General features: G+C 45.7%; 2 protein-coding genes across 4 annotated transcripts; one reads left to right on the top strand and one right to left on the bottom strand.

Annotated features, from left to right (window-relative positions):
• The first annotated feature begins 5770 nt into the window (after window positions 1-5770).
• On the top strand, window positions 5771-24794 carry KCTD20 (potassium channel tetramerization domain containing 20). The gene is made up of 7 exons (XM_056137354.1): window positions 5771-5976; window positions 11360-11633; window positions 14808-14910; window positions 15584-15704; window positions 16675-16872; window positions 18594-18704; window positions 20611-24794. Exons 1-7 carry the CDS (start codon window positions 5802-5804, stop codon window positions 20901-20903), a joined length of 1275 nt encoding a protein of 424 aa, XP_055993329.1. The 5' UTR covers window positions 5771-5801; the 3' UTR covers window positions 20904-24794.
• A 3983-nt stretch (window positions 24795-28777) lies between these two features.
• Window positions 28778-89792, bottom strand: STK38 (serine/threonine kinase 38). Of its 3 annotated transcripts, none has more exons than XM_056137358.1 (14): window positions 89687-89792; window positions 85870-86002; window positions 65168-65219; window positions 62116-62238; window positions 55914-55997; window positions 52209-52332; window positions 49829-49983; window positions 41487-41589; window positions 40017-40078; window positions 34823-34940; window positions 33504-33627; window positions 32582-32677; window positions 31551-31645; window positions 28778-30773 (listed from the first exon to the last, which is right to left on the bottom strand). In XM_056137358.1, exons 2-14 carry the CDS (start codon window positions 85998-86000, stop codon window positions 30643-30645), a joined length of 1398 nt encoding a protein of 465 aa, XP_055993333.1. In that variant the 5' UTR covers window positions 86001-86002; window positions 89687-89792; the 3' UTR covers window positions 28778-30642. The 3 variants fall into 3 exon arrangements, with proteins under 3 accessions (XP_055993333.1, XP_055993332.1, XP_055993331.1); XM_056137357.1 differs by having other exon boundaries at window positions 85870-86005; window positions 89687-89783; XM_056137356.1 differs by lacking the exon at window positions 89687-89792 and adding an exon at window positions 89234-89250 and having other exon boundaries at window positions 85870-86005.
• Window positions 89793-144179: the final 54387 nt, after the last annotated feature.

The raw sequence follows: 144179 nt of genomic DNA, 5'->3' as shown, positions 1-144179 counted from the left end.
TGTTTATGCATGAAATGCTAGTTCAAGGACATTTTCTTAGTGGCATGGCAAGTTAGAAACAGCCAAAGCTCAGACCTGCTTCACTTTAGTCTCAGGAGTGGTCTTTTTTATCATCCTGTTGTCATCTCTCAGGCTTTAAGGATAATGAAGGCATAATCTTGGAGCACAGGCAAGTATTTTAGTACAGAACTTTTAAAACTTTAACCCCTTTTTGCCTGAAAAAATTTTTATATAACCCCAGATATATAGTTATATAAAATAAGCATACAAATAACACATTTACTGATAACAAATCATTTAAAAACTATTTTTTAACTGACTCTACATTCAGTTAGGTGACTCCATGTGAGGTCACAACCCATAGTTTAAGAAGTTAGGTTCAAAATATGATGGCCTCTCAGTATCTGTAAACCGTAATGCCCAAAAGTAGAGAGTTAGAGGAAAATTGTCTGCCATAGAAACAGGGTGGGGTAGGGATGGCGGGAGGGATACTGGGGGCATTCACTGTCACTGTCTTCCCGTTGTTATCGATTTGCTTGAGCGGACCCAGTAATGTCTCCATTGTGACAATTGTTACTGTGTTTGGCATATTGAATACGTCACGGGTAGCTTGTCAGGCTTTGCCGTGTGGGCAAGATACTCTCAGTAGCTTCCTGGGCTCTCCGAAAGGGACTGGGGACATTAGTGGTAGACAATGTACAATGGTAGAGGGGTGGGTGTTTGATCATTGTATGACTGAAACTCAAACATGAAAGCTTCGTAATAACTCAGTGATTCAGTTTTTAAAGTCAAGTCTCAACAACTTGATAAGAGTAAGTAATTAGAGCTATTAATGGAATCCATCCAGCATGAAGACTTTAAAGGTATTAGTGAAATTATTAGTGGTATTAGTGAAAATGAGTTATTTTAGTGACCACATTAAAATGAGCTTTCATATTTTATTTAGCAGTTTTGCAACAGTGAGGAAGACTCAAACAGTGTTCTGGGTGTTCTGGGAAATGCTGCTGGAATGAGTCCAATTCCTAATTTTTGATTCTTGTAGTTGTATGTTACTGTGACTTATAAACTGGCATTGATAAAAATAGTTTTGTAGCAATAGAGACCTATATTGTTGAAGTGCTTGTTTCTTTCTTCCCGCCCCGCCCCCCCAGATCTGTTCTGAGGACCAAAATTCATTTGGGGGATGGTTACAGAATTGAACCATGGTAGGCAAATAAAACACATATATTCAAAATTGAATGACTCATTCATACTGGAAGGGGAGTAGCTCCTTACTGGTTTATTAAAACTGGCTACTCTGTTGTCTATCAAAGAATTTGGTGTCAGTCAGTTTACTGGTGTCACAGGTCAAAAGAATTTATAATTCTCTAGGATTATAGAAGAATTCATTGGTAGAGGAATTTAGGAAACATTGGATTATGTGATTGCTTACAGTGTGTACCACTTAGTATTAGTCATTAGATGGTTTCTGAAATGAAAGGAGTCCTGAAGAGAGATGTATTTGAGAAAAATGAAAACTGGATCCTTTCTTGGAGCTCGTTTCATTACATTCTTATTATCATTGAATCATTATAATATAAGCAAATAAGTGTAGTGTAGAATCATAGTAAATTGCAGATTGATTGTTGTGAAGTAGATTTCTATCTTCATATATTACCAGTTCTTTTTCACAGTAATTCTGTAAAACACTGTAGATTGAATGTGACACATATAGTGTATAGTTTGTGTGTTTTTAAAGGTTGTATGCTTTTACCACTATCCCTTTAGAGTATAAATGTATTTGTATTAAATCTACATGGATTCCATACCAGGAAAATAGTAATAACTACTTGAAGAAGTGAATATGATTGGCAATTCTTATCTTTCTTACCTTACTGATAAGGCTTTGATTTTTAAGAAAGGAAGATTAATAGTTTGTAATAAGAATCAAATGCAAATAAAATGCCTGTCAGAATGATCAGCTAGTTACTTTTTATTCACTCATTGGAGATATCTATCCTCCTCAGTTCTAAGTATAACTTCTAAACAGTCTGCACTTAGATAAAGATTGTCTGAGAAGAAAATGTTTTCATTATATTTTGTTATAAAGAAACTTTCCTGAATTTTAATGAATAAATGGTTATTACAAAGAGTAATTTACACTAATAGTGCATATTAGTGTGCAAATATTACTGTGAAAATTCTCTAGGAGATAGTTTGTTCAAGCTTGTTTTGGTGCAAGAAAACTTTTGGAGAACAACAGGAAGTCTGATCTTCAGTCCTTGAGCTAATGAAGAGTTGAGAAATGGCCGCTGTAGGTAGAGTCGACCACAGTTCACAACCAAGAAAGCTTAAAGCAGCAGATCTTCCTTTGATCTTTTCAGGGTTGACTTTTTTTTCAGGGTTGACTTTTTTTTTCTTTTTGGCTTTTTGGGTCACACCTCGCAATGCACAGGGGTTACTCCTGGCTCTGCACTCAGGAATTATTCCTGGCGGTGCTCAGGGGACTATATGGGATGCTGGGAATTGAACCCAGGTTGGTCGAGTGCAAAGCAAACACCCTACCCGCTGTGCTATTGCTCCAGCCCCTTCAGGGTTGACTCTTTCCAATCCCATGGACCACCTTTTATTCTCTAGACTTGGTTTTGACATCTGAAGCAAACTTGAGAGCAGTAGTTAGTTAGTTTGCTTGTTTAACTTTACTAGTCAGTGAGGATCAAATTAAAAGTGGCTGGCTACATTTTTGGTATCAATATATAAATATGTCTTTTCTTTAAGAAAGCATTATCCTAAAAAGCTGTGCTCACCTATCAGATTTTCTGTCAGAACTTTCACTTTAGTCCCACAATTTGTCTTATGCTAGAAGTCATGCTGAAAACAAATTATCGACTAAAAGTATCTCTTCTCTGAATTTGTCTTCAGGCACGTGGATTGCCCCATCTTTTCAAAGAGCTCATTTCTTTATTTCATCCAAGTTTAAAAAGGAATTAATTGACCACCTTTATACTAAAAACACACACACACATTATTTAAATATTCAAAATGTAATCCACATTGCCAAGTTTTTTTATTGGCATCTGTAATGCTTGTATGTCAGGAAATTTTAAATATTAAAACAGGTCGTTAGTAACCTTCCTAGAATGGTGTTAGCATTATAATCCATGAGCATAAAAATTAGTGATGTAAGACGATTATTCAGATAGAACACCAAGTGGAAAATAGCACAACAGAAGCTTCAGAAGTGAACTGTAAAGGAGAGTGGAACTTCTATTCAGCTCCCACAGCAGAAGGGCTATAGGACCTGCTTACCTGGAAGAGAGCTTTGATTCTTCATGTGTGGCTCCTCCATTCTAATCATCACCTGCCTTGCACATGGCAGTCTCTGAGGACAGGTTCTTCATATTTGTGCACTGCTTATGATAGTATTAGGCCTATACTCATTGACAGAGCTTGAGTTGCATAAGACAGAAATGTCCGTTTTTGTTCTGTTATTGCATGGGTGACTTCTACTTTACTAGCTTATGGTTGTGATTTTTTTTTTTTAAATTATTTTAAATGTAGGAGTACTGCTGTTTACTCAGCCACTGATTAAACTGGTTGAAGTGGGCATGAACTCCACATTACTTTAACTGGATGGCAGCTTTAGGGTGTGGAAGTGACTGCCTAGGTTTCTGGAATTACAGGGAGGTGGGGGAAGGTCGCCCATTCAACCCCGAGAAAGCCTGGAGATTTTAGTCACAAAACCCACATGCCCAAATTTCAGCAGATTATACCTTGCTGGAGCGATAGCACAGCGGGTAGGGCGTTCGCCTTACAAGCGGCCAACATGGCCGACCCGAGTTCGATTCCTCCGCCCCTCTCGGAGAGCCCGGCAAGCTACCGAGAGTATTCGATATGCCAGACACAGTAACAACAAAGTTTCCAATGGAGACGTTACTGGGCCCGCTCGAGCAAATCGACGATCAACGGGAGGGCCTTTACCTTTACCTATACCTTGGTGAGGTCTGTCCTGAGATGGTGGAGTCAGGCCGAGGGTATGGTGGTGATTTTGGATTGTGGAAGCAAACAGCTGCCAGGGGCTCTGCTTGGGCAGGCACCAGGTTAACCCATTCCCTTCCAGTTTATGCTGGTCTGTTCAGCCTTGTGCGGGTCCAAGATTAGCTGCGGCTTTTGATTTCTTTTGAGATTTATTTATGGGTCTCTGAGACAAGGCTGGTAGAAGAGCTTACAGAGTGGCTCTGGAGTTCATGGGGGGTGACTGCCAGTGCTTCCAGGAGTAGAGGGAGAAGGGGGGAGGTAGCCCATCCTAATTCCAAGAAAGCCTGGAGATTTCAGTCACAAAATCTGCATGCCAGAATTTTCAAAAGATTATATCTTGGAGAGGTCTGTCTAAGACGGTGAAGTCAGGCTGGGGGTATGGTGGCAATTTTGCATTGTGGAAGCAAGTGGCTGCAGGGGCCTCTGCTTGGGCGGACACCAGGCCGGCCCTCCACCTTCTGATTTACTACCCCTGTCTGTTCAGCCAGGCGGGTCCAAATTAACTGCAGCTTTTGATCTCTTTCGAGGTTTATTTTTGGGTCTCTGAGATAAGGCCAGTCAATGAGCTTGTATAGCTGAGCAAGAAGTGGTTTGTGGGTGTGGCTCCACATAACTGACTTTTGGCCATTTAATTTTGTGGTAAACTTGGTCCCAAATTGTTGGGATTCAGCCAGAGGCACAGCAGCAATTTTGGGGTATTGGAAAGCCTGAAGGCACCATCAGGCTGTTGATGCACTCGCCCTTCAGGTATAGGCTGACCTGCTGGCGGCACCATGTCCTGTGATTGGTTTTAATTTCCTAGTGCATAGTTGTTACCAGGAGTATATATGTTTCATTTTAAGAATATCAGTGAGCAGGTTTTCTTTATTTGACCAGTGGAACTCTTCTCTTCCCTCCTTTGTATATCTGTACTATAAGCCACCAAGTTATACCACATTTTATTTATTTTGTTTTTTGGTCACACCCAGTGGTACCTCAGGACTTCTGGCTCTACTCTCAGGGATCACTCCTGGCAGGGCTCTGGGGACCATATGGGGTTCTGGGAATCGAACCCAGGTTGGCCACGTGCAATGCAAGTTCCCTACCCTCTGTACTATCACTGTAGCCCCTATTACACCACTTTTCCTTTCTCTTGAAAAATTAAGTTGAATTACAGGAAGATACACTGCTACAGAGTTGTTTGTGATTGGTTTCAGTCATAAAATGTCCCAGCATTCATCCCTTCCCCAGTGTACATTTCCTACCACCAGTTTCCCCAGTTTCTCTCTTGCTACCCCCCCCCCCCCACCACCCGCCCAATCCTATCTCTCTTTGGCAATTTTCTTTCTCTCTCTCTCTCTCTCTCCTTTTGGGCTTTATGGTTTGTAGCACAGGTATTGAAAGGTTATCATGTATATCACTTCCTTTCAGCACTCAGTTTACACCACACTTGAATATGTACACTTGACCATGAATGTGGCCAAGATCAGTGGACTGATAATCTGTTATAGGAATAAAGCTTAAAATTACTCCTTAGTAACAAATCTTAACCAGTAGTATTAGTGCTTCGGTAAAGATCATTTGAATAATTTAAATCAGACCATTAATTAATTAAACCTGTGCCTCTCAATATAAAGTCACAAGTGTTTGATGTGTCCCTTTTCCTAAGAGCAAGAATGAGAATGGTCTCACTTTCCTATTGGCTTTCATACCCTGGAGTCTTTGGAAACCTCTTTTGAGAGCATTCTAAACAATGCCTAATCCTGTCTTCCAGGATTTCTCTCTGATCAAGCAGACAGTTCAGGATGCAGAGCCCAAGGATGAACGTTCACCGAGGCTGCGAGAGTGACAGGTTATTGCGGCAGGAGGCTGGCTGCCTAATGGATGAAAACCTAGTTGCAGTTCAAGAAAAAGAAACAAGTAGTGTGGCTTCTTCTGGTCTTCAAAACCATACTTACCCCGTGTGTCCCAGGACTGATGGTATGGCGATTTGCTCTCAACGGGATTGTAGGGGACTTTCTGACACTTGCACATCCACCTCATCTAGAAGACATCTGGTTTTTTTGCTTGTTTTGCTTTGCTTTGTTTTTTACTTAATTAACGAACTTAAAAAGTCATTGAGAGTTGTTTTAGGCACGTAGTATGTCAACACCAGTCCCATACCAGTGGCAGCTTTCCTCCACCCGTGTTCCCGTACTTTGTCCCCTGCCCCTCCTGCCACCTTGACAGGCACCTTCTGAAGTTCCAGTGGTTGCAGCTTAGATTTCATGTTTTCAGTGTTGTGAAGTCTGTGCTTTGGTTATTGTGATACCTCTATCCCACATCACCAGTATAACCAAAGCCCCAACCCTTGTTCCCCAATTTCTTTCCTTTCTCATCTTCTTTCTTCCCTCCCTTGACTTCTTTCTTTCTTTGTCCTTCTAGAGATCAGTGTTGTTTTTTTTATTTTGGGGTCACACCCTAAGGTGTTCAGGTCTTAACTCTTGGCTGTATGCTCCTGGCTGGCATGGGGGACTCTATGGGGTGTTGGGGATTGAACTCAGGTCAGCGGCTGTACTATCAAGCCCCAAGACATTTTTTTCCCTAAAAAGAGGTTTGCAGATGATTTAAGAAAATGCTAGTTAAGTTGACCATACCAGAGGATGGAATGTGTGTGTTCTATTACATCTCTGCTTCAGGGGTCAGAGAGATGGTCCAGCAGGAAGTGTGCTTGCCCTTCACACCAAGCTCAGCTTGTGTGCAATCCCTAAGCTCAAGGGCCAGGAGTAAGTCCTGAGCTCTGCTTCAGAGCCTGAAGTGTTCTACTTAAAACATATCTTAGTGTCCAGAGAGATAGTACAGTGAATAGGGTGCTTATCTTGCACATGGTAATGCCAAGTCTGATCACTGGCACCACCTATGGTTTCCCAAGTGCCAACAGAAGTGATCCCTGAAGCACAAAGCCAGGAGTGAGGATTGCTGGGTGTGGCCTAAAACTCATAATAGATTAAAAATAAAACCCAGTAGCCCAAAGTGGTAGTACAGCAGGTAGGGCGCTTGCCTTGCACACAGTCAGTCTGGGTTTGGTCCCTGGCATCCTATCTAGTTCCCTGAGCCCCACCAGGAGTGGTCCCTGAGCACAGAGCCAGCAGTTACCCCTGGGTATCAATGGGTGTGGCCCAAAAACTTAGCAAACACCTTGCAGTTGGAGTGATAGTACAGCAGGGAGGAGGATGTTTGCCTTGCTTGCAACTTACCCAACTCCATCCCTGGCATCCTATGTGGTACCCTGAGCACCACCAGGAGTAATTCCTAAGCACAGAGCCAGGAGTAAGCCCAGAAAATTGCTGAATATGGCCCCAGAACAACAACAACAAAACATGTTTTACATTAAAATAGGATATATTATAAGGGAGTCAGATAGTATAGCAGATAAGGCATTTGCCTTGCATGTGGTCTACCCAGGTTCTACTGTCAATACCACTATTTAGTCCCCCAAGTGCTGCTAAGAGTGATCCCTGAGCACAGCTGTGTGTGGTCCAAAAACAACAACAATAACAAATAAAGAACTTTGGTGATGCTTTTGTAATTAAACACTAACACTGTCCGCCCAGTAACATCTCCATGTGAGACTTGTTGTTACTGTGTTTGGCATATCCAGTACATCATGGGTAGCTTGCGCCTTTGCTGTGAGGGTGAGATACTCTCAGTAGATTGCTGGGCTCTCCGAGAGGAGAGGGGTGGGGGAATTGAACCTGGGTCAGTCGAGTGGCTGCGTGCAAGGCAAACGCCCTACTGCTGTGCTATCATTCCAGCCCATAACCCTAAAAGCAAAAAAAAAAAAAATTGTAATCATTTTCCCTTAATTGTCTCTATTTGCACCCACCTTTTGTATGCACTTGGCTCTAAGCCTGTTTTGCATGATATGTCATTATACTTTTTATTACTCAGTTTTGGCTTTGGGGCCACATACTATGGCATTTAGGACGTACTCTGAAAAAAAAAAACACCTTTTTTAAAATTGAATCACCATGAAATACAAAGTTGTTCATGATTGGGTTGCTGTCATCCAATGCTTCAACACCATCCTTTTACCAGTGTACATTTCCCACCACCAATGTTCCCACTTTCCCTCCCACCATAACATTCCCTGCCTGCCTCTGTGGCAGACACTTTTCTTCTCTGTGTCTCTCTTTCTCCCTCTCTTTCCTTTTGGGCATTATGGTTTGCAATACAGGTACTTAAAGGTTATTATATCCCTTTACCTCCTTTCAGCTCTCAGTTCTTGTCCAGAGCAATCATTTCCAGCTATTACTGTCATAATGGCCCTTCTCTGTCCTAATTGCCCCTCAACTCCTCCCCCTCACCCACCACCCTGACTGTGGCAAGCTTCTAACCATGGACAGTCCTCTTGGCCCTCGTTTCTCCTGTCCTTGGTATTAGTATCATACTATTTTTTTTTATATTCCACAAATGAGGGCAATCATCCTGTATCCTTCTCCTTCTGACTCACTTCACTCAGCATAATACTCTCCATGACTTTCCGTTTACAGGAATTTCATGACTTCATTTTCCTGATGGCTGCACAATATTCCATAGTGTAGATGTACCATAGTTTCTTTATCCAGTCATCTGTTTTGGGGCACTTGGGTTGTTTCTAGATTCTGGCTATTGTGAATAGTGTTGAATGAACATAGACGTTTCGATGGCCATACTCTATTACATCGTTGTGCTCCCGGAATATATTCCCAGTGTGGTATTGCTGGGTTGTATGGAGGTTCAACGTCTAGTTTTTTGGGGAATACACATACTGCTTTTCAAAATGCCTGGACCAGTCAGGATACCCGCCAGTAATGAATTAGGGTCCCTTTCTTCCCACATCTGCTCCAGCACTGGTTGTTCTTGTTCTTTTTGATGTGTGCCAGTCTCTGTGATGTGAGATGGTATCTTTCTGTTGTTTTGATTTGCCTCTCCCTGATAAATAGTGATGTAAAGCATTTTCTCATGTGCCTTTTGTCCATTTGTATCTTTTCTTTGAGGAAGTTTTTGTTCATTTTGTATCCCCAGCTTTTGATGGGGTTGGGTGTTTTTTTTTTCTTATTAAGGTCTACCAGTGCTTTATATATAACCTCTTATCAGATGGGTATTGCGTAAATAGTTTTTTCCATTCAACGGACTGTTTTTGTATCTTGATCACTGTTTCCTTTGAGGTGCAGAAGCTTCTTCATTTGATGTAGTCTCATTGTTTATCTTTGCTTCAACTTGCTTGGTTAGTGGTGTTTTATCTTTGAAAATGCTTTTAGCTCAGTGTTGTCGAGGGCTCTGCTTAGGGATCACTCCTGGTAGTGCTAGAGGGGTCATATGTGGTGTCAAGGATCAGACAGAGGTCATATGATACAAGGCAAGTGCCTAGACCCCTATGCTATGTTTCCAGCTCAGTGATGTATATAAGGTATGCTCTAACATACTTTATTTCACTTTAACAGTTATAAATGAACTCTTTAAGAGGGCCAGAGCTGTAATAGAGGGGATAGGGCATTGCCTTGCATACAGCTGGCCCTGGCTCGATCCCCAGCACCCTATATGGTCTCCTGAGACCACCAGGAGTGATCTTGAGTGGAGACAGGAGTAAACCCTGAGCACCACCAATTGTAGCTCCCAAACAGAAATAAATAATTCTTTAAGATATGTGGAGTGAACGTCATTCTTATTTTACAATTGAAACAGTTTTTTTTTTTTAATGTAATAAAGATGCAGAGAGCTACCTTACCATGCTGAGTGCACGTTGCATGCAAGAGTCTTGGGTTTGGTCCCTGGTACTCACGGTCCCCAGAGCGAGTCAGGAGTTGCCCCTGTGCACCACTTGGATGTGGCATCAAACCCGAAACTTGAAACAAAAGGAAAATGCTTTTAAGGGATCACTGGTGATATTAAGACAGAACCCTGATCCCATGATTGAATTCTAGTAGAAGGCCATTTGTACAGGAACAATGTCCTGCATGGTGTAGGTGATATCAGGACTCTGTTCTACACAGAAAAAGTCTGTTCATCTGAATTTCTAGGGAAAGTGATCCCTAGCCAAGTATGAGAGTACCCTTTGTAGAAAATAGAATTTTAAAAACTTATTTTTGTTTCTGTTTTGTTTGGGGGCTACACCCGTAAGTGCTCAGTGGCTTTGCTCTCAGGGATCACTCCTTGTGGGGCTTTGGGGGGCCATAACTATTGCTGGTGATCGAACCCAGGTTGGCCACGTGGAAGGCAAGATCACACTGGCCCCAATTTTAAAACTTTTGAAAACTATGGATATGGATAGTTTTGACACATAGGGGTAGTAGGTTCCTTAAATAAAACGCAGGAAATATGGAAATACAAATATTGTCTAGAGATTGAGGAGAACCTTGTGCATGGCCAACTCCTGTTTGATCCCTGACTCTGCATAGGATCCCTCAGGCACTACCAGGAGGAACACCTAAGTACAGAGCCAGACACAGCCTGAGCACTGCTGGTTGTGGTCCCTATACCTGTCCGCTATGCCCCCCAAGAGATAGATGAGAAAGAGATGGTCTCTGAAGCCAGACTGGGAGGTTATGGGGATGTCACAGCAGACTATTGACTTTCCACAGAAAGTCTTTTTTGCTAATGTTTAATTTTTTAAACATGTACTTAATTCATTAAAATTTTTAAAAATCATTTTAATGTGTGATTACTGTCTCATCCCCACCCCACCTGCTAGCACACAAATATTGGAAAAAAAAACAGCTAAAAGGAATTTAATGTGTCTTCTAACTTGCTCTCGGCAAGCAGTTTTACCTGGATAGGTGTTTTTTTTTTAAATTTTTATTAGTGAGACATCATGAGGTATAGTTGTAGACTTACAACTGTTTGTGCTTGGGTTTCAATTATACAATGATCAAATACCCATCCCTCCACCAGTGCCCATTTCCCACCACCACGGATCCCAGTATCCCTCCCCCCCCATCCCACCCTGCCTCTGTGGCAGGGCATTCCCTTTTGTTCTTGCTCTCTTATTGGGTGTTGTGGTTTGCAAAAGAGGCAATGGGTGGCTATCCTGATTGGTCTGTAGTCTACTTTCAGCATGCTTCTCCCATCCTGGGAGGATCCTCCCAACACCTTTATTTGGTGTTCCCTTCTCTATCTGAGCTCCCTTTTCCCCTAGCATGTGTGGTTGGCCTCCAAGCCATGGAGTAAAGTTCCTGGTACTAATCTTGACCATTCTTGGATGTTAGTCTCCTATTTTGTTACTTTATGTTCCCCAGATGAATGCAATCTTTCTATGTCTGGATAGGTTGTTTTTAAAAAGAAGACAGGGTTAACTTTCCTGCCAGGCTTACTGTTACTTTGGTTTCTTTATATGATCTTTCAGACCTCTCACTGGACTATGTCTGCCCGTCAGCAAATCTTCCATTCCCTCACATAATGCCACTTCCTGAAGATATCCAAAGCTCTTGCTTCCAAAGTGGGACTAAACGGAACCATGAACCCTTTCTTGCTCCAGAACGATTTGGAAACAGCACCGTGAGCTTCAGCAGTAACACCCATTCCCAGGCACCAGAGAAAGTGACACTTCTCGTGGATGGCACACGTTTTGTAGTGAATCCACACATTTTCACTGCTCATCCGGATACCATGTTGGGAAGGTAATGGTGCCAGAAACTCCTCTATTCCCTGTGAGTAGAAATACTTGCTGTCTGTGGTCAGAGATAGCTGCTGTCTGTATTGCATTAATGGTGAGAATAAAAAGTTTTGCTGTTTTTTTTCTTTTCAGAATTCTGATAGCCATAGAGGGCAAAACCAGTCAAAGTCTTACAGCACTGGTAGATTGGTTATTTTAGTAAATTGAGCCCTCATAAAATGGATAGTGGTCAGAAGGATGGCAAGTAATTTGCTGGGTCTCATTTCTGAGTCTTCTGTAAATTCATTCAAAAAGAGCACTCAAGCCCTTCGTTGCCTTTCGTCACAATTTGTATCTCACAAAAGTTCCACAGGTCAGAGACATTAAGTGAAGCAGAGCTCAGGTTATGTTTCTTATGTGTCTGCGTGTCTTTAAAAGAGCTAGGAATGGGGCTGAAGCAATAGGAAAGTGAGTAGGGCACTTGCCTTGCATGCAGCCAACCTGGGTTGTTCTCTGGCTCTCCATCTGATTCCCAAAGCCCTGCCAGGAGCGATCCCTGATTACAGAGCCTGGAGTAAGCCTTGAGTACCACCATTCATGGCCCCAAAGCCAAAATAATAATAATTAGGCATGAGGCCAGAGCGATAGTATAGTGGGTAGGGTGTTTGCCTTGTACACAGCCTACCTGGGTTTGATCCCCAGCATCCCATATGGTCCCCCAGCACCACCAGGAGTGATTCCTAAATGCAGAGCGAGGAGTAACCCCTGAGTATTGCCAGATGTGACCCAAAAAGCTAATAATAATAATAATAATAATAATAATAATAGACAAATCTTCCATATGACAGAGCCAGAGCAGTATACAGCTGGAAGAGCACTTGCCTTTCATGCATGTTCTGGGTTTTATCCCTGGAAGCTCATATGGTCCCCTAAGCACTGCTAGGTGTGGGCCCAAAAAGCAAGGGGGAGTAGGGAGGAACTTCCACATGACAATGAGCACAAAACCATTTACTAAAGTATACTTTTGCTTGACATCTATTACCAGTTATACTTGGTATTAGATCTTGTAGTATCCTTTAATAAGAGGCCATGCTGGAGGCGGGAGCGATAACACAGTGGGTAGAGCATTTGCCTTGCACGTGGCCAACCCAGTTTCGATTCCCAGCATCCCATATAGTGCCCTGAGCACCACCAGGAGTAAAGGTAAAGGTAAAGGTAAAGGCCCTCCCGTTGATCGTCGATTTGCTCGAGCGGGCCCAGTAACGTCTCCATTGGAGACTTTGTTGTTACTGTGTTTGGCATATCGAATACTCTCGGTAGCTTGCCGGGCTCTCTGAGAGGGGTGGAGGAATCGAACTCGGGTTGGCCATGTTGGCCGCTTGTAAGGCAAATGCCCTACCCGCTGTGCTATCGCTCCAGCCCTAAGCCAGGAGTAAACCATTCTGAATTGCTGGGTGTGACCCAAAATGCAAAAAAAAAAAAAAAAAAAAAAAAAAAAAGAGGCCATCCCCAGAGTGATTGTGGGGATCACTCTCGTGTTGTTTGGCCAAGATGTGTGGATCTGATGGTTGGGTGCTAAGGACCTCTGCTGTTGGACTCCCTGGTCAAGCTCAGGAATCACTGGATGAGGCCCAGTGATTCCGGGGATGGCACTTAGGGCCTCATACATGCTACGTATATGCTCTAACACTGGAGTCATCTCCCAGCCCAGGAAGTCGGTCATTTTCTAATGCTTTCATCACTGTTGGAATTTTTGAAACCAAATCTTATTGCTGTTTTGTTTTGATTTTTAGCTTAATTGGTACAGAAATTTATTAGTTCACACAACTAAGTGTCCAGAGGTGGGAATGAACTTCAGATTTGGCTGAAACATTTGCTAATGTCATCAAGCACCCAGTGTATTATCAGTTCCAAAGAAAATCGTGGGTCATAGAATGGTGTTAACAATTGGAACATCATGCCGCTTCATCAGAAAGATGCCATCTGGAGGGAGGGAGGAAAGGGGGAAGGGGGGGAGGAAAGAGGAGAGAGAAAGAAGAGAGGAGAGAGAAGAAAAAGAAAAAGATTAAAAAAAAGAACTTTTCCAAATGCAGTCAGTGCTGAGTGAAAGATACAAGTTGTTCCCAGCAGGTTAGGAAACGAAATGTCAGTCTCCATTGGGAACACAAATCAGGTCAGGTAAGGATACCAGCTGCTGGTCTTGTTTTTTGTACCAGTTTCCCATTCCGCAGCTCACAAAAGTACTACCAGAGTAGAAAACATGGGGCCAGTTTAACTGTAGATCTAGATCTGAGAAAAGGGAGGAAAAATGGAAAAAGAAAAGCAAGCCCTCCGCTCTGTACTCGTGACTTCTGCTTTCATGTCCAAAGTAGTTTTAACCCCCCCCAAAAAAAAACTGCTGCTAAATGTGATAGCTACTCTCTTTCTATTTGACCAAAAATTACCATTATTTGAGTTAACCCTTGGAATGAAGGGGGCACTTGCCCTCAGAGCCCTACCGTAATTTTTTTTTTTTTTTAAAGACACATGAACATATCAGTGCTTAATAACACGGGTTTACCTATCAGATTACAGGTTGAAAAACTAAACTCCGGGCTGTAGAGATAGTACAGTGGGTAGGGCAGGGCTGACCTGAGTTTGATCCCCGGCACCATTTATGGTCTCCCATGCTCCACCAAGTATGATCCCTGAGAGCGGAGGCAGGAGTGAATAAACCCTGAGCACTGACTGCCATGGGTGGCCCCAAAACCAAAACAAGAAAAGCGAAAGAATTCTTGAGGATTGGGATTCGGCTTGGCTAATGCTGGCAGGAGAGAGAGCTCCAGAACAGGAGGCACCTGTCTGCCTGAGCTGCAGATGTGGAGGAAGATTCCTAGGGAGTTGCAAGGGCATAAGAGACAACTCTCACACGCTTGGAGATTTTCCCAGCAAAGCCAACGCTGCAGATGATTTTTTTCCTTCACTTTCTGTCGTAGAAGCTCACTAGAGATGAACCGTAAGGACTTGTAGCTTCATTCTTGATGCCTTCTTTTCCCTGTCTAGAGAATTTCCTAAGTCTTACCTTGTAGGGGTTGAGTCCCAGTGTTTATTTTAAAATATGCTCTCAGAATAGAGTGGACTCCTCCAGAATGAGGTGAGGAAGGGAAATCTCAGAGCAGAACCCTGGAGAAGGTAACAGTGTGGCCTGGGTGTCTTGCAGGATGTTTGGACCAGGAAGAGAATATAATTTCACCAGGCCCAATGAGAAGGGAGAGTATGAGATTGCTGAAGGAATCAGCGCGACCGTATTCCGAACTGTGCTGGTGTGTATTAGCCTTTTGTTACATCCTTTTTCTGGGAGGTGGGGTGCTTGGGGCTGCTCCTGTACTTGATGTTCAAGAGTTGATTCTAGTGATGCCAGGGGGCTGTGCCATGCCAGGGAGCAGCTTGGACCTCCTGCATGCCCAGGCCCTGGGTACACCTCAGGATGTTGTGAGTTCTGCTCCATACCACAGCATTAACCCATTGCCGCCAAAACGGCAATTCCTCTTAATTAAACCACATTGAAGTATGGGCCACCAGTGATACATGCATCAGTATACGAAAGCTAAAATCAAAATGGCAAAGTGAGTAACGAAGTTTTTTTGGTGTCCCAGTATATATATGTTTACTGGCAGGGGCACACAAAGCCAAAAACTTTGAGAGTTCCATCAAACCAAAGTACTGAGGAATCCCTATAATTTTCCTTCATTGCCTTTCTCTGTTTCTTATTCCTGTATCTCTAAAGTCCTTCTCGTTTGTATGGTCTCTGTCGGGTAGTCAGATTACCATTAAATACATCAGGTCATTCTGGAGCCACGCCGCCACTGAATGAATCAACTTAGTGGTGATAGTTCCAATGATCGTTCCTGCTATAAAGCCAGCAATGCGTCAGGGGTTGAAGAGGTGCTTTTCATTTTGTGTTTCATCTGTTTCTTCTTTCTTATTTATTTACAGGACTATTATAAAACTGGTATTATCAATTGTCCTGATGGCATCTCTATCCCCGACCTCAGAGATACATGTGATTACCTCTGCATTAACTTTGACTTCAACACTATCCGGTGTCAAGATCTGAGTAAGTACAGAGCAGTTGCCAAGTTGTATTTAAGCAACTAAACTTTGCATATGCTTAGAATTAACTCTTTAATATATTTTTATTAAAGGTTAAAAGTCATCTGCAGGGCAGAGATATATTGCTAACCTTTCTTGTTCAAAGCTCTAGGAGAAAGTTAAATAAAAAACATGTAATGGGTTCTAACTTGAGCTTGCCTCATGGGTCACTAAGCTAATTGCTTCCTTTCTTAGATCTTGGTGTCTCGGCTCTAACAGATTAAGAGATACTGATTTTCTGATACGAAGGCTTAGTAATAAAATCAAGTAGCATAAATTAACTGGAGTCTTCTGGGGAGGCGGGGTGCTTGGGGCTGCTTCTGTACTTGATGTTCAAGAGTTGATTCTAGTGATGCCGGGGGGTTGTGCCATGCCAGGGAGCAGCCTGGACCTCCTGCACGCCCAGGCCCTGGGTACACCTCAAGATGTGAGTTCTGTTCCATACTACAATGTTAATCATTTAATCATAGTCACTGTCACTGTTTCCAGTTGTTCATCGATTTGCTTGAGCGGGCACCTGTAATGTCTCCATTGTGAGACTGTTACTGTTTTTAGCATATCAAATATGTCACGGGGAGCTTGTGAGGCTTTAGCCGTGCGGCAGAATATTCTCAGTAGCTTGCAGGGCTCTTCGGGAGGGGCGGAGGAATTGAACCTGGGTCGGCCGCGTGCAAGGCGAATGCCCTACAAACTATGCTGTCACTCTGCAATCATAATACTCAGGCATTATTAAATATGAGTAAATTGAAGGGTGGTATAATATGATGGATTTCCAACAAGTCTAACGAACTGTTTAGTGTTGCCTTGAAACAAGAAGCTGTCTTTCTCAGGTCCATGACCATGATGACAGCTACCGTGATTACCTCAGGCTTTCCCTCTCCAGCCCGTGTGCGTTGGGAATGGATAGGGTGCTCACCTGCACCTCTTCTCCCCAGGTGCTCTGCTGCATGAACTGTCAAACGATGGTGCTCACAAGCAGTTTGATCACTACCTCGAGGAGCTCATCCTGCCCATCATGGTGGGCTGTGCCAAGAAAGGGGAGCGAGAATGCCACATCGTTGTGCTAACAGATGAGGATTCTGTGGACTGGGATGAAGACCACCCCCCACCCATGGGCGAAGAATATTCCCAAAGTAGGAAACCCTTGTATGGCTCAGATGCTTTCCGCAAGGAACATGCTGCCGAGAGGAGCAGCTGAGCCTGAGAGCCTGTGGGCACCTTGGGGAGAGGATGGCCCAGCTGTGGCAGCTGACTGAGGCTGGGTACTAGCACTGCCCAGATAGTGCTGCCCCTGCCACCTGGTGCTGTGCCGCTCCCCAGGCAGCACCCTGCATGGGGCGGGAGGGGTCATTCCTTTCATTTTTAAATTCTTCTTAGTTACTAGTGATTCAAAATTCAGAAAGTGCACAAGATAATTGGAAAGTTTCCACTTCTGCTGCTTCAGTTTTCCTTCTCAGCTGCTTTTATATCCTTCTCGGTGCAACTGCATACTCTTTTTCTTTTTTATAAATGGTACCCTGTTACACAGGCTGTTCTGTATTACCCCTTACATCAGAAGCCTCACTTTCATTGCTTTACAGTAGTCCATTACATGATCATCATCATGTGGATTTAGCCATCCTGGCTCATGGGCACTTAAGGTCACAGCACCCAAATTCGCACTTAACAAATAATGTCAGTGAAACAGGCTTTTCACACACATCTGTCTCTGAAGAATACTGTTACTAGAGATGGAATTCCTATGGCAAAAATGATTGCGCTTTTGGTATATAAGTTATCTTTCTATAAGGCCTTCCGTTTTCATTCATGAAACAGTAGGACGGCTTTCTTGTTCCCTCACAAGACTGTTGGACTTTTAACCATTCTGGTCAGTGAAAAACAGTTCATTTGAGTTTTACTTTGCATTTTTTTCATGTGAGGTTGAATAAATTTTCTAACTCCGTTTTAATTTACTGTTCTGTTAACTCTATCCTGCCTTTTCCCATTACACAGTTGTGTTGCCTATTTACTTGATCATTTGTGACCACTTTATTAAGAAAAGTTTGTGCTTTATAATACAGTTGCAAATGTTTTTGCCAGTTGATTATGTTTGTTTAGTTCTTGTTTTGTGGCCACACACAGTGGTGCCTGGGGATTGTTCCTGGCAGTGCTGGGAGACCATACACTGCCAGGGTTCTAACCCTGAGGCCTCTTGCATGCAAAGCATGCACTCAGTCTGTTGAGCTGTCTCTCCAGTCCCGGCACCCTGACCCGCTTTGAGTTTGTTGGTGGTGATATTGGCTATGTACAGGAGCTGTATTATCATTTTCTTTTTTTCCAACCACACCTAGCTGTGCGCAGGGCTTACTCCTGGTGGTGCACAGTGTTCATTGTGTCACAGATGAAAACTGGTCACATGCACATCAAAAGCACCCTACCTACTGTACTATCCAGTCCCAGGGCACTGTATTTTTGCTTTTGGGGGAGGCCACACCTGCCTATGCTCAGGGTTCACTCCTGGCAGGCTCAGGGGACCATATGAGATGCTGGGGATCAAACCCAGGTCAGTCATTTGACCCTACCCACTGTACTGTCACTGCAGCTCCGTAAGTACTGTATTTCTATGTGGTCAGTGCTATCAGTTTTTCTTTTATCTCACAGCCAGAAAGGTCTGTCCCACCCTGAAACTAAAATCATCTCAGCTGGTTTCTTTATGACTGATTTATTAGTTCACATTCTCTCTGTACCCGTCTGGTAATTTTGGAGACAGGGCTCAAGAATACCCATTGGCCCATGATTGTTAGCTCCTCCCTTTTACAGAAGCCTTTACTACAGGACTAACTGCAGGCTTTTGTTCTTATTCATTTTGTTTCAGTTCTTTATAGCTCAAAGCTCTACAGATTCTTCAAGTACATTGAAAACCGAGATGTCGCTAAAACAGTGCTAAAGGAACGGGGCCTCAAAAACATTCGCATTGGAATTGAAGGTAATGAGTGTGCAGTCACTAGGAAACTTGTGGTCTGTGCCTGCCCCAGATGCCCCACCCCCTCCCATAGCATTGCTGGGGGGACCATGGTGATCCCCAGTATAGCAGGGCCTGAGCAGGGCAGCATTCTCTGATCCTAACCTGCCAGCCCGGTTGGCCAGGAACCGGTTGAGTCACCCCTAAGCCTCCTGAGCACCACTTGGGAAGCCCCTACTCTCCCTTTCTACCCGTCCCCATCCCCATAAAACCTTGGGATCCAGAGAACTAGCACGCCTACTTGAAAACTACATTCCTGACAAGTTAGAGGTGTATGTTTTTTAAATTTTTCCTTACATTTCTTTTCATTTGATTCCCAGTTGAAAATGCCTTCAGACAGCTCCAGGATTAACTCCAGTTTAGTGTGAGGGTAAAGGGTGCTGATGGATGGGAGTCAGCTTGTGGGCTCACTGAGTGGGAGGCTGCTCTTCAGAAGCTTTAGGATCTTTCTGGAATTGGGCTCAAGATGTAAGAGTATTTCACTAACTACCTTTATTGGCTGAACCTTGAGCAGTGACCTCCCCCCCCCCAATCTTGGACCACACACAGCGGTGCTCAGGACTGACTCCTGGTGCTCAGGGTTCTTTCCTGGCAGTGCTTGGGGGATCATGTGCAGTGCTGGGAATGGAATCCGTGTTGGCTGCATGTAAGACAAGCACCATAAGCCTTGTACAATCTCTCAGAGCGCCCTGGAGTCATGACTCAGTGATTTTTAAAATGACCACAGAGCAGTGGTCTCCAAAGATTGGTCTCAGAGACTGACTTTTCTTGGGAGGTGCTGACGCCAACCTGGTCTCTTTCCAACAGTCTTTGATTTGTGTGCTGTATTCACTCTCGCCCTCACAGCAAAGCCTGGCAAGCTACCCGTGACGTATTCGATATGTCAAACACAGTAGCAACAAGTCTCACAATGGAGACATTACTGGGCCCGCTCGTGTATATCAGTGAACAATGGGAGGACAGTGACAGTGATTCACTCATACCCAGCGAACATACTAGACCTTCACAGAGTCTGACTTGGTATTGGAGGCAATTTTTGAGATAACTACTGAATTTCTACTGTGTTCCCTCTTGTCTCTGAAACTGCAGGAACAGGATGCTAGAGACCCATCCCTTTCCCAGGGCAGCACATCACACTGCTTTACATTAGAACAGTTTTCTTTGTAGCTGGGATAATTGACTCCCCCTTCTGTTCTCCTTAGAAGCTGCTTTGAGCCATTCAAATACCTTAGTCTGCACCACTTTATAGTTTTCTGCTAAACACTGCACATTTTCTTAACTACTTTCTGGTGACAGTCAGCCTCTCCAAGTAGAATCAGAGGGCTGGAGAAGCCAGGGTTTTCCTGCAGTGTTGCTACCAGTAACTGAAGATTGAGAAACGAACAAGGCTTTTCTCCCTCCATTAGAAGGGATAGAATTTTTGTTAATTTACTTCTAGTGGCTGGAGCGATAGCACAGCGGGTAGGGCGTTCACCTTACAAGCGGCCAACATGGTCGACCCGAGTTCGATTCCTCCGCCCCTCTCGGAGAGCCCGGCAAGCTACCGAGAGTATTAGATATGCCAGACACAGTAACAACAAAGTCTCCAATGGAGACGTTACTGGGCCCGCTCGAGCAAATCGACGATCAACGGGAGGGCCTTTACCTTTACCTTACTTCTAGGGACAAGAACTACTAACCTGAGCTGGAGTGAAAACAGCCTGTTGGTCATCAGCATTGGGAGGGCCTGGTCAGAGACTGGACACATCTCCTGTGGTTTTCCTATATTGTCCTTGGATTTGGGAGGAAATGTATGTGGTTAGAAAGGAAACGGCACCGAAGACAGTGAGCAATTTGCTGGAGTCCTGAGAATGGCCTTTTCCTGTTTCAGGTTACCCTACGTGTAAAGAAAAAATCAAGAGGCGACCTGGTGGCCGATCTGAAGTGATCTATAACTATGTGCAGCGCCCCTTTATCCAGATGTCATGGGAAAAGGAAGAAGGGAAGAGTCGTCATGTGGATTTCCAGTGTGTTCGGAGCAAATCACTCACTAATCTGGTGGCTGCTGGGGAGGATGTCTTGGAAGACCAGGAGATACTAATGCACCACCCACCACAGGTGGATGAACTGGACCGATTGAATGCCCCGCTCTCTCAGATGGCTTCTAATGACTTTCAGGAGTAGGGCCAACTGTGGGTCCACCCTTCTTCGGAGCTTTTCTCTGTCTGGGATGCTCAGAGCTGAGCCTCACCCTGGTTTGTCTCCCCATCCTTTCCCTTTCTCCCATAATTAATGTGTGTCCTTTCCAGGAAGTCTGTGCCTCTGCTGCAGGGGTGGAAAAGCACTCACTGGTAACGGAACTACCAGCTTTGCACCAGCTTGAAATTGGGGGGTTGGTGCTGTTTAGTCTACAAAACTACCGAAGCAGGAAAGGAAGTCAAGACTCCTCTTGCCTCATACTCAGCAGAGCTGTCCTCACTCTTGAAACTCTGTCCTTGGGTTTTGTTGTGTTTTGTTTTATACCAGGCAAATGACTTAGCAGCAAAGGGACCAAACAAAAGGAGACAATCTCTAGCTCTACAAGCAGGATGTTCACTAGGTATTAAAGAAAATGCCTCTGCATTGAGATGGCGTCTGGATAGAACCAGGCCTCATTCGATGTGTCCAAGAGGAAACTTTTAACAGCTTATATTTGGTTTTGTTTCTTATTATGCAATGAACAATCCAAAGCCATAGATTCTTTGACAGGATGGATAATAGTGTAACAGTGTTTAGGAAATTTAATATTTAATTTGTTTTTCAGCCCAAACAGACTGTTTGGAATGAAAGAGCCTCTCAGATAAGGCTACTTTGCTATCTTGGCTTGTACTCTGGTATGAAGTCACAGGTCTACTCTCCAGCACAGCACACTGCTCGTTGTTGTGGTTTGGAGATCTTTAGGACAGAGAACATACAGGCTTTTAAGATCTGGCTGGAAATTTCTCACACATGCTGAGTTTTTCAATAGAAAGTTGTAAGGGAACGAGGGAAGCATTTGGGAGTGAAACTGGAAGAGAAACGTCACCTAGCCTGGCTTTATACTGGTGCAGTTTTTTTCATACTATGGAGTTTGAAGTACCAGGACACTTTAGTTTTTAAACTAGTCCACTGCTCACCCACTGGCTAAGAATTACTATTGTCATCCTCAAAGGATGAATGAGCTAAAGGGACTTGGGGCCTAGTAATCTGATGTCAGCTGTTAGTAATACATGCTATATGACAAGTCCCAAGCCCTGCTCCCACCCCCACCCCCTTGGTAATGAACTACCTTCCCTTGGTGTTTCCATGGCTGGTAACAGTAGACCTTAGAGTCTAGAACTGTAAGTGTATGTCTTGAGAACGTCTCCCAATGTGAAAGTTAGCCTTCCAAACTTCCAAACTTTCAAACTTTCAAAACTTTCAAAAGTCAAAACTTTCAAAACTTTGAAAAAAACTTTCAAAACTTTCAAAAGTCAGATGAACTGTTCTCCTGGCTTTGAAGAGTGTTCTTTGCATTTGCCTACAATATTCCTTACTCAGAAAAGCGTTTAAGGGGTTAAAGTGAGTCACCTCCACTTAAAATTCTGATTACCACTGGCACTTTTGCAAGGCTGATGGCCAGGGTTTAAGATTTAAGATTAGGATCATTCTCTGTAGCCAGTGGGTTTTGGAATTTTTGTTTTTTAATGTGATGAGCTGCTCAGGGTGGAAGAGCTGGTGGTAGGTGCCAGTGTGAATTTCATCAATGACTGTGGACTCTGAGTCTACAAACACTGCCTGGGCACATGTTTACCGGTGCCTGTTTCACTGAAGAAGGTGTTGAAGGAGTCGTCTCCTCCCCCAATGGTCTTGTCACTGGGCATCTGACCATTGGGCTGGATGCTGTGTTCCAGGCAGAAGAGCTCCCAGCAGGCGTTGCCAATCTGGACACCAGCCTGGCCAACGTGGATGGAGATGCACTCACGCATGATGAGGACTTGCCGGGTTCGGGGACAGGAGAAAGCGAAGGATCAGAGTCGAGGGTCTCCCACTAGCAGACTACCAAGGAGTCAGGGGGAACAGACTCCGTGTGGACTCCAGGCCAGGTTGTTCTCACTTGGGCGCCCCAGAGAGGGGTGGATGAGAGCCTTCCATGCCCCAAAGGATCCAGCCCTGGCAGCTGACCTCCACTATCCAACTGCCACCACACTCCAGGCCACTTTCTGGACCGTGTGGTTGCTTTGCGGCCGCATGACACATTAGACACGTCCTACCCATTTTCCATAATTACCACACCATATTTGATGGGGTTCAGACAGTAGGCAACAAAACCATAGAGAAATATATATATATATATATTTATAAATATATTACCTCTTGGAGAGCCTGGCAAGCTATCCAGAGTATCCTGCCTGCATGGGCAGAGCCTGGCAAGCTCCCCATGGCATATTCGATATGCCAAGAACAGTAACAATAACAGGTCTCATTCCCCTGACCCTGAAAGAGCCTCCAATCCTTGGGAAAGATGAGTAAGGAGAGGCTGCTAAAATCTCAGGCTGGGAGGAATAGAGACGTTACTGGCAACCGCTCGAGTAAATCGAGGAACAACGGGATGACAGTGATACAGTGATATGTGAAACCTATAATAGATTTGGCTTTGACCTTGTCCACCGGTAGCTGGCCATCCCAAATAACTGTTTGGTGCTTTCTTTATACTTTCTATTTTCATGCCACCACCCAGGAAGCTTGAATGGACTGTGTAATATGTGTTAATATAATTTATGTACTACTAAGTAAGTGTAAACAAGTCATCAGTAACACACTGATCAGTCCTTTAAAAAAAGTAAAAATCCAGATAAGGAATTATGGCATGAACTTGTACTATGCTGTGTAAATTCATTTCTTTGGGCTCTCAAAACTAGGTCATCCGCATAGTGCTCCAGTGTCCCACCTAACATAGACAGATTGAGCTGGTGTGCTTTGAGCTCCAACCTATAGGATGCGAGTGAACTAGAAAGCTGTAGAGGGGAAGTTGCCAGGTACTGATGACTGAGAGAAGAGGGGGGCTCAAAGGTTTCTTTTGCACCCAACCGCCTCCCCATCTGAGCTCAGTATCACTGTCATTTGATGGCTCCCCTCCAGCTGTTGTTTCCAGGGCCTGAACATTCCATAGGGGCAAACCTCTCTGTCCCCACAGGGACAAGAGCAAGAGGAGCTGCAGTTCCCTTCAGTTAACAGGGTCTGGGGTGTTCCTATTTGAAAAGGTGGAACTAAGTTTTGGTGTTTTTTTTTAAGTGCCTAAATAAGCCAGACTGTTTATAAGAAGTATTTTCATAAAAAAAATGATTTACATAGAATGTCTTACTAAGAGGCCTTTCAGCAAGCAAAGATGAACCTGAGTTTGTTCATGCATCACACCATGTAGAGTTGATTCAGAAACATTTGCCACTGAAAATCTGGAGTGGGCTGAGACAGTTAGAGTATGTCGACTGATTAAAGTTTTTTCCAAAAGGAAGGAAACAGGTAAAAGGGTAGGGATTCTAAGCTGGTTTACTGAACAGTATACAGCAGGCTGACATTAAACTCAATTTCAAGAACATGGTGTGATATCTAATGATGGTCTATGAAAATACTGTGGAGTAAGCCCGGGACAGATACTTTATTTGCAAATAGTGTTGCCTTGGGTCCCTCTGTCAGTAAAAACAATCAACACAGACTTTTAAAAACTCAAACTGTCAAAAAGAATAATGTGGCGCCTTACTTAATCAGTTGTCAACAGAAGTTAAGAATTGGGGTTCAATAATTTACTCAATGCCACTTCTTGCCATCGTTTTAAAATTGTTAAAATGGGCACAGTGGGTTCCAGCAGCAAACCTGATACCTGCATGGAGCGATGGAGCCACATTTCATTCTCCGGGCAGGAGTACCGCGGCAGAAGATTGTTTCCTCTAAGGCAAAATGCTTCTAAGTTTTGCCTTTTTACTTCGTGTTTTTATTGCACATGCTCACCTACCAGTGTTTACGAAATTCTCTATTTGGGATGCCTTTTCTAAAATAAAATACTACCGTTTGTGTGTCCATGTTTTGTTTTGATTTTTCTAGAAAAATAACGTGAAAACAAGGTTGAAAAAATTGAAGGGAGTGGTGCCCCTGATGCCTGAGCAGAACCTCTTCCTGTGCTGGACCACATCCTGCTATTACTGACGCCCACTCAGAGCCCTATTAATCAGTGCCCCGCACTTTACTTGCACTCCCCTGGGCCCTCAGATAGAAGACCTCACAAAGCAAATGCAAATTACAAAGGTCAGCTGACTCACAAACCTGTGGCTTTGATTTAAAGAAATGAGGAGCCAAGGCGGGAATGAAAGGCAGGTTTTAAAGGGTGAAAGGCAGGTGGGGCTCCTTGCCCCATCTTTTTTTAAAAATTTTTATTAGTGAAACTCCATGAGGTACAGGTGTAGACTTACAAATTTTTGTGCTTGGGTTTTAGTTACACAGTGATCGAGTACCCATCCCTCCACCAGTGCCCATTCTCCACCACCACGGATCCCAGTATCCTTCCCACCTTGCCTCAGTGGCAGGGCATTCCCTTTTGTTCTCTCTCTCCTTTTGGGTGCTTGGTTTGCAAAAGAGGAATTGAGTGGCAATCATGTTCCATCTATAGTCTACTTTCAGCATGCATCTCCCGTCCTGGACGGATCTTCCTAACACCCTTTATTTGGTGCTCCCTTCTCTAACTGAGCTGCCTTTTCCCTTAGCACGTGCAGCTGGCCTCCAAGCCATGGAGTAAACCTCCTGGTACTTATCTCAGCCATTCTTGGGTGTTAGTCTCCTATTTTATTACTTTATGTTCCCCAGATGAATGCAATCTTTCTATGTGTGTCCCTCTCTTTCTGACTCATTTCACTTAGCATGATGCTTTCCATGTAGAACCACTTGTATGTAAATTTCATGACTTCATCCTTTCTAACAGCTACATAGTACTCCATTGTGTAGATGTACCAAAGTTTCTTTAGCCAGTCATCTGTTCTCGGGCACTCAGGTTTTTCCCAGATTCTAGCTATTGTAAACTGCTTCCTTGCCCCACCTTGACTTAGTCCTCTCATAGGTTTCTGAGGCCCCTTCAGCTTTACTTTGCCAAGGCACTTGCTTAGTGGTAACGTTTCAAGCCTGTACCTCCTAGGCTTTCTCAGCAGAGTGGTTAAAAGCACGTCTGGAGCAATGGACCACTAACAATATTCAGTGCCACAAGGTTACTAGGACAGTTTAGGGGCCACACCTGGCAGTGCTCAGGGATCATTCCTGGCAAAGCTTGGGGGTCTATGGGATACCGGTGATCAAACCTGGGGTGACTGTGTGCAAACCAAGTGCTCTACTCACTGTTGTATCTTCCTGGTCCCTCTCAGCTTTTAATTGCACAAAGATTGATCTGTAAAGCAACCCAGGTTATTCTGCAAGCCCCAAAAGAGTAGCCAGTTTTTCACTCTGAAAGTTCGCAGAGGATTCTAGAAGTGACACGAATCAAATTGTGAAGGACAAGAGTTTTTGACCGATGAATATGGACCAAGTCAGCTGAAAAAAGCAAAACTCAACAGAGATGAAAGCAGAAAAAGGATTCTTGGAGATACTTGGGCTCATGAACTGCTGAAAGTTTTTTAAAGACAATGCAGAATGATATGATCCGATGTAAAATGCAAGGGAGTTTCTTTGGGGATGGGAGGAGGGCGGTAAGAGATGAAAGACTTGTAAAGGGGAAGCTAAATCACCCATTCTCCAAAAATGAACTTGGTGGGAATTACAGTAGGCGGGCTGCTGGGAACGAGTTCACCCCTAGGGCTGCTGAAAGCATTATTGCCAGACCCACTTTGTAGCCAGGAAACTGAGATGTGATCAGGCCCAGACCCAGAGAAAGCTGGATCCCCTCTGAGAAGCTCCAGCAGAAACAGGTTGTGATAAAGGACCTGGGAGACAGGCCCTCAGAAGTTTCTAACTTTTCTCCTTGACAAGACCATAGGAATGGACTCTTGGACTCTTACCTTGGTACAAAGCCCCATGGCGGGCAGCTTGGGTTCTCTTCTGACTTTTCTGCAAGGAGAGTCTATGGCTCTCTCAGAAACTGGATGGCAGGGCTCATCTCCACATCAGGCAGAACTAGTGGACTGCAGGTGTGGTTTGCTGGCTGCCTCCCGAGGCTGGTGAATGTGGGTCTGTACCGTCCAGCAGCTCCATCCCAGACTTAGTCTTAGATGTCCTTAGATGATTCCAGGGTGACAGGTGTGTAGAAAGCAGATTTCCTTTTTTGAGACTATCACCTCTCTATTTTAAATAAGCCACCCACTGGAACCTCCGTTGGCAAAAGGACGAGAGGATGCACAACCGCACCCTAGGGCTGTGCATATCTGCAGACCACAGTCTAGGAGGTTCCTGCATAAACTGCCATACAGAAATGCTATGGAAGGGGCAAGAGAATGGACAGGTACAGCGTTCACCCTGCCATGGTCAGCCAGGATTCAATCCCCACCATCGCTTGCTTCCCCAGTCCCACCCGAGTGATCCCTGAATACTTCTGGGTGTGGCCCAAACCCCACTCCAATCCCCCCAATAAAAGTTATGGAAGCAAAAAAAGCTCTATTTGGACAAGTTTAATTTAAGCCTATAGGAGCCTTCAGATCTGCAAGATCTTGAGCTGAGGGGCAACAGCAGTTCGGTGGTGGAAGTCAGGTGGGAGCAAATGTTTTTTCCAGTCTACAGTATGAATGCTGCAGGTTGACCAAGAGGAGAAGAAAATTCAATGGATATGGCACTTCAGGACACCGGTGGTCTGGGAGGAAGGGGATAACACCAGCATATTTCATCCACAGATAATACAAGGAACAAAGGGAGAAAATGATAAAGTAACAAGAGTGACTGGAGAACGTTCTTTCCAAAGTAACAATAACAGTGCTATGAGACCACCACAGCCCAGGGCCATCCCCACCAGCATCCAAACTCCCAGACCCAAGCTGAGGAGCCTCATGGGGAAAGCACTTACCCAGATCAATCAATCCCTCACACAATCCCTGAGCACTGCCAGGTACGCCCCTCCAGAAAACAAGAGGCTGAAAGGCATCAGTATTGTTTCAACCTGGTAGGAGAGCTGGAAACAGTTATCGATGGTAAGAATTATTGAGGTCCGATATTATACCAAGGCTTCCAACATATTTCTTGGAAATCAAGTGCCGTGGACAGAAATACTCTCTGGCTGCATGTTCTCTGCCTGGAATTCCTATGCCTTTTGTGTCCTGAGGCTTCTTTCCCTGCTCTAAAGCAGGAAAAAGAAATATAACACAGCAGGACTCAAATACACAAAACATCTGGAGATAGACGTCTAATCCAGAGATAGCAAGGACTCAGTCTCGATCCATCCTTTACAAACTTGAGACTTAGGATTGACTTTTTCCCCAAGCTGGAAAAAATGAGGCCATACTAAGCTTCCCAGAGGGACCATCAGGGGTCAGCCAGCTGTCTCATTAGGTCTCCCTTGCACCTTGAACCAGGGCATGTAACATGGTCTGTGTTACTGGCGTAGAGCAGAGAAGCATGAAGCTGGTCCCCAATTCCATGAGGCAAGAAGAAACATAACTTTGAGGCTTGCTCTTCCTGCCCCTGTTCTCCCTTGAACATGTATCTCGTTTGCTTATTTTTGGGGGGCAGGGTCACACCGGGCAATGCTCAGGGGTTACTCCTGGCAGTGCTTGGGCTATCATATGGGATGCTGGGAACTGAACCCTGGTGGGCTACGTGCCAGGCAAATGCCCTATGTACTATCGCTCCAGCCCCATTTGCTCTTTTCACTTTGGAGAAGTCCATGTTCTCTCTTGAACACCTATTTCCTGTCTTTCTACTCACATCTAAGTTTCACTTAGAAAGATGTGATGAACTATCTTGCTTAAGAAGAAGAAAAGCCAACTGTACCTCAAGGTGTTTCACTAATTAAAAAAAAAGAAGAAAAGAAACATCCTTTGAATAAAGACAGCCAAGTAATGTTCCATTGGTTTGCAGGCAAAGGGTTGAGAAGTCACCAGCACCGCAGTTTCCAATTACAGCCCATGTCAGCTTTAAAACACATCAGATTCACACTTGTATTTTCACACAGTTTATTCAGAAGTTTCGAAGTTAAAAATGCAGGCATTTCCCCCTAAAACTAATCATCCCGGCCATTCCCCAACACAGACTCACCATCACACTTCACCACGCTCACTCAGTCTTGCAAAACAAGTGGGGGTCAAGACCCCAAGTATTTGGTAATACAAATAAACTGCAAGTTACATAAAAGAATCTTAATTGCTTCTTTCTCACTAACAGACTCTGAATGAAAGACTAAGGGGCAAACAGGTCACCTTCATTCAGCGCTCAGACTTTGCTAACAGTCTTTTTTTTTTCTAAGACACTATAAAACCCAAAGCAGTTTCACTTGCAAAATGTAACTCTGATACTCCATTTTTCTTTTCTGAATGGCTAAGCTAGGCCATTTTCCCCTTTCTAAGGAAGATCTTAACCATCTCGACACTGGCAGAAATCAATCTCTGACTTCTGGCGTTCTATGACAGGCAAAGTTATCACACAGGTGCAAATGATGCATTCAGAATCCTCAAAATTTTCAAAAGCAATAATGCATTAAAATGGAGCCTCCACATCTTTCTGACGTCGCAAAATTCCTCAAAAGGCGGTGGCAGTATGAGAAGGCACTTTGTGCTAATGTCGGGGGCCTCTCAGGCGCAAGCAGCAGAGCAGAGGCCTGGCAGCCCTGCCGCAGGTAACCCTGTAGGGGAGAGAGCACCCTCCAGAGAGGCATCTGCAAAGGAAAACTGTAATCGAGATTCCAAGGCAAGATGGTTAATTAAAGTAGCAGGGAAAAGATAAACACTGAGAGAGGAGACACACACAGCGGCTCCAAGCGCTGAGAATAAGCTGCACTTTGTGGTGGCCTGGTCCTGTCCCCCGTCCGAGGGAGTCCTAGAGGCCTTGCGGGAGGAGCACCTTGACCACGAGGTGCCAGGAATGAGCAGAGTTCCTGTGGCGGCACACGTGGCCATTGCTGGTTCACCGTGACGTCTGTCTTAGGGATTTTCTGGTACAGCCATGACAAAAAGCGAGGGTGTTTCACCAGTTCTGGGGCGCTGTGGCGATGCCCAATGGCTGTGGGTCTTCTGAGAGCAACAGCAGATCAAGTTTGTAACCTCCTTCCCTCCTGACCCAGAGAAGCAGCAGGAGGACTTGCAGTGGGTAGGGAGGGGAAGAGAAGCCAGAGGACTGAGGGTCTTCATCCTAGTACCATAAATAAAGTGCACCATGGTGGAGGAGGCTCGAAGAAGCCACTCGCCCCAGGCCGAGGTATGAGGAAAACTACCATCAGGACCCCCTCAGGGGATGGTGGACTGTTTGCTTCAGCCAGAATGCTGGCTGCCCAGGCTTTCGTTATTGCTTTATTTCTTTAGTACTATGGAACTTTTAGCCGTAAAGAAAAAAACAGGAATACTTGGTGGGCTTGGCAGAAAGCATGTCACACTATCACAAGAATTGGCTGTGTCTGATGAGTACATGTTGATCTCAAGAATGTTTGGATGATGGCTGCTTTTCCCCCTTCGTTCTGATGAACTCAGGAAAACAAGTTTTCTCAGGGATCTACCCAATTGGCTCATGACACTTCTAAAGAAGCAGAAGTCTATGGCTGATGTGGTAAAAACAGCTGTCTCTGTTTTAGAGGTTTTCAGATACGTATGGAGGAGAATCCACCTACTATCGAGTTTCAGGAGACTTGACCATAACATACTCGTGGTTTCCATAAACTTCTTGGACGCTCTTTCGAAAGAGCACGTGAGAGGAAAACCCTCAGGTGAGGTTGCACCAAACGCTCTCCTCCGCTTGGGGTTCCACTTCGCAGGCATTATTTGGCTGCTTTCATGTAGGAAGGGATTGCTCCCCGGGCAGTCAGGCCCTCAAAGCGCTTGTACGTGTAGTTGATGAAGACCCAGTCTTTGTTCTTGTAGTCGGTCTCGGGGTGGTTACTTGTTGCCACTGGAAAGAAACAAAGGAGAGCTGCTGCAGCCTGGCCCCTGGGCGCTGTGGAAGAACCCGGCACTCCAAGGGGCTGGGGATGCTGCTTTGCACTTTGTACAAAGCTTGACATTCGCTTGACTGTTGATCTTGTTTTTTTTTTTTTTTTTTGCTTTTTTCTGGGTCACACCCGGCGATGCTCAGGGGTTACTCCTGGCTCTGCACTCAGGAATGACTCCTGGCGGTGCTCGGGGGACCATATGGGATGCTGGGAATCGAACCCGGTTTGGCTGCGTGCAAGGCAAACGCCCTACCCGCTGTGCTATCGCTCCAGCCCCTGATCTTGTATTTTCTGATCACTATTTTTAACTTTCTGTTCTGTCACTTCAGGTAATAAACATCAACGAAAGAACACACTTGTGTGATTTATACAATGGACCGGTCTAAACAGGAAGGTTTGGGGCTGATTCCCAGCATCCCATATGGTCCCCTGAGCACCGCCAGGGGTAATTCCTGAGTGCAGAGCCAGGAGTGACCCCTGTGCATCGCCGGGTGTGACCCAAAATGCAAACAAACAAACAAAACACGAACGTTTGTATCCCTACTTAACACTTGGTAAGGTTTCACTGCTACCACCATAAAATACTTAGAAATACAGGAAAAATACTTAGAAAAACGTATATACAACAGTCAATCTCCAACAGTATTCTCTACCCTGACCTGCAAATATCACCTCAAGACTGGAGGGTGAGGGGCCTGGAGGAGTGACACGGCAAAAGGCAGTGCTGGAAATATTACCTGTTGGCTTAAGAATATCGGATTCTGGAAACTCATCGAAGTTTGAGGTATCATCAATACTTTTGATTTCAATAGATATTGCAGCAGGTCTCTCTCTGCCAATGATACACATGCCAAAAATTAGTGCTCATGAGTCAGAACAAGAAAAATCTGCCTCAAAAAAGAAAGGAAAAGAAAAGAAAAGAAAAGAAAAGAAAAGAAAAAATAGCCCTGGTCCGACAGACAGACATCACTCACAGGAACCACTTATGCTCTCAAAAAAAACTTCTAACCACTGACACAGCAGCCAAACAACTACACTCAAACTTAGGATGAAAATTAATAAAAATGATTCACAGCGAGACAAAAATCATAGCATAGATTAAAATCCACAGTTAAATCTCTCCCCAGTCTGATAAAAAGGGATGGAGAACTCCAAGTGCTTCTCTTACAGTGCTCTGCCTTCTTTTACCAGAGGTGCCAACAGTAGGGAGGACAACAAAGCCACAGAAAGGGGTTACTCAAGACACAAGAGACAAAATCCAAACCATTATCCAGTCAGCCTTCCTCTCCTCTCTTCTCCCTTCTCTGTGCACCCACCCCCACCACCCCAGAACATCCCTTTTGTGTCCAGGCAGGTCCTGCTGGTGGCCTCCGGCCAAGGTTGATGTGTCCTAGGCAGGAGTGAAGAAGCGCAGTTCTCGGGACAGTGACCCTCACAGGCACCCTGCGCTCACTGCACCGAATCACCTCACTGCTGCCCCCACTGTCTCCTGCGGCACAGGACATGCCGACATGCCTAAGAAAAAGCCCCTGATCTTCTCTCGGTGATTCAATTAAAAAAAAAAAATTCTTGAACCACACACACCAAAAAAAAAAGGAAAAGAAAAAAAAAGAAAAGAAAAAGAAAAAGCCCCTGCCAGTCTTCGTCAGAACGAGAAACGGGAAACAACCACGAATTCTAAGAATCTCTCTTAGTTTGCCGACGATGTTGCTTCCAAATCAGTATTAAAACTACGAATTTTCCGATAATCTTGAAAGCATTTATATACCTGATGTGTTCCCAGTCAACGCCTTCAAAGAAAGGGTTACTTTTGATTTCTTCAACGCCAGGAGCTCCAATTCTATGTTCCCATTCACAGCAGAATCTGGAAAAGACAGAGGACTTTGGGCACCCTCAAGTATTCACTAAAGAAAAATAGAGGGGGCCAAAGAGATGGTGGTAGGGTGTTTGCCTTGCATGCAGCCAACCCAGGTTCAATCCCGGCACCCCAGATGGTTCCCCCAAACCCACCAAGAGTAATGTTTAAGCTCAGAGCCAGGATTAAGCCCCGTGCACGGCTGGATGTAGCCCAAACAAATCAAAGGATGGGGCTGGAGAACCAGCACAGCAGATCAGGTACTTCCTTGCCTTGCATGCGGCCGACCCAGTTTGATCTGACCTCTATATGGCCCCCTCCATTCCTGCCAGGAGTTGTCCCTGAGCACAGAGCCAGGAGTAAGCTCAAAGCACTGCCAGGTATGGCCCCCAAACAAAAAATAAGCCCCCAAAACTGTAGCAGCACTGTAGTACTGTCCTCCCGTTGTTCATCAATTTGCTTGAGCGGGCACCAGTAATGTCTCCATCGTGAGACTTGTTACTGTGTCTGGCATATGGAATACGTCACGGGGAGCTTGCCAGGCTCTGCCGTGTGGGTGGGATACTCTCGGTAGCTTGCCGGGCTCTCCGAGAGGGATGGAGGAATCAAACCTGGGTAAGCTGTGTGCAAGGCAAACGCCCTACCCGCTCAGTGATAGCACAGCCCCAAGAACAGAAAAGAAAAATCTACCCCCACCTTTTAAAAAAAAAGTAGAATGGGTGAAAAAGGGGGAAAGATCCTAAAAAGCATGCAAGGCTTATAAAAATGGATTCACCCATGTCAAAAAAGAGCTGAACAGGGAACCAAAAAAAAATGTTTTTTGACTGACTGATACCTCAAAATTAGATCCTTAGCTTTTTCAGAGATAGGAACTTCTGGAGGAAAAGTCAAGGTTTCTTTCCAGTTCATCACCTTCTTATATGTCTCTTGAGGAGTCTCAGAACAGAAAGGTGGATAGCCTGTAATTAAACATGGGCTTTAGAGCTTTTGCATCCCAAAACTTTGAGTCTGACCACGCTTACTCTCTTTAATATAATTCTGTACCTTTAATAACTACAATGCCCTCCGTGAGATGGACAAGATTTTCCCACTCATTCCAGAACACATCTAAGTCAATGTTTTCATCCTCCACCCCCAGCAAAACTCTTAACCCCAAAGTGAAATTCTACTTTTGCTACCGCTAGGGGAAGAAAGAAGGACCTAAGGAGAGCTACCAGTGAGCCCCATGGAATGAAAGGGTGAAACGCCCCTAAGGAATCACTACATTCCCGGGCCAAGCCACGGAACGCAGACAGGCAGTTCGCCCTGCACACAGCTGGCCTGAGCTTCCAGCACTCCAGATGGTCCCTGGAGCCCCGATAGAAGTTCCTGAGCACAAAGCCAGGAGCAAGTCCTGAGCATGGCAGGGCATGGCCCAAAACAGGAAAAAAAAAAAGAAAGAAAGAAAGAAATGACTACATTCTGATAATATTCTTCTGTGGGAACAGTGTCAAACAAGTTAATGGGAAAAGTCCGGGGGCTTTACGAGAGTCACGTCTCCTGAGACGTGCGAGCCAGACAAGGAACACTCACATGCCACGTTCCTTGACCTGCACCCCGAAAGGGTCTGCATCCACTGCCCAGGTTCACGCCCAGGGTCCCCAAGACAACCGGCCAGAGAGACGTCACCAGTCACCCACCCAGACTCACCCACACCCACTCAGTACTAGCACAGATGTAGTCACTCTTCTAGTGCTCACAGGCATACAACCAACCGCCCCCCCACAGAGGTGTCCCCCAAACACGCAGACACACCATCCACGTTAGAGGGAGAAAGGGCAGAGGCTTCCATGCTTAAAAGCTTTGAGAGAAGAGAGGGAGTAAGAAGTTGGAGGGGGAACGCCCAGTTGAAACTCTCCATCCAATGGACATTTCACAGATGCCCTTGGCGGGAAGAGCTGCCACAGGGAGAAGATGGAAGCAGAGCATGGCAAACGACCGCGAAGCAGCCCAGGATGCCTGCAAGCCCGACACACTGGATGCCAGGAGCTTTCGACCTCATTTTCAGCCTGAAAGGCAGGGCTTAAATGACCCCAAGTGAAACTGAGCCTCTGATCAATCTAGAAATCATCTTCCCTGGCTGCGCAGAGAGTCCGCTGAAAACATGCGACTTACCGATGAGCATCTCATACATGATCACCCCAAGCGACCACCAATCACAGAGCTTGTTGTACCCGGTCTGCATGAACACCTCGGGAGCAATGTAGTCAGGAGTACCTACTGTGGAAAAGGCCTGAAACACGTACCACACATCAGGGAGGGCGGCAATCAGGGGATGCCCAGAATCCAGAGATCAAAGACTACAAGTGCGACCTACCACTACCCCACTATAGAAGCAGGACTTGCAAGCAGCTGAATGGCACATCTGATTTGCCTGAGCACTTCTGAGATGAGTAATAAAACTGTGAGTGAGGCCAAGAGACCTGCCAACACAGAGCCAAAGCCTGGACATACTTCCCTGGGTTAGAGGTGTCTGTCCTAAGAGTACCAGCTCTTCCAGTGCCTTCCCAAGCCTGCTGCCTCCTAACAGAATTCAGGAAACAGGCCCTAACTAACCCCATCTTGCAAGTAAAACTGATGCCCCAAACAGCTTTGCACCAGGCCTCAGGATTATTTAGGCAGCAGAGTCTAGTTTGGAAATGGCTTGTCTTATTCAAAATAATTATCCCTCTTCCCATCATACTAATCCTGTGGTTTGAGGAAATAATTCAACAAAGCTTTACTACCAAAGCTGAAGTTATAACCTATCCATGTATTTATCAAATATTTAATAATCTGTGTAGCAGGTCTCAGAGGGGTATTTTCAATCCCTCCAACGTGTGTGGCATTTGCAGGTTTACCACAGGAAAAGCTCTTGTTCAGGAGCTTCCATTGTTTCACACTTTTTAAATTACAGCTGTGTCGCTTTTTTTTTTAAGTATTATGAGGTATAAAAACATAAAAAAACAAAGGCACAGAAAAATGCAACACGCGTAGCCATCATCCGTATTGAACAGAGGTTAATAATCTGAAATCTTTATCGCCTCTGGTCTTTGTGAAATAAATGAAACCAAGGAAACAAAAGCTCTGCGTCCCAGTCCCTCCCCCACCCCACTGACATCAAGCTGCCCTGACAGTCACCTAAGTGGTGCAGCAACGCTTCCATCTCTCCTCTCTCTTGGCGGGGGAGTTGTGGACACAGCTGCCTGCTACCACAGAGCCCACAGTCTCCCACATCTGGGGACATCACAGGGTCCGCACATCCGCAGTGCAATGGATAAGCTCGCCCTGGGAGGCTGCCTTCTGAGGGGACCTACCCTCACTTCTTCCCTATCTAAACACTTAGTGAAAGGGTTTCCCGGCATCACATTACACCCAAAGCGTCCACTCGCAAGACCACAGTTCTGAGTTTTGCTAGTGCAGCTCCAGTGAATGCATTTCACTGTGGGGCATAATTTTCTTATATAAAGATCACTATTTTTTTAAATTCACCTATAAGTAAACATTTATATCACCGTCAACATTTCACTCACTATGACAAGTAACACCTGAACATTCTTGCAACACCTTCTTGGGCACCAGGGCAAAATTTTCTCTTGAGTATATACTAGCAGTAGTATCACTGAGTCTTGAGTTATAAATATTTTCGGTAAAATTTGATGTCTTCCCCATGGTCCTCCAAAGTGACTGCATCTACTGAGACATCTCAGCAAGAAGAGCCCCTCTGCTGTTCCACGGCTTGCCAGCACAACTCTGTCAGACCTTTCAATGTCTGACGGTCCAATGAACACTGATCTCTCTGGTCACTGTTTTAATTGGCATTCCTCTTGTTTTTGGTAAAGTTGAGTGAAAACTTATATGTTAATTAGACATTCTGGTCTTTTTTTTTCCCCCTGTGAATTCCTACTCAGATTGTTTTGTCCATTACTTTTTTCGGCTGTGTTGTCTTTTTGTCTTACTGACTCACAGGAATGCCTTAACCCTAGTCCTTAATCCTGATTCAGAGCATCAGTCCTTTATACCTTTACACACATCTCCCAATCTGAAGCGGATCTTTTTTACGAAGAATTTTAAACAATAAAACAACTGACGCATACCAAAAAGCACGTAAGTACAAAGCGTAATGAAGAAGACCCAAGTCACCAAACTCCTTAGAATGAGCCCTGTGCATCACTGGGTCTGACCCAAAAAGCAAAAAAAAAAAAAAAAAAAACCCACTTCTGTTTCTTGGAGAGAAACTAATACATGTTTAAAATATAGATTTCAAATAGAAAAAGAAAATTTCCCTGTCGTTTATATCATTTAACATGTCTACTTAAAATTAATCCATGGAAAAAATTGACTGCTCCCTCACAGTGAACACAAAAATGAATTATAAACGGGAAAAAAAAACTTCAAAAATGTTTAAGATAATGCGGGATAACATCTTAATAACCATGAAGGAAGGAAGGATTTTTTCAGTAGGATATGAGAAGCCTAAATCATAAAGAAAAACTTATTTTATTTTACTACTCTGAAGGTATTAAAAGCCTTATGTATATTGAAAGATGTGAGTGAACTATAAAATGCATCACCCAGCTCAGGCCTCGGGGTTCTGTGACAGTCATGTGCATCCCGGGTCCAGCCCTTGTGGACACGCTGAAGAAGGATTTCTTGCGTTTTTTTTTTATAGCGAGAAAAAAATAAAACACGGGAGCATCTAATAATGAAATGGTTACATTCTGCATTTGATTATTTTACACTGGTGAAAATAATTGAAGTACAGCTGCATGAGAGAGAAAGGGGAGGAGTACACATTTTATTCTTTTATTCTAAGTGTTGCCTCCCCAAAGCAAAAGCAAGTCTTCTGGAAACTGTGAAGTCTCCCTCCTCCTGAGGCTATGGGTGGGCTCCTGAGGAGACTGTCAGGCTGGGTCAGAAAGAGAGCACAGAAGGGAAGGCATCTGCCTTGCAGTTAAGCCAGCTTGATCCAGGGGACCATCTATGCCCTTCACCTCCGGCAACACTGAGTGACCCCTGAGCACAGAGCCAGGATTAAGTCCTGAGAACTAGCAAATGTGGGCCCCAAACCTGCCCCCCAACAAAAAAAAAATGACTGACAAATATACACGAATCTTTTATGGTATTTAAGCTTAATGATACCTCTCCATTTAAAATAAGTTTTAAGGGACTGGAGAGACAGTACAGCAGGTAGGGCGCTTGCCTTGCATTCAACCAGCCAGATTTGATTCTCAGCTTCCCGTATCATCCCCCAAGTCTGCCAAGAGTGATTCCTGAGCTCAGAGGCAGGAGTAAGCCCTGAGCACAACTTGTAGCCCCAAAACCAAAATAAAGAAAAAACAATAGCAAATACCTATTGTTAAAACAAAAAACAAAATATTAATTAAAATAGTAGTCAAAGGTTAAGCTGCCTGGCCAGAACAGGTAGGGTGGTTGCCTTGGATGCAGCAGAACTGGGTTCAATCGTGGCATCCCATATGGCATCGCCGCAGCCTGCCAGGAGTGATCCCTGAGCTCAAAGCCAAGAATAAATAAGTCCTGAGTAATACCGGGTGTGGCCCAAAAAACCCAAAATAAAGTTAAATAAATAAAATAATAATCATAGAAGACTCCTCACCTTGTTGTGACTTTCCAAAATAGGTAAACCTAAGTTTTTCAAAAATGCAGGGGCATTTATTGTCTTAAAAATTACTTATTCAGTTATCTCTTCAGTTATCAAATTTTACAACAGGGATCGGAGCAATAGTACAGCAGGTAGAGTGTTTGCCTTGCAATGTGGCCAAGCCAAGTTCAATTCCCAGCATCCCATTTGGTCCCCCAAGCACTGCCAGGAGTAATTTCTGAGTGCAGAGCCAGGAGTAACCCCTATGCACCACAGGTGGTCCCTCCAAAACAAATAAACCAGTAAGGCAGATATTCAGGCAATACGGCCCACACCATCCAAATCAGAATCTCTGGCTACGAGAGCCAGCCATCAATACGTGTGCAAATATCCCAGACACCTCTGACAGGCAGCCAAGATCTAGTAGATCTTGGGGTTAAAACAGAAGCATCTGACCCCATCTTTTTCATTTCCATTTTCACATGACCCATATCTACTTATTCACAAACTAATGCATAACTAAAGGTATTACAGAGAACTCTAGTTCAAAATTTTATTAAGTCTGGAAAAAATAATTTTGGCACGCCTGATAAGTTACTGCATACATAAACAAGCAGTCGTACTGCCATTCCTTAAAAAAATTCTATTTTCTCAATGACTAACTTTCTAATAATTAGAAACTGGGACATGTACATTACATGTCAAATATGCACTAACTGGAGTAGAAGTTTGCCAAGACAGTATTTCACTTGTGAATTTTTACTATTCAAATAACGTCCAACATGCATACTATTAAGGTAAATACGATCATGTTATTTTTTTTTTCTTTTGGGTCACACCCAGTGATGCACAGGAGTTACTCCTGGTTCATGCACTCAGGAATTACTCCTGGCAGTGCTCAGGGGACCATATGGGATGCTGGGAATCGAACCCAGGTCAGCTGTGTGCAAGGCAAACGTCCTACCCGCTGTGCTATCACTCCGGCCCCCACAATCATGTTATTTTTAAGCTTCTGGGGCATAACTCATTGTGCATAAAGCAAATATAAAAACTAAGGATTTCCCCAATTTCTTTCCAGTTTTTAAGTACAACTAACTTCTTTGTTTCCACTGCAAAAAGTAGGAAAGAGTGGAACAAGTATGAATGGAGGAATCTTATCTATCTTGTAAGCATCAAAATGTTTAGTGTTTCAGAACCACTGTCTTAAAACTATTAAAAACAGGTATTTATACTTAGTTTCACTTTGAAATCCCCTTGCTACCATAAAAACAGGGCAAAATTTGGGAACCAGGGAGAGAGCCCAGTGGTTAAGGCACTCACTGTGCACACAGTCGACATCAGTTCAGTTCAATCTCCAACACAAGTTAGATCGTCGGCACCACACAGTTTCCCAAGCACCCCTGCGAGTAACCTTTGAGCACAGAGTCAAGAGTAACCTCTGAGTGCTGCCAGAGGTGGCCCAAACTCCTCCCCCTAAGAAAGGAAAAATAAGAATGCGAAGGAAGGGGTTGTCACCTACAAAAAAAGTTCAGAATAAGGTTATCTATGAAAATGTCTAGGCCAATTTTCCATCCTTCTGGTATTCTGGGTGCTACAGACATAACAACAGCGCCCTAGGAAGATAATCTCCATACAGGAAGTATACTGCACATAACAAATGCAATGTTCTGTGCCCATTTTCTAAATAGGCATATTTGCTTTGTAACAATTAAGACAAATGTTACTTACAAGCTGACGTCTGTTTCTTTTCCATGTTTCTGCTTTCCTTTTGGAATTCATATTCTGGAAAGCTAAGAGTGGAGAAAACAAATCCTCATCAGAGTTCAGGAAGGAATATTGTTTACTACATTTTTTCATTGGCTCTGGTTCAAGTCATCCGAGACCTTAAAATCTTGCTTTTCCTGCTCTCTGGAAAGAAAGATGGCATCCGCACGGGAGCCTTGTGGACAGCAGGTTTGAGCCGGGGGTCTGGGGGCGACGAAAACCTCATGGGAAGGGGGGCGTTCCGGCCCGTCCTTCCCGCCCTACCGAGGTCACCAGTTGCCCCCACGAGCGGCTCTCCGGCACAGCCACGACTCCAGAGCACAGAAACCAATCTCTTAATTATCTGACTCTCAGTAGAAATACTTCCAGGGTTAATAAGTAAAATAGCAGAAATCCAAAACATTTAATTCTTGAACCCAGCTGTAGAAAGCAAATCACTTCACAATGCTTTTTCAGCATGTCTGATTGGGGGGCGGGGGGTAAACTCTAAATAATAATGGTGCATCTTTTATCGAAACAATGAATCTAGTCAAAGTAGAGAGTGTTAACTAGAACTCATCTGCCTCACAGGCATTGGGGGGGGGGGGGGGTGGGATTTTATTGGGGTTCGTGGTAAAAAATAAGTATTGGTAAAAGGAAAGGTGTTTGATATTTGCATGACCGAGACCTAAACCTGAAAGCTTTGTAACTTTTCCCACAGTGATTCAATAAATAAATAAAAAAAAAATCTTGCTTTTCCTGCCAATACACCATTAAGTCTGGATGACACATTTTCCAGAATGTTTGTGAGCCCAGGTCAGAGCCCCTTAGTCTCAGAACCAGAATGAGAGCTGTACTCTGATGTGGTTCTATGGACAGAGAGTTCAGGTCTCAAAAAGAATCAGAAGGAATTCAGCCTCATCAGAAGCAGAAGCCCCAAAGGGGATCAAAACCGTTGACAATGTTAATCCCCACTAAATTTCCAAGAGTAATAACTGTAGAGAATTAGATACCTCTGAAATTCTAGTCTACTTGACATAAGCTGCTCTAGAGTTGGATGAAATTTGACTGCAGAGTTCAATGGTTTGACGGTGCACTGGAGAAGTAACTCTTCTGAGACCAAGGTGTTCTGCCATGACAGAAGGAAACCCCTAGAAAGAACTAATCTTGAATGTCCCGAGTATCCTTTTCTTTGGCAAGTCACGTCTGCTTGTCCCATACTCACCGCCAGCACCTAGCAGAGCACCGGATGTTCACTCGGACACCTGCCTTGACCTACTTAGTAGCATACACCTGGCCTCACATCCCAGGTCAGTCCACAAAGGATCTTTCCTCTCTACAGATTCCAACCATGCTGAGTCTCCTGAGCTGCCCTGAAGATTTCAGCTACCAGAGGAGAGGCTCCTCTAGGTCTAGGAAGAGACCACCCAAGGCCAATCTGGCTGTTCCACTTACTGAAGTCGCTGGGGAGGCTGTGGTTCAGGTTCCTGTAAAATTCCGTCCTATGAGCCTTTTTCAGTCCTGTGCAAAGGCCAAAGTCGGAAAGTTTCACATGGCCCTAAGGGGAACAAAAACAGCAAATGCATCTTTGAAAAACAGCAAATACATCTTTAAAAGGCCAGCCCAAGTCCTACTTACTAATAATTTTGCATATGATCTAAATTTTCATACACATAGAAACCTGTAAACATCTAGAAGCCTGTAAACATCTTTGAACCCTTCATAGTCCTTAAGAATTTTACTTGGTTTTTGTTTTGGGGGCACACCTGGAGGTGCCCGGGCTTACTCCTGGCAGGCTTGGGGAATCATCTGGGGTGCTGGAGATCGAACCTAGGTAGATCACATGCAAGGCAAGTGCCCTACCTTCTATATTATCTCTTCATTTCCAGGATCTTACCACTTTTTGAACTCAAAATAAACATTCCTCTGTGTTTCTATTTCTTCAAAATTATCCTATCTAGGGTCAGGAAGATAACATAGTGGTCAGGGGCTCATACTTGGCATGGGCCAGGGCCTGAGTGCCAACCCTGGTACAACACGGCCCCCAGAAGTACAGGCTGAGTCAAATTCTGATCGGCACAGCCCAGCCTGAACACACCCCAGGCCATGCCCCAGGCCCAAAAGTGGATACTTTGGTCAAGTTTCACCAGAAGGCGCAACTTTCCCCAAGCACTGCTTGGAAAGCCTTCCTAAAATAAATAATAAAAACATAATTATGGGGCTGGAGTGATAGTACAGCGGGTATGGTGTTTGCCTTGCACGCGGCCGACCCAGGTTCGATTCCCAGCATCCCATATGTTCCCCGAGCACTGCCAGGAGTAATTCCTGAGTGCAGAGCCAGGAGTCAGCCCTGAGCATCGCTAGGTGTAACCCAAAAAGCAAAATAAAAAAAAAAAAAAACCAAACCAACAAAACTATTCTTAACGTCTGTATTGTATTCAATTTAATTAACTCAGACATCATTTACCTAGACATTCCCTAGGACTGGACGCTTACTCCATTTCCCCTTCCTGCCCTCAATAAGATAAATTATAAGCACCTTTATATCAGCGAGGGCTGCGTTCCCAAGCCTGTCCATGGAACAGAGGACAGTCTTACTAACTGGCTGTTAAATAATGACTGAATGATCACATCTTTGTTCATGCAGGTATTCTACTGTTTAATTAGTATCATGATAAACTCTGTTACTACAGAGATAATCAGAATAAAGTTTACTGTATAGTTCCTAACAAATGCTGCCATACTATCTTCCAATCACAGATCTGACTTATTCTTCTCCAGAAAAACTTACTCTTCCTACAAGCCAGGCACTATGATGTTCTTTTCTTTGTTTTTTGGACATCTGGTTGTTCTAGGGCTTACTCCTGGCACTGTACTCAGGGATCACTCCTTGAGGATTTGGGGAGGTGCCGGGGACTGAACCTAGTGCAATGGCTAGCAAGGCAAGCGCTCACCTGCTGTATTCGAGCTCTGGGCCCCAGTTACTTTAAAAAAAATTAATTTAAAGAACTGTGATTCACGAAGTCATTGATAGTTGAGTTTCAGGCATACGATGTATCAACAACACTCCTACCACTAGCATCAGCTTCTCTCCACCCATGTTCCTATGCTTCCCACCTCCCCGTAGCCTCTGCCCCCTTGTCATTGTGACAGACACATTTCAAAGTCGGGGGCTGAGCTTAGATCTCATGTTTTCTGTGTTGTGGAGTCTGTGCGTTGGATGCATGACTATACCACTCACTCGTGTCACCAGTATACCTGAAGCCCCCAAGCCCCATTACTTCTGTTTCTCATTTCTTCCTTCCCCCTCGATGTCTTTCCTTCTACAGATCACCCTTGGCCCCAGAGTATAGGAAGAAGGATACAGAAAGGAAGGCACTGTGTTCTTAACGTGCTGTATAAAAGATCAGAGAGGTAGCTCAACAGTCTGAGCAAATGTTTTCGTGGGGGAGATCCAGGTTCAATCCCCAGCACAGCATGGACCCCAGCGTGCCACGAGGAGTGAGCCCCCAGCAGAGAGCTGGAAGTGGTCGCCCAGCACTGAAGTGTTGTCTCAAAGCCCATAAGCCACACTTCCAACTCAGTGTCGCTACATCACTTTTTGATGAAACGACTCTACTCACACTAGAAATCAACCCCTGTTCTTTCCCTATAAACAGGTTATCTGGAAAATGGGTAAAATATTATTTTCCTGCCAGGAATGATGAGACTCTTAATATGATGCCTGGCGAATAACCTGCCTTTAAGGAAGAGAGAGGTAGTTATTTCTGTAGTGGCAACATTCTAAGGCAAAATCAAAAATACAGAAGGCAATTCTGATGGTCAGAGGTCGAAATTATTTAGGGTCACAAAATCAGAAGGCGTGGGAGGCAAAGTCTAAGCCCCAATCGTTTTGGCATCCTTAACATTCCACCCTCAGTCCTTAACAAATTTCCCAGGGTACAAGGCTACAAACTCCTTTCAAATACATCAGGCATTTTATTTTTAAAGAAATTCCATTGATAGGGGCTGGAGTGATAGCACAGCGGGTAGGGCGTTTGCCATGCATGTGGCCGACCTGGGTTCGAATCCCAGCATCCCCATATGGTCCCCTGAGCACCGCCAGGAGTGATTCCTGAGTGCAGAGCCAAGAGTAACCCCTGTGCATCGCCAGGTGTGACCTAAAAAGCAAAAAATTTCATTGATAAGGTCCATGAGAGAGGCGTTTAGGGCACCTGGTGGTGGTGGAGATACAGTAGATTTGTACATCAAGGGCATAAACATTAACACTAATTGTAAATCAAATTATCTAAATTAAAAGAAAAAGCCCAATGAGATGACACAGGGTAAAGCATATGCACGACTGTGAGTGACCAGGTTCTGTCCCCACATGCCCCACAGCACGCCTGGGCATCTCTGGGGGGGAGTCTCAGAACTGCCAGGGTAGCCTGGCTTATTCCAGGCCACATCCTTGAGCCCTCACTCTGAATCACCAACTCAGCTTGCCAAGAACGGCACCCCACAGCCCCAGCAACTACAAAGAAAGGAGGAAGAAATCCCTCTGAGATGGGCTGTACAGTCAGCATGCTGTAATGGGAAACTGACAAATAAGGGGCACTATGACCTAGAATACTATCTGGCATTTCTCTCCAACTTTGCAAATAATTTATTCTATAAGCTCAAGGAACAAAACGTACAGTATTTATAATTCCAAGTTTTGTTGGACACCACTAAGAAAGAAATGGGTCTGATCAGAAATCAAGTACCTCGGAATCAGCTTAACTAAAGAGGTCAAGGACCTGTACAAAGAAAACTACAAAACGTTACTTCACGAAACAAAGAGGACATGAAGAAATGGAAACACAACCCCTGCTCATGGACTGGGGGAATTAACATTGTCAAAATGGCAATATTCCCCAAGGCACTATACAGATTCAAGGCGATCCCTATCAGGACACCCAAGACATTCTTCAAAGAAATGGATCAAACATTCCTGAAAATCATATGAAACAACAAACCTCCACGAATAGCTAAAGCAAACCTGGGGGAAAGGATGGGTGGCATCACCTTCCCCGACCTCAAACTCTACTACAACGTGGTAATAATCAAAACAGCATGGTATTGGAAAAAAGGCAGAGCCACAGACCAATGGAACAGGGCTGAATATCCGTACACACACACACACACACCCTCAAATATATGATCATCTAGTCTTTGATAAGGGAACAAGAAATGTGAAGTGGAGCAAGGAAAGCTTCTTTAACAAATGGTGCTGGCAAAACTGGACAGCTACATGCAAACATATGGGCTTAGACCTCTACCTAACACCATGCACAAAAGTCAGATCAAAACGGATGAAAGACCTCAACATCAGACCAGAATTCATAAGATACATCGAAGACAAGGTAGGCAAACCCCTCCACGACACTGAAGCTAAAGGTATCTTCAAAGATGAAATGCCACTGACCAGACAAGTGGAAACAGAGATAAACAAATGGACTATCTTAAAGTAAGCTCCGATACCTCAAAAGAAACAGTGACCAAAATACAATCTACAAAATGAGAAAGGATATTCACCCAACACCCTTCTGATAAAGGGCTGATATCAAGGATATACAAGGCACTGGTTAAACTCTGCAAGAAGAAAATATCCAACCCCATCAGAAAATGGGGCAATGAAATGAACAGAAACTTTCTCAAAGAAGAAATCCGAATGGCAAAAAGGCACATGAGAAAATGATCTACATCACTAATCATCAGGGCGATGCAGATCAAAACCACAATGAGATACCATCTCACATCACAGAGACTGGCCCACATCCAAAAGAACAAAAGCAACCGGTGTTGGCGTGGATGTAGAAAGAAAGGGACTCTCCTTTACTGCTGATGGGAATCTGGTTCAGCCCTTTTGGAAAACAGTATGGAGGATTCTCAAAAAATTAGAAATTGAGCACCCATTTGACCCAGCAATACCACTTCTGGGAATATATTCCGGAGATGCAAAAAAGTATAGTAGTAATGACATCTGCACTCGTATGTTCATTGCAGCACTGTTCACAATAGCCAGAATCTGGAAAACACCCAAGTGCCCAAGAACAGATGACTGGTTAAAGAAACTCTGGTACAGCTACACAATGGAATACTATGCAGCTGTTAGAAAAGATGAAGTTATGAAATTTGCATATAAGTGGATTAACATAAAGAGTATCATGCTAAGTGAAATGAGTCAGAAAGAGAGGGACAGACAGAGAAGGACTGCACTCATTTATGGAATATATGTAACAAAATGGTAGACTAACACCCAAGGATAGCAGAGATAAGGACCAGGAGGATAGCTCCATGGCTTGGAAGCTGGCCTCACATGCTGGGGGAAAAGGCAGCTGAGACAGAGAAGGGACCACCAAGCAAAGGGTGGGCCCGCTCGAGATGGGAGATGTGTGCTGAAAGCAGACTACAGACTGAACATGAACATGATGGCCACTTAACACCTACATTGCAAACCTTAACATACTAAAGAAGAGAGGAGTGAAAGGGAATGTGCCTGCCACAGGGGCAGAGGAGGGATGGAAAGAGGGTGGGGGGATACTGGAAACACTGGTTGTGGAGAATGGGCACTGATGGAGGGATGGGTACTCGATCACCGTATGACTGAAACGTAAGCACGGAAGTTTCTAAGTCTGTAACTGTATCTCACAGTGATTCGTGAAAAAAAAAAAAATAGAAAGAAATGGGTCTGAAAAAGCAGTAGCTAGGGCTGGGAGCTTGCGGGGGCAGTGCACAGGCCCAGGATACGTGAAGGCCTGAGCTCAGTACCAGCACTACCAGTGTGGCCCCTATAAGAAGAAAAAAAAATTAAATAGTCAGTACACCAAAACTAAGATAGTCAAGCTCAGATTTTCAGGAAATTCTATAACCATTCTGATTAACGAGTAACAATTCTACCTTTGCGCTTCTCTAATCTACAAGGCTGAACACATAAATGAGATCACGACAACATTTTTCTATAATTCTATATAGCACAACCTGAAAACATTCCTCACTCCTCAGCAATGAATGCCCATGTTCTTATTCTCAGTCTTTCATATGTTTGCAGAGATCACAGGACACAACTACACCAGCACTCTGGTGCCCGTGAAGCAGGACGTGGGCATCTGAAGGCCACATAAAAGAGAAGCAGTGCTTTATCAAAAACAGATCTGAAGTAATGACATGGAAAAGGGCCCATATACACTGAATACTTGAAAGAAAAAGCAAGTCACTACCTTTAGAATGTTAACTGTATGATTTACTGACACACACACAAAAAGGCATTAGCGCTATTTAACCAGAAGAACGGTTATTGTTAAGTGGTAAGATTATAAATAATTTTCTTGTTTACAACTCTCTGTATTGTTTCCAATGGGGGAGGGGGTGCATACCCAACAACGCTCCAGACCTCCATGCTGTGCTCACGTGTCATTCACAGAAGCACTCAGGACCATTTGGTGCTAGACTTCCATGCATTTAGCCCACTGTGCTATCTCTACAGCCTTGTTCTGATTTTCTACTATGTATATACACTATAGCTATGATGACTATATTGATAATCAAAACAATTATAACAAGTCTCTTGCTTTCTTGAAACCTGAGGTTTCAGAGGCTGGAGAGAGAGTACAGCAGGGTACTGAGTTTGCCCGCCAGGGGGAGCAACACAGCTGGGGGCTGGGTATGAACCAAAACCAAAATAAAAACGTGCGGATTTTCAAACAGCAAGAAAGTGACCACAAAATCACAAGAAGGAATATCCTAAAAGCTAAATTCACTTTTCTGTCGAAAAAAAGTTTTTGGTCAATGTAACAATGTTGGGTAAAAGGAACTAAAAATTAGAATTTTAGAACTAGAAGGTACTCAAGATCTTTTTTAGGTCAACAGATTCACTTTATAGATAAGAAAACAGAGTCAAGTACAAGAGACATGCCAAGGGATTTCTAAAATTCCATGGTACAGGAATTTTACCAAGAATCTTCTTGTTAAGAACTAAGCAAGAAAGTCTGTGTACATGTCTAATCATAAACACAAAAAGGGCTGGAGATGAGTGCGAGATTAAGGCACGTGCCTTGCACACAACCAACCCAAGGTCTGCCTCCTGGAACCCCCAAACAGCTCCAGGATTGGTCCCTGCGCCCAGAGCCAGGAGGAAGTCCTAAGAACAGTCAGATGTGGCCGAACGCCTTCATACCAGTCCCCCGTCAAAAAGGATGACTACAAAGAAAACATTAAAGAGGATGAGAACGCTTTTCTTTAAAGCAGAGAAAACGTGGTTTGGAACCTGAACTTGATTATGTTGTGCTGGTAGTGGTTCTGTCTTATGTCCGGATTCCTGACTGGGTTCCTCTGTAACTGAGGAGGTTGCCAGGCAGTTTTCTTAAGAGGTGATGCACTGAGGCTGGAGAGACCGCACGGCAGGGACGCAGTTGACCCAGATTAGATCCCCAACACTCTCTAGTCTCCTGAACCCGCCAGGAGTGGTCCCTGAGCACAGAGACAAGAGTAAGCCTAGATATAGGCGAGTGTCACCCTGAGCAACAGTCCCCACCTCACCCCCCAAAAAAAGAGGTAAAGCATGTAACAGAGCCACTTATATGCTAAGAGGAAGGTAACTATCTTCACCTTTTATTTTAAAAACCTTGTAAATCAATTTTTCTCTTAAATAATTTATTTATTTTTTCGAAGTATTTTTTTTTCTTTTTTTGGATCACACCTGGAGATGCACAGGGATTACTCCTGGCTTTGCACTCAGTAGTTACTCCTGGCAGTGCTCAGGGGACCATACGGGATGCTGGGAATCAAACCCGGGTTGGCCGCGTGCAAGGCAAATGCCCTACCCGCTGTGCTATCTCTCATGGCTGGAGTGATAGCACAGCGGTAGGGTGTTAGCCTTGCACGCAGCCAACATGGCCAACCTGGGTTCGATTCCTCCGCCCCTCTCGGAGAGCCCGGCAAGCTACTGAGAGTATCTCGCCCGCACGGCAGAGCCTGGCAAGCTCCCCGTGACGTACTCGATATGCCAAACACAGTAACAACAAAGTCTCCAATGGAGACGTTACTGGGCCCGCTCGAGCAAATCAATGAACAACGGGAAGACTGTGATACCGTGATACTGATTTTTCGAAGTGGAACAGATTTTAGTTCGAGGTTTTGAAGGGAAGGAAGAAGAGAAAGAGGGAGAGAGTGAAAAGCATCGTGCTCAAGAGAGAACCCAGGCTTCTCCAAAGGCGGAGAGAGCCCCTACACACATCCCAGCATTAGCCATGAGAGCATGAAAGTACGCATCTCAAGAGGGGAGATGCGGGCGACACACGTGCTCTGCCATGTGGGCGCAAGCAGAACATGAGCTCAGGCAACATATGCGTGCTCCAATCATTTTTTAAATGGCCTTAATTTTCAAATTTTTTTTTGCTTTTTGGGTCACACCCACAGGGTTACTCCTGGCTCTGCACTCGGGAATTACCCCTGGCGGTGCTCAGGGGACCACATGAGATGCTGGGAATCGAACCCGGGTTGGTCGCATGCAAGGCAAATGCCCTACCCGTTGTGCTATCACTCCGGCCCCAAGAGGCCTTAATTTTTAAGAACCGTTCAACAGAATTATAAGCCTATCAGAGAAATTGATTATTGTGCGAGATAGCACACTGGAGAGAGCAAATCAGAATCTGAAAATAAACAAATAAACAGATAAATAAATAAGGTAGCTCATGGTTCCACAGTTCTCCTACTGGTACTAGCACAGCTCAGAGAAAGGCTGCTCAGGCCAGAAACACAGGAGCCGGGCACTGCACCTTGCTGTCCAGAAGCAGGTTGTCCGGCTTGATGTCCCTGTGGATGAACCCGAGCTGGTGAATGGAGTCTATGGCCAGGACGGTTTCTGCTATGTAGAACTGCGTCTCTTCTTCTGTCAGAGTGTCTTTCTTCATCAAGAGAGTCATCATGTCCCCTAGAAATGAAGACACAACACACACACACACACACACACACACACACACACACACACACACACGGACGGATGGACGGACAGACAGATATACACACACACACGGACGGACGGACGGACGGATGGACGGACAGACAGACACACACACACACACACACACACACGGAGAACACATGAGTAAGTGCGGGTTTTCAGAGACGTCTTCCCCATTTACCAACATAAGGAAAAGCTAAGAGGCCTCTGCTGTGCTCCAGAGACCGACCAGCATAACAGAAAGGGCCAAAAGTTTCTAACACTGGCTAAGTAAAATCCACAGCACAGAGCGCAAAGTACTTTCGCTTAAGCTACTGATACCGCTAAGCTGTGGTTTACGTGTTACTGAAGAGAAAAAAGGGAAATTCTCTCATGCGAAAAGTAATTTGGCTTAGGAAAAATGCACCAGATAAAAAGCTACTTCACTGTGCACTTTGCACAGATACCTGCAGATCTGTCTCTAGCCAAAGAGTCACTTCCACAGATATCGGACTGTTCTTCTAGGAAGGTTGAAATGTCAAAAAAATCTTTTAACATTTGGAGAAGGTCAAAGAAGTTCCCCAATTTCTATTCACAAAACAGAGTATAAGCAAATTAAAAGGTGGGATTTAGGTAACAATGTGTTAGTTAACGAAAGCTAAAAAGGAACTGAAAGTGCTACATGCTGTATCATAACCACATCCCAAAGGTACACAGTGAACACCCCCCAAGACCAGTGGGTATTTTTCCTCCAGTGTTTTATTATAAGCACTTCAATATAAAACAATATCCCTTACGCAACACTGACAACACACTATTATTTTCTCTGCAAATTCAAATTTTAATTATTTATACTAAACACCAGAAACATGAAATGATTCATTTTAAAAATTCTGATCCTAACTCAACAGATAGACAAAAACAAAGTAAAGGAAGTACACGTAAGTAAATAGAAGCTAAGAGAAACAGGAAAGATTCAGTAAAGATCTCACTTAGAGTCATTTGTATTCGAAAACAGGGAAAGAGAAAGAGACCTTTGATTTATGCTTTCTGATTTCCACTTATTCAGGGGAAAGTTTTGTAGTCTTGGAGAAAATCACTTTTAGGTAAAACGAACACTTTCTCAAAATGCTGTCTCCCCCCACCCCCCATTTTACTGCCATTTCAATTCCAAGCACTGAAATAGGTGGATTCCTGTCATTTCTGGCAGCCACACAGGCATCTGCGGGTGCGTAAGAGACGTGACGCCAGGGCATGCGGTCAGCACTCAGGCTGCCGTGTTTGGGGCCCAAGAGCAGCCAACGGCTTCCCCCGTGTGAGCGGGGCCTGCAGATGAGAAAGCCCAGGCCAAGTGGTCTGTGGTCCTGCAGGTCATCTCCACCAAGTGCCAAGTGTCCAGAAGACATGAGAAGCCCTGGAAGACGGCGCAGGTGACGCCGAGGGAGGCGCATGGAGAGGGAGTCTACGCTGGTCTGACGCCAACTTAGGAACTGGCCTTTAAAGACATTTCTTCTTCGTCTACCAGACCCTTCTTCTAATCTTCATCAATTGTTGATTAAAAAAAAAAAGAAAAAAACACTGATGACCCTAGATCTGAACTAAAGGTTGTCATAAGATCGAACTATGGCACGATTTTATTTGCTCTATTAGTCCCACCAAACACTCCAGTCCATCCGCTCGCTGGAAACAGAGCTCCCTGCTGCAGACGGGCAGTGCATTCTGCTCTGGGTCTACTTGGGAACTGGTTGTCTTAGACGACACACACATGTCGAGTGACATAAAACTTCCAATACCACAAATGAAAAATTCGTTCTAATTACTAAGAAATGAGAAAGTCACTTATTAATACAGATTATAAAAAAGAAAAAGTTGAAGCAAGAACTGGTAGAGCTTCAAATCTGTCACTGGTTACTTATTGTACGATTTCCACTGACAGGAAAGCAGGCAGAGTCCCTAGTATATTCCTATACATTTTAAGAGAAGTAGAAAAGAAAGAAATCGTGAGGATGAGTGAGAAAGTCACTTTCAGGGCACTAAGAATTGTAGCAAGGCACCTCAGCACAAGGCAGCTTACTGACTTCCTTTACAGACCTAAAAAAGATACAGAAAGCAACTCTGTCAGGACAATCAAAAGTAGAAAGGAGAGTTAATTGGCGTGAGAGGGGAAAAAACACAAAACAAGAAAGGAAAAAAACCTTTCATGGTCAGGTAATTACCTCCAGGCAGGAACTCCATGATTAGGTAGAGGTTTAGCTTATCCTGAAAACTATAGAACATTTTCACAACCCACAAACTGTCTGCCTCCACTAGAATGTCACGCTCCGCACGAATGTGGCCGACCTGGGGGTATATGCATTGGATTAATGACAGGCTTTGCTCGGATTTACTAGACCGTATATTTGTTTAAACAACTTGAATACCATCTTGAGTATCAGACTGCGGTGATACAAGAGACAGAAGTCAAGCCTAGGCAAAAACCTTCCCGTTTGAAATTGACGTCTGACTTGAGATTTGGCAGTGAAATCCCGAGTGATGAAAGAATTACAAATGGCAAAATGAATGGATTTAATGCAAACGGCAACTCGAACGATACTACTCATTGAAACTGATTATTTAAAAATTACCATTCTTTTGCATATACTTTTGTCCGAATCATTTTTTATGATGAAAAAAGTCTCCAAGATGAGACTCTCTCAAGTCCTGCCTTGGGTCTATAACGGCAATGTCCTGGTTGACAATTTCGTAACACAATGTCACAGCATTTAGTTACTGCTAGTATGCTTGATTAATTCCTTCTGAACTGAAATACAAATAAAACCTAAGTTAAAGATTAAAATTTATGACATTTTATCAGTTTCTACTTGGACTAAAGTAGAAGCTAAGGAGATGAAGTTGCTGAAGATCAGTGAGAAGGGACAGATTTTCTCGATGAAAATGTTAATCAAATTTAACCTCATTTACTCTAATAGCAATCAAAACATTGCTACATAACGTCGATTTCTGTCCTTCTGACCAGGGTCACAAGATCCTTCCTGTCCTTCTCTTACAAGGGTTACAAGATCCAAAATTGGGTTAACTCAAATATAAATTTATTAAGGCCCAGTCCAATCCTATAAGAGGTTTTGGTCTTATTATAGGACTTTACTTCTATGATATTTGCAGAGAGGAAGTGTATCAAAGGTCACTAGCATTTTTGTTTGGAAGACTCAGTCCATGATTGCTGTTTTGTTTATGCAATACTATGTGCTACAAGGATGTCTCTGGCAAAGCCAGGCAATGTTCCTCCCATCTGAGACAGAGAATCCTTCATTCTCTCTTGTCTCACACCTGGTCTACCAGTCTACCAGTCTTCCATGCGAACCCTTGGATGTTGGAAGAAGCTGAGTTTACATATTTGAGCTCTTACTAAAAATGCACTTTGGGGACATTTTTGATAGCTTCAATATTGCAGAAAAACACTGACAAGGTATAAGGGTGGAAAAATGGAAGGTAAAGGTGGTAAGAAACAGTGTTAATGTAACGTAAAGCCTAATACACTAAGGAGCTATCTGCCCTTGCTCATAGAGAAGTAAGACGTTTGGGACACAGCAGCATCTGCACTGCAGCAAGTCCCAGTCACTAGCGTGACCAAGGCAGCCTTCACCGCCTCCACGGCCCTAGCTCTGGGGAAAGGCTCTGCCTGGTGCAGGAAGCATAAGGGGGGGGGGGGGGCTTCCTGTTATCACTTGTCCCTCACTTTGAAAGACAAAATAGTGACTGCGACCTTCCCCGTTTGTCCCTGTGAGGACACAGCTGTGCCCTTCTCACCTGGAGACGAAACAGCATTTAGGAACCTTCAGGTCTAGGAGCAGAGTCAGGTGAACACAAAAAATGAGCCTGAGGTGCAAATGACACCAAAGATTCCCTTTTCCCTGTCCTATGAATATCTGATATAGTGGGAACTACATACTAGTTGCTATTCTGGGCATGAAGAAAGCAGAGATAAAAGCCCTTTTTTTTCCCCCCATCCTGAAACCTCACTGGCATCACAACAAGTGATTTTTTTCCTTTTTCACTTAAAGAGAAACAAAAAAGTGAACTAAATGCTGGTCTTCTGCTCCTTGAAAATTTATTTTCTAGATAGCAGAAACTTCCATCCTCTGAGACAGAATAATAACCTGAGCTCTCAGTGGACAGCTTTCATTCCTGTTTAGTGAAAGGAAACAAAAAAAACAACTTCTCTACATAAGGCGCCTGCACCTTTTTGCTGTTTACTGCTTAGTGTCTGGGGGCCACACCCAGCGATGCTTGGGGGTAACTTGTGAGTCTGCACACAGAAATTACTCCTGGTGGTGGCGGGGAACCAGATGAGATGTTAGGGGTCAGCCTGGTCGGTTTGGTCAGTCACGTGCAAAGCAAGCACCCCTACCCACTGTACAGGTGCTCCAGCCGAAGGCACCTATATCTTACTAAAAAGTAGGCTTTAAATCAAAATTTGTCACTGTCACTGAAAATAATGGGTTTCTATTGGTCCACTTCCACTCCCATCTAGACTAAACATGATGCAGGAGGCTGATAGGTCCTAAGGTGTGTGGCCAGAAATTAAACTGGATCAGACTGAGATCAAACCTACAGAACAAGGAATCAGCAATGTGACCAAGCAATTAAGTTAATTTAAAATTCTACTTCTAGGAACATTTCGTTGACTTTCGTATCAAGAAATTTTCAAAACTGGCTTTGAAGAAAACACAGTGTTTGAGGAAACGAGCTATCATAGCATGTTTGGGGAGTTTTCTGTTACCCTGTGGACCTGTCTCCACCCTGCTCTGGGGCTCTATATCGAAGTTCTCTTGGTCACAGGGGTCGCTCACTTCTCTGCAATAGCATCTAATCTTTACAGATATTTTTTATTAGGAATTAATCTGTTCTGAAGCAGCCAGCAAAATGAAATAATCCATAGTCCATCTCCATTTTCATCCTTAATATGCTAATATTTGAAATCCATTTTGGTGGGAAAAGGCTCCCAAGTGTTCAAGAGAGCCCCAGGCTTACTCCTGGGACTGCTCAGACCAGCGGTGTGGGCTTGGGACAAGCAGCCGTGAGCACTCCAGGACCACGCCGGGTGCAGTGCAGGGGCTGGAACGTCTGCCAGGGCATGCTCTGCGGCCCCTGAGCTATCGCCCAGCCCTCTATTAAGTTCTTAAGCAGCTTATACATCTATTTGGAAGACAGTTTACGATTTTTCAATGTTATTAACTTTGTTTGTTTGGGGGCCACACCCAGCAGTGCTCAGGACTTACTCCTGGCTCTGAGCTTAAGAATCTCTCCTGGAGGTAGGTGCTCAGGGGACCATACGGGATGTTGGGGATAGAACCTGGCCACCCTCTCCACTGTACTATCGCTCCGACACCTGTAATTAATTATTAAAGACAATTTGCAATGCTCTGCCGTTTGCATTATATTTCTTCAAATTTATTTAGAAATTAAAATACTGTTATCTCTTAAATAGTAACGTGCTACTCAGAAGGTCCAACTTTGGTTTGCGTGTACAGAAGTATATTAAGACATTGAAATATACATCATAATAGAGTATACGAAGATACATTAGATCTAAGATGCAGACACATTTTTATCTCTCAGCATTCAGTAAGAAACGTGCCACCAGACCGTGTGCGACCTCAAAGTGATCTCAGGACAGACATCTTGTGATAAACTGAGACAAAATAGAAGCTGTTTCTCACATAGGTCTTTAATTTTTAAAAGACAGCACAAAATGTTCAGGTATTATTTTAGGCAGAGAAAAGCAAAACTATGAGTATACGTGACATAGCTTAGAAAGTCTAATAAAGAATAAACATGTCAAATCAGAAAAAAGTCAGAGTTTTAGGAAACAAAGCTAAAATCATAAGCTCACTGAAAGCTCTGCCAGAGCTATGCTTTACCTGCTCTTTCTCAAGCATATCTGCTTTGCGGAGTATTTTCATTGCATACACATGCCCTGTATCTTTCTTCTGAACAAGTCGCACCTACGAGTTATAAAAGAAGTGTCAGGTCAAAAGCTCACAGAACCAAATGAAAGCTTTCACGGACTGTAGGAAGTAACAAACTGAAAAATGGCAGGGGTGAAAGGGCACGAGAGGCAGTACAGGGGCTAAGGTGTTTGCTTTGCGTGCAATCAGACCCCGGCACTGGGCTCAAACCCCCCCCCCCACCCCCCGGGAACCGGAAGCAGTTCCCGAGCACCACTTGGGATAGTCCGAGATCACGCTCCCTGCCCCTCCAAACATGAGAAAGTCCTGCAATTTAATACAAGCAACAATTTTTATATATATTAAGGAAACAGAGACAGCCCTTTTCAATGTTCAATATGGATCCTTTCACACACAGTGATGTCAGCAGAGAATGACTTCAAATACTTCCAAATCTGAACAGGTTTAACTTTCTAGCAAAACAAACCAAGCTACTTTAAAATCCTCACTTTCGGGGCTGGAGTGATAGCACAGAGGGTAGGGTATTTGCCTTGCACACGGCCCGACCCAGGTTCGATTCCCAGCATCCCATATGGTCCCCCGAGCACGGCCAGGAGTAATTCCTGAGTGCATGAACCAGGAATAACCCCTGTGCATCGCTGGGTGTGACCCAAAAAAGTAAAAAACAAACAAACAAAAAAAACCTCACTTTCTTTTGTTTGGATGGTTGTTGTTGTCTTGGGGGTGGAGGGGTCTTTTATTGTTTTTTTTCTTGGTTTTTTTTTGGGGGGGGCACACTCAGGGATACTCAGGAATTACTCCTGGCTTTGCTGCTGGGGATTGAACCCAGGTCACTAGGATCAGCTGCATGAAAGGTAAGTGACCCAACCACTATACATTCTCTCCAGTTTAAAACCCTCACTTCGACCTTAAGAAGTCACCAAGAGCCTGGCACAGGTCATCTAGTAATCTCAGAATACAAGTAAATGATGACATGTGAGATAGTCAAAAGCTCATTCAAGGGACAAAGTCTGGTAAAGACTTGACAGCAGGTAAAGAGTCTGCCTTCCCATGCAGTCAACCCAGGTTTAATTCCTGCACCCCACACGGTCCCATGATCCCTGCTAGGAGTGACCTCTGATTGCAGGGCCAACCAGGAGCACAGCTCCAGTATGGCCTTAAAAAAAAATTACATACATATATATATGTATATATATATATATATTTATATACTGATATGTGTATATATATGTATATATGTCCCAACCACTCTCACCAGTTTCCCACCCACCCCCACACCTGTCCCCTTAATAGGCACAAAAATAACACACCGCTTGTTACAACAAACTGGAAGACAGAACAAAAAAAAAAAAAAGTAGTATAAGAAAATTTGTGAAGCTTGTTCTATCTCATGGGCTAGAGCAATAGCACAGCGGTAGGGCGTTTGCCTTCCGCGCGGCTGGCCTGACCAAGCCAGGTTCGATTCCTCCGCCCCTCTCGGAGAGCTCGGAAAGCTACCGAGAATATCTCGCCTGCACGGCAAAGCCTGGCAAGCTCCCTGTGCCCGTGACATATTCAATATGCCAAACACAGTAACAAGTCTCACAATGAAGATGCTACTGGGCCCGCTCAAGCAAATCAATGAACAACGGGAGGACAGTGCTCCAGTGCTCCAATTCTATCTCACAATGGGTCTAGGTGAGGATTCACCAAGCCCTGTGCTCCTAGCCGAGCCCCCGCGCTAGTGTTTTGACTTCCTGGCTTGCTGGCCTTCTGGGCTACTTCCCACCTACTCTGCTGCGCTGCTACTGGGCTGCCAGTATTGTGGAATTGGAAGATGTCATGCACTCCAGAAACTGCAAAACTGGGGCGATTCTTTCCACCGGCGTCTCTACCAAGATGAGCCATGCAGCTGCGGGCTGTGGGGTGGCTGCAGGCAGCACGAGGCCTGCTCCTCCTCTCAGAAGGCCCCAGAGTCGTTAGCCTGGGGAAAGGAACTTGGATGCAGTTCTCCTTTCTCTTACCTTCCAACTTTCTTAAAAGAATAAATTACTTTATGATGAAAAGGATAGTAATGGCCCTCGTAAGCCAACAGCCAACTGACTGCATACAAATTTAATGTGTCCCAAGTGAAAAATGCTTTTTATTAGAACTGTAAAAAAGTACTGGGGCTGGAGCAATAGCACAGCAGGTAGGGCATTTGCCTTACGCAAGGGCACCCCGGGTTCGGTTCCCAGCATCCCATAAGGTCCCCCGAGCATCACCAGGAATAATTCCTGAGTGCAGTGCCAGGAGTAACCTCTGTGCACTGCTGGGTGTGACTCAAAAAGGAAAAAAATTTACTGCATCTACACAGTTCAATATATTAGCTCACATTATATATGTTATTATGTAATAGAAATACAATGGTAAAACCCACTCAGTTCTCATGCCACTTCTGGTTTATTTTTCGGAACAAAACATACTTTACTATTACTAGTTGTCTTTTAAAATGAAATAGTGGGGCCGGAGTGACAGCACAGCAGGTAGGGCGTTCGCCCTGCACGCAGCTGACCCGGGTTCAATCCCCAGCATCACATTTGGTTCCCAAAGCACTGCCAGGAGTAATTCCTGACTGCAGAGCCAGGAGCAACCCCGGAGCATCACTAGGTGTGACCCAGAAAGCAAAAAAAAAAAAAAATAAGTAAAACAAAACAGTATTATTATAGAGTGGTTTTTTTTTTCATCAAACAACATTACTTGGAAATTTTTTCTTTTTTCTTTTCCAGTAAAAACAAAAGGTGTTTTGTTACGGGTTTTATTTTTTGGGGTTGTTTGTTTCGGTAAAGTACATAAAGAAATTTTCAGTGTATTTACAGATGCGTACTATTTTTATCGTGTACATGTGAAAAATTTTTAACCCACTTCCTACTGACAGACATTTAGGCTGTTTTCAATCTTTTGCTATCATAAACAATGTGTAATGAAGACCGGTAAGTCAATGTCATTTCTAATAGAGTTCTGTAGAATTAATTTCTAGAAGTAGAAATACTGAACAAAGGTCATGAACGTTTCTAAGATATTAGTTAATCAGTTTCCATGGATACTGTATTGTCTGGGCTGGAGTGATAACACACTGGGTAGGGTGTTTGCCTTGCATGCTTCGGACCCGGGTTCGATTCCTCTGCCCCTTTCAGAGAGCCCGGCCAGCTACCAAGAGTATGCCACCCGCACGGCAGAGCCTGGCAAGCTCCCCTGTGGCGTATTATTATTATTATTATTATTATTTGCTTTTTGGGTCACACCCGGCGATGCACAGGGGTTACTCCTGGCTCTGCACTCAGGAATTACCCCTGGCAGTGCTCAGGGGACCATATGGGATGCTGGGAATCGAACCCGGGTCGGCCGCGTGCAAGGCAAGCGCCCTACCCGCTGTGCTATTGCTCCAGCCCCTCCTGTGGCATATTAGATATGCCAGGAACAGTAACAAGTCTTAAATGGAAAACGTTACTGGAGCTCGCTCGAGCAAATTGATGCACAACGGGACGACAGTGCCACAGGACAGTGCAGTGCTACTGTCTTGTTTACACTTTCGCAACCAATATGTAAAGTTCTCATTTTCTATCTCCTCCCCAAGAAAACCTGTTATACAAATGTTCATACACGTGAGTCAATTTAACAGAAATCTATTACGTACTATATTATTTGGATTATAGAAAATGAAAGTTTCTACTGTTCATTGTTTTCAGTTTGTGCCTTTTGGACATTTGTTTTTGGGCCACATCTAGAAGTGTTCTGGGCTTACTCCTAGCTCTGCACTCAAACAACATATTTGGAAATTTTTTCTTTTGTTTTTCTTTTCCAGGAGAAACAGAAGGTGCTTTTGTTATGGGTTTTATTTTCAGGGCTCAAGAGACTATATATTCTGTCAGGGAGCAACTCCAGGTCAGCTACATGCAAGACAAATGCCCTCCCTACTGTACCATCACTCCAGCACATACTATTTTTTGAGCTGATTTGTGGTGTTTTCCCAGGGGATTTTTTTTTCCTGCAGGGGTCATGGGTGGGAGGGTTGTTGGGCCACACCCAGCAATCACTGTATCACTGTCATCCCGTTGATCTTCGATTTACTTAAGCAGGCACCAGTAACATTTCTATTCCTCCCAGCCCTGAGATTTTAATAGCCTCTTCTTATTCGTCTTTTCCCAAAGAGTGGAGGCTCTTTTGAGGTGAGGGGAATGAGATTTACTGTCGTTACTGTATCTGGCATATTGAATACGCCACGGGGAGCTTGCTCCTGGCTCTGCACTTCAGGAATTACTCCTGGCTGTGCTTGGACGCTGGGAATCAAATTCACATCAGTCAAGACAAGCGCCCTACATGTTGTTCCTACCTCTCCAGCTCTGGACTTCCATCCCTGGCTGTGCTCAGGGATCGTTCTGGCAGTGTGTGGATGACGCTGTGTTGCGGGACATGGTATCAGACTCCAGATTTGCACAAGTGCCTTGACCCCAATACCAGCTTACCAGCTTTCCATCTTCCAAGGAAGTTTTTTTTTTTTTGCAGGAAAGGGGAATTCTGAGGTTTTAGGGCCACATCCAGAAGTGCTAGTCCTGGTCCTAATGCTCATAAATTACCGTTGGCAGTGGTCAAGGGACCACATGTGGTGCCAGGGACTGAACCAGGGTTGGTGGCATACAATGCAAGGATCTCTTTGTATTATCTCTATAGGCTTCAAGGGAATATATTTTTTTTATCTTGGTGTTTCTCATTTTTATATATATATATATATATATATATATAATCACCATGAGATACACAATTACAAAGCTGTTCATGATTTGGTTTCATACAACGTTCCAATACACACTGCTGCTCCACCAGTGTCCATTTCTCACCGCCAATGTTCCCAGTCTCCCTCACGTCATCCTCTCCTTGTCCCCCGCCCCCACCTCAAATAATTTATCAATGTTCTCATATGTAAGAGTTTTATCTGTAGCTGGTTTGACAGAAAATTTTGTTTTATTTTTTTGCTTTTTTGGGGGGAGGGGTCACACCCGGACATTGCACAGGGGTTACTCCTGGCTCTGCACTCAGGAATTACCCCTGGCGGTGCTCGGGGGACCGTATGGGATGCTGGGAATCGAACCCAGGTTGGCCACGTGCAAGGCAAACGCCCTACCCGCTGTGCTATCACTCCAGCCCCCGGACAGGAAAATTTTAATGACACCTAATAAAATACATTTCCTACCAGAAAAAAAAAAGATAAAAATTTCAAAACGCAAAAATGGATTCGTAATGATAACAGGCGAGAAGCACTCATGAACAAGTACTGACGTCCTTCTCCTTTTCAGTATTTCTTCCAGTCAATACTTGAAGCATTAACATCGGCTCTGAAAAGCAGAGAGCAGAGATCTGGGACTGCAGAACTAGGAAGACAGAGCAGTGAAGATGCAGAGCTGGAGCGACAGCTCGGCGGGTACGGCACTGCCCGGCACGCTACCGACCCACACCCACGCCCGGGCATATCGCATACGATCCCCCGAGCATCTCCAGGAGTAACTCCTGAGTGCAGAGCCAGGAGGAGCCCCTGGACATCACTGGGCGTGATCCAAAAAGCAAAGCAATAAAATAAATAAAAAAAGCTGCAGTGCTGGGCTTGCTCTTCAACAAGTGTTCGTCCCTGGAACTGTGTCTCACTTCATGTCTCTTTCTTTGCTTGCTTCGACTTTGGAGAAGCCCGAGTTCTCTCCTGAGTACACACTTCTCCCTCTTTCTCCTATCTTTCTATAAAAAACTATAAAGTTTCAATAAAGGCTATCTTGCTTCACACACACACACACACACACACACACACACACACACACACAATACTGCACGGATTAAGGTGCATGCCTTGCATGCATCCAACCCTGATCTGATCCCCAGCACCACATGGTATCCTGAGTGTTGTTGTGTGCATCTGTGGAGACCCCTGAGCACTGTGGGGGTGGTCCAGGCAATCCCAGAACTGCTGAGTACCACATTCTCAGGGAATCGCCTCTGAGCACCACTTCGGTTTTCCCAAAAAAGAATGTGAGGCTAACAAGCTTGACCTACCTGTCTCATATTTCAATTGCATCAACAATATTAGAATATTAGAAGCCTCTAAGTTCGTTAGTATTTTTGCTTTTGATAAGTAAATATGCTTTTTTACCTCACCAAATGCTCCTCTGCCTATCACTTTTAAAGACTCAAAGTCTTCCAATCCAAGTCTTGTTCTTTTCAAACGGAGAAATTCTGTTTCCTTCCGAGCATGTGCTGATCTTCTTAGTCGTTTCTAGAGTTTGAATACAGAGGAAGAGTCACAAATGAATCTCGGGAGAGCGGCAAGCTGCAGAGATGTCTCTGGACCTCTCACGAGGCTGATTTCGCCAGGGCGCCTCAGAGTGGGGCACTCCAGAACCCAATCACCACCATGCTCATGGCCAATCTTCAAGGCTGCTATGGAGCCCCTCATGCATGACAATGAATCTGCTGAAAGACCCAGGTAGGTGGGACCAGTGACTGAAATCTTGAGGCTTCACAGAGTCAGAGATGGGTGACCTCCCCCTACCTCCCCTGCCCTTCAAGTTTCCTGGCTGTCACGCCCAACAACTGCCTCTGGGGGCCATTTAAGGGTATTAAGGGCCATGATCCAGAGACTCACAGTGAATCTCCCGGAAGAGAGCAGCCCACCGCAGAGATGCCTCCCGACCCCAAATATTCAAAAATTTAGAATTCCAGGGGCACATGGCCACTTTCGCGGCTACATGACATCTCATACTATTCATAACAAGCAATACAAAATAAATTATTTAGCATCTGCCTATAGGGCAGGCTTGAGTGGTGGTGGGAAAACTGGAAATAATGGTGGTGGGACTGGTGTTGAAATACTGGATGTAATCAAATATTATGAACAACTTTAAGAAAATCACTGTCACTGTCCTCCCATTGTTCATCGATTTGTTCGAGTGGGCCCCATAACATTGTGTGATTTGTTACTGTGTTTGGCATATCGAGTACATCACGGGGAGCTTGCCAGGCTCTGCCCTGCGGGCGAGATACTCTCGGTAGCTTGCTGGGCTCTCGAGAGGGGCGGAGGAATCGAACTCGGGTCAGCCATGTTGGCTGTGTACAAGGCAAATGCCCTACCCGCTCTGTTACTTTAAGAAAATCACAATCACGAGCATCCTGTTGTTTGTTGATTGCCTCGAGCAGGCACCAGTAACGTCTCCTTCGTCCTAGCCCTGAGATTCTAAAAAGTGCCACATTCAAGGATCTTTCAGGGTTAGGAGAATGAGACCTAACATTGTTACTGGTATCTGGCATATTGGGTATGCCACAGGGAGTTTGCCAGACTCTGCCGTGTGGGCAGGTTACATTCGGTAGCCTGACAAGTTGTCCAAAGCAAGAATGAGATAATAAGATGTCATGTGGCCGCAAATGCAGCCGCGCACTTCCGGGAGCTGGGTTTTATAGTCTCTGGGTCTTGGCTGATGATGGAATTACATGGGGGGGGGGGGGGGGCGCAGTTGGTAGGTGTGACCCCCGCCTACTGGAAGATGGAGGATCTGGGTGGAGGATGCCCAGCCTTGATCCGAGCAGAACCCTGGCAGCCGAAGACCTCCAGAACCAGCCACAACCATGCTTTAAGAAAATGAAATTGAAAAATTAAAAAAATAGAGGAAAGAATAGGAAAGAGAAGAAACTTCATAACAAACCTGTATTTGTGACTTCGACGCATCTGAAAAGCAAAGCTGCATCTGCCTAAACATTTTCTTTTCAAGGGTGAAACCACTATATAAGGACCCAGAGAAAGTCATTTTTCCCTTGTCCCACCTTCAGATACAATAACCAACCCAGCCTGAAGAAAAAGATGCCTCCTTTAGAACTTAGATTAATTAAGTCTACAATCTACTATGTAAACTTATGAAGGAAGGATAAACAATCAACATTCTTCTTTAACCTGTTTCCTGTTAAAATTTTTTTAGTTTAACTTCTCTCTCCCTCTTGGAGATCCTGGCAAGTTACCGAGAGTATCTCACCCGCATGGCAAAGCCTGGCAAGCTCCCCGTGACATATTCGATATGCCACACAGTAACAGCAAGTCTCACAATGTTTCTGGAGCAAATCAATGAATAACAGGAGGACAGTACTACAGTGCAGTGCTAACTACACTGTTTCTCGTTTTTTTTTTTTTTTAAATGCAGTTCATTTTATGCTCTTTTCAAGTCTCAGGTTCTTGGATTTTTTTTTAACCATTTTCCTGTGATTCATTCCTATTTTTTTTCTCTTGTTTTGCTTTTTTTGGTTTTTCTGTTGTTGTTTCTGGAGGGGGAGCAGTCTGGGCCATACTCAGTGGTATTCAGGGCTAACTTCTGGCTCTGGGCTCAGAAATCACCCCTGTTGGGGCTCCTGGGACCATATGTGGTGCCAGGGAATAAACCAGGTCAGCTGCATGTAAGGCAAGCACTTTAACCCTTGTACTAACTCCCAAGCACCAATTCATATTTTCATTTATTTGTGGGGAGGACCATACCTGAGGTGCTCAGTACTTACTCGTCATTCGATGCTCAGTGTCAATTCTGGCAGGGCTCAGGGGACCATATGTGGAGCCAGGGATCGAACCCAGATCAGGTAAGTGCAAGGCAAGCCCCTTTCCTGCAGGACTACTCTAGCCCCTCCTAATTTTAGAGGCATTCCCTCTGCCATTTAGTTCTTTATACTGTTTTCCATAAAATTACATCATCCTCCTACCACATCTGTGGGCTGGGGGAGGGAAGATGATTTTGAGAAATAGTTTTCCTTGATAGGACCTTTTCAGTGACTTCTGTAAATATGCAACAATTTGCATTTACTTTTGATTTTATCTCATCTTACTCTTGGAATCCTAGATCTAATTAATTTGTTAAAAATGTACAAGGGAGTGGGGCTGGAGCGATAGCACAGCGGGTAGGGTGTTTGCCTTGCACGCGGCCAACCTGGGTTTAATCCCCAGCATCCCATATGGTGCCCAGAGCACTGCCAGGAGTAATTCCTGAGTGCAGAGCCAGGAGTAACCCCTGTGTATCGCCAGGTGTGACCCAAAAAGCAAAAAAAAAAAAAAAAAACCCAATCTCCTATTACTAAGCTAAAATCCTTCCCTCCATTCACCAAGACTAACAACCATCTGGACAGGAAAAGCCCTGCCATGCTAGTTTCAGGAGGAAATTTCCAATAATAATTACCTCTTCATCTTTAAGGCCTTCTTCTTCCATCACTTTTTCTAACTTCTTTTGTCTAAGAAAAAATAAAGATTTGAAGTAACGTTTTAAAATGGTTTAAATGATAAAAACAGGTACGTCTTAAAAATCTAAAGAGATAATAAGCTAAGTTACTAAAGCAGGTGAAATGATTCCCACCCATAGTTGGTTCTGCATTTTGAGAAAGACTGTACAGATGTTAATGCAACAAAGAGTCTTATTTTGAAACAGAAGTTTTCTCTCTTCTTTCTTCTTTGGCTGTATTTCCTCCTTAAGAAACCACAAACCAGTTGGTGTATGATACCCTCTTATATCAGGATGTTTCTCTCCTGTCTGTCTGACTGAAACCTACTTCCTTTATTTTCACATCTTCCTCTTCCTCCCTACCGCAAGCAAAGACTAATAAACAAGAAAGGTAAAGGCAGAAGTTAAGACATGGAGTGTGTGTGTGTGTGTGTGTGTGTGTGTGTGTGTGTGTGTGTGTGTCTATGGGGGGGAAGGGCAGGGAAACCTGTGATCAGTATCACCATCAAAAAATACAACTCTAAATACTGGAGGGCTGAATTTAGAAACTGAATCAAATAGCATTTTAGAGCTACGGTTGCTTGTTGATCTAATAAAACTGGAAACCTAGTCCACGCACTATGTATTTAGCATGACAGATGAAAGCATATGGACTGGATATCCCTCCTATCATTCATCACCACTCCAGAAAACAAACAATACGTGCAGGATGAAGAAGAAGAAAGCCCAGCACAGGTGTGGGGAGCAGAGCGCGTGCCTAGTGGCTGAGACCCACAGACCTGATGCCACGGAGCAGTGGCAACCTGAGTTTTCTACGTTAGATAAGAGGCCGATGGACTGGCAGCGAAAGCAAGCAACAAAGACTGAGGCAGCGTGAAAGCAATGACAATCATCCAGATGTGCAGGGAAGTTCTGGAAATACAACTCAAAATTTCGAAAGAGAGGCACAGAGCAATTGTAATGATGTCGAAATTGTAGATGGCGTCAAGAGAAAAAGTCTTGAATTTCTTGCATGGGAGAGAAATGATCCACTAACCAAGAAGAAACAGAGAAGCAGGAGAAACATACAGAAAGACATGACGTGATAATGAAGTTTATTTTGGTCAGTGAACACTTATTTCAGTCAAAGTATTTTGCCCCAGCCTAAGGGCCTTGCTCTGAGCTGGCCGGCACATTTCCCAAGCTCCGGGCTGCCTCTTCCTCACTAACCCAGGATCAAAATAGATGTATATTCTTGACTTAAGTCTGACTGAGAAATAATTCCTATCTTTTTTAAGCATCAAATTATTTTAGATGACTTAAAAAAAACAAAACACTATACACATATCCAAAGACAAAAAAGGGGGGTAGGGCAAGGACATTGTTGGGTGTCCGATATGAAGTGTCTTTTTCTAAGGGTCTCCCAAAACAAACCCTTTTGATAAAAGTAAGAGTACAGAGGCTGGAGAGATAGCACAGCAGGTAGGGCATTTGCCTTGCACGCGGCCGACCCAGGTTCGATTCCCAGCATCCCACATGGTCCCCTGAGCACCGCCAGGAGTGACTCCTGAGTGAAGAACCAGGAGTAACCCCTGTGCATTGCTAGGGGTGACCCAAAATAAAAAAAAAAAAAAAAGTAAGAGTACAGGGTCAGAGCCCTTACTAAGGGCAGGACACTTGCCTTGATAAGTCATCTTTTTTTTTTTTTTTTTTGGCATTTGGGTCACACCCAGTGATGTTCAGGGGCTATTCCTGACTCTGCACTCAGGAACTACTCCTGACGGTGATCTGGGAACCATGGGATGCCAGGGATCAAACCTGGGTCGGCTGCATGCAAGGCAAACACCCTACCCGCTGTGCTATCTCTCTGGCCACAGGGCATTTGCCTTGAAGGAGCATATAGGATGCTGGATGACCAGAGTTTAATCCCCCACCTCTTATATGGTCCTCCAAGCACTGCCCGGCTGGGAGTGATTCCTTAGCAGAGCCAGGAGTATGCCCTGGGCCACCACTAAAAATAAAAAATAATTAAATAATATATTGCTAAAATGAGTGTAATATTAAAATCACATTACAAATTCATGGGATCAGATGAGTAAGAAACGGTACCCAAAATACCAGAAAGTGAAAGAAAGAAAGAAAGAAAGAAAGGAAGGAAGGAAGGAAGGAAGAAGCAAGCATTCACATTGCTCATGTATGCCCACCTTTTTCCTTCTAATTGCCAAAATATTTTGAAATACACATCAATATCTATAAACATACTAGAGGGAGAAGTGGTAGTTTTAGCATGTAAATTAATTCTATTTCAATATTTAAATAGCTGTAAAGAGTAAGAATAAGAAAAGTACAAGCCCAACATCATGGCAATAACTTAAGAAATCAACTGTTTATTTCATCTGATTTGTGCCTTGAAAAAAAACACGTGCCTTCACACCCTCTGACCATGTTTTTCAGAACGCATACGCCATGGTGGGCTAGAAGTCCAACGTGCTATCATACAATGTGTCATCGAGACAGTCATTCTGACTATATTTTAGATACAATTCAAACTCATGTTTTCCAACATCTTTATAAAAAGTGGTAAATTGGGGTCAGTAAATAACTGTCTGAGAGTTCAGAATCAATTTCTGGACATAATCAGAGTCTTTCGTTAGACAATGTATCCAGAAAAAGCCTATCATGCAGAATTATCCACAGTAATGATTACTGGGATCGAAGCAACAAACACCATCAGTTCACCAAAACTGACAAGCTCAGCCTGAAATGAAACTGGCAAATGACTTCCTCCATGAGATAATACCAAGGAATTACTGTAAGCTTTGTCAGACTCATTCATGATAGTTTTGTGATTATACAAGAAAATGGCCACATTTTTAGAAATGCTTACTAATGGAAGAACTGAAATGACAGGTGTTTGGCCTTAGTTTTCTTTCTTTCTTTCTGGGCACATGACCCCAGTGGTGCTCAGGGCTTACTCCGGCTCTGCAGTCAGGAACCAATCTTGGCATGGATGAAGACCGTATCTTGATCACATCCAGGTCAGCCACATACAAGGCAAGCGACCTACCCATTGTACTCTTTCTCCAGACTTAAGACTTTTTACTTATTTTATTTATATTTTTACAGTACCGACAATAAAACCATTGCTGCACCACATCTCTGACCTTGCACGTTGCAATAACAACAAAACATCAAGACCGTGACATTGGAAAATGTTACCTAAGAAAGTAAGATTAAACACACACACACACACACACACACACACACAAACACACACACCACGGCTAGACAGACAGCTCAACAGGCTACAGCACATACTATAGTGTGTTGATCTTGGAGGCCCAAGTTCAACACCCAGAAACTCCTGGTCTCCTGAGAGGCACTGGGTGTGGCCAAAAAAAATCATACTGTATATAGCAACCACTAAAATATATTTTGGGGGCCAGAGAAACAGAATACTAAGAATTAAGAATTAAGAATACTAAGCAGCCTTGCAAGTGGCTGCTTCTGGTCAGCCCTGGGATCAATCCCTGGCACTGCAGAAGGTTTTCTGATTACTATCCTAGGTCACTCCTGATCAGAAACAGCCAAGTGTGGCCCAAAAACCAAAAAAAGTGATAAAATAGAACACATTGTTGATTTTTTTTTTTTTTTTGCTTTTTTTTGGGTCACACCCAGCGATGCTCAGGAGTTAACTCCTGTCTCTGCACTCAGGAATTACTCCTGGTGGTGCTTGGGGGACCATATGGGATGTTTGGGATTGAACTTGGGTCGGCTGCGTGCAAGGCAGATGCCCTACCCGCTGTACTATTGCTCTGGTCCCGATTTTTTTTTTCAAAGCTCAAAATGTGTAGGGTCAAGGGATAGTACAAAGGTCAAGGTGTTTGCCATTCACATGGGTCAACACCGGCTCAATTCCCAACATCCCATATGATCCTCTAAGCACTAATAATAGGAGTGATCCCTGAGCAGAGAGCCAGCCGTAGGCTCCAAGCACCACCAGATGTGGCCCAGAAACCCCAAAAATGAAAGGTCGGAATGTGTAACATAAAAACACATTCTTGGGGCCACAGAGATAGTACAACGGGTAGGGCATTTGCCTTGCACATGGCCGACCTGGGTTCAATCCTCGGCAAATCATATGGTCCCCCAAGCACCGCCAGGAGTAACCCCTGAGCATTGCCGGGTGTGACCCAAAAAGGAAAAAAAACGACCAACCACATTCCTGACCACCACTTAAAGATAGCCCCCTTTTCTAAGTCCAATTTCATTTAGCTGTCTCCACCCACCCCTTCAGTGACTAATTCAAATAGGGGGAGGGGAGAGGGGGATAAGGTGGAAGAAAGGAAGAGAGGAAGGGAAGGAGACAGAGGAGGGTGAAAGATGGAGAAAGAGAGGGAGAGGGAGAAAGAGGGACAGAGTGTCAGGGACCAAACCCAGGGCCTCACACATGCACGCCAAGTGCTCTGAAGTGCCCTACCACATCCCGCCCCAAGGAGTCACATTGTTTCATTCGCACTACAAGAGAACTGAGTAGACAGTATTTCTTCTCATTTCTGAAATATTAAGACCAGAACAAACTATAGAAGTAAAGTGATAGTTTGGGCAGGAGGGACAGGCACTTCCTTGCATGCGACTGACAGGGATTGATCCCCCAAACCCCACCAAGAATGATCCTGAACACAGAGCCAGGAGTAAAACCTGAGAACTGCTGAGTGTGGTCCCCAAACCAAAAGTGATTATCTGATTTTGAGGTTTAAGAAAATTCCTGGACTGGAGCGATAGCACAGTGGGTAGGGCGTTTGCCTTGCACGCAGCCAACATGGCCGATACAGGTTCGATTCCCGGCATCCCATATGGTCCCCCGAGCACCATCAGGAGTGATTCATGAGTGCATGAGCCAGGAGTGACCCCTGAGCATCGCCGGGTGTGACCCAAAAAGCAAAAAAAGAAAATTCCTAAGGAATCATCTAAAAATGAGTATCACACAGATTTTGGCGGGAGAGGGATGAGGGATGCTCCCAAGGGGTGACCAGGAGGCCTGGGCTCCTGTGGTTCTCAGGCAAGCATCAAACCAGTTCCAAGCCAACTAGAGCACGTGGTGCCTCCGGGCCCTGTGCTGTAAGGGCCTACATCCAGGCCACCCCAACAGGACCAGAAGGTCTTCAGGGCCATGCCGTGCAGTGGGCGGGAAGATCCGGGGCTGCACCGGGGGATGCCGAGGGGACCATACAGAGCTAGGGATTGAATGGGGCCAGCGGCATGCAAGACACATGCCTTAACCCCTGGAGTACCGCTCCAGAACGTAGTCCGTGACACACTAGAGGATTTAACCCATCCTGGGGTTTAAATAAAACAAACACATGCTCAACAAGAATATTTACATATCACAATTCAGTATCGGATCAGAACAATGGAGACACAGAAAAACCTGGTTAAGAATAACTAGGAGCGGGAACTGGATAGCACAGCGAGTAGGGCATTTGCCTTGCATATGGCCGACTGGGGTTCAATTCCCAGCATCCCATATAGTCCCCCTGAGCACCGCCAGGAGTAATTCCTGAGTGCAGAGACAGGAGTAACCCCTGTGCATCGCCAAGTGTGACCCAAAACGCAAAAAACAAACAAAAAAGCATATCTAGGAGGAGGGGAAGCAGATGGCTCACAGGCTAACGTGTATGCCCTGCAAGCTGGAGCCTCAGGGTTGGTCGTCCAGCGCGTGGCCCCAGTGACAACCCCCCACCTCAAAATAAAACAGTATCTAGAGAAATAACAGAACATGCCAATTTTCTGTGGGTAAAATGTGAGGGAAGTTTTAACTTGATTTGGTAAAGAGCACCTTCGTAAGGTGCACACTCACGATCACCATCCTCCTGTTGTTTGTCGATTGCCTGGAGCAGGCACCAGAAATGTCTCCTGCATCCTAGCCCTGAGATTCTAAAAAGTGCCACATTCAAGGCTCTTTCAGGGTTAGGAGAACGAGACTCATCACTGTTACTGGTATTTGGCATATTGGGTACGCCACGGGGAGTTTGCCGGACTCTGCCGTGTGGGCAGGCTACATTCGGTGGCCTGCCAGGTTGTCAAACCAAGAATGAGATAATAAGATGTCACTTTTGGGAGCAGGGTTTTATAGTCTCTGGGTCTGGGCCGTTGATGGGATTACATGGCGCCAGGGAGTCAGTTGGTGGGTGTGACCCCCGCCTACTGGAAGATGGAGGATCTGGGTGGAGGATGCTCAGCCCCGATCCGAGCAGGCTTGGAGATCTCAGCCCCGGGACCCGCATGCCTGAGTTCCTCTGCCGGTACCTTCATGCATGTGGAGAGTGGTCTCAGCATGGGTACACACTATTACTGACCAAAGAACTGTATATTGTATTTTTGTGGCTTGTTTGACAAGGGAGGGGAGGCTGGGCCACACCAGGTGCGCAGGGCATACTCCTGACTCTGTGCTCAGGGATCACTCCTGGCAGGCCTGGGGGACCATACGGGATACCAGGGACTAAAACCCAGGGTGGCTGCAAGCAAGGCAAGTAAGATTGCTCTGACCCCTTTGTAGCTTTCATTCATCGACCAAGCGTTGTCATGGAGAACAGAAACAAGATATTCTGCAAGAGAAAATATGTTCCTTAGTTTTTATTTCACACATAAATTCTCCAAGTGATTTTTTTTTGCGACTAACTAGACAATTTTCAATACCAACTGGTTACCTAGATCACATGAGAAAGAGAATTAGTGTGTCTAAAGAAGTTGGCAGGGGCCATTCCTGCAGGGAAAACAGACTAACTATGGAAGACAAATACTCACTGCTGAAGGGATCCAGCTTATCATCTATTAGCAGCATTACCTCAGACTGCCAAACACCACTTGACAACACTGCGTGCAGACGTGGGAGTTAGCCGTTTGAAATAAACCAGAAAGAATGTGCTACAGAATTTCTACGAACTTGTCCAATGTTCTTATTTTTCAATTTAATAAAGGAAACAATTCCCCAATTATCTTTAGGGGTTTTTTTTCCTACCTCCCCTGCCCTCGCAGGGAGTCTTTTGCTTCAAATATATCCTAGTTCTCCTGGGGCCGGAGCAATAGCACAGCGGGTAGGGCATTTGCCTTGCACACGGCCGACCCGGGTTCGATTCCCAGCATCCCATATGGTGCCCTGAGCACTGCCAGGAATAATTCCTGAGCGCAAAGCCAGGAGTCACCCCTGAGTATCACCAGGTGTGACCCAAAAAGAAAAGAATATATACATATGTGTGCGCGTGTGTGTGTGTGTGTGTGTGTGTGTGTGTATGTGCTCTAACTGACATGGTACAAAAGCTGTGTAGAGATGAGAGAAATATTACCCATATTAAAGGTATCTAGAGGAGGAACTTAAATAAATGAAAAATTGTATCACCTATCACCACTTGATCTCAAAACCTACTAGCCCACAGACAGAAAATACTTATGTGCACTGGAGCACAGGCTCTGCAGGGAGGAGGCCCAGGTTCAAACTCAAGTGATCCGGAGAGGGGCTGGCACGATAGCACAGCGGGCATGGTTTACCTCGCACAAGGCTGACCCAAGTTCGATTCCCAGCATCCCATATGGTGCCCCGAGCACCGCCAGGAGTAATTCCTGAGTGCAGACAGAGCCATGAGTAACCCCTGAGGGGCTGGAGTGATAGCACAGTGGGTAGGGCGTTTGCCTTGCACGAGGCTGACCCAAGTTCGATTCCCAGAATAACATATGGTCCCCCAAGCACTGCCAGTAGTAATTCCTGAGCGCAGAGCCAGGAGTAGCCCCTGTGCATCACCAGGTGTGACCCAAAAAGAAAAAAAAGAAGTAAATACATGATCCCGAGTGCCACTAAGAGCAGTTCCTAAGCACTGCTGCCATAAACTCCCTATCCACCCCCAAAGAAAAGTCACTGGCCCAGTACTTATTATTTCAAACCTCACCTTATTCATAATAAAATGCTAATATTCAATAGTCTCATATCAGTATAACTATGCTTATTTAACAAGATATGGTTTCCCACCCTATAAGATCAAAGCTTAAAAATTCATTTCTGTTCTAATACAGTTTACTTACTACCGAAAACCAGCATTTTGTTTTGTTCCCAAGATTTCCTTATTTACCGGAAAAAATTCCCTTATGCTGCTGTTCCACTGAGTTTTTTCATTATGGATATCACATTATCTTTTTTTGCATCGGTCAAATGCTTTTACTTTTCTTCTTTACTATTTTAACCTGCAAAATTCCATGGACTGATTTTGGAGGGTTTTTGGGAGGACTGGAGTAGTGGGCACACCTGGCAGTACTCAGGGGACCTGGGTTAGCGACATGCGAGGCAAACACCCTAGCCAATGTACTATCACCCCATCCTCCGGGGACTGATTTGCTATTGTTGTTGCTGTTATTGTTGTTCGGGGGGGGGGGGGGGGGGGGGGGGGGGTCACGCCCAGGATCCTCAGGGGTTAACTCCTAAAACTCAGCGTCTTAACAACAAAACCTAAAATATTATTAAATCAGACTAGCACGTTCCAAACTAAGTATCCACTCATATAGAAGAAGGTTCTCAGGGTCAGAGAAATAGTACCGGGGCTAAAGCACTTCTCGGGGAGCTGGGAGAGAAGGGACCACGAGACAAAGAGAGCTGGAACAAGCACCCTGGACAAGAACTCCACGTTGAAAGGAGGTAAAGGGACCAACAAGACGTGGAGTAGCTGTACTGTAAACGAGGGGGGCCCGGGACAGGCTGCGGAAATGGGGGCAGGAGGGAAACGGGTGCCACCGGTGATGGAAAACGCACATTGGTGAGGGGAAGTGTGAGTTTTCACACGACACAACAAGCAGGGAATCGAGGTGATGGGCGAAGGCAGCCCACGCAGGCCGGGTGCAGGCAGGACATCTGTCGTCCGATTTCTCCCTTCGCGGCACAGTCGTCGTCGTCGTCACGGCCCTAGTCTCGGTCACCAGAGTGCCATCATCCTGGTCTCCTCGCGGACCTCAAAGTCTTCAAAGTCTCCGTTTTCCTCCTCGTCTCCTTGTGGTCTTTGCTTCGTTGCTGTGCCCGCTTTCTCTCTTCTTCCTTGTGCTCTGCTCCTGAGTGGCCTTGTGCTCTTTTCTCTCTGTCTCTGACTCTGTCTTCGCAGTCTCTCCAGTTGTGCTCTTCTCTGAAGTCCCCTGCTCATCCTCTTCTAACTCCCGCTCCTCTAACCTTCTAAACTTCTGACCTCTCACCTCCCCGCAGCCCCTTACAGCATAGTTCAGATAGAAATCACGTAGGGTGGGATGCAAAAGTGGGGTTGAACATTAACAAAGAGAGGTCAGGCCACTCCTCCAGGAGATCAACTCGAGGACCAAATCTCATCTAAGGCGATTACTCCGGATTACTAGGAAATCCCCTCAAGGCGGGATTCCATTCAGGGTGTGTCGCTTTCTTCTTTCCTCAGCTAGTAATCCACCTAAATAGTCTTAGTAAATCTACTTCTTACACTCTTTCTAGCAATGTCATTTTGTATGAGCAAAGTAAGAGAAAGATCAAGCTTGAAGTTTGGTTCTTCCTGAGGACATCTCACTATATATTCCAGACCACAGTCCTCAGGCCAGTTCGTCTTCCTAACCCCAGCAGGGTCCTTACTCAGTTACCTCTTTTGGGTCATGACAGAGTTAGTCCATGACCGTGCTCTTAACTTATAGTTAAGCATTATGGCACCTGGCCTAGCCCATTTCGATGCCAGGGTAGCTCACAGCTTGTCCCAGGTCCATCAGTCCCTCGTCGGGACCCTGCTCTTGGAGTGCTAGGAATTAAGGGCAACTGAGGCTTAAGTCAGGTACATACAGATGCCCAGGATAAGTATTATTTTGAAGTCATTTAACTCCCATGTCACACAGCATAGCATCACCAGGGCTGAGACTAAGCCGAGAGCCATAAGGGGCTCCGGAGCAGAATGAGACGTGGCCCCCAAAACAAAACAGAACAACAGCTCTCAATTAAAAAGATTAACAAGAAAATGCTGATTTTGGAAAGTTAAAAATTTGCTTTTGTTTTGGCAGTGGTGCCCGATACCAAGGGAATCAAGGTATGAGCTGTACAGCTGAGCCATCCCTAGAGCAGTATGTTTCTGTATTGTTGAGGGTTTTTTCCCCTTTCTTTTCTCCTTGACTTTTGGGCCATACCTGGTGGTGCTCAGGGTTTACTCCTGGCTCTGCACTCAGAGATCACTCCCGGCAGTCTTGGAGAACCGTATGGGGTGCTGGGGATCAAACCCAGGTGAACCGTGGTCAAGGCAAGCGCTAAACACACTACATTCCGGCTTTTGGGAGTTGTTTTCATTAAACCATGGTTGAAAACAGAGGTCACTGTTGACCTCAGTTTAATCCAAAGCACCACATATGTCGATGTCCCCCCACAGCCTCCCACCATATACCACCAGGAGTGATCCCTGAGCACTGCCTCTCCCACACACACAAAATCGATAGAAAATAGCAAAAATTCACACACACACAAAAAAACATTCTAATGCTGACAAAGGTCTAACATGCTCTTCGTTAATGTTCATTAATGTAGTCTCTGAAAAAAAATTAAAACCACCAAAATTTTTATAAGCGCGTAAGATTTCAACTGATTTCAATTTATTTGGGGGGTGCAATATTTCCTTAAAAATTTATTTATTTATTGAATCACCGTGAGAACAGTCACAAAGCTTTTCAGTTCAAGTCTCGGTCAGTCATACAATGATCAAACACCTGTCCCTTCCCCAATACACATTTTCCACCACCAAGAACCCCAGTATACCCCACCCACCCACCCTCCGCCCGTGTGGCAGATTTCCACTTTACTCTCTCTCTACGTCAATCACATTCAATATTACGACAAAAGACCCAACACTGTTATTTGGAACCTTCCCCAACATTCAGACCTGCCACAAAGACATCATTAGAAAATTTGTTTTCCATTGCTGATTACGAAGAGCATATGATGTTGTGTGGCCTCAATAGCGGCCATGCAAATTTGGATTTCTGATATTTTAGTAATAAACCTAGAGGGATTACTGCCAGAATCAATCCCCTGGGTTCTGAGATTGGTATGTGTGCCTCTGGGATTACGGTCGGTCAGAAGCCAGAGGAGGCGTCTGAGGGTGGCAACCCGGAGCACTGTCATGATGGGGAGCAGGGCCGATTCCATCCCGCATCCCATGAAACCCCACATGCCTTGTCAATGCAGTCTCATACCTGGCTGTTCATTAGGCTCTAAAAGATGCAGGCCACCATGTCGCCGCCACAAAGGGGGACAGGCGGAGGGACAGACACCCTTCCCCTCCTAGGGCGGCAGGGGGTGCAATATTAATGTAAATCACAATGTAACATTAATCATAAAAACAAGGAGCCAAGGAGATAGCTCACAGCTATGCCAGCACATGGACCTGTATTCAATCCCTGGCATAGCTTTCTCCCAAACACAGCCAGTCATAACCCAGAGACTCCCAAGCACTAGCTGATTGGTGCTGGTAGAACCCAAACATTGCTGGGGTAGCCCTGGTGGTCGCCCTGCACTGGACCTGAGAAGCAACACACTGCCAAGCCTGAGTACTAAACTGTCTGGCCCAGATATCTGCCAAGTATCACAGGGAGTCCCTGGGGCTCCTGAGCACTGCTTGGGAGACCCCAAAACAAAAATAACTGCGTGATAAACCATGCATGATCTTGTTCTTGGAGAATGTGAAGGATATGTGTGTGTGTGTGTGTGTGTGTGTGTGTGTGTGTGTGTGCGCATATATATACGGCAGAGCCTGGCAAGCTCCCCGTGACGTATTTGATATGCCAAACACAGTAACAAGAAGTCTCACGAGGGAGACGTTACTGGGCCCGCTCGAGCAAATCGATGAACAACGGGAGGACCATCACCATCACGAATATATGAAGTATACAGCAGAATGGGCTGGAGCGATAGCAGAGAGGGTAGGGCGTTTGCCTTGCAAGTGGCCAACATGGCCGACCTAGTTTGAGTCCTCTGCCCCTCTCGGAGAACCCAGCAAGCTACCGAGAGTATCTCGCCCGCACAGCAGAGCCTGGCAAGCTCCCCGTGACGTATTCGATATGCCAGACACAGTAACAACAAAGTCTCCAATGGAGACGTTACTGGGCCCGCTCGAGCAACTTGATGAACAACGGGAGGACAGTGACAGTGACGGTGATACAGCAGAGTAGGCAGAAGTGAAAATCAACAATTATCAAATATAACAAGTACTCAAGAGCATTTGTTTTCTAACTACTATACCAGAAGAAGGGTCACAGTGAAAACAACTGTCAAGTTTCACAAGCCTACAGACACACTATGCAAATTTTTTTCTCAATTTCACATGGACCAGTCACTTACCTGGTTTAGTGAAAAGCAGCTAGTTGTCACCAGTTATAAAATAACAACACATCTCACAATGGAGACGTTACTGGTGCCTGCTCGAGCAAATCGATGAACAACGGGAGGACAGTGCTACAGTGCTATTATTGTAAGTGAGGAGATGCCTCCAAGGGGTGGAGCAAGGGTTTTGCACAGCGGAACAACGGATTAGGCCCCCAGCACCATATGGTACCCCAGTGTCACCAGAAGTGGTCCATGGGCATCACCAGGAGTGAAAGCACAGCGGGGAAGAGGTTTGCCTTTGTGCAGCTGATCCGGGTTCGATTCCCAGCATCCCATATGATTCCCAGAGCACCTCCAGGAGTAATTCCTGAGAGCAGACTCAGTAGTAATCCCTAAGCATCACCAGGTGTGACCCACAACCACCAGGAAAAAAAGCGAGAGAGAGAGAGAGAGAGAGAGAAAGAAAGAAAGAAAGAAAGAAAGAAAGAAAGAAAGAAAGAAAATTATTTCTGGATTCTATGAGACTAGAAGCAGTAAACTGGGCAAAATCAAGCAGAACGATCTTGAAATAATTACTTCCAACTAGAGTTTTGTATTATGTTTATCATCTTAAGTTACATTTTCTTCTCTTCCAGATGACTATACTTGCAAAGCTGAGCTTGCTTTGAAATCTGATGGGAGGGCAATAGGCCATTTGTCTGAACACATGAAACTTATTCCTGTGCATAATAATGAAGAAACATGTGATCAAGTGCTAAAATTCAGATTACGAGGAAAAAGTGAATTATTTCAAGCAAGGATCGATGACAGAACAAAATATTCGTTACTACACACCCTATTAGCACCCTTATGGACAGTATCACAGATATTCAAGAAGCTGGATGCCCCAAAAGACAGATGAGATGTCAAAGAGGAATGTCATTCTCTGTCTCCTTTGCTGTTTCAGAAAATCCAATCTGGTATATGCATCTATTCGGTCTTTATAGCAGAACTATAATGAAGTTTCTTCATATTAAAAAAATCTACTACGAATAGATTAACAGAAAAACAAGAAAGATTTCCACACTGAGTGTATGATACCTCCAACAAGTCAATCTGTACCTGCGGGGTGAGTGCATCAGCAGCCTGATGGCTCCTTCAGGGTTCCTGACACCCCAAAATTAACAGTGTCTTTGGCCAGTCCCCAACAACTTGGGACCAAGTTTACCAAGAAACTAAATGGCTAAAAGTAAGATATGTGGGAGCCACACCCACAAACCACCTCTCGCTCAGTTATACAAGCTCATTTATTGGCCTTATTTCGGAGACCCATAGATAAATCTTGAAATAGACCAAAAGTCACAGTTAATCTTGGACCCATGCATGGTTGAACAGACTGGGATTGAATCGGAGGGGGGCAGGTTGGCCTGCGCCTGCCCAAGCAGAGCCCCCAGCAGCCGCTTGCTTCCACAGTCCAAAGTCGCCGCCACCCCGGCCTGACTCCACCGTCTCAGGACGGACCTCACCAAGATAAAATCTGCTGAAAGTTCGGGTATGCAGGTTTTGCGACTGAAATCTCCAGGCTATCACAGAGTTGGGGTGAGCTACCTCCCCCCACTTCCCAATACACATGGAAGCACTGGCATCATTCCCACGAACCAACTCCAGCCATCGTGTAAACTCTCTTACTGGCCTTGCTTCAGAGACCCCTAAATAAATCTCGAAAGAGATCAAAAGCCAGAGACACAGCAGCGAGTCCCAGAAGATACCACAGAGTCAGAGATCTCTCCAGGCCCCACACCAAGCCAATTTCACTGGGGCACCCCAGATGGAGCAGGTGCAATCTCCCCACTACTCCAGATGGAATCCTGGCGACCAAGAGCTTCCACGAGGAAGGCCCAGAAATGCAGGTTCCAGTACTAAATCTCCATGGTGGCAGAAGTGCTGGGCTGTTCCTCCCTGGCTCCCCACCAGCTCATCGGCCTGGCTGTCACTGCCACAATGTGCCTCCAGGTGCCATCTTAGCACCCTGGTCCAGAGACGCCCAATTGTAGAAAAAAATGAACGATCTAAATCTATGAAACTTCAGGAGAAAACAAGGTATTTTTTAGAACCTGGGAATAGACAAAGGTCTTTCTGATGTGATAAAATGGAATAACTATAAAATAAAATCCTGCCAAATTAGATTTCACCAAAATCTGACACCTGTTCATCTAGATACTGTTAAAAAAAAAAAAAAAAAAGAAAGGCTGCAGAGATAGTACAGTGATTAAAATGCCTCTCTTCCACGCATCCCCAGAGCCACACATGGTTTGTTTCCTGAGCCCGGCCAGGAGTGATCTCAGAACAGAGTCTGGAATGAGTCCTGAGTCGGGCCCTAGAAAACAAAATAACAGAAAACTTGGAAAGGGAGCTCAACGGGGTGAGCACATGTTTAAATGCAGAAAGCCCAGGTTCAATCCCCAGCATTACCTGAGCCGTCTAATCCATTCCAAGTACCACCAGGAACCACCCTTGAGTCTAAAACCAGGAGCATCCCCCTGGCACTTCCAGGTATGACGCAAGAAAAAAGAAGCCACAGACTGACAGAAACTAAACTCTAGTATCCAGGTACAGGAAAAGAATTTCTACAACTCAATTCTCAACATCTGGACAAATGTGTCCAGAAGGAAAATATACAACAGCCAAAAGGCTCCAGAGTGTTCAAGAGGCTGGTACAGCACGTCGGGTGCTTGCCTTGCACGTGGCCAAACTGGGTTCCACCCCCAGCATCCCTCGGGTCCCCTGAGCACAGCCAGGAGAGATTTCTGAGTGCTGAGCCAGGAGTAACCCCCGAGCATGCCTGGGTATGGCACAAAAAAACGAATTACATTCAAAATGTTTAAGAACAACAACAAATAAGGTTGAAGAGATAGTAAAGGAGGTAAGTAACCCAGCTTGACGCTAAGCAGAATCCCCCAGAGCACCACCAGGAGTGATCCCTGAGCATTCCTGAGTGGCAGGGTACGGCCCAAAAAGAAGTTCACCATCACTCATTCAGCCAGGGAAGTACAAATTAAAATAAGAGGATGCATGCGGCCAACCCGATTAAGTTCCTCCTTCAGCACCATACAGGGGAGCAACCCCCAAGCACAGAGCCAGGGTAGCCCTCAATGTGACCCCAAAACTCCCCATACCCCCAAATAGAGTAAAATAACAGTGAGGTAACCAGGGAGGTAACTTAAAGGGTTGGGGCACAATATTTGCCTGCAAGAGACCCAGATTCAATCCTCATCATCATCTGATCCCCTTAGCAACCTGGCGAGAGATACACAAGTACTTCAGTGACAGTACCCTTTGAGGTCTGGAAAGAAAAAAAAAAAAAGCCCTACATTAATTAAATAACAGCGAGATCCCAGTTCAGGGCTAAGGCACTTGCCTTCCATGCAGTGAACCCATCTGAGCCATTGTACCACATATGGTCCCCAGCGCAGAGTCAGGAGTAGCCCCCAAGCACTGCTAAATATGGCCCCATTCCCTGCTCCCCCCACTCCAACTTCCCCAAATAGCTAGAGTTTAAAATACGAGGGGTCTAAGAAATAGCTCAAAAGGCTGAGTGCATGCTTTGCATGCCAGAGGTTCAGGTTTGGGGAATCCCTCCCCCATGCAGAATCCAGAGCACCACTTGGTCACTTGGTGCAGTCCAAAAAAAAAAAAAAGATAGTATAAATGCTGGCAAAAAGCAACTAAAACTATATGCATTACTGGCAGTATTTTACGGAAAAGTTAACAGAATTTTCTGTATGTTTATACTAAACATATACCTATATATATATATATATATATATATATATATCTTTTGGATCACACCCAGTGATGCTCAGGGGTTACTCCTGGTGGTGCTTAGAGGACCATATGGGATGCTGGGGATCGAACCCGGGTCGGCCGCGTGCAAGGCAAACACCCTGCCCGCTGTGCTATGGCTCCGGACTCTCTAGATATTTATGAGCCAGCAATCCCACTGCTATATACCAGATAATGGAAACAACTATTCACTAAAAGATTTATATAGCACCGCACTGCAGACTGTACTCCCGTTGTTCATCAATTTGCTGAAGCGGGCACCAGTAACGTCTCCATTATGAGACTTGTTGTTACTAATTTTGGCATATCGAATACATCATGGGTAGCTTGCCAGGCTTTGCCATGCAGGTGGGATACTCTCGGTAGCTTGCTGGGCTCTCCGAGAGGGGCAGAGGAATCGAACCCGGGTCAGCCGCGTGCAAGGCAAAAGCCCTACCTGCTGTGCTATTGCTCCAGCCCAATAATAAATAAAAACAAGTATATTCAGAAAACAAGGTAATCAGCAGTATAAAGGAATAAACTATTGCTACAACAACAGGGATGAACTTCAAAAATAGGAGAAGGGGGGCTGGAGCGATAGCACAGCGGGCAGGGTGTTTGCCTTGCATGAGGCTGACCCGGGTTCGATTCCCAGCTTCCCATTTGGTCCCTGGAGCACACTAGGAGTGATTCCTGAGTGCAGAGCCAGGAGTAACCCCTGAGCATCACTGGGTGTGACGCAAAAAGAAAAAAAAAATAGGAGGAAGTATCAAGTGATAGCTCATGCCAACCTAAGTTCAATCCCAACTCCACATGGCCCTCCCCATGCAAAAAAAAAAATTAAGCTGAGCGAAAGATGCCTTACTAAATTAATTTATATATTCGAACACTCTTGAACTTATTCGCCAACGTGGCTTGGCACATGCCTCAGGCAACCACAAGCGAACATCCGAACTGGCAAAACAGTGCAGAGAAGCCATCAAGGATGACCTCAAAAACAGGAGAGCAGCAGTACTGGTAGATGCAGCAGAAGCTGGGAAAAACATTCGTAACGCCCGCCTATCCTTCACCAACTACAAAACCAAGATGACTGCCCTCCGACATCATGATGGATCTATCACATCTTCCAGAAGGGCAATGGAGAAGATTATTCATGACTTCTACTCAGATCTCTTTAATAGCCACATCCACTTGCCCACATACCACATACCACATGATGGATATGTCGTTCCCAATGTTCTCCCTTCCGAAATCCAACATGCCATCTCGTCTGTAAAGAAACAAAGAGCACCTGGCCCAGACAAGATCAGACCTGAACACCTGAAGAACTTACCATCAGTACTCATCAATACTCGACTCTTCACACACTACCTGTCTGAATGCAAGGTTCCATCCCAATGGAAAACCAGCAGGACTGTACTACTATACAAGAAAGGAGACATCCACGACATTGGCAACTATCGCCCAATCTGCCTATTGTCTGTCATCTACAAACTATTCACTCAAGTCATCCTGAATAGGATTAGCAGAACACTAGATGAAGGACAACCATGTGAACAAGCTGGATTCCGAAAAGGATTCAGTACCATCGACCATATCCACACAATAACCAAGCTCATTGAGGTATCTCGGGAGTTCAAGATGCCGCTCTGTCTAACGTTCATTGATTTAAAGAAGGCCTTTGATTCTGTTGAGACGGAAGCGGTCATGGAAGCCCTAGCCAATCAGGGCGTACAAACTCAATACATCAGGATCCTTCGTGAGCTCTATTGCGGATTCACTACCAAGATCTCACCATTCTACAAAGAAGTAATCATCCATATCAAGAGAGGGATTCGGCAGGGTGATACCATTTCACCAAAACTCTTCAGTGCCACCCTCGAGAACATCATGCGACGACTAGAATGGGAAAACATGGGAGTGAAGATAGATGGTCGGCAACTACACCACCTCCGCTTTGCTGATGACATCGTTCTAATAACACCAAACATCAGCCAAGCGGCACAAATGCTGGCCGACTTTGACCGTGAGTGTGGAAAGGTCGGACTACAGCTGAATCTTACGAAGACAATGTTTATGAGAAACAGCCTTGTTCCTGACGCTCCATTCGCTCTCAACGGAACCACCATCTCCGAATGCAACAGTTATATATACCTAGGTCGAGAAATCAACACGATGAATGACCTGGCACCTGAGTTGTGCAGGAGGAAGAGAGCGGCTTGGAATGCCTTCAAGAGCATTGAAGAAATAACTAAAAGGACAAAGAACCTCCAGCTACGAACACATCTCTTTGATTCCACTATTCTTCCTGCATTAACATATGCCTCAGAGACCTGGACCCTACGAAAACAGGATGAGAACACTATTCGGGTCTCTCAAAGAGGAATCGAAAGAACTATGCTTGGAATATCACGATTCACTCAAATGAGAGATAGAATCCGGAGTTCTGATCTTCGTCAACGCTCAAGAATCAGGGACGCTGTCTCATTTGCCAAGACATCAAAAATCAGATGGGCTGGACACGTAATGAGGTTTACAGACAACCGCTGGACTAGAGCCATTACTGATTGGATTCCACGGGACATCAAAAGATCACGTGGACGCCCACCTATAAGATGGTCAGACTTCTTCGTCAAGACCCTAAATGATCGGTTTGAGGCTCTGCATGTTCCTAGAACGAACAGATACCATTGGGCTACGCTAGCACGCAACCGGGATGAACGGAGACGTTACTGGCACCCGCTCGAATAAATCGATGAATAACGGGGATTAAGTGATTAAGTGAATCACTTAAGTGATTAAGTGATTCAACTAAGCTGGAACAGGCAAGATGAATGTCTGGTTGGAAAAAAAAAAAAGAACACAACTACACAGTTGTACTGCCAGGAGTATAAAGAGCAAGAAGAAAGAAATAATTTCCTAGGACAATGGCAATATTCTATGTTGGGGTTTTTGTTCTGTTGTTGTTGTTGTTGTTTTGGTTTTGGCTTTTTTTGTTTTTGGTTTTGCTTTTTGGGTCACACCCAGCAATGCTCAGAGGTTACTCCTGTCTCCGCCCTCAGAAATTATTCCTGGCTCAACACTCAGAAATTACTCTTGTCAGTGATTGGGGGACCACAGGAGATGCTGGGGATTGAACCCCAGTCAGCCTCAGGCAAGGCAAACGCCCTACCCGCTGTCCTACTAATCCGCCCCAATATTCTAAGTCTTCGTAGAGTTGGCTAATTTGTATGGCGGGGAGACTCCCAAAGGGGCCGCAGGGTCACTCCTAGTGACACTTGACCAAGCAGGCCAAAGGGTTCAATGTGTGGGCCTGTCAGGGTCCTTTCCAGCACCTTCGGGGCTGGAAAGAATTAAACCGCTGGTGTTGAGCATGCAAGGCACATGCCTCTACACCCTGACCTATGTGTAAGTGTGACAAGAGTATTTGTCATTTGTCAAAACTCATTGGATGATATATTCTCAAGATTGTGCATTTCATCTTACATCCTCTCCAAACGTATAAATATTAAGTTCTAGACAAGCAGAAACATTCAGTTGACTTTTGCAACAAACTTGAAGCCAAAAATTAAGATGGATTAAAGAAGGAAGGAAGATGGGTAGATGGATATATGACGAAACAACAACAAAAGGTGAGTCACTATACTACTTGGGAGTAGACACAGGCTTCTTAGAGGCCATAGAAGACAGTAACTAGGAAAGGAAAACCTGCCAGGGCCATCGCGATATAGCTCAGTGGTAAAGGTCTGCCTTGCATTTTGGAGGCCCTAGGGTCAAACCCCAGGATGGAAAGAGCAAGGGTTCAAGGTACTTGTCTTGCATGTGTCTGACCCCAGTTCACTCCCCAACACCACCTCATATGGCCTGAACACCCCAGAGTGACTCCAGCACCCAGGTCCATTCTTGGTTGGAGGTCACCTCCGAACATTGAGAGCAAGGAGTAGATCCTGAGCACCACTGGGTGTGGCCCATTTATCAATGAACGATTCTTTTAACTTCTGTGCACTCTTGAACGTTTTCATAACAAATACTGGAGTGAGGCTTTCAGTATGAATTATTAAATGAAGAGTGTACACCAGATCAACGGCAAGAGCGGCAGCTACCACCATGAACTGACTAACTACGTGTGAAGCATCACAGGTTTTCATAAGTCACACCTATACACAGCAATTCTGCAAGGTAAGTCGTGTTACTCGTTTTCCTGAAGAGAGAAATAATACACAGAAAGACCAGGGAACTTGTTTCATCCTCATGTAGCAACTGAATGGTAAATGCAGAACTCGGATCACTTTTTTTAATATCACACTTAAAAACAAAATCCCAGGATCCGACCCAAAGTTGTTTTGGTTTTTGTTTTTAATTACTACGAGAAACTTTATAGATCAAGACACTGCTATTCCATTGCAGCAGACAGGCTGTAACGTGGCTATTGCTAATCTTGTCTCCTTTCAACAGTATTATATATGTGGTTTACATTCTTGACATGAATGCCAAAACCATGACATAAACTTTCCCAATCAAAACTCTTTACCTCATTTCTCGTTCTTCGTGCTGAGCGATAAGGTTGCTATAAAAATTCTCCAGTGTCACTTTGGTCATTGTCACCCTTTCTTTTGTGTGATTACTCATGGATGAACAAGGTGTTGAGCCCGTCATTGCCATGGCTGCTAGATTAAAAAAAAAAAAAAAAGGTTTTAGTTCGGACTCGAAAATCCAAAAACTATATTTTCTCCAACCCAGTTGGTAATATAATGCAAATGACCATGGTTTCTAGAGGATAAAGTAACACATTAACAAAAGCCGAAACACAGAATACTTGGTGAAAAATAAGTATGAAGACCCTATGTATACCATGACATCGCTGAAAGATCTCTTGGTAAAAGGCATAATTTGTCATGCATTGGTTCTTAGAGTATTGCACGGGCTTATGCACTACAAAGAGGATCCACATTATGTTATCATTTGTCTTACAGGAAGTGAAGGGAGTTCAATAAAAAAACAAAATACTGTGAATAACTACTAAGAAATACCATGCAGCAGTCAGAAGTAACTTAAAAACAATTGAAATAAATATCACGTTTATCTAAACCTAGCTTTATGGGCCAAAGAAAGAGCTCAGCTGGTAGGGCGCTAGCCTTGCACATGGCCAAACCAGGGTCCCCTGAGCTCTGTCAAGAGTGTCCACTGAGCACAGAGCCAAGAGTAAGCTTGGAGTACTTCTGGAGTGGCCTCCAAAACCAAAAATAAATTAATAAATGAATAAAATCTGGTTTTTATGGTAAGTTTTTTTCTTTTTTTAAGTTTTTTTAATTGGTGTTCAGGGATTACTCAAGGATCATTCCTGGCAGGCTTGGGGGACCACATGAAGTATCGGGACTAGAACCCAGGTCAAGTCATGTGCAAGGCAAGCTCCTTACCTGCTCTACTATCACTCCGGCCCCACTAGCTTTCTTTTTAGAAAAGAGAGTCAGAGACAATTCAGGGAAGTAAGGTGCTTGCCTTACAGACAACCCAGGTTCAATCCCTAGCACTGGTCCCCCGAGCACACCAGGAGTGATTCCTGAGTATAGTCCCAGGCCAAAGTCCTGAGTACGGCCAAGTGTGGTCCCATAACCCAGAAAAAGAAAATAAAACGAGAACAAGCAAAATAACATATGAATAAGTTAAACATATGTAATTAAAGATCCAGTATAATTCTTTGCTAGATCTAGAAATCTACTTTGAAGAAACCCAGAAGGATTTCTATACAAGGAAATTGATTCAAGACAGCATTGAAATGACAAAGGAAACCAAAAAGTAACTTGGCTGGTCAAAACAAAATTAAGCACTTATTAAAAAGTCCAAAATAAAATACTGGGGAAACAACATATGTTCAAATGTTTGATGTTGGGGGAAACATTTCCAATATAAATTCAAGTTCAAAGGGGGCCGGAGCAGTAGAACAGTGATGGAAAATACCTTAAAGCCCAAGCAAGGTTTAGACAGCTTACAGAATATTTCCCCCAAATTTGAATTTCATCTTCCCACAGGTATTTTTTTTTTTGCTTTTTTTTGGGTCACACCCAGCAATGCACAGGGGTCACTCCTGGCTCTGCACTCAGGAATTACCCCTGGAGGTGCTCAGGGGACCATATGGGATGCTGGGAATCGAACCCGGGTCGGCCGCGTGCAAGGCAAACGCCCTACCCGCTGTGCTATCGCTCCAGCCCCTTCCCACAGGTATTTTACCAATCTATATCTACCATCACATTTGGCCAGACTGCTCACCAACCTTGACTGGCTCAAAAGTTGGTAACAGTGCTCAGTACTTTATTCTTATTCCTGGCTGGGGGGAAAAATTAGAAGGGGCCCAGGGCCATTTTCTAATTAATGCATTTTCTTAAAAGTTTTCTTAATGGGGCTGGAGTGATAGCACAGCGGGTAGGGCGTTTGCCTTGCACATGGCCGACCCGGGTTTGATTCCCAGCATCCCAATATGGTCCCCTGTGCACTGCCAGGAGTAATTCCTGAGTGCAGAGCCAGGAGTCACCCCTGAGCACCGCCAGGTGTGACCCAAAAAGCAAAAAAAAAAAAAAAAGTTTTCTTAAAATTATCCCCTTGAAAACTAAGAAGACTTTTAAACTGTTTTACAGACTAAGCTAAGGCTTTTGAAGAATGAGCACACACTCATTATTAGTAAGGAAAAAGACAACATAAAACAATTTTTTAGAAAAAAAAATGTTGAGGGGAGATCACATAAAAACTTTTTCAGAGTAAAGAGATTCAAAAATCAAGGCACGACTTCTGAGTCCTGACTTTTGATTCTTGATATCCCAAATGATCAGTAATAGTAAATTAGTGAACTGAATTGTATTCAGTTCTTACTAGAATAAAAAAAATATTACTCTTATGGGAAAATTTCTGCTAAGACCAAAGCAAACTAGAACGGGTGTAGGGTATCAGTAGAAGAATTTGTTTTCAAAACTCTGATTATGAAGTCTGGGTGTGGTTCCTTATTTGTCAGCCTGTAGCCCCTCCGCCCACAATGAAAACCACATGCACTCCGAGTTTGGTGAAGAAATTCTGAGACCATGTTTGAAAACAAGTCTGAAGCAAGGAAGAGCTCCACACTCCGTCCCTTGTCTGAAAATTTCTATAAACCTTCCTATACACTGGAGATACAATAGTTCCATTTTAACAACTAAAATTATTTCAACATAAAAATACAACTTGAAAGTGTTTGAGCCTAAAATAAACAACGCTTTCCCTATAACAGGCCATTAATAAAAGCAAGTTAAGCAAGTTAATGATTTTTCAGCTGTCCACAAAGCCCAAGAACAAAGATTACATTTATATTGATGGACACACACAAACATGGGCAAGGGGGCAGAGGTGTATTCCAGACCCATTTAAGTTACGGGCGTAACTTCCTGCACTTTTAAAAAGATCAGGCGGAGATTGCATCCGTTCAAAGACGCTTATCCATGAAGCCAACACGTTTTCTGGAAGAGTGATTTTCAAACTTTCACAGTCTCTAATGTCCTAGCGAAGCTTGTGCTTGTCCTTCTCGCTGACCTTTCTCCAAAACTTCCTCCTCCACTTCCCCCACTCATCGTGGAGCCTAATTCTTAATCATCTTCGATCAGAAGATCACAACAGCTACCGCACAACAGAAATTTGGTGACCTGCTGGCCGACCAAGGCACCCTTCCTAGAGAGGCCCTGGTGTGCTGACCAACCAGCCCCCAGGTCACTGAGCCTCCTGTCCTGTGCGTCTGATTCTCCTCCTTTCAGGATCAGCGAATAATAATAGTAGGCGGAAAATTCTTTTTTTTTTAAAAGAAAAAAAATAAAAGCTTGGAAAAACTGAACCTAAGAACAGGATCCTCATAAAATCAGGGTTCTGGCAACACTTACAAGGTCTCGTGAAAAAACAATGTTTCCAGTCCATCACGACAGGCTTGCCTGGCTGCGGAAAGGACCTGCACACCGGGTGGGTCTGCGCCCACCCCAAGTGACCCCCCTCGGTGCACCCCTTCGGACTGACAGCCCAGCTTGGACATTTCCAAGGGGACAGTCGAACCCGGGGCAAAGCCGCCCCGCGCCCGCACAGCACAGCCCCGCCGGGCCCTCGAGCCCCCACCCCCGGGACTCGGGAGACCCGGACCCGGGCCCGGGGTCTCGCGCCCGCCCCCCGCCCCCGCCGGACAGCGCCGGCCGGCGGGGGCGGGCAGGGCTGGGCAGCGGTGGCGGTCAGCGCGGCTACGGGACGGCCGCGGGCTCGCTCCACGCCCACCTTCCCGTTCCGGCCCCCGAAGAACGGCGGCTCCCCGCGCCCCGCCGCCCCCCGCAGCAGCAGCGGGCACTCACCGGGGCCGCGGCGGCCGGGCTGGACGGCGGGAGGCGCCGCGGCCGGAACAAGGCGGCGCGGAGGGGCCGAGGCGCGGGTCTCCGGAGAGGGGCTGCGCGGCCCGCAGTGCGCAAGCGCGACCGCGGCGCCGCCCGCCCCGGCGCCCCGCCCCGCCCCGCCCCTCGGTGCGCAGGCGCGACCACGGAGCCCCGCCCCGCCCCGCCCCGCCCCTCGGTGCGCAGGCGCGACCACGGAGCCCCGCCCCGCCCCGCCCCGCCCCTCGGTGCGCAGACGCGACCACGGAGCCCCGCCCCGCCCCGTCCCGCCCCGCCCCTCGGTGCGCAGGCGCGATTCCGGCACCGCCCACCCCGGCGCCCCGCCCCGCCCCTCGGTGCGCAGGCGCGATTCCGGCACCGCCCGCCCGCCCCGCCCCTGGGGCCGGCGCACCGTGTGCTGGGGGAGGTGCCGGAGAGCGGGGCCTGGAGGGCTCCTTCTGGGCTGTGATCTCCTTCACTTTTTTTGGTTTTGGCTTTTTGGGTCACACCCGGCGATGCACAGGGGTCACTCCTGGCTCTGCACTCAGGAATCACTCCTGGCGGTGCTCAGGGGACCACATGGGATGCTGGGAATCGAACCCCGGTCGGCCGCGTGCAAGGCAAACGCCCTCCCTGCTGTGCTATCTCTCCAGCCCCCTCTCCTTCACTTTTTGTTGTGAAACATTTGTAGACACCAAACGTTGCAAAATGATCCGCGGAGCTCTCGCGTGCCTTTCACCCACCCAGCTCCCCTTAACATCTTACATAACGAGACTGCCTTATCAAAACCAGGAAATTGACACTGGCACAGGGCAATTTAATTGCATTACAGGCCTTGCTCGGATTTAACCAGTTTGGCACGCATTCTATTTGGCATGCATTCTATCTGCGTGCTCTAGAGCCCGTGCTCTTGTGTAGCTCTGTCAAATGTCACATCCTCCACTTCCTAACTTTTCCACTTAAGTAACTTCCTGTTGGATTGCTTAAAGTAACCTTGGAACCTAGGGAGTTCTTGACCTGCAGCCCAGAGCGCCTGCTGTCCTGGGGCTGGGGAATCACACAGGACTGGAGTACAGTCACAGCAATAGCCGCCCCCCACACCCCCTCGCCGCGCTCCCCCCAGCACCCCACAGCACCATCTGGCCTAGCGCTTGTCCCCAAACACTGCAAACCTTGCCTGAGCACAGCCGCAGCACCAAGTCCTTTCAGCTAGGCGGTGTATTAAGTTGGTCTTGTCCCCTCTGTGAGTGTGGTTTGGGAGACCCCACTGGGAAAGAGAGAGGAGAGGGATCCTCCTACTCATTTCACTTAAATTCATCATCTTGCCGGCAGAGAAACAGCCCAGCACCATGTTTCCAGAAGAATATGATGCCACTAAATCTTTCCAGGTAGACTGGTCCAGGCTGAGAGCTCTGGGGCCTTTGGAGATGAGTGCCCGCAGAGTCCCCTTTCTGCCTGCAGGCTCGCAGTCCCAATCCATACCCTACCATATTAACAGAAATGGCCCAGCTAACCCAACTGAACTTCATCAAATCGCTCCACATCTGTAGACCTTGGGCTGGAGCGATAGCACAGCGTTAGGGCATTTGCCTTGAGTGCTGCTGGTTGGCCAAGCCAGGTTCAAGCTACCAAGAGTATCTTGCCGGCACGGCAAAGCCTGGCAAGCTCCCCGTGATGTATTTGATATGCCAAACACAGTAACAACAAGTCTCACGATGGAGACGTTACTGGGCCCGCTCGAGCAAATTGATGAACAACGGGAGGACAGTGCTACCGTGCAATGCTATAGACCTTGAACTACACAGCTTGTATCATAGTCCAGTAGATCACAGCAAATCTGATGGGACAGTTACACAGAAGCCCACCAAGCTCAGTGAGCCCAAACCATAACATAGAAGACTCAACCAGTACTCACTAGCACAGTAGATCCTCAGACATTGACTTTAGTAACATTAGTGTGGGTAACATCAGTAACCAGTAACAATGATCACGAATGGACTCTCACTGACCTAAGATTTGATAATTCCATTTGCCCTTGCAACAAACAGCAGGAAGTAAATCTGTTTGTACCTGCAAGGGGGCAGGCTGGGGTGGTGGGTGGGAAACTGGGGATATATATTGGTGGAGGGAAGAGCACATTGGAGGTGGTTTTGTTGTTGGAACATTTCAGTTCTGAGGCCATTGTATTATGAACAAACTGGCAAATCGTGGCCTTAAAATAAAAATATTTTTTTAAATAATAAAGAGGAAAAATTATGAAAGATAAATAAAACAGTACCATCCTTTGGGATGAACAGGTCCTATCATCCAGCACCTTTTGAGTGGACATTGGCTAATTCTTTGAAAAAGTTGCGCAGAAGGCCGGGTCTAGAGAGGAAAAGAGGCACATGATGAAGTCAGCCAACGTGATTTCTGATGTAGTTTGGCTTCACACTCTTTTTTTTTAAATTTATTTATTGAATCACCATGAGAACAATTACAAAGCTTTTGGGTTTAAATCTCGGTGATACAATGATCAAACACCCATCCCTTCACTAGTGCATTTTTTCCACCACCAATAAACCCCCATCACACCCCTCTCGATGCCTATGAAGCAGATGATTTCCACTTAACTCTCTCTCGCTCTCTCTCTATTTTGATTACATTCATTATTTTGCCAAAAGATGCACCATGATTACTTGTAATTTCTCTCCAACAATCAGACCTGCTGAAAAGGCATTGTGAAATAATTTGTTTCCTGTTGCTGGTTATGAAGACCATATAATGTCGTGAGGCCGCAATTTGGATTTCTGATATTTTACTAATTAAGTTTGAAGGGATTTCTGCCAAACGCTGCATAATTACAAGATTGGTTTGTGGGCCTCGGGGCCCATGGCCGTGCTGGAGAGCCACTCGGGCGGGGGTAACTTGTGGCCTCGGCAGGGCAGGAAGGACGTGCCGGTTCTGGCCCCCCCCCCCCCATACCATAAGGCTGCAGTCGCCCCGTTACTGCCAGCTCATACCTGGCTGTCCCATAAGCTCAGAGCACAATGCCATAGTTTAATGCAGAGTCCATTCACATTTCTGCCGAAAGCTGCTGGGTTCCGAATTGGGTCCATGTGCCTCTGGGGCCATGGCCGTGCCCGAGAGTCACTTGTGGGGAGCAACTCGTGACCTCGATGGGGTGGGAAGGACATGCGAGTTCCACGCCCATCCTGTGAGGACACAGTTTGGCTTCACACTCTTGTGCAACTGTGTATGAACATTGAGTTTCGGCTTTATCTTTCTCTGTTTCTTTAATGATTAAAAAAATATTTTTTTAATTTGAGTTGTCCTCAAAATAGCCCTGCGCAAACAGACCACCTTCACTGGCATGGATTCAAACAATGATTCTTCTCCATGACTCCAAGAAGTTTAGTGGCGGCCAGAGAGAGAGCCTAGGGGTTAATGTGCTGCCTGAAGGGTTTAGTGGACATTCTCATGACCATCTAAGCCCTGAATCTCTTTACTGAATTTTCCACCTCCCACTATCAAATCTGAAAAATCTACATATCTCTCTCCTGGACTCACTTGGAACTAGAGCGGGAGCACAAGCCAAACACCACCACTACCTCGCCCCACTCTGGACACGATAGGCTTTGTACATGGGGGGTACTCCTGCTCTGCACTCAGGAATAACTCCTGGCAGTGATGTAGGGATCATACGGGATGCCGAGGATCATACCCACGTAGACCACCTGCAAGGCAAGCACCCTACCTGTGGTACTATCACTCTGGCCCTGAGATCCCACCACTTTAAAATGTATTATCTCTTTATTTTATTGTTGTGGGGTCCTCTCCTGGTAGAGATCACACCCAGGACATCACACATGCACATCATGTGTTCTGTCACTTCAGCCACACCCAGGCCTCCCTGCCCCATCTTTATTTTAAATGTTTGTGATTGGTTTTCTGAGTGAAAGAATCACACATAGTTATTCTTTTCTTCTATATATGTCTCTATACCTTCCAATCTTTCACGTTGGGGTCCATAACTTTTACCCTTTTTTTTTTCCATTTTTATCAAAATAATACCTGTTTAGGGGCTGGAGTGATAGTAGAACAGGCAGGGCACTTGCTTTGCATATGTGCTACACTGGTACTATTCTTGTATGATTCCCTGAACCACCTGAAAGTGACCTCTGAGCAGAACCAGAAATAAGCCTTGAGCGATGCCAGATGTGGCTCAAAACTAGTAACACTGTAGCACTGTAGCGATATCCTCCCGTTGTTCATCGGTTTGCTCTAGCGGGCCCAGTAACGTCTCCATTGTGGGATTTGTTGTTGCTGTGTTTGGCATATTGAATACGTCACGGGGAGCTTTCCAGGCTTTGTCGTGTGGGCAAGATTCTCTCCGTAGCTTGCCAGGCACTCCGAGAGGGGAGGAGGAATCGAACCTGGCTTGGCCGGGCCAGCAGCTTGCAAGGCAAACGCCCTACCGCTGTGCTATCACTCAACAACAATAATAATACCTGTCTGGACTGCAAAAGATCAAGCAGCCAACAAGGATGGAAGTGGCTGACAGCAACCCCTTGCCCACCGGCTCCCACAGATCCACTGACCAGAGGCAACGTCTTCCAGTGTTTTCTGTTGTTTCCTTCACATCATTTCTCAAATAATTTTGCTATTACTAAAACTTTCTACTTGGGGAAAATCTTAAAGTTTTCTAGATGAAAATGGGGCTCTGGGACCAGAGCCTAAAATAAGGTTGATTCAACCTTGCACAAGTTTTGCACACGGGAGCTGGTTTTCATTCCCACCATCACTTAATCCCCTGAGCACCAACCGGGGAGCACTGATCTATCTATGAGCTCTTGACAAAATTAAAAAATCTTCCCTAGTTTATGGTCAAACTCCGTCTGTTAGCTCCGTTGATATTTTGGTTCTGAGTCTAAAATACCCACAGTTGGCCTGCATTCTGGAAACTCAAGCAGTCTATCTTTGTTGTCTTCTTGAAGTAGAATTCCTTCTTCCTTAGGAAAGAAGGCAAGGCTGGTCCATCTAATGGTGGGGGGTGTCATCTGTTTATCTTCAAGTCCAGTCTGTGGAAGGGCCAATTACATGCAAAATAAACCTTCCCTGCAACATCGAGTATTGGGGAAAGGGGGGAGGGGGTTCAGGGGAGGTTGCTGGGTTGTTTGTGTTTTTTGTTTTTGTTCTTGTTTTTTTGCAGGTGTAGGTGGGTGTCACACCTGGCTGTGCTCAGGGCTTACTCAGCTCTGGGCTCTGGGATAATTCTTGGTGGGGCTTGGAGAACCATATGGAGCAGCAGAGATCCAACCCAGGTCAACTGTGTGCAAGACAAGTGTTATACCCACTGTGCCACCTCTCCAGCCCCTACATCTAGTGCTTGATTAGACCAATCACTGTAGTGCAGCCAAATTAACTAAAAAAAATTAAACATCATCAACAGGCTGAGTTTATGCTTTGCATGGGGGAGGCCCAAGTTTGATTCTTGGTACCACATGCCCCACAACCCAAGCAACCCCGCAACCCTCTCGGAGTGACTCCTGGACAGAAATCAGGGGGTAGCCACCAAGCACCACTGGATTAGAGACCAAAAACAACAACAACAATTGAGCACCGTATCCACCATCCCCTAAGTCGTCTTTCTCTCACATTGATGGCTTGTTGGTTTTCCCTCGATTAATTTCATATTACTGCCCTTTTTTCTGTGAAATATGTAGATTTTTCAAAAAGAATTATTGAGATTCTGTGGTTCACAATCCTATTAATATTGGTTTCTCATGGACATAATTCTGACAACACATTCATCATCCATGTACCCTCTCCCAAGGACCCAAACACCGCTCCCTCTCAAACCTCCCATCTCCAGCTCAGCTGTGTGGATGAGTTCTCTAGTGCTGCCTTTGGACCTTTGTTGCTGTCTTGTTACGTACATGATTCCGCCTTTAAATGTTGAGCATGGCTCTCTCTTGGGGCAAGAGTGGGTGGGTGACCACACCCTGCAATGTTCCAGCTTTGTGCTCTGGAGTGCCCCCTGGTGGTGCTCAAGAGACCGTATTGTGGTACTGGGGAGAGGCTGTAAGAACTTCCCATCCCCTCTAGCTGCCTTCCCCTCTCTGTCTCTCCCACTGTCCTAAGCAAGCAGCAAGGAGAGTGGTGAGCTGAGAGAGAAAATTCTCAAGTGGTGGCCGACAATCACCCTGGCCCAGAGAAAAAAATTATTTGTAGCTCTTTCTGGAAAACATTGATAAAATTAGCTGGGCCTGCAGCAGCTGTCTGTCTTTTAAACCTAATGATTCATCTAGAAACCTTAAACCTCAATGGAAAGAATGTCCTAAATGCAAAAGTAGATTATTATTATTGTAGATAGGTCAATATAAAGCAATACTAGCTTTAATATTAGGATTTTTCCTGTTTAGAGGGGTTTTGTTACTGTTTTTGGAATATTGAATATGCCACGGGGAGCTTGCCAGGCTCTGCCATTGCAGGCGGAATACCCTCGGGCTCTCCGAGAGGGATGGAGGGACGGAGGCTTTTAGGGACGTCTCTAATCAACCTTACAGGTGCTTCCATTCTACTGAATTCAAGCTTTTGGTCGACTGGCATGTTGTAACGATCTGCACACTGACAAACACGCAGATGACTGCATCTCTGGGCAGCATCTGTTGGTTCACTCTTTGCCGGTTGGCACCGTTGCCACCCCCTGCCATGATGAGGTGGTGAACCATTGAGGGACCATCAGTGAACCACTGGCTTGGCTCTTCACACACTATCTGTCTGAATGCAAGGTTCCATCCCAACGGAAAACCAGCAGGACCGTTCTGTTGTACAAGAAAGGAGACATCCACGACATCGGCAACTATAGCCCGATCTGCCTGTTGTCCATTGTCTACAAGTTGTTCACTCAAGTCATCCTGAATAGGATTGGCAGAACACTAGATGAAGGACAACCATGCGAGCAAGCCGGGTTCCAAAAAGGATTCAGCACGATCAACTACATCCATACAGTAACCAAGCGCATTGAGGTTTCTTGGGAGTTCAAGATGCCGCTCTGTCAAACATTCATCGACTTAAAGAAGGCCTTTGATTCTGTTGAGACTGAAGTGGTCATCAAAGCCCTAGCCAAACAGGGCATTCAAACTCAGTACATCAGGATCCTCCATGAGTTGTATTATGGATTCACTACCAGGATCTTACCATTCTACTAGGAAATGATCATTGACATCATCAAGAGAGGGGTTTGGCAGGGTGATACCATTTCACCAAAACTCTTCAGTGCCACCCTCAAGAATGCCATGTGATGACTGGAATGGGAAGGAATGGGAGTGAAGCTAGATGGTCAGCAACTACACCACCTCCGCTTCACTGATGACATTATTCTAATAACACCAAACATTATCCAAGCGCACGAATGCTGACCGACTTTGACTATGAGTGTGGAAGGTCGGACTGCAGCTGAATCTCACCAAGACAAGGTTCATGAGAAACGAACTAGTTCCTGATGTTCCATTTGCTCTCAATGGAACGAGCATCTCTGAATGCAGCAGCTTTGTGTATCTGGGTCGAGAACTCAACATGACGAACGACTTGGAACCTTAACTGCGCAGAAGGAAGAGAGTGGTGTGGAACGCTTTCAAGAGCATCGAAGAGGACAAAGAACCTCCAGCTCCAGGAACATCTTTTCAACTCCATAGTTCTTCCTGCACTAACATACACCTCAGAGACCTGGGCCCTACAAAAAAAAAAAATGAGAATGCTATTCGGCTCTCCCAAAGAGGAATCAAAAGAGCTATGCTTGGAGTATCACGCTTCACTCAAGTGAGAAAAGGAATCCAGAGTTCCAACCTCCATCGATGATCAAGGATCAGGGACACTGCCTCATTTGCCAAGGCGTCGAAAATCAGATGGGCTGGACATGTAAGGTGGTTTGGAGATGACCACTGGACTAGAGCTGTTACTGATTGGATTCCGCAGGACATCAAAAGAACGCATGGCCACCCACCTACGAGATAGTCGGACTTTTTTGTCAAGACCCTGAATGAACGGTTTGGTGCTCTTGGTGTTCCTGGAGCGAACAGATGCCATTGGGCTACACTAGCACATGACAGGGACGAATGGAGACGTTACTGGTGCCTGCTCAAGCAAATCAATGAGCAACGGGATGACAAGCGAAGTGATACAAAAGGGTTTTGGTGAGGGGAGTGGGGATTTGGACATATCCAATGGTACTCAGGGCTTACTATTGGCTCTGTACTTTGGGGTCACTCCTGGCAGTGTTCATGCAAGGCAAAGGCCTTTAGTCCTGTTTTCTCTCTGGCCCCCTGTTTAGAGATTTTTTTTTTTGCTTTTTGGGTCACACCTGGTAATGCACAGGGGTTACTCCTGGCTCTGCTCTCAGGAGTTACTCCTGGCGGTGCTCAGGGGACCATATGGGATGCTGGGAATTGAACCTGGGTCAGCCGCGTGCAAGGCAAACGCCCTACCCGCTGTGCTATCTCTCCAGCCCCCTGTTTAGAGATTTTTTCTTTTAACTGGAGTCTTGATGATGGAGCTGAAGACAGCACAGCAGGCAGGGATCTTGCTTTGCACACAGCAGCCTGGGTTAAATCCCGGCTCTGTATATGATCACTGGCGCCTACAAGGTGTGATCCCTGAGTGCAAAGCCAGGAGCAAGCCCTGAACATTTCCAGATGTGACTCAAAATCCAAAAAAGAGAAAGAAAAGAGGTCTTAAAAGATACAAATTTGAAAACTGTATTTTTCCAAAACACTGTGTGCGGGACTGGCGAGAGAACAGCCAGGGCACTTGCTTGAAGGCCACATCTGGTGGTGTTCAGGGCTCACTCCTGGATCTGCACATAGGATCAGTCCTGATGGCGCTGGGGGACCTGGAATGGAGTCCAGATCAGTCCATGTCAGGCCAGCCCCTGCCCACTGTACTCTCACTCTCACTCACTCTCGCTTGTCTTGCACACGGCCTTCCTGAGTTTGATCCCTGGCACTGCATGTGGTCCCTCAGTCCCTGCCAGGAGTGATCCCTGGATGTAGAGACTGGAGTCGGCCCTGAATACTGCTGGGTCTGGCCCAAAAACAAAAAATTAAAACTGTGTATGTGTGAGAGAAAGAGAGAGAGAGAGAGAGAGAGAGAGAGAGAGAGAGAGAGAGAGAGAGAAAGGGAGAAGGAAGAATAATGATTCTTCAGGAATGAACTGAAAATTTTCAGAAATAAAGAATGTGTCGTGTGGCCAACACAAATGCCGCACAAACTTTTCCCACTCCCCATTTGGGAGTTAAAATATTAGAAGGGAAGAAAATATGAAAGTCATAGCAGCAAGGACAGAAAGAGAACTCTAGTTGCTGAACAACAGCTGAGACAAAAACAAGTTATTCAAAAGCAAAAAATTCCATCAGAAAAGCCAGACATGCAAGGGCTGAGATGGACACTGACCTCACTGTGGGACAAACAAGGCAGTTTGGGGAAACCCACTATGGAACACTTTTCTTTCCAAGATCCAGTGGTAAATCAGTGATGGATCTGGCGTGATCAGTGTTGGATCCAGGGGTGGTCAGCTGTGGAGTGCATTTGTGTATGAGACCTGGATTCATTCCCTGTCATTCAGAAAGGGAAGAATAAAGGATTTTTTTCTCCCACTGGTGGGGTGCAGAACTCTGTCTGAGTCACACTCAGGCTTCCTCTGGAATGTGCTAAATTTTCCCTTGTTTCCAGAGTCCCTAGAACTGTTCTACTAGCCAGTTATACTGCGTTCATACATTCCTTCTAAATGGGTGCATTTGGATCTCATTTTCTCCAAATAGAGTTTATAGAACATACCCGTGGTTCCACATTCAGAGGACTGAAAACTACCAAGCTAAGTAAGGAAATGTGAGTTTCTTTATTCAGAACTTCTCATGACCTTTAATAATATTGTGATTCTCCATCAAGAATGCTCATAAGAGCGCTAAAAGTAGGTAAAGGATATTCTTAAGAGCCTTTCAGTATTAATATTGCAAACCACGGTTCCCAAAAGGGGAGAGAGAGAGAGAGAGAGAGAGAGAGAGAGAGAGAGAGAGAGAGAGAGAGAGAAGGAGGAAGAAGAAGAAGAAGAAGAAGAAGAAGAAGAAGAAGAAGAAGAAGAAGAAGAAGAAGAAGAAGAAGAAGAAGAAGAGCAGTGGGGATGGGGGGTGATGGGAGGGAACCTGAGGACAGTGGTCCTGGGAAATGTACCCTGGTGAAGGAATGGGTGTTGGAACACTGCATAACTGAAATCTAATCATGAATAGCTTTGTAAGGGTCTGTCTCACAATGATTCACTAAAAATGTTAAAAAAGAAAAAAAAAGAGAACACTCATTAGAGACCAGAGAGATAGAGTAGGTAAGGTGTTTGTCTTGCATGCAATCAATCAAGATTCAACTCTGGCACCTCATATGGTTTCCCCAAGCTCCACAGGATTGGCCCTGCCAGAAGTAAGACCTGGGTACCACCCAGGGTGGACCACCCCCCTCCAAAAGAGGAATGCTCAGGAGAGTCCTGAAGTGGCTTAGTCACATAAAGCACTTGCCTGGCAAGCACAAGGTCATGAATTCAAATCTCAGTGCCACCTACTTGCATAGAGGAAATCTTGACTGCACTGATGTTGGGGACTCCCAGTGAGAAAGGGCCCAGAGCTGGCTCAGGTTGAGTGTGAGGCTGGAGCTGTCTGGTCCATGCAATCCTGACTGACCCATGGTCTTCTGGAGTCTCCAGGGAGGGGTGAAAAAGGGAGCTAGGGATATGACTCGACTGGTAGAGGGGGCACCTGGCATGTGCAAGACGCTGGGTTTGACCAGCACATGTCCTGCCCATCGGCACGGCAGAGCCAATTTTATTAAATTTCTCTCTGCTGGGCCAAAGAGAAAAGTCACGACTGGGCTTCTGCTTTGTTTGGGTTCAACCCCAGCACCTCAGAGTCTTCCAAGGACTACAAGGAGTGGCCCCTGAGCACATGGCCTGGGAGAGCCACCCAGCACCATGTGGGTGTGCCACCCAAAACAAGCTAACTGAAAATCTTGTTATGGAAATGGTTAGTGGGAGAGCACAAGTCTTGTGTGTGTATAGCCCTCAGTTTAATCCCCAGCACTAAAATAATTAAGTCAAAGTATATTCATGTTATGGTGTTTCCCAAACTGTTTGAGATGTTTCATGGAGTTCTGATTAGCATTTCTCTAAACCAGAGTTGTGAGGAACAGAGATACAGTGGTCACCAACAAGAGGGATTGTGTGTGTGTGTGTGTGTGTGTACATGTGTAGGTATGTGTGTATGTGTGAGTGGTCTTAGGAAAAGGGGGACAAGTAGATGACCTACTAGTGCTTGTGTAGTTTCAAGTAGAGGGATGAAAGGAGACTCAGCATTACCACCGAAGGCTTTGAAAGTGATCTCATAGGAAAGGGAAATTAAGGAAGTGATGCTGTCTACAATTGCATTAATAAAGGAGAAAAACATGCAGTGAGCAAACCAAACAAAGGAGGGAACAAATCTGTACATCTGAAAACCTGCTGTTAAAAGATGTTATTAAAATGCGTAGAAGACACAAAGTAATAAAGAGACAGTCTGAGCTCAGGTTATGAAAAACCTTGATTAAAATTGCCACGTTGGGGCTGGAGCAATAGCACAGCGGGTAGGGCGTTTGCCTTGCACGCCGCCGACCTAGGTTCAATTCCCAGCATCCCATATGGTCCCCCAAGCACCGCCAGGAGTAATTCCTGAGTGCATGAACCAGGTGTAACTTCTGTGCATTGCTGGGTGTGACCCAAAAAGAAAAAAAAATTGCCACATTACCTAATGGTGGCCACAATGTCCAGTAAAAGACCAGTGGAATGTTTTCAAGGAAATAGAACAATTTTTAAATCTGTATAAACCCACAAAAGACATAATTCCTTGGTTTGGGCTTTTTATTTTGGGGGCCACAACCAGTGGTACACAGGGACTATTCTTACTTCTGTGCTTGGATGTCAATCCCAGCAATGCTCAGAGGAAAATGTGATGCTGGAGATTCAGACCACCTATGTGAAAAGCACTTAACCCACTGAGCTAGCTCTCGTCTGCCAAAACAATTCTTAAAGAAAAGAAGCTCAAGCTTCAAGCTCTTTTTCAAAGCAATAATGATTAAAACAGTGTGGTCATAGAACACTGTAATCCCATCAACAACCAAGACCCAGAGACTATAAAACCCAGCTCCCGGAACAGAACAGCGCAGAGTCTCCTGCCCCCATGCCTGGCTGTCCTCACCAGGGCCCTTTGGAAGGGGGCGGATTGAGTTTCCCTCCCCGCCCCCAGCAGAGCCCCGGCAGCCGAAGACCTCCAGAACCAGCCACAACCATGCTGTGACCACTCTCCACACGCATGAAGGTACCAGCAGAGGAACAAAGGCATGAGGGTCCCAGGGCTGAGATCTCCAAGCTTGCTCGGATTGGGGCTGAGCATCCTCCACCCAGATTCTCCATCTTCCAGTAGGCAGGGGTCACACCCACCAACTGCCCCCACCCACCTCGGTGCCATGTAATCCCATCAACGGCCAAGACCCAGAGACTATAAAACCCAGCTCCCGGAAGCGACATCTTATTATCTCACTCTTACTTTGGACAATCTGGCAGGCTACCAAATGTAACGTGCCCACACGGCAGAGTCTGGCAAACTCCCCGTGGCATACCCAATATGCCCAATACCAGTAACAATGATGGGTCTCATTCTCCTAACCCTGAAAGAGCCTTGAAGATGGCACTTTTTAAAATCTCAGGGCTAGGGCAAAGGAGACGTTACTGGGGCCTGCTCGAGGCAATCAACGAACAACAGGATGATCGTGATCGTGATTGTGGTCATAGAACAAAAATTAGCAATAGACCAATAGACTAGAAAAGAGAGCCGAGAAATCTACCTCATATATACAGATATCTAATCTCTATCAAAGGAGCCAAGAGCTTTCAATGGAGAAAGGAGAGGCATTTTAACAAATGAGTTGGGGAAACTAGACAGTTGCATGCAAAAACATTAACCTCAATCACTATTTGACAAACACACAGTGTCTTGGATATTAGACTCCAAACTATAAAACACAGAGAAGAAAACGTAGGTGATGCACTACAGGACCTGAGACTGAGATGCATTTGGCCAAACCAGAGTTCTGAGGAAAAGAGATCCAGGTGATCACCAACAAGGAGTGTGTGTGTGTGTGTGTGTGTGTGTGTGTGTGTGTGTGTGTGGTTTTAGGAGAAGGGGGACAGTAGTACACTTGAAGGCTCCCCTCCATTGGCAAAAGAAACAAAAGCAAGGATAAACAAACAGAACTACATCAAAGTCAAATGCTTTTTTCATTCTATGAATAAGAATTCAAAACCAGAGAATGCAGCAATTGGGGAAAGATATTTGCACCTCATACATCTAATAAAGGATTAATATCTAAAATATACAGAATTCACAAAATTCAGAATTACAATGAGGCAGATAGTCTGACGATGTAGCTCAGCACGGAGTTTATACACAGCAGACCCCTGTTGAATTCCCGGCACCACATACGGTCCCTCAGTCACCACCAGGGATGAACCCTAAGCACAGAACCTGAAATTAAGTCCTGAGCACTACAAAATGTAGCAAAAGACCAAAGAAAAACAAAGCAAAAGAAACTCAGTTAAAATATTACTCTGCCACTTAAAAGATAAAATTATGCCTTTGGGACTGAGGGGAGGGGATAGAACTTAAGGCAATTATGTTAAGTGAAAGAAGTAAAGAAGAACACAGGGGCCAGAGGTAGTACAATGGGTAGGGTGCTTGCCTTTCATGAGTTGACCTGGATAGATCCCTGACATCCCATATGGTCCCCTGAGCATTGCCAGAATTCCTCAGTGCCGAGCCAAGAGTAATCCCTGAGCACTACCAGGTGTGACACACACACACACACACACACACACACACACACACACACACACACGTACACAAGAATAAACACCAGTGGAGAGATAGTACAGCAGGTAGGATATTTCCCTTACTAGACTGTAGACCTAGGTTCAATCCCCGACACACCATATGGTCCTGGGCCTGCCAGAAGCAATCTCTGAGTGCTGAGCACCACTGAGTATGACCCAAAACCCAAAAAACTTTTTTTTTATTAAATTAGAAACTTCTTGTGTGGTGCTGGGGCCCAGGTTCCCCCAACCACAGGGGCCTGGTGGTCCAGCACATGCTCAGTCAATGGTAGTGATAGGTCCAGCCAGCAGACATGCCCACCATGGCTTTGAGTTATTTCCCAGGCTCAAAATCTTTGCTTTTTAAAGTTTTGGGGGGGCTAGAGCAATAGCACAGCAGGTAGGGTGTTTGCCTTGCACGCGGCTGACCCAGGTTCGATTCCCAGCATCCCATGTGGTCCCCTGAGCACTGCCAGGGGTAATTCCTGAGTGCAGAGCCAGGAGTAACCCCTGTGCATCGCCGGGTGTGACCCAAAAAGAAAAAAAAACGTTTTTGGTTTTGTTTTTGGGGCACATCCAGCAGCAACGCTCAGTGCTCCCAGATCTATGCTCAAAGATAACAAGGGAACCATATCTGGTGATAGGGATTAAAACCTGATGGTTCCATCACATCCTCCAGAACGGCAATGGAGAAGATTACCCATGATTTCTACTCAAATCTCTTCGATAGCCATGTCCACTTGCCGACATACCAAATTCCACAGGATGGATATGTCGTTCCCAATGTTCTCCCTTCCGAAATCCGACACGCCATTTCGTCGGTAAAGAAACAAACAGCACCCGGCCCAGACAAGGTCAGACCTGAACACCTGAAGAACCTGCCGTCAGTACTCATCAATACACTGGCTCGGCTCTTCACTCACTACCTGTCTGAATGCAAGGTTCCGTCCCAATGGAAAACCAGCAGGACCGTACTACTGTTCAAGAAGGGAGACATCCATGACATTGGCAACTATCGCCCGATCTGCCTATTGTCTGTCATCTACAAGTTGTTCACTCGAGTCATCCTGAATAGGATTGGCAGAACACTAGATGAAGGACAACCATGCAAGCAAGCTGGGTTCCGCAAAGGATTCAGCACCATCGACCATATCCACACGATAACCAAGCTCATTGAGGTTTCTCGGGAGTTCAAGATGCCGCTCTGCTTAACGTTCATTGATTTAAAGAAGGCCTTTGATTCTGTTGAGACTGAAGCGGTCATTGAAGCCCTAGCCAATCAGGGCATTCAAGCCCAATACATCAGGATCCTCCGTGAGCTGTATCGCGGATTCACTACCAGGATCTCACCATTCTACAAAGAAGTGATTGTTGATGTCAAGAGAGGGGTGCGGCAGGGTGATACCATTTCACCGAAACTCTTCAGTGCCACCCTCGAGAACATCATGCGACGACTGGAATGGGAAGGAATGGGAGTGAAGATAGATGGTCGGCAACTACACCACCTCCGCTTTGCTGATGACATTGTTTTAATAACACCAAACATCAGCCAAGCGGCACAAATGCTGGCCGACTTTGACCGTGAGTGTGGAAAGGTAGGACTACAGCTGAATCTTACGAAGACAATGTTTATGAGAAACAGCCTTGTTCCTGACGCCCCATTCGCTCTCAATGGAACGACCATCTCCGAATGCAACAGCTATGTGTACCTAGGTCGAGAGGTCAACATGACAAATGACCTGGCACCCGAGCTGCGCAGGAGGAAGAGAGCGGCTTGGAACGCCTTCAAGAACGTCGAAGAAATAGCTAAGAGGACGAAGAACCTCCGGCTCCGGGCACATCTCTTTGATTCCACTGTTCTTCCTGCATTAACATATGCCTCAGAGACCTGGGCCCTACGCAAACAAGATGAGAACGCCATTCAGGTCTCCCAAAGAAGAATAGAAAGAGCTATGCTTGGAATATCACGTTTCACTCAAATGAGAGAACGAATCCGGAGTTCTGACATCCGTCGACGATCAAGGATCAGGAACGCTGTCTCATTTGCCAAGGTGTCGAAAATCAGATGGGCTGGTCACGTAATGAGATTTAAAGACGACCGCTGGACTAGAGCTGTTACTGATTGGATTCCACGGGATGTCAAGAGACCGCGTGGCCGCCCACCTACGAGATGATCAGACTTCTTCGTCAAGATCATGAACGATCGGTTTGAGGCCCTTCATGTTCCCGGAGCGAACAGATGCCATTGGGCTACACTAGCACGCGACAGGGACAAATGGAGACGTTACTGGCGCCCGCTCGAGCAAATCGACGACTAACGGGAAGTTAAGTGATTAAAGGATTAAAACCGGGTCAGCAAGTTAAGCATCTTTACCCCTGTACTAGCTCTCAGGTCCTACCTCAAAATCCATAAATAGGAAACATTTTGCTATTTGAGGACCAGGGAGGTGGGTGTTGGGTTTGAACCACACCCAGAACTGCTCAGAGCTTACTCCTGGCTCTGTGTTTAGTGGTCAGTCCTGGATCTGGGGTCAGTAGTCACTCCTGACAGTGCTCAAGAAACCATGTGTGGTGTGGGACCAATCAGGATCAGCAAGGCAAGAGTCTTAGCCCCCTACCTTCCCTCCAAAGTCAGCAGAGACCATTTAACACATGGCAATCTCTCGGTCTATTATCTTCAACTAATGTGGTATTTGGTATTTCTAAACTGATGTACTAATTATTTTTGTGCTATTGGGTAGTATTAGTAGAATAGAAGTTGTTTTTTAAATACTGGGAACATTGAGGACATTTGTAAAAAGTTTTGGAATGATAAAGTAGAACAACATTAAGTAAAGTAGTTAATGTTATTCAATTTTGTAAGTGTTAGTTAATTTATTTAATTAGTTAATGTAACTAATTTGCTTAATTGGATAACATCAACTAAAATATGAATTATAAAAATTAAAATCTTTTAATATAAACTAAATAAAAATATAATATAAATGAAAAGACAAAACCTTTTCCAGGGCCGGAGCAATAGTACAGCAGGTAGGGCGTTTGCTTTGCACGTGGCAAACCCAGGTTCAATTCCCAGCATCCCATATGGTCCCACAGCACCACCAGGAGTAATTCCGAGTGTAGAGCCAGGAGTGACCCCTGAGCATCACTATCTGTGACCCAAAAAGAAAAAATCACTTATCACTTATCACTTAACTTCCCGTTAGTCGTCGATTTACTCGAGCGGGTGCCAGTAACGTCTCCATTTGTCCCTGTCGCGTGCTAGTGTAGCCCAATGGCCTCTGTTCGTTCCGGGAACATGAAGAGCCTCAAACGACCATTCATGATCTTGACGAAGAAGTCTGACCATCTGGTAGGTGGGCGGCCACGCGGTCTCTTGACATCCCGTGGAATCCAATCAGTAACAGCTCTAGTCCAACGGTCGTCTTTAAATCTCATTACGTGACCAGCCCATCTGATTTTCGACACCTTGGCAAATGAGACAGCGTCCCTGATTCTTGATCGTCGACGGATGAGAAGGATGAGAAAAAGGAAAAAAAAAAGACAAAACCTTTTCCTGCTGTATTATTTTTATCATATGCCCCAACCTTAGAGATAATACAGTTGGTAGGGTCCTGCCTTGCATGCAGTTGACCCAGGTTCAATCCTCTGCACTTCATATGCTGCCCACCAGGTGTGACTTCAAAAAACAAGTATATATATATATATACATATATGTTTTTTTGTATTTTTGCACGTGTGTTTTGGCTTTTGGGGTCATACCTGGAGATGCTCAGGGATTCTCCTGGCTCTGCACTCAGGAATTACTCATGGTGGTGCTCAGGGAACCATGGGATGCCGGAGACCAACCCCTGGTCAACTGTGTGCAAGGCAAATGCCCTACCCACGGTACTACGGTCCAACTCTAACAATATTGTTATATTTGAAGGGAATAAAAAAAAGTTCATCAATTTCTCTCTAGCTCTGAATTGCTAAAAACTATTTCAGAGTCCACCTACATCTGAGCTGCAAGGATACCTCACCAACCCTCTCCATCTTACAAATGTCTAGGGTGGCCTCACCAGAGTTAAGGTGTCACAAGGTGGATGCAGTTGCAAAGCTGGCCCGGGCCAGGTCTCCTGACCCCTGGGTCATCTCTCTTCTGCACATAACAGCTCAGGTCTACGGGTGCACAGTACTGATGAGTGTGGCATATGGTTGAAAACGAGATCTCCGGGAGGTGACTGAAGGGCTGAGCACATGCTGTGCCCGCAGGAGGCCCAGGAGACCCAGGTTCAAGGGCATTTCCCTTTGGTCCATTGGCCTCTCAAACACTACAGGAAGTGACCCTGAGCTCAGAACTTGGAGTAGCTCGCAACACCAGCAGGTGGCTTCCCCAAAAACCAATAAAAAATAAATTGGTATGAGAGGGCCAGAAAGATAGTTGATCAGCTGGTTCTGTTTCTTTGCATGCTGGGACCCAGGTTCCATCCCTGGCAAGGCACAATCCCCCAAACACCACTGGGACCAGCCCTCCGACCCCAGGACTGCAGATTGTGGTCCTGCCTCCTCAAAACATAACAGTATGGGACTGGAGCGATAGCACAGCAGAAAGTGCATTTCTCTTGCACGTGGCTGACCTGGGTTCGATTCCCAGTATCCCAGATGGTCCCCCGAGCACCACCAGGAGTAATTCCTGAGTGCATGAACCAGGAGCAACCCCTGAGCATCGCCGGGTGTGACCCAAAAAGAAAAAAAAAACAGTAAATAAAATAAAGGTCTAAGTTAGCTGATGCCCCACAATCTCTCTCTCTCTCTCTCTCTCTCTCTCTCTCTCTCTCTCTCTCTCGTCTTGTTTTTTATTTTTGACTTGGGGCCACCCCCAGCAGTGCTCATGGCTTCCTCCTGGCTCTGAGCTCAGTGATCACTATTTCCAAGGCGCCAGGGAAAGTATGGGGTGCTGGAGATCGAGCCCGGGTCAGCCACATGCAAGGCAAGCTGTACTATTGCTACAGCCCTTTTATCTCTTCTTATTTAAATATTTTTTCATTTTTTATGAAGATTTTGTAGCTTACAATTCTATTAATAATAGTTTTTCATGCATATAACTCCAGCACCACACCCATCACCAGTGTACCCCCTCCCTCTCCCAAGAACTCCCCAAAACCAACTCTCCTAACCCCACCCCCATCCCGACCCATGATATCGCAAATAAATTTTAATGGGACAAAAATAATACAGGCAATATTATCAATGGAAAACCACAGCAAAGACTTGACTTGTGGTTTCAGGTAAAGGTAAAGGTAAAGGCCCTCCCGTTGATCGTCGATTTGCTCGAGCGGGCCCAGTAACGTCTCCATTGGAGACTTTGTTGTTACTGTATCTGGCATATCGAATACTCTCGGTAGCTTGCCGGGCTCTCCGAGAGGGGTGGAGGAATCGAACTCGGGTCGGCCATGTTGGCTGCTTGTAAGGCGAACGCCCTACCGCTGTGCTATCACTGGAGTTTTAGTGATCTTTGAGTTCGTTGCCCCATAGTGACTTCCTTGGAAACCAGATTGTAGGTGATGTAAATGGCATAGTTCCCTTCCCTTCTAACAGTAAAATAGACTTGAATTGTTCAGAAATAGACCCAGCAGGGAGAGCGATAGCACAGCCGGTGGGGCGTAGCCTTGTATGCTGCGGACCCAGGCTTGATCCCTGGCACCCCATGTGGTCCCCTGAGCACCTCCAGAAGTGATCACTGAGGAGAGAGAGCCAGGAGTAAGCCTGGCTGGTGTAACACTGCTGGTGTGACCGCCCCCCCCCCCGAAAAAAAAGTAAGAAAGAAAAGAAAAGAAAATAGATTCCGATTTTAAAATATTTTCATTCTCAAAATGAAAATCTCATTTCTGCTCATTTCCCTCGCTCCCTTTTCTTGCCAGGTTATTGGGCACTGATAATCAGTGTTTTACTCTCCTTCTGAGTTATTCTTGCAAATATGGTCACAGAGATTATCCCTCTCCCTTATTCACAGGAAAGGGCATAATCACGGTTCAGGCAACACTTCTTCCTCTGTAGGCTTTTCCTGTTCACGAAGACAGGAGGTCATCTCAACCCGTCCCATCGCCCCTTCTCTCCCACTCTCAGATGCTGGTAAAGCATCTAGCCCCCAAATCTCACTCTGCCCCTCCTGACAGTGTCTGGGCCTTTTGGAAAGTCACACTTGCATGGCTGGTTTTGTCAGTGATCTCAAATTTAGAACACTCAGGGTGTGGTTTGCAAAGTCTGGTATTTCATGCTTTGAGAAAATCCAGTACACAAATGTCAACATTTCCAAAGCAAATCAGGGAGCGGCTGTTTGTACTACAAATGAACCTTGTAAAATGATTCACCAAGGGCACCTTTTTTTATTTACATATATTTATTGAATAAATAGTATTGGTGCTTGGCATAAAATTCAAGGAGTCGACAAAGAAAACACTCCATCTTAATCCCTGGTCACTCAACTCCCCTCCTTAGAGGTTACCTTTGTCCTCAGTTTCTGGTGTATCTTTCCATGTTCTTTGCATATTCAAACAGAGCCCTGTGTATTTTCTGGAAGCAGTTCTCTGGAGAGGGTCATGCTAAGTTGGAAGGGGAAAGACAAGGATGATCTCACTCCGATGTGGAATATAAAGACACAAAGCAAAGGAAGAGGCGTTTTCCAACAAAAACAAGTTAGGCCAAGGGGGAGGGGAGAGGGCAGAAAGGGTCCTGAAGACTGTGGCACTTTCCTCAGCATTTTATGGGGACTCAGTGTGGCAACTTTGTACCCCAAAGTACAAAGAAACTTTGAAAGTAAAAGAAAATAAAAGATTTGGAAATGCATCCATATCATGACAAATAGAACTGACTCATTTCATTTTCATTTCATCATCCTGTTATTCGTCGATTGCCTCGAGCAGGCCCCAGTAACGTCTCTTTCATCCTAGCCCTGAGATTATATTCAAGGCTCTTTAGGAGAATGAGACCCATCATTGTTACTGGTATTTGGCATATTTGGTACGCCACGGGGAGTTTGCCAGACTCTGCCCTGTGGGCAGGCTACATTCGATAGCCTGCAAGTTTGTCCAAAGTAGGAATGAGATAATAAGATGTCATAAAAAAGATGTCCTGATAAGATGTTGCGGGCCGAGTGGTTCGGGAGCTGGATTTTATAGTCTCTGAGTCTTGGCCGCTGATGGGATTACACGGCGCCAGGGGGCCAGGTGGTGGGTGTGACCCCGCCTACTGGAATTTGGAGGATCTGGGTGGAAGATGCTCGACTCCAATCCGAGTAGGCTTGGAGGTCTCGGCCCCGGAACCCGCGTGGCTTTGTCCCTCTGCCAGTACCTTCATGTGTGCAGAGAGTGGTCTCAGCATAGAACTGACTCATTCTTGTAATAAATTAATTGATTTATTAGGGGGACAATATCCCAAGCAATGCTCAGGGGACCTGGAGGTCACTCCTGGGGAAAGTAGGAAAAGTGGGCAGAAAGGCTCGATGACATTAATTCTTCTTCTTCTTCTTCTTTTTTTTTTTTTTTTTTTAGTGCCAGGCTTGAACTCAGAACCTCACCCAACCTCACCCAATACAAAGCATGTCTTCAGTCACTGAAAAAAACTGACAAAACCTCAGTATTGTTTTGTTTTGTTTTGTTTTTTTAAAGAATTATATACCAGGGCCACAGTGATAGCACAGCGGGCAGGGCGTTTGCCTTGCACGCAGCTGACACGGGTTCGATTCCCAGCATCCCATATGGTCCCCTAAGCACTGCCAGGAGTAATTCCTGAGTGCAGAGCCAGGAGCAACCCCTGAGCATTGCTGGGTATGACCCAAAAAGCAAAAAAAAAAAAAAAAAAAAAAAAATATATATATATATATATATATATATACTGGGGTATGGTGCCGCCAGCAGGTCAATCTGTACCTGTGAGGTGAGCGCATCAGCAGCCTGATGGCACCTTCAGGCTTCCTGACGCCCCCAAATTGCTGCTGTGCCTTTGGCCGGACCCCAAAAACTTGGGACCAAGTTTACCAAGAAATTAAAAAGCCAAAAGTTAGGTATGTGGGAGCCATATCCACAAACCACCTCAGGCTCAGCTATACAAGCTCATTTACTGGCCTTATTTCAGAGACCCATAGATAAAACTCAAAAGAGATCAAAAGACACAGTTAATCTCGAATCCGTGCGTGGCTGAACAGACTGGGGTAAATTGACCTGTGCCTGCCCAAGCGGAGCCCCCAGCGGCTGCTCGCTTCCACAGTTCAAAATCGCTGCCATAGCCCCAGCCTGACTCCACTGTCTCAGGACGAACCTCACCAAGATATAATCTGCTGAAAATTCGGCTATGAAGGTTTTGTGACTGAAATCTCCAGGCTTTCACAGAGTTGGGGTGGGCTACCTCCCCCCACTTCCCAACACGGAAGCACTGGCAGTCACTCCCACGAACCAACTCCAGTGCCACCGTGCAAACTCTATTACTGGCCTTGCTTCAGAGACTCATAAATAAAATTCGAAAGAGACCAAAAGCCAGAGACACAGCGGTGAGCCCCGGAAGACACCACAGAGCCGGAAATCTCTCTGAGCCCCATATCCAGCCAATTTCACCAGAGCACCCCAGATGGAGCAGGTGCAATCTCCCCACTACTCCAGATGGAATCCTGGCGACTAAGAGCTTCCACAACACTCCATGAAGGCAGGGTGAGGACTGGGATGGGGGTCGGGGGGAATATACTGGGATGGGTGTTGGATCATTATGGGACTGAAATTCAATTATGAACAGTTTTGCAGTGGTCTATCTCACGGATATTCAATTAAAAAATTTAAAATAAAAAAAAAGTAATGTGGAGTTCATACCCAATTCAGTCAGCATAATCAGTGGCTGAATATATATCAGTAGTCCTACTACATTAAAAAAAATCCTCTTCTTAATTTTACAGGAAACTCTCCTCCTGGTTCTTGATACCCAACAATCTAACGCAATCTCCTGAAGCTACTTTTAGAGCAGAGGTTTTACAAATACTCTCTTTTTTTTCAGTTGTGAAATGAGCTTGTTGATAGAATCCTTTTATAATTTGCTCTTGATATTTTGCTGCAAACTTAAGGACATTAAGATATGAAGATTTTTATCATGTAATTGGCATAAATGCCATTATTTTATTTCTCTTCATCATTTTTGTGAAATGTTTGTGTTTCCCCCCATAAAGAAATTGTATGTGCCTTTCAAAAATGCATCTGTAAAATGCAGAAATTAACTAGAACAAATGTTGTACTTCTTTCTTTCTCTCTCTCACTTTTTCTCTTGCTGTCTTTCTCTTCCTCTCTATCCCTCCCTTTCCCCCTCCATCTCTATTTCTCTCTTTCTCTCTTTCTTTCTCTCTCTTTCTCTTTCTTTCATTCTTTTTTAGACTTTTTAATTTTTTATTTTATTTATATTTTATTTATTTTTTTAAATGTTTATTAGTGAAACGCCATGAGGTACAGTTGTAGACTTACAAATTGTTGTGCTTGGGTTTCAGTTATACAATGATCGAGCACCCATCCCTCCACCAGTGCCCATTTCCCACCACCACGGATCCCAGTATCCCTCCCCCCATTCCCCCCCAATCCCACCCTGCCTCTGTGGCAGGGCATTCCCTTTTGTTCTCTCTCTCCTTTTGGGTGCTGAGGTTTTCAAAAGAGGCACTGAGTGGCAATTGTGTTTGGTCTATAGTCTACTTTCAGCATGCATCTCCCATCCTGGGAGGATCCTCCCAACACCCTTTATTTGGTGCTCCCTTCTCTATCTGAGCTCCCTTTTCCCCTAGTATGTGTGGTTGGCCTCCAAGCCATGGAGTAAAATTCCTGGTACTAATCTCAGCCACTCTTGGGTGTTAGTCTCCTATTTTGTTACTTTATGTTCCCCAGATGAATGCAATCTTTCTATGTCTATCCCTCTCTTTCTGACTCATTTCGCTTAGCATGATACTTGCCATGTAGTACCACTTGTATGTAAATTTCATGACTTCATCTTTTCTAACAGCTACATAGTACTCCATTGTGTAGATGTACCAAAGTTTCTTAAACCAGTCACATAAGAAATACTTTAAAAGAAGCTCAGAGAGAGAGAGAGAGAGAGAGAGAGAGAGAGAGAGAGAGACTGCCATAGAAGTAGGGGCCGGGAGGGGGCGGGGCTAGGAGGAAACTGGGGATGCAGGTGAGGGAAATATATACCGGTGGAGGGATCACTGTCACTGTCCCTGTCCTTCCATTGTTCATCGATTTGCTTGAGCGGGCCCAGTACCACTGTGAGACTTGTTACTGTGTTTGGCATATCGAATACATCACGGGTGGCTTGCCAGGCTCTGCCGTGCGGGCGAGATACTCTCGGTAGCTTGCCGGGTTCTCCGAGAGGGGCGGAGGAATCGAACTCGGGTCGGCCATGTTGGCTGCGTGCAAGGCAAACGCCCTACCAGCTGTGCTATCGCTCCAGCCCACTGGTGGAGGGATGGGTATTGGAATATTATATAACTGAAACACAATCACGAACAACTTTGAAACTGTAACTCATGATGACTCGATTTAAAAAACAAAAAAGGAAAAATTAAAAAGAAAAGGAAAGAAGTTCTTTTTAAGGTTTTCCCTTGACAGGGGCTGCTCACTGCAAACAGACTCTCCTCCCCCAGCATCATCTGAACCCCGACTGAGATGCACTTTCCTCTCCCCAACCCACTGCAAACAGCAGCCCAAGGCAGCCCAGGCTGTCCTGGCTCCACGTTCTTCTTCCTGTCCTCGTTCCTAATTGGCCTGACAAGTCCCCTCTGGTGTTTTTGGTATCGTGATTCTTGTTGGTTCCGTTTTTGCAGTAGTAACTTTTGAACTCTCTCGCTTTCCTTTGCAATGTCGGTGTTGCTGCAGTGTCTGGGTGTGACACGTTGGGTTGTTAGGCATGCCTGGAAAAGCATTGATGGCGCCTCGTGGGGCTCACGCTGGGAGATTTGGGAAGTCTCAGCCTTACCCAGAGGAATGCAGATGCTCTACCACCATGCCACATCCAGGCTCTCAGAATTATCTTTTTGGGGGGAGAGGGAGGACACAGCAAGTGGTGGTCAGGACTTACTCCTGGCTCTTCAGTCAGGAATCACTCCTGGTGGTGCTTGGGGGACGATATGGGATGCTGGGGATTGAACCTGGGTGATTCCCTGGACTTTCATTCCAGCTAACAGAATTCCCTCCCCCTTTAGTTTCATGTGTATGACTGTAAGAGGATCTAGTCTGGTCCCCCACACTACTTTTCTCCTACCACCACCAGGAGTAAAAAGCCAGGAATAGTTCCTGAATAGTATGAGTTTAACCCTAAGGACCTTCCCTTCCTCAAAAAAGACTTGTTGATTTGAGTTGGATATTTTTTAACTGTTGTTTTGGGTTTTTTTTTTGTGAGTTTTTATTTTTGTTGGTTGGTTTAGTTTGGGTTTGGGGGGCCATGCCCTGTGGTACTAAAGGCTTACTCCTGGATCTATGCTCTGGGATCACTCCTGGCAGGGTCTGGGACGATATGGGATGCCGAGGAACAACCCAGGTTGGCCCCATGCAAAGACAATTGCCCTACTAGTTTTGCTATCTCTCTGGCCCCAAGACTAGTTGAGTTGGGGGTCGAATGGTGCAGTTAGGTATTAGGTACCCCACAAGCAGTAGAAATGATGATGAAGAAGAAAATAATGATGTTATCATCTTGCTTGTTTGTAGGATCCAACTCAAAGAATGAAAACATGACCCTCACAGATATTTTATAATCCTAAATCTCATTGAATTGTTATTAAGCTTACTCAAAATATTCATGTCCCTTCCTACAATGACCTGAGACTCTCTTGCTTTCTTTTTTTTTTCTTTTTGGGTCACACCCAGTGATGCGCAGGGGTTATTCTTGGCTCATGCACTCAGGAATTACTCCTGGCGGTGCTCGGGGGACCATATGGGATGCTGGGAATCGAACCTGGATCGGCTGCATGCAAGGCAAACACCCTACTCGCTGTGCTATCGCTCCAGCCCCCTCTTTTTTTTTTTTAAGCTTCTGAGTCTCCTCTGCTGGCTGTCCTTCCTCTTGCAGGTCTTTACATTTTGAAAATTTCCCTGCACTTCTGGAAGCTGTGGCAGTCATGTTCGTGAACTACCTCTGGCGCCGTATAAGCTCACTCATCAGTCATGATTCAGAGACTCGTCAATAAATCTTGAAAGAGAATTGGCCACCATCCAGATCGCATGTTCTTCTCTCCCGGAAGGGAACATAACATGATGCCCTCCATAACCATGCTGCGGGACCTCGCACCAGGCTATTTAACTTGGGGAGCCCTGGAAGGGGGTGGGTGAGGGCCCTCCCTGCCCCAAGGGACCCAGCCCCGGCAGCCGAAAACCTTCAGAACTCAACCACCACCTTGCTCACAGCTGCTCTCCACACACTCAGGCCGAGCCTCACCCAGAAGTGAACCTGTTCCTGGACACTTCATACCACTCACCCTGCCCATACTCCAAGAGTACTGCATCACATTTGATGGAGTTCAAAGTAGGAGGCAACCAATCTTAGAGGGAATTTTTTTTTCAGCTGTATATATAAAAGCACACAAGGTTTTAACATCATATTAGTGATCTTTTATAGAAGGGCTTAATGGTCCCTTGGCGGAATACAACAATCTTCACCCTCTTTCCTCTAAGGATACTTTTTTTTTGTAGCATTTTCAGTGTTTTTTCATAACAAAAAATACAAAGTACATTATTTCGATTCTGCTTTGGGCCAGGGATGGGGGTTCGGGGTGAAAACATCTGAAATATGGTAGTGGGAAGATGTAATAGTGGTGGGATTGGTGTTTGAATATTAAATGTAATGAAATATTGCGAACTACTTTATAAAATAAAAAATTATAAAAAAAAGAAAGGAAAAGAAAGAGAGTAACAAGTTGCAGAGATACCCCCAAGCCCCATGCAAGGCTGAGTCATCCGGGGTACCTCAAAGCCGGGTAGTGTGAGCTCAGTCCCTGGCCAAACAGCCCTGGCAGCTGAAAAGTTCCACATTCCATACTCGCCCCTATGCTCCCAGCCAGATTCCACTGCTTGGACCAAGCCTCATTCAGAGATCAATCTGTTGAAAAACTCGGGTATGAGGGTTTTGTGACTGAATTCTCCAGGCTTTCATTAATTGGGGATGGGCTACCTACCCCCCGATCTCCCTGCAATTCCAGAAGCCCTGGCAGTCAGGTACACGCCGCAAAATACCACCCAGTTAAAAAATTTAATTCAGCTGTATCACCCTGTTAAAAATTTTAAAATTTTAAAAATTTTGAACTTCCTGGAGCAACACCTCAAATTCTACAACATGATAAAGCAGGAATAGCACACCAGATTGGATGGGATGTAATGTAGAAAGCAACCAGTATCAATTAACAAAATATCAACAAAGAAGGCTTACCCTTCAACAGCATCTTCGTAATCTCTAATACAAGGACTTAATAGCTCCATGGTGAGAGACACAATCTTCACTAACTTTTTTCTGAGAAAGCATTTTTTGATCATTCTTTTAGCAAATTGTAACAAGCAATATAAAATAAATTCTTGAGGGCCTGCTAGGGAAGCAGGTTTTTTTGTTTTTAATTTTTATTAGTGAAACACCACGAGGTACAGTTGTAGACTTACAAATTGTTGTGCTTGGGTTTCAGTTATACAATGATCAAGTACCCATCCCTCCACCAGTGCCCATTCTCCACCACCACCAGTCCCAGTATCCCTCCCACCCCCCCAACCCCCTCCATCCCACCCTGCCTCTGTGGCAGGGCATTCCCTTTTGTTCTCTCTCTCTTATTGGGTGCTGTGGTTTGCAAAAGAGGCATTGAGTGGCAATCATGTTCGGTCTATAGTCTACTTTCAGCACACATCTCTCATCCTGGGAGGACCCTCCCACCACCCTTTACTTGGTGCTCCCTTCTCTATCTAAGCTGCCTTTTCCCCTTGCATGTGCGGCTGGCCTCCAAGCCATGGAGTGAACCACCTGGTGCTTATCTCGGCTATTCTTGGGTGTTAGTCTCCTATTTTGCTACTTTATATTTAGGGAAGCAGGTTTAAATGGTGGTTGGGAAAATTGAACATAATGATGGTGAGAAGGTGCAGAGGTGATGGGATTGGTGTTGGCATATTGAATGTCTGTAACAAGTCGTCACGAAGAACTTTGTAAACCACAGTGTTTATGTAAGGTGTAAGGGGAAAATAAAATTTAAAATAAATAAATAAGCGTTGAAATTTCCCCACCTTGTATTCCTCTTTTTACAGGGTGTGTGTGTAGGGATACCAGCAGTGCTCAGACTCCCCCTGACTGTGCTCAGGCCCCTCCTGGCAGTGGCTGGAGTGTGTTCGGGAAGCACGACCCCCTGTGCTCTCTTGTGAGCGCCACCATCTTTGGGTCTTTCTCTTCTTCGTTCTCCCTGAGCCACATTCATGCCTCCCAGGATTAAGGGGAGAAAAGCTCTTTAGGCAGCTGCAAAGAAGTGTAACAGATGTTTGCTTTGTACGTGGTTGACCCTGGTTGGATCCCCAGCACCACAGTCCAAGCAGCTACAAGTCAGGAGTAGCACCTGAATCCTGCCAGGCATGGCCCGACCTTCCCTCCGCAAATTGCTTGGTTGAACCCTGGATGGTTTCAGCTCCTATCTCTCCTCCAAGCTACTAAACCCAAGAACTCATTCCACAACCTGCCTCCGAGGCAACCCCTCGAGCGGAGAGAAGTTAAGAGTCTGCCACCTAGCGGAGGAAGGGTGCAAAACAGAAGTCAACGTCACCGTCTGTGAGCTCTCTGCCACCAGACCTACTCATCCTTCAGTCTCCTGGCCAGGCCCATAACCTGAGCCTTAGCTGGCCACGGGCTGCTTCCTTCAGGGCCTTGCTCTGCCTTCCATCTCCGGGACCATTCCTATTCCTTGCTTCCTGTCAACATTTACACATGTTCTTATACCTATCTGGAGAACTTATACGTATTTGGCACTTATCCATATTTGGGGAATTTGAAAGCTCCATATCAATCCCATCAAGGTCAAATGCAAGGTCGCCTCTGCTGACCAACTTTGTCTCGGTGCCTCGGCCAGCCCTGGCCTGCTGTGACGTGGCTTCCTGTCACCTGCTGGACTTTTTCTTGCCACAGTCAGCCCATTGTTTTCTGTTTTCCTTAATCCAATGACCTTCTCCTCACACCCTTCTGTTGTCCTCATCGCCATGTTCTGGGAATGGTTCTTTCTGGGTGGTTCACCAGTTAATTGCCAGCCCAGGGACTGCATTTTCCCTCCACCTTCACAAACACCTACTTATCTCTAACTCACCCTGCAAGTCTCTGCTCAGCGCACCCTTCCGGTCCCCCCAGACCAGTTCCCCCCAGACCAGTTTGCTGCACTCTGCCTGAGTAGCAATTATCCCAGTTGCAATTAGAGGTGTTGGAGTCATTCTACACCTCCGGCTCCTATCTAATTTCCAGGGACTTCTGTAGCAAGAGACAGGGCAGGTGGCTCTCAGCAACGCTCACCTGACTGAGCTGTCCTGGTGGTCTCCCCCCCCCCCCGCCCACAGCTCCAAGAAGGCCTGTTTACAAAGGCATACATGCACTCTTCATTTTCCTCTTTAATTTTTTTATTTTGGGGCCATACTCAGTAGTGTTCAGGGCTTCCTCTTGGTTCCGCACTCAGAAATCACCCCTGGTGGGCTCAGGGGATCATTTGGGGTATCCGGGATCGAACCCGGGTCAGCTGTGTTCAAGGCAAGTGTCCTACCTGCTGTCTTATCTCTCCAGAAACCTCCTCATACATTTTAGTGGTTCCCCTCATGTCCAGAGTAATCACTGGAAATTACTAAGTCAGAGCTCATAGCCTGGCCTGATACCGGCCACACAGCCCCCACGTGTGAAGTTTCACCAAACAGCCCCGAAGATAGCAGCACAGTTAATCAGGGACCTCTCTTGTTCCTCTCCCCTCAGCCTCAGACCTGGCCCCACTTGGGGGCACAGCAGAGGTCGGACCTGCCCTCCACTCACCTGCTCCTTACTGGGACCTGGCGCTCCCAGACTCAGGGGCTCTCTGGCTCTGGCTCTTTCCCTCTTTCAAAGGGGCTACCTGCACAGCAAGGGCAAGGTGCCCTTTCCAGGGTCCCCCCCACCCCACTGCACCCCACGCTGGAGCCCAGTGGGGAGCTGCGGAATCATCCCACTAACCCCTGCTTTCGATTCTGAGCACCACACACGAAAAACAACGCCCTTCGTCTTTCACCCGGGTCCCTGAGCTGAGGCAACAGAGATTTCATTCTCTCAGCAGGGAGAAAGGCCACAAAGAAAAAAATTCTGGGGACAAAAGTCATCAGTTGGGGCTGGAGAGATAGCACAGCGGGTAGGGCATTTGCCTCGCACGCGGCCGACCCGGGTTCGATTCCCAGCATCCCATATGGTCCCTTGAGCACCGCCAGGAGTAGTTCCTGAGTGCAGAGCCAGGAGTAACCCCTGTGCGTCGCCGGGTGTGACCCAAAAAGAAAAAAAAAGTCATCAGTTAAGGAGGCCAGAGAGTTAGTACAGAAGCTGCCCTGAGTTTGCTCTCTGGTATCCCACAGGGTCCCCCCTCTCCTCCTCCCCCCATCCAGCCAGGAGTGATTCCTGAGTGCAGAGTGCCATGGTGTACCACACCCTCACAGCCTCCAAATCAGCGGTTAGTATTCCAAACAGCCTCCAGTCTGTTTTCTTCCTGTGCTCCACTGCATCCTGGCTGCCACCCCCCCAATATTTTACTATTTCCCCCCGCCCCCATTGTCTTGATTTTCACCTATGGGCCCTTGGAATATGGTGCCTGGTTGAGCATCATTCATCTAGGGGATGTGTGTGGAAACCATGAACGACTCAGAACTGCCAGATGTCTTGAAGTAGGTGTTGCAGAAGGAAAAACATCCTGTCAGACAGGAGGAAAATGGGCTTGTTTCATCTTTAGTCTTACTCAGAGGAATTGGAGGGATGAAGATTTTGTCTCTGACTCAGAGACTATAAAATCCAGCTCCTGGAACCGCGCGGCCGCATTCGCGGCCGCGCGACCTCTTATCAAAACATCTTTTATGACATCTTATCATCTCATTCCTACTTTGGACAAACTTGCAGGCTATCGAATGTAGCCTGCCCACAGGGCAGAGTCTGGCAAACTCCCCGTGGCGTACCAAATATGCCAAATACCAGTAACAATGATGGGTCTCATTCTCCTAAAGAGCCTTGAATATAATCTCAGGGTTAGGATGAAAGAGACGTTACTGGGGCCTGCTCGAGGCAATCGACGAATAACAGGATGATGAAATGAAATGAAATGAAAAAAGATTTTGTAATTGTTGAATTGCAAAGGGGATGAGTCGTGTATAAATATTAGGAAAAACGAAACATGTACTAGTGCCCAAATGGAGCTAGTGAGAAAGTGAGTGCCCACAACTCTCATTAATTGCTTAATTCATCGAATTTTCCTCCTTCCATCTTTTGACCTTTCTCTTCCCACTTATCCCCATTTATTGCTTCTTACTTGAAGTAAATGACCCAGTCACCACAAGCAAATGTCCACCTTGTAACCCAGGGAAACAAGTCTGGGAGTGATTTCCATTCTATTTTCATGGAAATTTTTATTAACTTTCCTTTTTTTTTTTTTTAAGAATCCCAGACCTTGAGAGAACTTAAGTTGCATGTGGGAAGAAAGGGGACCCGGTGCTCTTCTGTCAGTAACATGTTCTCAGGGCGGGGTGGGGACCCAGACACCTCCTGTGTTTTGATGATCTCTCAGGTCACAACGGAGCACACGCAGAGTATCTGCGCAGGGTCCAAATGTGACCCTGCCAAGGTGGAGTCACCCTGCTGCCTTCTCCTTCGCAACGAAACACCCGGGAAGGGCTCGGATGCTCCCTCCAGGCAGCTGTGAGGTAGCAAGTTCCAAACCATCCCTACCCGTAAGGCCACACGTCTTGTTAGGGTGGGGCTTTTCCAGTGCATCTCAGAAAGTCACAGTGCCCCGAAGCCCCCCCCACCCCCCACTCCCTGAAGGTCAAGGAGGGGGAAAGGAAAACCAAGTGCACCTTGTAACTGCCTTTCTTTGGTGGGTTGAGAAAGATTTAAAACGGTGAAATCACTTCTTTCTGCTACCCACCCAGTGGAACCCGCGCCTCGAGGCGCCGAATCCCAGGCTGCTTTCTCCCAGGATGCTCCAACGCTTTTGTTTTTGGCCTACTCTGCTTTCTTAGTCTAAGACTTGTTTTAGAAGAGAGATATTTGAGGCAACCGAAGTAATTGGGCTCTGGGGAGAGCTGACTTGGAGAGCTGAGGCTGAAATAACCTGACGCGACAATTTTTCTCCAGATTGCTTTATTTTAAAGCCTGCTTGAAAACCAGATTCTAAACAAAGCACTCTATCGATTGATTTCTGTTATTGGTATTCACAAGCCCTTGCTGACTCAATGAGGGTGGTCTTGAGTCTTTAACCACCTTGATTATCTGACATTCATGAGAAACAGAAATTGATACGCCCTCATTTCAGAGATAAGAAATCTGAGTGTCAGAAATAAATCTCAAATGAAGGACAGGAAGCTAATTAAGCACAGGGTGTTTTGGGTGTGTTTGGGGGTGGGGTTGTTTTGTTTTGCGGAGGGTCACACATGATGATGCTCAGAGGTTGCTCCTGTCTCTGCACTCAAGAATCACTCCTGGGTACCACAAGGGATGCTGGGATCAAACCCCCGTCAGCTGCCTGCAGAGTAAATACACCCTCCCCACTGTACTATCGCTCCAGGCTGACACAGTGTCTCTTACACAGGCCCATTCTTCAAACCGTTGGCCTAATTCTGTTATCTCTAAGCTTTGTTCTCTAAAGAGGAGTTTTTAAAAGATGTGTAGGTTTTAGCACCCACAAGCCTGGATCTGACTCTGATAATAAGCCAGACTTCAGAGCAATTGAACCCACAATTACTTTGAAGTCTGTGCTCTTACACGGAACTGTGGTTGATTATGATCATCTCAGAAATTTGAAAACAGGACGTCCAATATTGGCATGGTAATCACTCTGAAGCCATGTCAATGTATGGATTTTCTATGTTACGCATCTTATATAGGATATGTGGATTCCCTATGAATTTTTTTTTAATTAAAGAATGGGGCTAAGAGAGATAATACAGATGGTACAGCGATGCAGTATTTTGCTCGTCGCTGACCCGGTTTCGGTTCTCTACATCCTATATGGTTCCCTGAGCCCACCAGTAGCAATTCCCGAGTACAGAACCAGAGGCAGTCCCTGAGCACCACTGAGTGTGGTCCAGCCTGGCACACAAAATAAACAAACCAAAAAATGAAATTGTAGGATAACATTGGTTTTTTGTTTCTCCCTGGCCGCAGGGAGTTTAGGTTTACACCTCAGCGCTCCTGAAGCACTCCCATTCCTCCGAGTTTATCTTTAACCTCTTCTCTGTGCTCTCTTTCCCCAACCGGTTTCCCCCTAAGCAGTACCTGTGACTTGTAAAGTCAAATTCCTCAGCAATCTCTGATTTTGCATATGGAAGTGAAATATTGCTTTTTCTCCTTCTCTTATGTCCTTTTGCATAGTTTATTTCAGAGCAATGCCCTTTTTTGCATAAACACAGGAAGACAGTTAATGCTATGCTTTTGCCTGGCAAGCTCCCCGTGAAGTATTCGATATGCCAGACACAGTAACAACAAAGTCTCCAATGGAGACGTTACTGGGCCCGCTCGAGCAAATCAACTGGGGAATTAATTGACTCCAAATGTATTCACTCCCGGGCATCTGTTTTCTGACTTAAGCCTCAGTTGCCTTTAGTTCCTAGCACCAAAAAGGAGGGACTGGATGGACCCAGGGCAAGTTGTGAGCTACCCTGGCATCGAAACAGGCCAGGCCAAGAGCCATAATACTTAACTATAAATTAAGAGCATGGTCATAGACAAATTCTGTCATGATCGAAAGAGTAAACAATTGGATTAGGACCCTGCTAGGATTAGGAAAGACGAATCTGGCCTGAGCACTGTAGTCTGGGATCTATAGCGAGATGTCCCCGCTATAAGCTTAATGTTTCTCTTACTGTGTCCATACAAAATGACTAATATTATTAAGAAGTAGAATTAAGATGAATATTTCAATGGTTGTTGGACTAAGGAAAGAAGAAACACAGGCCTAGGTGGGATTTCATCCTTGAGCATCTCCTGGCTGCAGGAGATCTTTGTCTTATCTTAGAAGAGCATCCCCCCCCCCTCCCGCGCCAGGGAAGGGTGTTCATAGGTTGATTGTGCTATCTAGGTGTAGTTGCTACCCCCAATTCTTGGAGGTTGGGCACTAGACCAAGGCTGCAGAACAGAGTGTGGAGAGACTGCTCCCTAAATCTACTATAACTTTAAATAAGCCTATAACAATAACCTTGGAACTGTTCAAATCTTATTCGAGTCACTCCTTTGGAGGGTCACTCATCACCAAGGAGCTGATGGGATAAAAGAGGCCGTGCGGAGAGAGTGGGTCAAACGAAGCCACTGGACTTGTTTCCCTTGGTTCAAATCCTGGTTCCACTACTTTATCCTTAGCTGTGTATAATTAAACAAGTTACTTAACATCTCTGTGCCGGAATTTCTGTTCTGAAAAATGGGCATGTTTGAGGCTCTGAGTTCAACACCCAGTTCAGCAACTAGCTGACCCCTGTTGCCCTGGTTACCCACCCCCCAACCTCTGCTGAGGCCTGAGCACTGAATTATCAGGCCATACTACTCAGCACCCTTGAGAGTAGCTCCTGTTTTTTGTTTTTAAAGTCAGCAAATAGAGCCAGAGAGATAATACAGTGGGTAGAGCCTTGCATGTGGCTGACCCAGATTAGATTCCCAGCACTGCATATGGTCCCCCAAACCTCATCAGGAATGATTTCTGAGCCCAAAGCCAGAAGTTCCTGAGCACCACTGAGTGTGACCTAATAATACCCATAATATTTTATTATTATAAAATGATGCATATTGAGACCGTGAGAGCTCCAAATAGGCAAAAACTAATTTTTAAGTGATGGTCATCTCATTACCAGAAATTGATAGTTAAACATCTTAGTGAATGTCATTCAAGATTTTGTGGGGAGGGACTGTTAGGGCCACACCTGGTTGGGTGTGCTCATGGGACCATATGGAATGCCAGGGATCAAACCTGGTTGGAAATCATCTGGGCTGGCCACATGCAAGACGGGCACCCTGCCCACTGTGCTGTCTCTCCGGCCCCATTTCTCGAACCCAGGACTGGTGCAGATGTGCTCACTGATCTGGGCGTTACGGGCCTTCGTGTCTTCCAGTTCTTGAAGGGTTGAAGCCTCCCCAGTGGGGCCCAGGAACCACCAGCCCCACCCAGACTTTCAGCGCTGGGGGCTGAACTTGGGGTCCTCCTCACCCGAGGCAACCTCCCACCCTTCGACCTGTCTTCCCCGTCCTGGTGTCCATTTCCTTTGTCCTGATACTGGATTTCAGAGAGCCCAGGATCCAGATGTTCCACTTTCTAATTTGTCTGTCTGCTGCCTTGTGCCAGGGCTTCTTGCATACCCTGTGCTTACAGGAAATCAGAGTTTACATCTGAAAGTATGAGAGACTCCATTTAAACATTTTGGCTCCATTCCTTCCTAATAGTCTCAAGTATTCACAGTCTGTCAACAAAAGCATCTAAATCCAGAACCATAACTGAGCTAAGTCTGATTCTCCCATTAAGTATAGTTTCATTCACACCCCAGTTGGAGGCTGAGTGAACCAATCTGTTGATAATCAGAACTACTTGTGTGCTCAAATCTCTGTCAATCATTCGATTAAGTTTTAACAGGCTATTTTCTTTTTCCATTTTGGTTGGTTTGGTTTGGGGCTACTCTGAGTGGTGCTCAGGGCTTATCCTGCCTCTGCACTCAGAACTTACTCCTGATGGTCTCAGGGGACCATATGGGATGCTGGGGATTGGACTCGAGTCGGTTTTATACAAGGCAAATGCCCTACTCACTGTACTATCTCTCTGGCCCCCTTAACATTCAATCAAGGACACAATTTTTAAAAGGCACAGTACTGATATTCTATGGCTACTGTAATAAATTATCACAAATGTTGTAGCCTACAAGACTCAAATGCATTTCTTAGAGGTCTGTAGCTTAGAAGTTCCACTTGGATATCATGGTGGTAAGCCAAGGAGTCAGCAAGGCTTCAGGGAGAGCCTCTGCCCTTGGTCGCCCCGCCCTGAGGGCCTCCTTGCCTTCTGAGCTCGAGGTCTCCTTGCTCCTGTTACGGCAGCAGCCTGCACAGGGACATCGCTCCTCTGACTCGCCCACTGTTTTTGGTTTTGTTTTTTCCTTTGGTTTTTGGTTTGGGGGTCACACCCACTGGACTCAGGGTTTACTTCTGGTTGTGCACTCAGGGAACCAACTCTGGGGAGGCTTGGGGGAACATACATGCTGACAGGGATTGAACCCCGGTTGACTGTGTAAGGCCAGCGCCCTATCTGCTGTACTATTGTTCCATACACTGACTTTCCCACTTTTTTTTTTTTTTTGCTTTTTGGGTCACACCCGGCGATGCTCAGGGGTTACTCCTGGCTCATGTACTCAGGAATTGCTCCTGGCGGTGCTCAGGGGACCATATGGGGTGCTGGGAATCGAACCTGTGTCGGCCATGTTGGCTGCATGCAAGGCAAACACCCTACCCGCTGTGCTATCACTCCAGCCGCTGACTTTCCCACTTTTAGGGACCCTCATAAACATGTGAAGCCCACTCGAGTAATCCAGGATAATCTCTCCCTTAAACAAGGATATGATTAGCAATCCCATTTTCAATTTTAATTTTATTTTTCCATGCAGCTGAACTTTTTTATATTCATAAGTTCCCAGATTGAGGTACAGATCTTTGGGGATCATTAATTCTGCCTAACACAATGTATTCTGTGATCTCCAAAGACTTCTGTTCATCTCATTCCAAATATAGTCTAAAATTTTCCCAGCAAATGTCAACCCTTTGGAGTAACGACTCAGTCCTAAATCTCATCATTAAAATCATTTAAATTAGACCTGAGACTCTGGGTATAATCCACCCTAGGGCAAAATTTCTGTCTATGGACCTATAAAACTTGAAAATGATTTTCTGTTCCCCTCTACTCCCCCATACACAATGGTGGGAATGAGTTGGGGAGACATCTTTAGCACACGCTTTGCACAGAAGTCTGAATTCTGTCTCACGCCCTGCACTGACCCCTGAACACCACCAAGAGTCACCATTGAACACAGAGCCAGAAGCAGCCTCCGAGCCCCTCAGGGTGTGGCCCCAACTCCTCTCCCTCATTGGTGGGAACCTCCCATCCCCAGTCAATCACTGATCTCCTTTCTGCCACTATAGGTTAGTATGAATTTCTAGAGTTTTATATAAATGCACTTTATTTTCATGCACTTTATTTTCAATTTTAATTTTTTTTTTTACTACTTGTATTGAGGTACCAGGATTTACACTGTTGCTATTTTACCTTATTAACTTACATCATTCCAACATGCATCATCTCATGTACTTTATTTTATTTTTATTTATTGATTCTTGACTTTTGGGCCATACCCAGTGATGTTCGGGTTTTGCTCCTCGCTCTGTGCTCAGAGATCACTCCTGACAGTCTCAGGGGACTATATGGAGTGCCAAGGATTGAACGCAGGTGGGCCGATCCATATAGTTCTCTCTGTAAGGGCAAGTGCTTTAGCCACTGTACTGTTTTTCTGGTCTCTCATGCACTTCACCTTAATTTTCTCCTTTTATTCAGTTTAAAGATTCATCCAGGCCACCTCAGGTGGGAAAAGGTATTGTCCCTCTGCCTATTCCCCCTGGCAGCTCAGTAGCCACCACCTTCCAGAGGCCATTGGACAGTCAGGTATGGGCCAGAAGTGACGAGCAACGCGGGGCCTCATGGGATAGGGGGTGGAACTGGCCCTTGTCCTCCCTCACCCCAACAAGACCCCAGGTCACCGCCCATAAATGGCCCCTCTGGCTACTGATTAAGTTGCTTAACAGCCTTGATCCCAGGGACACCCAAACAAATCTCGGAACCCAGCAGCTTTTGGCAGAAATCCCTCCAGGTTTGTTATAATTTCATAATTCCAAAATCACGGCCACACAACATCATATGCTATTCATAATCAGCAATAGAAAACAAATCGTCTGATGTTGCCTTTTCAGCAGGTTTGAATGTTGGGGGGAAATCCCAAATAATAATGGTTGGTCTGGTGTAGAAATATTGAATGTAATCAAAGTAGAGAGAGAGAGAGTAATGTGGAAATCATCTGCCCCACAGGTAGGGGGAGGGCGTGGGATGGGGGTATACTGGGGGTTTTGGTGGTGGAAAATGTGCACTGGTGAAGGGACGGATGTTTTATCACTGCAAGATCGAGACTCAAACACAAAAGCTTTGTAACTGTTCTCACGGTGGTTCAATAAATAAATTTATAAAAATATAAATAGTTATTGTGGGCCTTTGATGTCCCAAGACCAGTCCCAGCAGCTGAGTGACCTTCCCCTGAGTGACAGTGCTACTTTTGTAATAGATTGCGAAAATTGTTGTATCTCATCATAGGTTGCTAAGTCTTTGTGGATTTACTAAGCTGTTCTCCATTTATTGAGCCTTCTGTGTCATTCTTTTTGCTTGCTGAATTTAGTTGACTTCTGTTTTTACCTTTATTTTTTTATTATTATTTATTTATTTATTTATTTATTTTTGCTTTTTGGGTCACACCTGGCAATGCACAGGGGTTACTCCTGGCTCCTGCACTCAGGAATTACTCCTGGCGGTGCTCGGGGGACCATATGGGATGCTGGGAATCGAACCCGGGTCGGCCGTGTGGAAGGCAAATGCCCTACCCGCTGTGCTATCGCTCCAGTCCCTGTTTTACTTTTAAATCTAATTTGCTGTGCTCATTTCAGTACTATGGAACGTGGAGGTGTCACATTCGGCGTCCTCATCTATTAATGTTGAGCATCTAGGTCTAGTTTCAACTGTATAATTTAAAGTAAAATGTAATATGTACTATAATATATATAATATTTTATGATATAATGAGCCTTCTCAGGATTTATTTATTTATTTTAATAATTTATTTATTTATTGAATCACTGTGGGAAAAGTTACAGAGCTTTCGGGTTTAGGTCTCAGTCATGTAAATATCAAACACATTTCCCTTTACCAATACTTATTTTTAACCCCGAACCCCAATAGACCCCCACCTCCCACCCCTCCCAATTCTTGTGAGGCAGATGAGTTCTAGTAAATACTCTATCTACTTTGACTAGATAGATTGTTTCGATAGAAGATGCACAATTATTGTTTAGAGTTTACGACCCACCCCCCACAATCAGACATGCTGAAACAGCGTTGTGAAATGATTTGCTTTCTACAACTTGGTTTAAGAATAAAATGATGTCGCGCGGCCGCTATCGCAGCCGCGCGGTTTTGAATTTCTGCTATTTTACTTATTGACCCTGGAAGAATTTCTATTAAAAGTTAGATAGTTAAGAGATTGGTTTCTGTGCCCTGGAGTCGTGGCCGTGCCGGAGAGCCGCTCGTGGGGGGCAGCTGGCGACCTCGGTGGGGCGTGGGGGACGGCCCACAAAGCCCCCCTTCCCATGAGGTCCCTGCCGCTCCCGCCAAGCCCGGCTCAAACCTGCTGTCCACAAGGCTCCCATGCGGCCGCCCTTCTCAGGATTTAAAGAAGGCCTTTGATTCTGTTGAGACGGAAGCGGTCATTGAAGCCCAAGCCAATCAGGGCATTCAAGCCCAATACATCAGGATCCTCCGTGAGCTGTATTGCGGATTCACTACCAGGATCTCACCATTCTACAAAGAAGTGATCGTTGATGTCAAGAGAGGGGAGCGGCAGGGTGATACCATTTCACCGAAACTCTTCAGTGCCACCCTCGAGAACATCATGCGACAACTGGAATGGGAAGGAATGGGAGTGAAGATAGATGGTCGGCAACTACACCACCTCCGCTTTGCTGATGACATTGTTTTAATAAAACCAAACATCAGCCAAGCGGCACAAATGCTGGCCGACTTTGACCGTGAGTGTGGAAAGATAGGACTACAGCTGAATCTTACGAAGACAATGTTTATGAGAAACAGCCTTGTTCCTGACGCCCCATTCGCTCTCAATGGAACGACCATCTCCGAATGTAACAGCTATGTGTACCTAGGTCGAGAAGTCAAATGACAAATGACCTGGCACCCGAGCTGCGCAGGAGTAAGAGAGTGGCTTGGAATGCCTTCAAGAACGTCGAAGAAATAGCTAAAAGGACGAAGAACCTCCGGCTCCGGGCACATCTCTTTGATTCCACTGTTCTTCCTGCATAACATATGCCTCAGAGACCTGGGCCCTACGCAAACAAGATGAGAACGCTATTCAGGTCTCCCAAAGAAGAATAGAAAGAGCTATGCTTGGAATATCACGTTTCACTCAAATGAGAGAAAGAATCCGGAGTTCTGACATCTGTCGACGATCAAGGATCAGGGACGCTGTCTCATTTGCCAAGGTGTCGAAAATCAGATGGGCTGGTCACGTAATGAGATTTAAAGACGACCACTGGACTAGAGCTGTTACCGACTGGATTCCACGGGATGTCAAAAGACCGCGTGGCCGCCCACCTACCAGATGGTCAGACTTCTTCATCAAGATCATGAACGATCGGTTTGAGGCCCTTCATGTTCCCGGAGCGAACAGATGCCATTGGGCTACACTAGCACGCGACAGGGACAAATGGAGACGTTACTGGCGCCTGCTCGAGCAAATCGACTACTAACGGGAAGTTAAGTGATTAAGTGATTAAGTAATATAATGATGTGATATGAGGCACATATGTCCATAAATTAGAAGATTGATCAGGCAAAAATAATAATAAAAATTTTAAAAAATAGAGATTCATCCAGAAAATTTAAGATTTTCTTTTAGGTGCATCAGTAATTCACTCCCATTTATTGCTGTGTCGTCTCTCAGTGTATGAACATACCATATTCCCCTCCCATCTACATGGAGTGACATTTGGGTTATTTTCAGTTTGGAGCTATTCCTAAGAAAGTTTCTAGAAACTTGCCTGTTAAAGTCTTTGCGTGGACAGACACCTTCATTTTTCTTGGGCAAGTACCTAGGTGTAAAATGTATGCGTTATATGGTAAATGCCTATTTAATTTTTTTCCCTATTTAATGTTTTAACTAAATGTCCAAACCGTTTCCAAGCATGGTTATATTTTTGTTTTACATTCCTATCAGCATTATATGAAAGTTTCATTTCTTCGGTATTCTCACCATCATTTAGTATAGTCCAGCTTTTTAGTGTGTGTGTGTGTGTGTGTGTGTGTGATGCCAAGACCTCACATATACAAGGGAAGGGCTGTACTGCTAAGCTACATCCTTACCTTAGTCAGGTATTTTGTTTTATCCACCTTATTTTTAATTTTGTTGTTGTTGTTTTTGGGCCACACCTGGCAGTGCTCAGAGCTGAGACTTGGCTCTGTGCCCAGGGATCACTCCTGGCGGGGTTCATGGGACCACATGGGGTGCCAAGATGGAACCCAGGTCAGCCATGTGCAAGGCAAGCTCCCTACCCACTATACTATCAGTCTGACCCTATTTTTCGTTTTGTTTGTTTTTGTTTGTTTGTTTGTTTTTTGCTTTTGGGGTCACACACGGTGATGCACAGGAGTTACTCCTGGTTCATGCATTCAGGAATTACTCCTGGCGGTGCTCGGGGGACCATATGGGATGCTGGGAATCGAACCTAGGTGCATATAGGATGCTGGGAATCGAACCCGCTGTGCTATTGCTCCAGTCCCTCTGACCCTACTTTTTAAATTTTTAATTTATTTTTGTTTTGAGGTCACACCTAGTAGTGTTCAGGAACTACTCTAAGCTCTGTCTGTGCTTGGGGGTTGATCCTGGTGGTGCTCAGGGGACCATATGTCGGGCCCGGGATTGAACTCAAGCATACCTCCTGCTTTGTGTGTGTTCAGCGTACTGAGCTAGCTCTCCAATCTCTAATTTTAGTCATTTTATTTATTTTTTCTTTTTTTTTCTTTTTGGGTCACACCCAGAGAGCACAGGTGTTACTCCTGGCTCTTCACTCAGGAATTACTCCTGGCGGTGCTCGGGGGACCATATAGGATGCTGGGAATCGAACCCAGGTCTGTAGCATGCAAGGCAAACGCCCTACCCACTGTGCTATCACTCCAGCCCCTAATTTTAGTCATTTTAAAAGGTAAGTCATCTAATGACTTTTTAGCATTGGTTGACAATTCTTGCTTGAATAAATTATCACTTGCAAAATGCTAGTTTTTATATTTTAACAATATTTTTATTGACTAATTGGTAAAATAATCACTTCTCAACTGACATTATATAGTTACTTTGAAAATAGTTCCTACTAGACAGTCTAAATATTTAATATTTTCTCTTAAAAACTTTTTTGTGTGAGGGATAGAGGGCATCTTATTCAGCTGTGCTCAGGGTTTCCTCCTGGCTCTGTACTCAGGAATTACTCCTGGAGGATTCAGGGGAGGGCAGAAGGGATGACAACATCCCTTATGGGATGTCAGGGATTGAACCCTGATTGGCTGTGTGCAAGTCAAATGCCCTACCTGCTGTACTAATACTTCCTCTTTAAATGTCAATTTTCAAAACAAAGAGCTGGTTTAATCCTCTCATGTTTTTCTGATGGAAGTAGGTCATTCTTACTTCCCACCTCCACTATGAAAGACATCATAGCCTCAAAAAAGCTCCAGGAAGTTGATCAAGATCTCAGTCTCAATCCACAATGAAGGATCCTGATAAGAGTTTGCTTCTAGAATGAAAGGTCTCCCTTGCCAAGGCACCTCACGCCTCTTCACCATATGCTGCTCTGGGTACCGCTTCCTAGTAACGGGATCAGTCTGTTGAAAAACATCTCAATTATCTCCTCATCTTTAACTCCCTCGTTCACAGCTGCTCCTAGGCTGCCTTGCTGCCCCCACAGCACCTGCTGAAGCAAGTGGAAGCCAAACTCTGTGATCCACACACACACTTTCTTTTGTTTTATTTTGTTTTGGGGGCCACAACCCGGTGTGCATACGTTCCTGCTGGCTTTGCACTCATGGATTACTCCTAGCAGGCTCCAGGGCGGTATGAATCGCCAGACATCAAAAATTGGGTCAGGGAACCGGAGTGATAGCACAGCAGGTAGGGCGTTTGCCTTGCACGCGGCCGACCTGGGTTCGATCCCTGGCATCCCATATGGTACCCCAAGCACTGCCAAGAGTAATTCCTGAGTGCAGAGCCAGGAATAACCCCTGAGCATCGCTGGGTGTGACCCAAAAAGCAAAAAAAAAAAATTGGCTCAGATGCATGCCAGGCAAGAGGTTTGCCAGCTGTGCTATCTCTCCAGCCTCTTTCCTTTCCTTTCTTTTCTTCTCTAAAATTAATTTTAGGTGAGGGGTTTGCTAGGGAAAAAAACCCAAAGCCTCATATATGCAAGGCAAGTACTCGACTGCTAAGTGCCACTCCTGACCCAAAGAACTCGTGTGTCAAAAGTCAATTCAAAGACGATGAAAAATCTTGAGATCCAACCAGAAACTATAAAGTACACTGAAGAAAAAATAGGCAGAACACTTCATGATTTGGACCTCAACTTTGCCTTAAATTATCTGATACCACTGGCAAAGTCAGTATAATCAAAATAGACAAATGGGACTACATAAAATTAAAGAGTTTCTGCATGGCAAAAGAAAGACAGACTGAAACTAAGTTAACTAAATGGGAAAAAAATATTTGCATGCAACACATCAGATAAAGATTTGAGAAACAGAATATATAAAGTACTAACAAAGATAAACAAAAAAGTTTAAAAACCCTATCAGAAAATAGAGAGGAAATGAATAGACATGTCTCAGAGGAAGATACGCAGATGGCCAGTAGGAAATGAAAAATGCTTGGGATCGCTTATCTTAAGAGAAATTCAAATCAGGATGATGAGATAGCATCTCACACCCGTGAGATTAGCACATATCAAAAACCATAGGAAGTATCTGCGTTGGCAGGAACATGGTGAGAAAGGAATGGTCATCTACTGCTGGCGGGAATGTTGTCTGGCACAACCCCTGTGGAAATCAGTTTGAAGAGTCCTCAGTAAGCTTAGAACTGAGATGCCATGTGACCAAGCAACTCCACTTTAAGACATCTACCCCCAGGACATAAAAACACTCTCTGAAAAGGTCATCTGTACACTATAATTCATTGCTGTACCCAGTACAATCGCTAAGATATGGAATCAACCTAGGTGTTCAATGACAGATGAATGAGTTATGAAGATGTGGTAATATACACAATGGAATACTATGCAGCTGCAAGGAATGATGAAATCACGCAATTTGTTGCATCCTGATTGGAACTGGATAATAACATGTTGAGTGAAGTAATCCAGAGAAGAAAGACAAATATAGGATGTCACACTTATCTGTAAAATATAGAATACTGGATGAGGAAATATATTGTAGTGAAAGAAGAATGCCTAGATTACCCTTGACCTGTGTTTAGAGAGAAGGACAGAGAAGGAAAGAAATCAAGGGGAGAAGAGAATGGAAAGTGATGGGTGAGGAGGCATCAGGACTTCATTTATGATGATAAGAGTGAGCGGTATAGCCATGTATCCAAAACACAGATTCGACAACACTGAAAACATGAGATCTCAGTGGCAACCACTGAAATGTTGTAATGTGCCTGTCAAGTTGAAGCCAGATGGGGTGGGGGCTGGGGGAGGGAGGGAATATGGGAACACTGAACACTGGTGAAGGGAAGTTGACAATGATTGGTGTTGAAATATTATCGCCTAAAACTCAACTATCAATAACTTTGTAAATCACAGCTCTTTAAAGAAGGAAGAGAGAGAGAGAGAGAGAGAGAGAGAGAGAGAGAGAGAGAGAGAGAGAGAGAGAACCAGGGTGTGTGGTGTTGGAGATTCAACCCAGGTCCTCACTCTACCATTGAACCACTAAACCATCTTTCTCTCCCTCTTTCTCCCTCTCTCTTTCTCTTTATCTCCCCCTATCTCTTTTCCTCTCGGGCTCCTTCCTTCCTTCCTTCCTTCCTTCCTTCCTTCCTTCTCAGTTTTTATTGAAAGAAACTTAGAGGAGTGTTAGACTGGAGAGATAGTCTAGCCTTGCACACGGCCAACGTGGTTTCCATCCCCAGTATTTTTTTGTCCAGCGGCAGTAACCAAATCAAAAACAAGTAGCTAGGAATAAGAAAAGAATTAAATTGTAGAGTCTGTAAGGACCATGAGCACTAAGAGATAATGGAGCTCCTACTCCACTGGAAATCTCTGGAACAGAAGGAGCAATAGTTACAACATTCCACTGTGTCTGTGCCCTGCTGCTGAGATCCTCTGGAAGTGCCACCCCCACCCCAGGGCCCGTCTCCCACCCGACTAATCTTTTCTCTTGCCTTCTCTCTTCGCCGGTTGGATTAGAGTCAGACTGAACTAAAGTTAAATGTGTGTGTGTGTGTGTGTGTGTGTGTGTGTGTGTGTGAGAGAGAGAGAGAGAGAGAGTGTGTGTGGTTTGGGGGCCACATCCAGTAGTGCTCAGGGCTTACTCCTGGTTCTGTGCTCAGGGAGCAGAGATCACTCCTGGTAGACTCGAAACTAAATGGGATGCCAGGGGTCAAACCCAGCTGGCTTTGTGCAAGGCAGATGTTCTACCTGATGTCCTGTCTCTCTGGCCCCTAAAGTTGAATGGTTTTTTTTTTATCTATTTTTCAAATTAAATTGTTGGGATGGCGTTCAGGGCCACACATGCACAAAGAATGAGTTCTGCCACTAGGACTCTAGACTTTTTGTTTTGATTCTGAGCCATACCCTGCGGTGTTCAGGGAGTACACCTGGCTTTGGGAACAATAAGGGATGTGGGGGATCAAACCAGGCAGTATGCAAGGCAAGCCCCCGACTCACTGGACTATCTCTCCAGCCCCTGACTGCTCTAAATTTGTTTCTGCAGTTTGGGGCCTGGGCAAAACAAAACTGTTTTGTTTTGCCTACACACACACACACACACACATACACACACACACAGACACACACGTCTTATGCAAAAACTTTTTTGATCCATAAAAATGGATGCCCATTTTTAGGGCTGGAGCGACAGCACAGCGGTAGGGCGTTTGCCTTGCACACAGCCAACATGGCCGACCCGAGTTCGATTCCTCCGCCCCTCTCGGAGAGCCCATCAAGCTACTGAGAGTATCTCTCCCACAAGGCAAAGCCTGGCAAGCTACCCGTGATGTATTTGATATGCCAAACACAGTAACAACAAAGTCTCCAATGGAGACGTTACTGGGCCCACTCGAGCAAATCGACGATCAACGGGAGGGCCTTTACTTACTTTACTATAAAAATGGATGCAATAAGATCATCTATCTCTGCATCCGGCCAACTCGAGTTCAATTCCTCCAAGCTTCTCTGAGAGCCCAGCAAGCTACTGAGAGTATCCCACCCGCATGGCAGAGCCTGGCAAGCTCCCCATGGCATATTCAATATGCCAAAAACAGTAACAAGTCTCACCAGTGGAGATGTTACTGGTGCCCGCTCGAGCAAATGATAAACAACTGGAGGACAGTGCTACAGTGCTAAAATGCTATCTCTGAGTTTCAAAGGTTAAATGCGGGGAGGGGGGTGGAGAGGGAGAGGGAGAAAGAAGGGAGCTGATGGGAGGAGACTGGAGACACTGGTGATGGTAAATGAATGCACACCGGTGGAGGGACGGGTGTTGGAACACTGAAACCCAATCATGAACAGCTTTGTAATATGTATCTCACAGTGACTCAATTAAAATATTTAAAAAAAAAAAAGAAAAAGTAAAGAAAATAAATGCTGAGACAGACACAGAGGGAGAGAGAGAGAGAGGGGGAGAGGGAAAGAGAGGGAGAGGGAGAGAGACAGACAGAGACAGAGACAGAGACAGAGACAGAGACAGAGAGAGGGGAGGGAGGGAGAGAGAGAGAGCGCACGCAGTTTGCAAGTCTAAGGGCTAAATACAAGCCTATCCTGAAACTCGGCAAAGAAGCCAGTTGCCCAGACTTTATTTTTACACTTTCTGGCCCAGGGATTAGCGTGTGAACTCTGGAACCCAGAAAGAAAGGACAGCGAGTGGGCGCTGGGCGGAGGTCCCTGTGCGCCTGGGGCCGGGGTGGCCGCTGGCCCCCGCAGCTCCCGCAGCTGCTCTGGCCACCAAACTCGTCTTCCCGTGCCTGTGACTCGCCAAAAGCTGGAGCCAGTGTCCCCGAAGGGAAGGAACATCTCATCTCCGAACGACACAAGCCTTTATTCGAGCCCGAAAAGAGCCCAAACCTCTTTCCAGACCTCCTGGAATCTGAGAACCAAATAAGGCAGTTCACTGCGGGGCCTGGGGTTCGCGCCCGGGGAGAGGGTGGGGCGGGCGGCCGAGCGCCGGGAGAACCAGCCCCGCCCTCAGAGCCAGATGCAGAACCCTCCCGCCTCCAGAGACGGGATGCAGAACCCTCCCGCCCCCAGAGATGGGATGCAGAGCCCTCGCTCCTCCAGAGACGGGACGCAGAGTCCTCCCGCCCCCAGAGACGGGATGCAGACCCCACCCGCCCCCAGAGACTGGACGCAGACCCCCTCCCGCCCCCAGAGCCAGATGCAGAACCCTCCCGCCCCCAGAAACGGGATGCAGAACCCTCCCGCCCCCAGAGATGGGATGCAGAGCCCTCGCTCCTCCAGAGACGGGACGCAGAGTCCTCCCGCCCCCAGAGACGGGACGAAGGCCTCCTCCCGCCCCGCAGAGACAGATGCAGACTCCTCCCGCCCTCAGAGACGGGATGCAGACCCCACCCGCCCCCAGAGACAGATGCAGACCCCCTCCAGCCCTTTGAGACTGGACGCAGACCCCTCCCGCCTCCAGAGCCGAGACACAGACCCCGCTTCCGCCCCCAGAGGCCGGAATACAGACCCCGCCCGCCCCCAGAGAGGAAATGCAGACCCCCGCCCGCACCCAGAGAAAAGATGCAGACCCCCTCCCGCCTCCAAGGCCCCCCTTCCTCCTCACACACAGTGAGATTTAGACATGTCACTTATGCTCTCTGATTTTCCTTGTTCCTGAAACTATTATGAATCAGGCAAATTCCAGAGAAAACCAAAGGAGGGTTTTTGTTTTTGGTTTTTTGGGGGGAGAGGGGAAGGGAGAATAGGCAACAGAAAAAAGAGAGGAGCTGCCGGGGAGATATTTCCACAGACAGCACGCGTGGTTCGCATGCAGGAGGTCCAGTCCAGCCCGGCAGGTGCGGTTTCCACAGCACTGCCAGGTGCCAAGTTTTGAGCTCTGAGCTGCTTCAGTGGGAAGAGGGAGAGACGGTCACTGTACCTATAGACCAGACATGGAAAGAACCACACAGTGAAGCTACAGATTCAATGTAGAAGATGCTTTAATAGGCTACACGAAGAATATTCAAAGCAGCAACCCCAGTGATGCTAACTGAAACTAGATCAAGGGAAGAAAACTTAAACAACACCAAGAAGTAACCCTAAGGGATCGGAAATATGGGCTGGAGCGATAGCACAGCGGGTAGGGCGTTTGCCTTACAAGCGGCTAACATGGCCGACCCGAGTTCGATTCCTCCGCCCCTCTCGGAGAGCCCGGCAAGCTACCGAGAGTATTCGATATGCCAGACACAGTAACAACAAAGTCTCCAATGGAGACGTTACTGGGCCCGCTCGAGCAAATCGACAATCAACGGGAGGGCCTCTTTTTTTTTTTTTTTTTTTGGTGGATGGGATGCTCAGGGGTTACTCCTGGTTCTGTCCTCAGGAATCACTCCTGGCAGTGCTAAGGGGACCACATAGGGTGCGAAGCATTGAACCTCGGTTCACTGTGTACAAGGCAAGTGCCCTACCCACTGTACCACCTCTCTGGCCCCAAATATTTACACTCTTATGTGCATCGTAGCACTATTCAGAACAACCCAAAGGCCTGAGAACAGAGGTGGATAAAGAAACCAGTATATAAACGTGGCGGGATACGACTTATCTATAAGATGGAATGGTGTCATTTTCTGTAATGCAGATGGAACTGGAGAGTATCATGCTGGGTGAAGTCATTCAGAGGGAGAGGGACAGACACAGAATGACCTTTCTCTCTCTCTCTCTCTCTCTCTCTCTCATCTATGGAATATAAAGAAACATGACACAGGAACAATAAATGGCCAATGATAATAGACCTGAGAGTTGCAAATGAGAGTCAGCCTCCAGGACCAGGGGGGTTCTTCTGCGGGTGAGGTGGAAAGGAGAAGAGACACTGGTGGAGGGACACTGGTTGAGTGGTGGTACTGGAGTACTGTATGCTTGAAATTCTTTTTTCTTTTGGGAGGGAGTGTTTTGGGTCACATCCCGCAATGCTCAGGGCTTACTCCTGGCTCTGCGCTCAGGGATCACTCCTGACAGGCTCAGGGGACCATATAGGGTACCAGGGATTAAACTCAGATCAGCCATGTGCAAAGCACATGCCCGACCCACTGTGCTATCCAGTGGGTGAAATTTCACCCAGATCCCTGTGAAATTCTATTATTAACAGTCTTGAAAAATTATGGAAAATTATTACTGCCTCTGGCCAGAGCAATGGTACAGCAGGTAGGGCATTTGCCTTGCACATGGCTGACCCAGGTTCGATCCCCAGCATCCCATATGATCCCCTGAGCATTGCTGGATATGACCCCCAAAACAAAAAAAAACAAAACAAAAAAAAACAGAAAATTATGGTGCCTAAATAAAAATTGGGCAGGAGCGATAGCACAGTGGGTAGGGTGTTTGCCTTGCACACGGCCCATGCAGCCGATGACCCGAGTTCGATTCCTCCGCCCCTCTCAGAGAGTCTGGCAAGCTACCGAGAATATCTCGTCCACACGGCAAAGCCTGGCAAGCTACCCGTGATGTATTCAACATGTCAAACACAGTAACAGCAAGTCTCACGATGGAGACGTTACTAGGCCCGCTCGAGCAAATGGATGAATAAAAATTTACAATTGGTCAAATTTTTCAACTAGTGAAAGATGAAAGTTGTACTCTAAATTGCTCCCGCCCAGTTAACTCACTGAAAAATGAGGGGGGAAAGATATGTGAGAAAAAAAAAATGTGAGAAAAATATTTGAGAAAGATTCAAACAGATGTCATAAAGTTAAAGAATTGAATATTTGAAGAAGAGACGCAAGAGAGGGCTCAGTAGCACAATAGGAGAAACTGAAAATCAAACCAGGGCCAAAGAGATGGTTTAGTGGTTAGTAGCAACAATGGTTAGAACTGTGGCACCACATATGTGCTACAGAACATCACTAAGAGCACAGAACCAAGTGTGGCCCCCGAGTACTGCTGGGTGGGGATCATCGCCTCCCCCCAAACCTCCAAGATGGAGGCAAATAAAATCAGTTTTCTTGAACATGAAGTAGATGAAAAAATCTGGAAAAAAAAAAAAAAAACAGTGAGAGGCCAGAAATATTGTGCACTGGGTCGGGTGCTTGCCTTATATGCTGCTGACCCGGGTTTGATCTCTGGCATCCCATATGGTCCCCTGAGTACAGCCAGAAATGAACCCTGAGTGCAGAGAAGGAATGAGCCCTGAGCAGAGTCAGGCGTGGCCCACAAAACCTAAACCAACAAACAAACCAGTGGGAACAATCAGAAAGCGAAGAGAGCCACGAACTACACGGGACAGGACCGAGAGCAACAGCATGGACAGATTTCCAGAAGATGAGAGAGGAGAAAAAATGGATATAGTTCTTATTTGAAGGAATGATAGCCAAGAGCTTCCCGTGCTAAGGAAAGGGCGAGACACGAGCATCAGGAAGTCCAAGTTTCAAACAGAAACTCAAACAGATACACACTGAGACACATTCCATGAAAAAGGTAAAGATCAAAGATAAAAAGAGAGTCCTAAACGTAGTGAAAGAGAAACAGAGTTTCATATAAATGTATCTTTTCTCTTTGGGGGAGGGGCGCTCCAGCAGTGTTAGGGGAGCGTGTGTTGCTGGAATCGGCTCAAACCTGGGATTCTGGGGCTGGAGCGATAGTCCAGTGGGTAGGGCATTTGCCTTGCATGCAGCCTGACCTGGGTTCGATTCCCAGCATCCCATATGGTCCCCTGAGCACCACCAGGAGTAATTCCTGAGTGCATGAACCAGGAGTAACCCCTGTGCATCGCTGGGTGCGACCCAAAAAGCAAAAAAAAAGAACAAAACCACCCTGGGATTCCTGGGGCTCAGCACTTGGAGTCATCTCTCAGTTGTGTTTCACATAGGGAACAAAACTAGCAGAGTTTTTTGGTGGGGGGGGGGGAGCAGGGTACACCCAGCAGTGTTTAGAGGCTACCACTCGCTCTGTGCTTGGGAGTTGCTCCCAGCAGTGCTCAGAGGACCATGTACACCAGGCGTCACCTGGGTCTCCTGAATGCCCGAGTGCCTTCTGAAAGCATCCAGCCATCCCATGGGGCTTTCTCTCTGGCTCAGGACTGATCGATCCACAAAAATGCTACAGATCAGAATGGAGGGGCATGATGCCTACAAAGTGCTAAAGCAACCTCCAGGGACTGGGGCAATTGCACAGCAGGTAGGGCACTTGCCTTGCACACGGCCAACCCTGGTTCGATTCCCAGCATTCCATATGGTCAGTCCCCCCAGTACTGCCAGGAGTAATTCCTGAGTGCAGAGCCAGGAGTAACCCCTGGGCATTACCAGGTGTGGCCCCAAAAATTAAAAAAAAAAAAAAGAATAAAGAGCTTTGCAGGGATTGGGAAGAGTTTAAGGGGAAGAAGGCCGGTTCAAATCCCCAACTCCATCTGTGGTTCCCCCAGGCATCACCAGGGGGCACTCCTGAGTACAAAGCCTGGAACAGCCCAGAGTACTGCTCTGTGTGTGTGTGTGTGTGTGTGTGTGTGTGTGTGTGTGTGTGTGCGCGCGCGCGCGTAGGCGCCCTTTTCACATCCAAGGCCTTTTTAGAAAGTTGAAGAAGTTAATTACCACAAAATCAGCTTTCCCTCCCGGTCAGCCCAGGTTCGATTCCTCCGCGCCCTCTTGGAGAGCCTGGCAAGGTACCAGAGTATCTCGCCTGCACGGCAAAGCCTGGCAAGCTCCCCATGACGTATTCGATATGCCAAACACAGTAACAAGTCTCACAACAGAGACGTTGCTGGGCCCCCTCGAGCAACTTGATGAACAACAAGAGGACAATGCTACAGCGTAGCTTTCCCTCAAAAAAATATTTAAGGACAGACCAGGGCTATGGCTCCGCAACAGAGCTCTTGCCTTGTATGTGATGAAGCACCGTACTCAAATCTTAGCACCGCAACAAAGCAGAGAGAGAGAGAGAGACAGACAGACAGACGGACGGACGGACAGACAGACAGACAGACAGAGGGATACTTCGGGAGCCTCCAGAAAGGGGAAAGAAACCCCACTTGGCAGCCAGATGTGGCTGGAGCACTGGCCTAGCTGGTGAGTTCAGTCCCAGCATCGCCCACATATTTAACACAATTGTTCTGGCAGCTGCCTTCTGCGATCCCTGGTGCCACCAAAAATGTGTACCAGCTCCAACACATTGCAACCATGTGGCACAAGCGCTGCAACCAAAAAGTGTGAAACCTCTGATGGGCTCTGCAGTTACCCATTTGAGATTTCCTTTGTACATACAACAAAGGGAAGGGGGGGGGAGGGAGGGAGGGAGGGAGGGAGGAAGGAAGGAAGGAAGGAAGGAAGGAAGGAAGGAAGGGAAAGGAATTCCTATTTAGGGGACTGGAGAGTCAGTACAGGAAGTAAGGCCTTTGTCTTGCATGTTGCTGATTCTGGTTTAATCCTAGTAGAGAATCAGGAGCCCCTAGTACTGCTGGGTACAGACGCAAAGACCATTATTAATAAGGTGGCTCACTCACAGTCCTTAATTGGTCAGACATACATATGTCTTTTTTGGGGGGAGGAGTCGTTTGGGGACACACCGAGCAATACTCAGGGGTTACTCCTGGTTCTGCACTCGGGAGTCACTGGTGATGGTGCTTGGGAGACCATTTGGGGGCCAGGGATAGAATCTGGGTCAGCCGTATGCAATCAAGCACCCTGCCCACTGTATTATTGCTCCAGCCCGTCAACTATATATATCTGTCACGGTCCTCCCGTTGTTCATCGATTTGCTCGAGCGGGCCCAGTAACATCTCCATTGGAGACTTTGTTGTTACTGTGTCTGGCGTATCGAATACATCACGGGGAGCTTGCCAGGCTCTGCCGTGCGGGCGAGATACTCTCGGTAGCTTGCCGGGCTCTCCGAGAGGGGCGGAGGAATTGAACTCGGGTCGGCCATGTCGGCCGCTTGTAAGGCAAACGCCCTACCGCTGTGCTATCGCTCCAGCCCATGTATATATATATATATATATATATATATATATATATATAAAAGCTCGAGCGATAGCACAGCGGTAGGGCGTTGCCTTGCAAGAGGTCAACCCGACCAACTAGGGTTCAATTCCTCCGCCCCTCTCGAAGAGCCCGGCAAGCTACCGAGAGTATCTCTCCCGCACGGCAAAGCCTGGCAAGTACCTGTGACGTATTGACTTACCAAACACAGTAACAACAAGTCTCACAATGGAGACGTTACTGGGTCCACTCGAACAAATCAATGAACAACAGGAGGACAGTGAATATATGTGCATATTTTTTTCTTTTTCAACCCACTCATGAGTCTGGACATGTAGCTCAGTGATACAGTATGCCTTGCATGGATGAAGCTGTGGTTCAACCCTGTCAACTAATCTCCAATAGAAAAAAAGCAACCAAACAAGAACTTGACAAACCATTTTTTCCTTTGTGAAATATCTGGGCCAAAATATAATCTGAGGACTCTTCAGTACTTCACTTCTTCTGAAACAAGTATGAAATAAAACTTCAATACATGATCACAATCATAAAAGAGAATAAAGTCAAGTGGGTACAGGGGCCAGAGAGATAGTCCAATAGGCAGGCCTTGCCTTGCACGTGGCCAACCCAAGTTTGAACTTCAGCACCCCATATAGTCTCCTGAGCGCCACCAGGAGTAACCCCTGAGCACAGAGCCAGGAGTAACCCCTGAACACAGCAGGATGCAATCCCAACCCCCCCCCAAAAAAAAGGATACCTTGCCAATATCTACGAAGAAAAACAAGGGGGAAAAAATCCCTCCACATTACTTAGTTTAAGAGTTGCTTAGAACCACATGCTTTTCCTTCCCTTCCTCTCTCCCTTCCTTCCTTCCCTTCTTTCTTCCTTCCTTGGCTTAGGTCACACCCGACAGTAGTGAGGGGAGGGACCATAAGGGGTGCAGGGAATTGAACCTAGGTCATCCATGTCATCCATGCCAAGACAAGTACCCCACCCATTGAACTCTCTCTCCAGCCCACAGGTATTTTTTGGGGGAAGGGTCACACCCAGCGGTGCTCCGGACTTACTCTAGGCTCAGCACTCAGGATCACCTTTGGCGGGGCTCAGGGGACCATATGGG

This window comes from Sorex fumeus, unplaced genomic scaffold (genome assembly GCF_029834395.1).
Source record: "Sorex fumeus unplaced genomic scaffold, SorFum_2.1 ptg000123l, whole genome shotgun sequence".
NCBI classification, from domain to species: domain Eukaryota; kingdom Metazoa; phylum Chordata; class Mammalia; order Eulipotyphla; family Soricidae; genus Sorex; species Sorex fumeus.
The sequence above is the reverse complement of the archived record's forward strand: the minus strand, read 5'-3'. Positions and strand labels throughout refer to the sequence as shown.

Bases quoted from the DNA above. Each gene is read 5' to 3' on its own strand.
- KCTD20 (XM_056137354.1), top strand. From the start codon at position 5,802: ATGCAGAGCCCAAGGATGAACGTTCACCGAGGCTGCGAGAGTGACAGG. The intron at 11,634-14,807 runs GTAATGGTGCCA...GGTGTCTTGCAG, and splicing joins CCGGATACCATGTTGGGAAG to GATGTTTGGACCAGGAAGAG. The intron at 18,705-20,610 runs GTAATGAGTGTG...TTCCTGTTTCAG, and splicing joins CATTCGCATTGGAATTGAAG to GTTACCCTACGTGTAAAGAA.
- STK38 (XM_056137358.1), bottom strand. From the start codon at position 86,000: ATGGCAATGACGGGCTCAACACCTTGTTCATCCATGAGTAATCACACA. The intron at 62,239-65,167 runs GTAATTATTATT...TTCAAACTCTAG, and splicing joins AAGGCCTTAAAGATGAAGAG to AAACGACTAAGAAGATCAGC. The intron at 41,590-49,828 runs GTGCAGTGCCCG...TGTTCCCCTTAG, and splicing joins ACCTGCTTCTGGACAGCAAG to GGCCATGTGAAACTTTCCGA.